Raw genomic sequence first — 144179 nt, forward strand, 5'->3', positions numbered from 1 at the left:
GTGTATGTATGTGTGTGTTTGTGTGTATTTATGTGTGTATGTGTGTGTTTGTGTATGTTTCTCTCTCTGTCTCTCTCTCTCTCTGTCTCTCTCTCTCTCTGTCTCTCTGTCTCTCTGTCTCTCTCTCTGTCTCTCTCTCTTGTGTGTGTGTGTGTGTGTGTGTGTGTGTGTGTGTGTGTGTGTGTGTCTGTATATTCCACACAGTTTACTCAGGGTTTCTTGCTTAAACATGGGTGAGGCATTCTTTACTGCAACATGAGCAACTAACCAGCAGCTACAACTGAAGGAAAAGGCTCCCCTTTCTCTGGAAACCACTAATTGCCACTAGCTCTCCTGGGAGGTGAGGGGTGGGGACTTATGAACCCTACTCCCATCACTAAAGGACAGTAGATGGGCCCATACTTCAAAAGCAGCTATTTTAACATTAAAAAGACAGGAAGGGAGGGTTGTGGAGATGGCACAATTAAATTCTTGCTTTGTAAGCAGGAGGATTTTACCCTTTAAGCTGAGGGTCAGCAAGCTGAGTCTACTTATTGAGGTGGGGCAGGGGTGGGTGGGTGGCGGGGAGACCCTGCCTCAAAACAGCAACAACAAAAAAGCTTAAAGTAGATGGTGTTCTTCTTGGGAAACCATGCCCAAAGTTGTCCTGAGGCTCCCACACAGGTGCACACACACAGGTGCACACACACACACACACACACATGGGTATATACATGAACACGTACATACATATACACCCACACTTCAACAAAGGAAGAACATTTAAAATAAAAAGTGAATGTGTAAACTGTTATTTTTTTTCCTCTGTGATAATTACATTGCATTATTTTCAACATTTTCTCACAGATTGGTGACCATTCTACATGGTGCTTGGGACCTCTGATACCCAGACTTTACTAGATGGATTGAGCCTGGGTACATGAGAGGGAGTCATATGTGGCAGTTGATCTCAGGAAAAGTGGGGGGTGAAACAAATAAAGGATAAAAAAACACATGGGTATGAAATGTGACTGGTCAGCATGGGGTCCATTAAGAGGTAGATTCAGTAGGATGTGGGTGTTGGAGTTGAGCCATGAGAAAATGTTGAGGAAAAGAAAGATGAACAAGGTGGAGAGGAAAGGCTTGGGACAAGTGTGGGATGCTTTGGTGTGCAATGTGTTGGCTTTGGGATTCTAGCCAGACAACCCCATAAAAGGTCTAGTAGGAAGCCAGGGTGTCTGGCTGAAGCCCAGGGGAGCAGTCTATGCCTGAGTCGTGAAATTAGACAACTCAGTGAGGCATTGGCAGCCCGTGGGGTGGAGGATGTCCAGACTGACAGAAGAGAAAGGGAGGAAGGATGGGAGGGAGGGAGGAATGGAGGGATGGTGGGGGGTGGGGGGGGGAGAGAGACCATGGTTAGGCATGTGGATGGAGAATATCAACATTCCAGGGGCAAGTACAGGATGGACATTAACGAACATAAAGGAGAAGAAGACGTTAATGAAGGCAGAGAGGTGGTCCAAAACCTGGAGAAGGGAGCCCTCATGAAAGCCACGGGCCATTTTAAAACACATACCCATCATGATGATTTAGCACGTATCTCTCTTGCACTGTGCTAAATGCTTTCCAAGCCACTTCCTTTAGTCCTCAAAACAACACTCTTAAGACAAATTCTAGAGTTGGCCATGTTTTATAGCTTAGGTGCCCACACTTCACCTAGATTCAGCAAGTGCGTCCATGGTGCCAGTGAGTGGTAAGCTGGAATCCACTCTGACTCCAGAGCCCAGTCACAGGGGAGGGAGTGGCCCATGGTGTCAAGAAATCAGGGCAGTGATCCAGGGTGACAAAATATTAAAGGTGTCCCTGGTATTTGGCAGTTGAAAGTCTTAGCTCACGAGCTGGGGCAAAGTGTGCAGGATATGAGAAAAACAAAATAGATGCCACTTGAAGTAGGTGGGGCTCCCGAAGCGTGGCTTTGACCTGGGCTGCTATACTGCTCCAGGGACAGCATGCATGTGAATTCCAGCGTTCATACAAGAAATCCTGATTAAACTCTATGGAACACACATACAAACACACATATACACAAACACACATACATACACACACAGAGACACACATACACTCATACATACAAACATACACACATGCCCACATACATGAAAACACACACACATAAGCACATACACATAAACACACACATATACACACAAATACACACATACACACAAGTCACATACAGAAACAGATTCACACACACACACACACACACACACACAAGAGTAGGAAGAAATTCCATTTCTCCTGTGTGCCCCTATGCAGCATCTTTGAGTGCCCGCAGAATGCAAGGGACGTCCTTGTGAGTGGTTCTGGCATCAGTACAGATGCCTCAGATGCTCAAGAACCCATGACAAGCCACGGTATTTCCTGGCAAGCTACACACATCTTCCCATGTTCCTTAAGTCATCTGTCACTCATATATAATACCTAACCTGATAGAACTGCTGCCCAAGTTATGACACGTTGTTGGCAATGACAAGTTCAGTTGTGGCGAGAGGGAAAAGCACGCACCCATTCGGTGCAAATGCAGCTTTGTATTGCAAATACTTTCAGTGTGCAATCAGTCGGTTGGCTCCATGAATGCCGAAGCCTTGGCTACAGAGGGTGACTGAATTTGAGAGATTCTTAATGTTAAGGGAAGAGGGGTTGGGGGAGAGCATCCAGAAATAAATCAGCTTGGTTTCTTAAGAAAGGCAACGAGTTTCCATTCTAAGGAAAAGCCGACCGGTTCGTGTGGGGTAGAGCCATCTTGCCCCTTTTCTGGCATACAGTGCTCCCTTTCCTCTAACATTTCCTTGGTGCAACGATGCAGTATACAGACAACGCTCAGTGGAAGAGTAAGACATGGACAGCAGGCAGCAGTGAGGGAGAGGAAGGCCGCTATGTTGGAACAAGTTCATGAAGACAGGGTGGCTAGTTAAATCGGGTAGAGGTGGAGACTTAGAAGGAAGAGGGGAGGGCTCCCTATGAAATAAAGCAAGGGTGGATGTGAGAGTTAATCATATGGGTTCGAATCTGAACAATCCCTGATTTGCTGACCCCCTTTCTCCGTGAAGTGGGCATCCACAGAGCTTTCACTCTGAGTGTACGTTTGCAGCCTTCTTGGTTTGACTATTTCGGTCCTTGAGCTAATCTTCCCATAATGCATTGTCATTGATCCCTATAAGGAAGGATAGACAGTGTGGGCAGATCAGCGCTGAACTTGGAGCAGGTGAAAACACAGGGGGAGAGACTGGCTGAACCGAGGTCTTACCCCATGGGAAGAGCAGCCGCTTGCTTCATTAGGACAGTTCTAACCGTTGCTTACTGGATGCTTAGAACATGCTAGAAAATATCCTAAACTTTAAATTTGTATGTTTTTCAAAAAAAATATGTTTTATTTTATGTATAGGAGTATTTTGCCTCCATGGTTTGCCTATGTAGGGCGTCAGATTCCCTAGAATTGGTGTTCGGGGCTTGTGAGCCACCATGTGGGTGCTGGAAATGGAATCTGGGTCCATTGAAAAAGCAACCGGTGCTTGTAACCTCTGAGTCATATCTCCAGGCCCAAATACGTGTTTTAATTTAATCGTCCAAATATATGCTTTTCTTCTTTTAATTTTCTGATTTCCTTTTTTTAAAAAAAAAAAAATTAATAGATGAAGAAAAATTACCCAGCTACCACATCTGGTAAATAAATGTTGGTCAGGTTTTAAAGGTTGGATTTACATTCTTACTCAGGATATTCTCTGTTTGTTTGTCTGTCTGTCTGTCTGTCTATCTAAGTTCACTTCAGGTCCTTTCTTCTCTGTTGCATCAAGTCAAAGGTTGGCATCCTGATCAATTAATCATCTCTGAATCTTGCAAGAAAGATGATCCTGTAATCTGATGGGCAGGCTCTTGGCAGCCAGACCAGATGCCAAGTGAGAAGGTGATGAGCTCTTTCTATGACAGACTACTCTGTGAGCCAGTGTGGACCGGTTCTTTCCTGAAGTTTCTGTCAGTGTGCTGGAGAAGGTGCATGCTAACTGTGTTATTCAGTTTAGAGGACACATGGTCATGAAACCCACACTTGTGGGATCTTGCCAAACAGGCCTGACTCGAGACCTGAATCAGCCATGACAGATAGGCCGCACTTCGACGGTAGCCATTTTCCAACTGTCATGGTCTCTTGTCAATGGAAAACCTCCAAGAACAGGCTGGAAGGTTGGAGAAACAGATCCCTGATTCTCGATGCAGCTCTTTTAATACAATTTCAGTAGCTTTATTCATGTATTTATTTACTTGAGTCCAAGTTGGCTTCAAACTTGCAACCCTCCTATCTTAGCCTCTCAAGCACAAGGGTATTGCCAGACTTACAATTGGGGGCCCCCTTAGGTGACTGCAGAATAACAAAATCTGAATGTGCAGAATAATGATGGATAATAGTCCTATCAATAAAACATCAAGTTAAAACACCCACAAAACATGCCATGACTGGGCTAGAGTTTATTGGGTCACAAGAGGAACACAATTATAACATTAGGATTAAAGAGAATTTGTTTGCCTGTGCTGGGCAAGATACACTGCTTACACAGAACTTGAATGTATTGAATAGACTTTTACTACATTTGGCATTCACACTTTTGTTTTTCATGAACTAGCCCTATAATTGTGGGTGGACTGCTGTGACAATGAACACCAGAAATACTGATCACGGTGTCTTAGGATGTCAATTTGGTTGTTAAGTTCTATAGTTGGGAGCGTATTTGTCATGATTTCATATAGAGCTGTGCAGCAACTCAACAATTCCACAACAGCACAGGGGTCCTTCTGTCTTTGTTTCTCAGACCATCTGAGAGAGAATGTGGCTGCTTCTAAAGAAGTCTTCATTTCCTCATTTGTTAAAAAAGAAGGTGATGGAGATGATGTCATCTCTAAGCTTCCTTCCTCCTTCAGCAACTGCTCCTTTGACAATCCCACAGTGTAGGCACGCCAGGAAGAAGTGCATTATGGGACATTGGTACAGGACAAAACACAAGCCATCTTCTTGGAGTGTCTCTTGATTCTTGACTTTATTTTGTTTTATCTGTATGTGTAAGCACGTGTATATGGATGCCGTGGGGCAATATCAGGGATTTTTCTCAACCACCCTTTGCCTTTTTTCAAATTTAAATGGCATGTTGTGTGTCTGTGTGTCTTTGTGATGTGTGTATGAGTGAAAGCATGTGTGTGTGTACGTGTGTGCAACTGTGTGTCTATGTGTGTATGTATGTGTCTGTGTGCATCTGTGTGTGTGATGTGAAAGTGAATGAGTGTATGTGTGTATGCATGTGTGACGTGAGTTTGTCTACGTTTGTGTGATATGAAGTGTGTATGCTTGTGTGCATGTGTGAAATTTGTGTGTGTGTTCCTGCATGTGTGCATCTGTGTGTGTGTGTGTGTAGGAAATGTGAAAGCATATGAGTGTGCATATAAGTGTGTGCAACTGTGTGTCTGTGTGTATATGTCTGTGTGTGTGCATATGTAATGTGAAAGTGTATGAGTGTATATGTGTGTATGCGTGTGTGACATGTGTTTGTGTACATTTGTGTGATATGAAGAGTGTGTGCATGCTTGTTTCCATGTGTGTGAATTGTGTGTTCCTGCATGTGTGTGATACACGACAGTGTATGTTCTTGTGGTCTGGTGCTGTATGCCAAGGCCTGCATGTAGTAATCAAGCCTTTCCTAGGCAGTATCCACTTTTCCACCTTTCCAGATGAATGGTTCTTAATCTGGGGGTTGTGGCTCTTTTGTGGGTTGGACAACCCTTTCACAGGGGTCACTCATGACCTTTGGAAAACACAGATATTTACATTACATTCATAACAGTAGCAAAATTACAGTTATGAAGAAGCAATGAAAATAATTGGAAGGTCTCTGCAACTTGAGAAACTGTATTAAAGGGCACAGCATTAGGAAGGTTGAGAACCACTGTTTTAAATTGTCTTATATAAACCAGGCTAGGCAGCTAGTGACCTTCCAACCTTCCACCGAGTCTCCTACAGAGACTTAAAGCACTATATCTGACTTTTCCTTGGGTTCTGAGGATCTGAATTCATATCCTCAGCTTTTGTAGGAAATGCTTTGACCCACAGAGCCATCTCCTTATCTCTCCACCTTAGTTTTTGAGACAGAATCTCTCAGGAGTCCAGAGATCTCCCGTTGGCTATTGTGGTTGGCTTGAGAGCCCAGGCTTCTGTCTCTTTTCCCACCTTTGTCTCAGGTTTACAGAACCATGTGGCTTTTTTATGTGAGTGCTGGTGGAATAACTCAAGTCCCACAGCTGCCTTACTGACTGACGAATTTTGGCAGTATAAGCCGAGTAATTCTTTAGATCCGGGTGAATATCTGGGTTTGGTGGGTGCATCTAGAACTGGGGGTGGGGGATGGGGATTACTAGACACATTGCATGGGATGAAGCAAGGCAGAGTAAGGTCATTTAGAAACAGAGCAGCTGCACAGTACAAGGCATTAGTGTGCTTTTGCGTCTGCTTTTGCGTTTGGGGGCCATTTGCATAGCACAGGCTTTTCTAAGCATGCCCTGTTTGTTGCTTCATGCATCACATGTTCGGTTAGTGATCTTCAATCCCCACCCAGGGGTGTGTGCAGCTTATCACATGACTTGTATCACGAGCCACAGGTCACCTTCAGACAATCTGGAGTATTTCTGACGCTGTACCAGTGGCTCCTGCCTTTTCTAGTCGGCCTTGGCTGGCAGGTTTTTCTCCTATGCTAATTTCGTAGCCTGCATGTAAGGCCTTCCAGACCTCATTCTCCACCCTGTTCTCTGGCCTCACTTTCATCCAGTTTGCTTGGGAAGACACTTAAAGGATAAGTGTGAGAAGAGACATGCTTTAGACTGTTTACAAGGCATCTGTGACCTTTTGGAAACTTTTATTGAAATATGATTTATATATTGAGATATATATATATGTGTGTGTGTATATATATAAATATATATACTAAATATCAAAATATATAAATATATTTATTATTTATTTTATTGAGATATGCTTTATACATCCAGCCAGTTCTCAGTAGTGAGAAGGTCTGTCTTTAGATATACATACAATGGACTATTACTTACCCTTAAAAAATGAAGGGAAAAATTGTCACAAGCTACAGCCGGGATGAACCTTGAAAAACCAAGGAAACAGGTCATACACACACACACACACACACACACACACACACACACACCAAAAAAACAAACAAACAAACAAACAAACAAAAAAACAAGGGTTCTTTCCCTTCACCTGAGGTACTGACCAGAGTTGAAAACAATTGTCTAAACAGGAAATAGGGAGCGGGGAGGGCAGTTGGTGTTTGAAGAGTACAAAGCTGAAGGTGGGAAGGAAAGAGCAGAGGTGAAGAGGGCTCGTCCACAACCAAGGGAATGGACTTAACGTCACAGAACTGTCCAACTAAAAAAGGTTATGATGGTAAATTTTATTTATATATTTTGCTGCTATTAAAAAATAACTTCAGCCAGGTGATGGTGGTGCACCCCCTTAATCCCAGCACTCAGGAGGCAGAGGCAGGCAGATCTCTGAGACTATGGCCAGCCTGGTCTACAGAGCGAGTTTCGGGACATCCAGGGTTACACAGAGAAACACAGTCTCACAAACAAAAACAAGTAAGAAAGACAAAACAAAAACACAACAAACAAACAAAACCCCCCACGACCATAGAGAGACGTCTCAGTGGTTATGAACACTGGCTGCTCTTGGGGAGAACCCAGATTCAGTCAGTTCCGAGCACCCCCACATACGGTGGCTCACAACTGCCTGTAACTCCATTTCCAGAGGCTCTGATGCCCTTAAATTGCCTCCATGGGTAGACACATGAACGTCACACACACACACACACACACACACACACACACACACACATTTTAAAGCTTGAAGAAGAATTTCTAAAGTGCACAATCAGGAGTTTCTAGAATATTCACAGTTTTGCACATTTTTGTTTTGTCTTGTTTGAGACTGGGTCTTGTTATGTAACCCTGGCTGCCGGGGCCCTAATGTGCAGCCTGGGATTATGGGCTTCCCTCACCATACCCAGCTGTGACCACTGCCATAACCTAATTCTCTAATATTTTCTTCATCCCAGTGACCCCGGGACTCTGCCTCAGAAAACCCCTTTCATTTCTACAAACTTAAGTAGCTATTTTTGACGATGTCATCACCCATTCTTAGAAGGGCCCTTAGAGATTTAGATGAAGGTCCCCGGAAGAGCAGAAGAGTGTCAGAAAGAATCAGCAAAGTCTCCTTCATGGTAGAGCTAGCTCTTTGATTTCTTGTGAGGTTAGTTTTTCCATATCAGAATTGCTGTGTCATCCACACTGCCTCCCGGGTAATGCTGACAAGAGATTCGAGGGACCAGCGATGGATGTTACTCTTCCCTGCTGTGGACTGGCAGGCTCCTCTCCACAACCCCTCACTTCACTCTCCATCGTCCAGGCAGCAGAGTGGAGAAATCCATTTGTGTTCTGCAATGCTCCTTCATGTCTGAATTATGTCAGGAGAGGGTTCCAATGAGTTTTGTTGATAATACTATCTCAGCCTGTCTTATTTGAGCAATTAGAAATGCAACCAGGTTCGGTAATCTTACTTTTAAAAGATGCTGCCTTACCCAGAAGGGGCAGTGGCAGACAGCATCCGGTAGAGGACATGCAGTCTTGGGCTCAAAGTAAGGGTCACTACACCCCTGGCAATGGGGCTGGTGGACAGCTTTTCTTTGTTCTGCCAACTTCTGCTTCTTGCCTTTCAATAGCACTTAGGTCTGGCAGAGCCATGGTGGGGGGAGGGGGAAGGGAGAGTAGGCGTGGCATGGGGAATTAACATGGTGTACATCTTTAAATGGTAATCCAGTGCTCCTTCAGAATCTGCTGGTGAATTGAAGAGTTTTGTTTGTCTGGATTTCCAGGAGGGTTGATGGTGGGGAAGGGTCCTGTGCTTATTAAACACACACAGAGAAACTACATTAAGAGCATCTGTGGAAAACCATGGACCCCACAGATGCTGAAACAGGGAAGCCACATTGGGGTGAGTCTGGGCCTCTGTTTTCCTCTACATTTGGACCCTTAGGGAGTTGGGTTTGTGATATAGGCCCCTAGGAGTGCATGGAATTTCTTCAGCCAGGCTGCCACTCAAGAGACAGGTAGGTCCTCTTAGAGTCCTGTGAGTTCCCATCTAATGAGGAAAATTGTGACTGGGGAGATGGTTATGGGGAATGACACAGGCTCCTAGACAACGAGCTCCCTGGGGATAGGGACTGCATAGCTCACGTCTGAACTCTCAGTGGCCTCAGAGTGCTTGGTACATTTGTGTGCCAATTGAGTAGCAACAGTTCACGTCAGATGTGCTGTTATTTACAAAATGATTTATGTGCCATGCATGAAATCATTCTTAACAGAACCCAGACTTTAGCCCTGGAAGGTAGGCAAGGCTGCTTTATAGGTGAGGTCACAGCTGTGGTGTGTGTAATAGTATCATGTGGAGACTGCCCTTCCAAAAGGCCTGAGATATGAATAGGGATTAACTGAATACCTTTGGTTTCTGTATTCTGATCTTATATCCATGGTAGACGTATTTTTTTCACCTAAATCTTCTAGCACCAGCATTATATTATGCTATTTGAAATTCATAATACAATTACGTCACCGGGTCAAACAGGGGCTAGGCTGGGAAGTGGGTGAATCTACATGTAGTCTCTGCTACAGATTTGGCATGATAACACTATTGTGCCTAACACAGTTTCTGGTCATTTCAATTAAGCAGATTGCAGCTTTATGGCCCTGGTTTAGGAAACGTCGTATGTTCAAACATTGCCTCTGCTTCATGAGAGCCTTGTTTCTGTTGAACTTCCGTGGCCTTATTGGAAATCAATGATTGTTTCTGATCTTCAAACTGTCATGTTGAGGAGACCTAAAGATTAACTTACTCAATAAAATGGTTTGAGATTGCAGTATGGGAAGAACTTGCAATAATTAAAACGCATGCTTCTGCACCACGGTGTGTCCTATTTTAACTGCGTCTACACAGCGCGCGAGGGAATTTCTCCGTGCAAGTTGTTGTCCTCCAACAATCCGCGTGATCACGGCATTTCTGGACACAGGTAGGGACTGACTCCAGGGCAAGAGCCTCTAAGCTGAAGCTAGACAAGGGAGCTATCCTTTCCTAGTAACTGTTGCTATGCGGAGGCGTGGCATCGATGCGGGCAAGGACGCCCTGGCGGCCCCTTCCCCTCACCTGCATGAACTACATTTCCCATGATGCTCCGAGAAGGCTCCGTTGTGACGAAGGGAACTAGCGCAGACGGGGGCGGGGGAGGGGGGGCGCTATTCCCAAGTCGGCTCTCAGGCACCAGCAGTCGCCACGGCCGCCATGTTGGGCTGAGGCGATGACAGGAGGCGGCCGGGGCGTGTGGGATTGAGAAGTGGAGGAGGAGGCGGAGAGTCAGGGCTCTGAGGGGGAGCTGTTCCCAAACTAAGGGAGGAGCCCCCGGAAGACGCCGCGGAAGGCAGCGAGGCGGAGGCGGCCGGAGCACGGACGCGATGCGGCCCGACCCGCGCGGCTGCGCTGAGGCGCCCGCGGCCTGAGCCCCCCGGCGCTGCGCTCGGTTCGGTTCGGTTCGGCTCGGCTCGGCCCGGTTCGGCTCGGCTCGGCTCGGCTCGGCTCGGCGGCCGGCGAGGTCGATGCCCTTGAGCGCGGCTGCGCGCTGCCCGGCTGTGCGGCCCCGTGGCGCGCGCTGAGCTTCTCGGCGGCCCCGGCCGCTCTCAGCTCCGCGCTCGATGTGTAGCCACATAGTTATCTGTACACTTCGTCGCCGGGGCTTTAATGAGGACCTGAGTCGCTAGCGCGTGTGAATCACCGCCTGGGCTGGGGAAAGAGGACGGCGCATTTAACCCCCTCCCACCCCGCTCCATGTCCGTGTGTCACTCGGCTCTGTCCACCTGGCGCGGCGGGTCCCGGAGCTGCTACTGCTGCTGACGATCGACTCTCCTCGCGCCTCTCGCCCCAGAAGCTCTTGTGCTCCCACGTAACTTCTACTTTTTTTTTTCTTTTTTGGAAAAAGCTCAGCACGGACCGATCAGAATTGTGAAGGTTTTTGATTTTTTTTTCCCCCGTAGCTCCAGCACTTCTGTTCGTGTTTTTGTTTTGTTTTCTGCGTAAACCTCTGGCCCACTCTCAAAAGGCAAGATGTCCAGTCATGTCCCGGCGGATATGGTAAGTGAACGATAAGTTCGGACGTTCGGATTGTATTGTGGTTTCCAATCTGATTTAATGGGAAGACGACGCTGGCGTCGGGGCGAAGGTTTTTGGGGCCCGAGGGTGGGGGAGACATGGGGGGCACTTCTGGAAAAGCCAGTCTACTTGTCTTTGGAGAAGTTGGCTCTTCTGCCCCCCCCCCCACCACCTTTTTTAAAGAAGCACTGGTTTTTGGTGTGGTTTTGCTTCTTTATCTTTATCTTTCTTTCTTTCTTTTTTTTTTTTTTAAACCACTGGGAGTCACTGGTTCGGTTGTGTTTTCTAAGTCGCCGGAGGCAGGGAAATGCAGTGGAAGCGGAGGAAATTCCTTCCCGATTGCTAGAAGGCTCTGAAGGCTTGCTTTTAAAGGCTTCGGGAAAACGTCAGGGGTTGTGTGGGCACTGCCGGGGACGGGCGCCGTGCTGGATACCCAGGGTGGGAAGAGGCTGTCTAGCTCGGTGACAGACAAGAGCGTTCAGACGGAGGTGCACACTTGATACGTTTCAGGGACAGCGGCGCACCTCTTTGGAAAAAGTCTTGCTGCGAGCCCTTCGAAACGTCTAGCTGAACAGCTATGACAACCCGAGCTCTTTAAATGTTTTTTTTCAGTTCTAGGTTAATCGCGTAAGGGGTCCTTTTTTTTTTTTTTAAATATAGATATTGTAAGGTTTCTTGGTACCAAGTATTTAACAGTTTGGCGTTTTAGGTTTTTTGTTTGTCTATTGTTTGTTTTAAGCCAGTTAAGCGTGTTTATTGAGCCTGGATCACTGGGCGTTGAGAACTGGAAACAAAAAGTGCTCTTGTTTATTGAGGCTTTTTCCTTTGGTTTCTAAATGTTAGGGTTGTGAGTGTGTTGACTGACAGTTACTGTGTGGCTTTACAGTGCTGAGGGGTGGGTTTGTAGGCGTGTGGACACTTTGCAGTCCTGAGGGCAGACATAATGCAAGTAACAGGGAGATGAATAATCCTGTTTCTGAAAGAATCAAAGTTAATGTAATCATGCCCACTTATGTCAAGTTGACATTTGAATATGTGTGCAAAACCAAAATTGAACTTTGCTAATGATTGCATTTTTTAAATGTCAAATGTTTCTATGGAGGGATGACCTGTTTTAAGTATTTTAAAAAGAAAAATGACCCTAAATTGTGTATTTTGACCTTGGTTTAAAGGTGTTTTGTTTGTTTGATTTTCCACTTAATATGCTATTCAAATGCAAAGGAACCACTGGGTCAGCCTCCCGGGTGGCCACACCGCTCTCTGCCTTTGCTTCCGGAGTCTTTAAACTCGGCTCTGTCCTTTTAGCTGCTCTTCCTTCTTGATGTGTTCAGGGGGAACCGTCCCCTGCCTGCCTGAGTGGCTGCCAAGGTTCCTTTTACACTATTCTCAAAGTTGCCTGGAGAGGTCTCTACATAGAACTGCAAATGCTTCTTCCTCTGTTTGATGAGTGAGCTGTGGCCTCATAGCCTCCGGCAAAGATTTGCTCTTTGTAAAGCCTCCATTTTATATATCAGCGCAGTGAAGGCTACACCCACCTGAGTGCCATCTATTCTGTCAGAGAAGTTATAATGAAATAGATGTGTGTACTTAAAGCCATGCCACTACTTTCTTTGGGCCCAGTGATAAAGAAAAAGTGAAATGTACAGCATCAGCCACACATTGAGGTGATTTTGGGGAATGCCATCTCTGAAGGTTGGAATTGGGATTGGGGGATTGAAGTAGGGGCAAGGTTTTATTAATAGCTGCAATTACAAACTGTAACTGCTTGTCTGTTTGAGTTGGTGTGTTAAGGCCCTGATGACTCAGTGGTGCTTTGAGATCCCTGATTAAAGGTGATACGCAAGGGCAAGCGATATTATGTAATAAACATAGAATGCCTTGGGATGCTCCTCAGAGGTAGCCTGTGCAGACTTCCGAGCTCTAAGTGGGTTTTGTGGCTCATATTCCCTTGCTGGACGATATGATTGCTTGAGAAAATCCTTTAAACAACCATTTTTCTATGACTTAAATTTTAGTTTTCTGTCAGAAGGATTTTTGTTTGATAAGCGTGTAGAATTCTCAACACATATTTTATATATAATGTTAAGTACTGCCTTCTTAGAAGTTGTTCATAGCTAAACTCCTCATACCAAAAACTGACAATTTGAGTTTACATTGGTGACTTGAAGCGAGGATGGTTTACCACTTTATGATTTTGAAAGCCATCTCTTTAGGAGCACAGATGTTCCCACCAAGTAACAGTTCCTTGCAGCCTGGTTCTAAATTGATTAGGATGTGAACTCTAACAGGTCTGAACTTGCAAGTGCAGAATTGCCTTTCTGTTAGGTGCCATAATATGAACCATTCAAGTGTTGACAGCTCTCTCCTGTGCTATTTAGAAACAAATGTTTTTCTGCTTCTTTAAGTCTTAATGGTGCTTGTCAGCCCTGGAAACATCCTGCCCAGGAGGCGGGGTGGGGCACTGATGTTAGAACCCCTGCCCTGTTTCATTTGCCATAATTCCTTCCAGATGGATGATAATTGCTAACTCAATTGACATTTGGATAAAGTCTTCTTATGGCTATGATTGTGGCTCATTTTGTGACCACTCTTTTAACGCTAGTTTTAATTTTATGAGTAGGGTTTTCTAAGATTTACTTTTAAACATTAAGTATGTTTTTGTCTTACTATAAAAAACTACTTTATCCAAATTTAGAAGGATAAAGTCCATCTGTGATTAATGCATTTGTTGTCCCTTCTATACAATAATTTGCAAGGAGCCTTCTTTTCACCATTCTGCAGTACACACACACACACACACACACACACACACACACACGTTCTATAAACATAAGTGTATTTACAGGAGATGCTACTTTTTCTTCTTTGTTAATAGTGATTGAGTTGGAAATACATTTACTAGTATCTCAGTGTAGCAACCTGTGTGTGGAACAATAATCTGAAAATATTGGAGCAGAACTTCATTATAATACATCATATTTAAACAGTTTCCTTTATGTTTTTTAAAACTGAGTTCACAATTTGTGGTCTTCCTTGGGCTGTAGTTATTGTGTCAGTGTAGTGACATGTGGGTGATAGGATTTGTGAGGGAGACAGGTGGAGACGATAATGAGAACGATGACCTCACTCTGAATTGGGAATGGTCTCAGCGCGTGGACTGTGTTCATAAAAGTGTTTCTTCGTTTGGGAGACAATTTAGGACTTTGGACTCGAATTGCACTTTATGGCTTTAGGACATCCATTACATCAAAAACTTATCTGTTAACTAACAGTGAGCCGGGTGTGGTGGTGCACACCTTTAAGACTAGTGCTCTGGAGGCAGAGGCAGGAAGATCCTGTGAGTTCAAGGTCAGCCTGGTCTGCAAAGTAAGTTTTAGGCTAGCCAGAGCTGTACAGTGAGACCCTGTCTCAAGCAGAAAGAGACTATGTGCAGCGGAGCTGCCGGAGGACAGTGAGGTGCGTTGTTCTCTAAAGCAGCTGATGCCCTGCTTGTTAGGTTGACGAAGCAGGTGCTGGTCAGCAGTCTGCAGTCTGGGGGCACAAGGTCTGCTGGCAATTGGTTTTGTCAGTACATTTCATATGCTTCATAGAATACTTTAATTGTAATGCTTGGTTTATTTCTTCTAGTCATGAAAGAAATATTTCTGGAGCCCTCTAGTGGGCAGGAAATAACTAAAATAAATTTTCTTTCAGTGTGAACTTTGATCCGTTTCCTAAGTTAACATAAAATGATGTGTGAGGAGGACCCATGCCAGAACAGGATCCAGAAAACAAAACTGTCACTGTGGGGAAAGTATCCTGAGGTGAATTGTGCTTTCCTTCCTTGCTTACATTTCCTTTATCGTTTTCTCTCTCCTGCCACAAACACTGTTTTTCTCTGTTGAAGTCCAGAGGGACTTTCAAGCTAAGGAGCTGAAGAAATACTACTGCTCATGTGTCTGTGTGGCTTGATAATAAGGCAGTCAGCAACATCTCTGTTGAATGAGTCTCTGGGTTGTTTTATTTGACTGTGTATGATGCCCAGAGTGGAACCCAAGTGGATTTTAGTTTGTTTTAGGCCCAAGTCGACTTTCCTTTCTCTGAATCGTTTTCCTCAGTGTTTTGGTGATAGTTTTACACTTGGAAGGTGTGAGGACAAGTGTCCTAGATCTGTTACGTCTTCCATGGTTTCTAAATTAGAATTGGTGTTTAAAACTGTTGAGAGACATTTTGACTCATGGAGTGGTAGTGCGAATGTTAACTTAGAGGAAAGGAAAAGCCTTCCACACTGCCAGTAGGTAGAAGTTTATGCTGCCTGCTTTGACTGGAAGTTTGAGTATGGAAGCGTGCTGTTGAATATTAAAGCTGAGATGTTCTCCTATTAGTGATAAATGGTGCTGACTCCGCTAGTCTTCATACCGGAGGGCTCTTTGACTTTTAAGTTCCTTTCTTCTTTATAGCTTGGGCAGGCACCCTGGATCGTTTTGAATTTGTAACTTTTTCCCAGTTCATGAAGGTTGTGTTTGAACAACCCGGTGTGATGGTTTTGAGTTGTTACTTTGTTAAAATAGGATGCGTTGTGCTTAGTTTAACCTCGCTGTTTCTGTCTTTTTGATTTAAGTACTGGCTATGTTGCCCAGGCTAGCTTCACACTAGTAATCCTCCTGCCTCAGTCTGAGTACTGTGATTATAATGTGGGCCACAAGCCTGTCTAGCTGAGCTTTGGTGGCTTAGGGCCAACATTTTGAATGCTGTCCTCTCTGTTCTGAGTTTACTGCAAAGACTGTAATTGCACACTTCTGTATGGAAATGCCAGGCCCTGCATTTTCTGCCCTTTTCGGATCACTGGTTTATAAAATGAAGTGAGGCAAATCTGCCAGAGTTTGAAAATAAAAATATTAGAACTTGCTTGCTCTCTGTGTATATTCTGGCCCCACAGGGTGGGTGAACTTTCCTGCCCCACCCCCACCCCACCCCCTTTCTGCCATCTAGATTAACTGTGAATGGAGTTTGCTGAGGAAGGTGGAAGAATTCTGGGATGAGGTAGCAGCACCTTGTGCACAGATGCTCAGAGGTTTTGTGTCTGATCCGTTGTGCCATCCAGTTAATAGAACTGCTGTTGACTTAGTATTGAGATGATGGGCAGAGCTTTACTTTCAAAGACTTTAAATCCCAGGTGAGAAAATACCTGCTGCTCAGAAGAATCCAGTGCTGTGGAGAGACCATTCCAAGAGCATGTTTAAATATTGCCTATCTGTTGTCAAAAGGGATTCTCTGCAAAAAATTCTAGTGAATTTGACACATTGGAAGCAAAAGGCAAAATTAGTTTGAAAAAAAAAAAAAAAAAAAAAAGACATCCAGAAAAGTTAAATTTTATTTAGTTCACAATTTTATAAATTCACAGTTTCATTAGGTAGCTGACTTCTAACATAAACATAGTTGGTAGTGGAATACAAAGTATGGTGACCTGGTAAGCTAGTAGGTGATTGATAGATCCTACTCTGGATCTGTGCCTCCTTGTGAACTAGGCTTTTCATTTTGCCTTAAGAAAGAAAGCTCTTAAAACCCCATCAGTAATCCTGGCCAAAGGGAAGCTGAGGCAGAATGATCACCATAGGTTTGAACCTAGCCTATCTATGAGACCTTGTCTCAAAAACCAGAACAAATAAAATAACAATAATGAAAGAAAGATCATTGTCAAAATAAATTTACCTTCCCTGCTGCTAAGCTTATTTTAAGAACTAGAGAGGCATGTTCAGAAACAGCACTCTTATTAATATGCCAACATTTTTAGTGATTACAAGATTAAAATAGATTCATACTTAGTTCATAAAGTAACTCAAGCATTTTACTTTATTTGTATAGTTCTGTGAAGTGAGTAGTGTGACTTATGAATAGATGTACACATGTTGCAAGTCTGCCAAGAATGGTATAGTGCAGAAGCCAGCATAATAAGTGACCAAGCCCGGGCATTTTAGCTGGTGTTTGATATATAGTTTGTTTTTTGTTTTTTTTTGTTTTGTTTTGTTTTTTGTTTTATTTGTTTGTTTGTTTGTTTTGTTTTGTTTTTTGTTTTGTCAGTATGCTTGCTTACCCTTCTCTGTTTATGGTTGCTGACTAAAATTTGCTGGGGATGTAAGTAAAAATCAAGCTTTCTGTAGTATAATTTACATTAAGGAAGAACAAGTGATGTGTGAGCAAGTTGTTCAGGAGTCTGTCTTCAGTAAAGTAAAATGTCTTTAGTTCATGGCCTTGGCCTATCTTTGGTTGCCTAGTGCTCAATACACCCTAGGTTCAGAGAGAACGAGAAACTTGAGGTCTCACAGCTAGGAGCACCGAGTCATGAGGGGAATTTTCGTCCAATGGCTTCATGATGGGGTGGGTGTCCCCCACCCAAGCAGACAGACACTGCTGAGGTCCTTAGGCACATCTTCCTACTGGTGCCTCAAATGCCATCCCAGAGCTTACTTTGAGACACTGCTGACTGTTCAGAGTTGAGATGAGACCCAGGTTATGCAGCTTTGTGGCATGTTTGGTGACTTTGAGATTGGCATGGTTTTAGAGAAGCCTGCTGCATCACTAACTGCTGGGCTGGGAGCTTCTTTTAAGCATATGGGCACTTTGAGTCTTCTTATGTTCACATTTGTTACACAGTAGACCTTCCCTGTACAGGTGCTTCTCAGAATGCTTCATGTATGTAGCACATAGGATGCCATGTATGCTAAGTGCTCCCAAGTTTTTTGCTTCTATCCTCATGCTGGAGCTGCTTGTCTACAATGTAGACTGTTGACCTAGTCAAACCTACTAGCATTTTTTAGTGGTCTCTCTTCTCTGGGCAGTATTCCATGACTGGATTTACTTTTTGTAATGACTAGCTTTTGAGGAGAAGATGTTCTTTCTGGTAAAGAAAGCTGTTGAAGGTCAGCATTATATCTCAGCAACACTTTACTACATCTAGACAAAATATTCTTGTGTTATGTTTGATTTCCTTTAATAGAAAAGTACAATTTTGCTTTAGAATTACTTGTTTTTTTTATGCAGTCACATAAATATCATCCATACAAATAAGGATAAAACCACATTGTAATTTTAAACTGATTCTAGTAAATGCCAGTTGCTTAACTAATTGTATATTTGCAAACATTGTTTTGTTTCATTCCTTGCTGCTGTAAACCTAGAGAGCACATGCACAGTGAAGGAATGGAGGAGACTGGGAGGGAGTGGGGAGAGGCAGGCCTAAGCCCTTCCTTAAGTCCCCACCTCACCACTGCCACATTAGGGATTGAGTTCTCAACACCTGACTGACTCTTCAGGACATGCTCAGACCACAGCAGGTATGTAAAATCTGTGGGGAACAGTGGTATTATGACTGTTCTCAAACATGTCTTCTGTCTTGTGAGTAGTCCTTAAAATAAAGTTCTTAGGAATGTAGTTGTGCCAAAAAATAGGTCAATTATTGAAGTCATAGATGGGAAGGTACCAATTTCATAATTAAAAAACAAAACCAAACCCTTGACCTTCCAGTTGAATGTGGCTATTTCACTGTGCCCTATCTCCTCTTGATTCCCTTTGGCTTTTGTTTTAAGACCAGGTCCATGTCCCCAGTGTATCTGGATAGCCCAGGCTAGCCTGGATCTCCATTCTCCTGGCTCAGCATCCTGAGTGCTGGGATTAGACTCATGTGCTACCACAAATAGCTGTATTTTCTTTTTAAAGAATACTTTATTTACAAATTTACTTCTTAATTTTATATGTGTGTTTTGTCTGTGTGTGTGCACCAATCACAGGCCTGCCTGGTATCCGAGGACATATCTTTGGATCTCTTGGAACTGGATTTCCTGATAGTTATGAATGACAATGTGGATGCTGGGAATTGAACCTGGTTCTCTTCAGGAGCAACAGTGTTCTGAGCCATCTCTCAAGCCACATTTTTAGTATGCTAGCTTATTCTTCACATCAAATGCTTACAATTTTGTTCATAGAAAAAGTTGATTAACAATTTTCATTTCTTGTAAAAATCTTTAGCAGATCTAAGTGTCAAGATTACATTGACCTCATAAAATGATCTGGGAAACATCTCAGAATGTTTTGGTAAGAGTTTGTGGGTATTGATTTCATTTCATCCGTAAATGTTCCAAGGAATTCACTAGCAGGTTTATTTTAAACCAAAGACATCATTGTTGTTGAAAATAATAGTAACAGTGGTAATAACAATAATGCTGATGTTTAGAAAATCAGTACTTAGATTATCCTAACAGTTATACTCTGGGATTTATATTCCCACAGCAAACTCCTCTCAGTGTTGTTTTTAGTGTGATGAAGTCTCTGTGTCATGCAAACGTCCATTTTCCTTCATCTGTAATTTAGGCTCTGGCTTGAGCATCCTCAAGGTGGTTACTTCCCAGTATGTGTGGCCTCCCTCCCTGAACCTTCAGTCTGCCTGTGTGCTTCTCATCCTTTTTATGGCTAGCATTCCTCTTTGCTGCCTTTGAGATTATTATTTGTCATTGGTTTTCAGGCCTTATGATTTCTGTAGAGCCTTTTCTGGTGGTTATTTTGTAGTTTGTAGATGCCTTCCTTGAATTTGCCTTTGTCTTGCCACCTTTTGTCACTTGAGAATTTTCCTAATGTGTGCTCTTACTCTGTTTTTGAGACAGTCTTTGTTGCTTTAGCTAGTCTTAACTCTATGATCCTCCCTTCTCAGCTGAGTGCTGGTTTCACAAACATTCCTATATAAATACACATATACTGTGTGTATTCAGATGTCTTCATTCCCTTTTAGATTTGCCTTATACTGATGTTGGGTCATTTCATGGTTTCCATTGGCTCCCCACCTCTGTCAGTTTGGATATTTTCTGCTAACTTGTCTTCTGATTCATTTATCTTTTCTTTCCAATATCCAGTTACTAGATTTTTTTTTTTTATGTTTGAAGTCCTAAAGTGCATGAACATTCAGTTTGTGTGTGTTTTCTTGGGTACATTACCCAATGTTTTTATGCTCTTGTTTTTTATTATCTGATTGTTTTTCCTTTGATTTGATGAAAAAAATGAGGCTCTGCATGACAGTTTCTTGGTCACTTACAAGTTAGAGGCATATTCTCACATGGACTCATCTGTGATTGAGATACGACTGTGGCCAGATTTACCTTATTCTGATAGCTTCCGGTCTGGTGTGTGGCCCTCTAAAGTTCTGAGTTGAAGTTTGACGTATTTACCAAGATGTTTCTTGTTGGTAAGTTCTAGATTTTAAGAATAGTGAGGCCAGATGAGAACCCTTCTTAGCTTTGTTTTTAGCTTCTTTGGGCTTTCCTGATTTTCAGTGTGCTGTGATCAGCATATGACTTGAGGACAAAGGTTGAGTGGGTGTCAGCCTTGCTACTTTGAGGGTCCTAGATAGTTTGGTAGTACAGAATCCCAGAGTTTCTTTGTGTGCCCGTAAGATGGATTAAGCTCTCTCTGGCTGGCACCTTTCCTAGTCATTAGCAAGTGCCCAAAGAAGATGGCATCTTCCCATGCCCTTGCCCATTCCTTCTTTCTGTCTTCAAAGAGCCAGATTATCGAGACAGGGATGGTCATAGTATGTTATAGTCGTTTTTCAGTGGAAAGTTGTGCTTCCGGCTTTGTTTACTACTAATTTAAAGTGATCTCATTTTCTTCCTCATTAATTTGGGCAGCAAACATTTTTAGATGCCACTGTGCTGGTTAGAGTCTGTCGATAGTTGGAGCCAATTATTTTCCTGCGAGTCTCTTAAATCAGTTCCCTTACGTTGTCCTTCCCACCTTCAGCTTCCGTAAGACTTCTGTTACTGTATGCCTTGCATTCTTTCTCCAGATTTGCTTTTTTGAAAACCTCTCATTATCTGGTTGTTTTGCTTGACAGTGGCCAGGTCTTCATTCACTGGCTAATGGGACCAGGCTCCCAGCCAGGGAAGCATTCAGGCTTCAGCAGTTTAGGTTATGGTCCCGTCTCATAGCTTATAGTTGCCCTGCTTGTCCACAAATCTTGCCCTTTTCCTGTCTTTCTTCTCTTTCCTCCTTGCTGTCTAGTCTTCCCTTTCAGCCTAAAATGTGCCTCTGTTTTCCATTGCAGTGTTTGTTTCTCAGTGCTGTCTAGTGTCATCAGGCACCACACTTGGTATGGCATCTTTGGAGAAACAAGAAAAACACTAGTGTGGCAGAATATTTTTTCCCTTTGGTATAAAGCACCAGAGGGACAGTACTAACATTCTGTCTAGACATTGGCATCTTTGGTTCTGATGGTTCACGGATATGTAGGGAACAGTCACAGTATTACTTGCTGTGCAAGGCGGCATGAACAAAGTTGTCCATAGGTTGATAAAGGATAGGAATATTACTCATTGGTCTACAATTCAGAGTAGGCACCACAGAATCTATTGCTCTCATAAATACTGTTATTGTAACCATTGCTGTTTCCTCACTGGACAAAGGATGGAGATGGCTTATTTTTCTGTATCCTTGCCTGTGCCTTGCACAATACTGTTAATCCTAAAGATGTGAGGAGAAAGACCACAGACCCAGATCATCGTGGCCAAACTAATAAAAGCAAGCGTTCCTGTACAACTGCTGCCTTCCCCCTAAGGTGGGTTCAAGAGGTCAACATTGTGTAAGGAGGTTTTTATTTATAGCTTGGGTAGGAGGTTTACAAATGGACGATTTGGAGGGCAAAATAGGAGGGGTTACAGGAGCAGAACATAAGCATAACAAATGGGTTATGAGGGTCTTCTGAAACAGAGACGTGGTTGCAAGGTGGTTGGGACAAGGTAGTCATAGTAACAGGTTGTCAAGGTAGTCCTAACAACCTTTTGGAAGGAAGGTAGGAAGCAATATGGTCATTACAACTTTTTGAAACAAAGACTTGGTTGCTGTTTCCTGAAACAGGCAGTATAGAATTATTTGTAGTTAAGGTTACAAGTAGGACATAGCCCACCCTTGAGAAACAGATTTAGTCATAAACAGGGATGAACCTAGTTTGTCTTTATTATAAGATGGCTTTCTAGCCTAAGATGGAGGCTAGCTGGTTACCAGTACCTAGTCCAGTACCTAGCACAGAGAATACTCAAAAATGTTGACTAGCCTTGTAGCTCTGTGCAGTAAGCTAGCCACTAGTCACCTGACACCATTGAGAACTTCTAGTGTGGTTAGTGTGCCAGAGGACCATATTTAATTGAAGTAGAAAGATACATGTAGCTGGTGGCTACTTTGTCAGACAGGATAGTAATACACTACCTTTTCAATGAAGTGAATGGACCTCTATGACTTTAATGTGTGTGTGTGTTTATGTTTACAGGTGTGCATGCATGCACTTGTGGAGGCCAAAGGTTTGTAGGTCTTCCTAAGTCTCCACGTTGCTTTTGAGATCAGGGCCTTTCACTGAACTTGAAGCTCATCCATTGGTTACGCTGGCCAGTGAGCTCTAGGGAGCTACCCATCTGTTCCTCCCAGTGACGGAGTTGCAGATTCATTCTACTGTGCACAGCTTTTATACAAGTGTGTAGGAGCTGAACTCAAGTCCTCATGTTTGCATGGCAAGCACCTTACCCTTAGCTGTTTTTCCAGCTAATTCCCGAAGCCTTTTGTACCATTTCCCCCAATTTTAGCTACATACAGTCTGTCCTTTTTATCTGTGTGCGTTTAAATTTCTAAACTAATTGTCCTATTGTCTTATTCTAATTTGTAACTAATTAGAAAAACAAAAGAATTATTATAAAGCAACGCATTTTAAAGAGAATAGTGTTTATGAAGTTCTGTATCTTAGATTGGAATGCTGTTAATGCTTTCCCTCTCTACCATTTAAACTGTGTGTGTGTGTGGGGGGGGGGGTGTGTACACGTACATGACTAGTGATGTATTTTGAAGTCTAGGAAAGTCTTTTTTTGTTTTTTTTTTTTCCGAGACAGGGTTTCTCTGTGTAGCCCTGGCTGTCCTGTAGACCAGGCTGGCCTCGAACTCAGAAATCCACCTGCCTCTGCCTCCCAAGTTCTGGGATTAAAGGTGTGCGTCACCACTGCCCAGTTTAGGAAAGTCTTAAAGATGCAGTTTAATGTTCTGTCTCTTTGCAGGCAGTGTATATTCATCCATGATATGAAAATCTTTTAGTTTTTATTGGGGGAATTCTTCAGCATCTGATATGGTTGTGTCATTGATTACAAACATTTTGTAATTTTACTTGAGTAACTATTTTTAAAAGGTTTTACATATTTTTGATTATATGTATGTATCTGTATTCAGTATGATTAGTACAAGTGCCCATGGAAACCAGAAAAAGTTATTGGGTCCCCTAGAACTGAAATTACAGGCCATAGAAAGCTACCATATGGGTGCTGAAAACTGAACTTGAATCCTTTGAAAGAGCAGCCAGTGAGCCATCTGACCTAGAAAGTTTAAAGTTAGATTTACCAGTGAACTTTGGTAGAATGACTGCTATTTGATTATTTATCCCAACAACTGTGATGATTATGAAATAACTTAGTATAGCTATCTGTGATTGTGTGTGTATGTGTTTCTTTTCTGTGTCACAGGTTAGGTGTTCCATTGTTCTCTATGGTCAGTTTAATGCAATAAGGGAGGCTCTTTCTGATGAAGCTGGTGTAATCAAATACATATCTTGTCATTAGGTTAAGGAAATGGTAAGCATAGGGTTTCATTACAGATCCTTTTCCTACCTAAGTCTTCTTGCGTCGTGTAACTTTCAGCGATTAAATACAAGTCAGTGAGCAGGGATTATTGATGGGTCAGCTGAGCAACTAGTCTAAGTGTTTCCTACAATTCTCTGAGGTCGATATTGCCCTATTAACAGGTGAGGAACTTTTAAACAATTTGCTGCTCCCCGATGAAGCCAGGATTTAAACCCAGGCATGGTTTTCAGAGCCTGTAGGACTCAAGAAAGGTATACTGCACTATTTAATAGGAGGAACATAGAGGCTGGGGCAGTGCTGTACACTGTGACCTCAGTGTGGACATCTGAGTAGGGAGGGCTAAGGGCTCATCTAACACAAATGCAGCAGCTATAAGCTCAACTCAGGGTCTTTATTTAGCATTTGGTCAAGCTCACTGCACATATCATGGACATAGCCTAGTCTGTAGGTTTTAGCGCTATTCATAGGTAAGGCATTAGGACGACAGATCAAGAATAGAGTGGAAAATAGTTCATATGAAAAAAAGGTACGCATAGTTTTGAATGTTGAGCACAATTTCAAATAATAGGAACCATGACTGGAAAACCAATGGGTTGCAAGGAATGCAGAACATTCTACTGTGAAGAGGCTGAGGATCTGTCTCCCAGACTGCTGAGTTCTACCTCATTGTGGCTGGCTCACATACCGCTGTCACTGGGAACTAAGTTAGAAAGGCTTTCACCCAAAGCAAGGAAGTAGCCTGTGTTAGTGCTGTGAGAGGAGACTTTGTCAGGCCTTAGCCAAACAGTGTAGACGAAACTTTGTGGGGCTCTTAAGGGATTTATCCTTGTAGCTTCCTATAGAAAAGTTTGGAGTGGAGATGGCAAAAGTGCTTGTTGTCCTTGAGTTATCCCCTGTGACAGGTCTCAGATCTTGCTGTCCATTAACATAATGTCCTTAACATTAATGAAGGTTGAGTATTAATTCCGAGTGAAAGGGCACATCCCTGGATTCTCTCTGAATTGTTTCTAATTTGCCAATATGGTTCTCTTCTAACGTTTTCTTTTCTTTTTTTTTTTTTTTTCATAAAATGATGGCCTTTTTGATGGAGGAGTAATTTTGAAAAATGAACATAAAAAGAAAACAGACAAAATGCATGATTATATAACTATGTTAACTATTATTATATAGAATATATAAAATGTATACTTACATAATTATTTTTAAAGCATCCATAATTCCCTAATCATGCCTTAAAAGTCATCAGTATTAATATTATCAAGATTTCAAATACAAAGCTTATAGAGTTCACTATTATACTTTCTTGTAGCATTTTGAAACAAAAGCTTTTATAAATGGAACACTCAAGAATGTTTTTAAATGGTGTTTGTTTTGTGAACATTGAGAAAGGGGGAGAGCCTTACAGAGTTTCTTGGGTCTTATTTAAGTCTTGCTTTGTGATTATGCAAACTGTTAACATACTAACTGTTAGTGTTGACCACAAACACATTTGCAACATACATGTTGTGTGAAATAAACACTTTTAAAATATGGTAAGGTTAACAGTTACAAAAAGTGCATCATTGTTTAGAAATAGCTCTTGGTCAGAGAAATAGCCTTAAAATGATTGATCAGCTTTCTTTGAGAACTCATTAGGCTTCTCTCTTCCTTTTTATTGGCAGGGAAAGGAAGGAAGCAAACAGTGTTTATACTCTGGGCAAGTGACCTAAACCTCCTTTCCTTTGCTCTATGAGAGATTAGCTGTTTCTTAAATAATTGATGTGAAGTGTCTCTGAATTCCTGTGGTTTGAAGGCTTTACAGATATTAACTTTCTCTTCCTGACTGAAAGGATGCGTGTGATAGTATCCTTTCCCCCTCAGTTTAAATTTAGATGTCTTGATCGTGAATAAGAAAGCTTGTGAGTGGTGATCTGGGGTAGTTTTCTTATTTTCCTTCCTTGCTGGAGCTAGATGGTGGTGTAGTGCAGCTTCTGGGCAGTGCATCTGCACTTAAGAAGTGGAGTGCTAGCTACCTGCAATGAGGACCTAAGATACAGTTTCTTAATCACATTAATCTGCCAAACTGGCAGCTGGATCAAATCATTAAAGAAGACTTTGTTACCAGTTCAAGGTAGAACAAGTAGTTACACCATCTAGCTCTCGCTAGTTGGCAGGTTTGTCATATTCCTGCATCAGATATAACTGTGGCTCCTTGACAGGCAGAGAAAATACCTTTCTTTGTCTAGTTGCTGTTTACCCAGCTCAGCCCTGATTTGGTTTGGAATTGGAGAAGGGATTAAACACATACAAATTCATACATTCATGCATACAAGTACATGTGGATTTGAATTTAAATATTCCATTTAACAAACTTGATTCTGGTATTGATCTTCTGGTGATGTGACTTTTAAAAAAGCATCTATAATTATGTTTTGCTGTAAGACTTGGAATACAGATTACTTTAAAAAATAAGTGTAGCATTGGTGGGGCTTTGTTTTGGGGGAATCACAGTATGCAGCCAATAAAACTTGAGTTCTACATCTTGGAAGACAAGATAGATGATTCCACTTTACAGCAATCTCTGTTCTTCAACAGCAAAACCACACAGTTATAAAATATACTCCTAGAAGTTTCCAGAGGTCACCATTGGAGTGTGCTTTTTGCTTTTCTGTTTTTGACATATTTGCTAGTATTTTACACAATAATTTAAAACTCAGCCCATCATAAGACCTTTGCAGTTATAGTCTCAAAAGACAGCTTTTGTGAGAATGGTTGCTTCCCAAATAAGCACCCCACAGGCCGTGGTTATCTTTCTAACCTAGACAGCATCATCAAGGCCAAATAGCTTTGAGAGAGAAAAGGGACTATACATAAAGTAAGTAGCATAGTAATAACACTAAAATTCTTGCTGTTGCTCTGTTTACAGAAGGCTCCACAGTTCAAATGCTTTCATTCATATTTCATTTATGCATCATTCATTCTAAGTCAACCCTTCTGACAGTAAGGGGAAAAAAAGTGCAAAAAAGCTGGCAGAGTTCCCAGCACAGCATACTGAAAGTGTAGTAGAAATACCCTAAGTGTCTGTCTGGTAAGGACTGGAGTCATCTCATGTAATAAGTGATGTTTGTTATGGTTCTGCACAAAAACTTAACTATGGGAGGATGTCGAATCATCCACATTACAACTGAGTAGATACCAAGCTTCATATAGCCTCCAAAATACAGTAAGTTTAGTCCCTTCACTCTGTAGTTCTCTCTTTGGACCTGCTGAGTCAAGAGTTGTTTAGTAGCTTGAGAAACCTATCTGAAGCCTGCTTGTGGGTCTAGATGTCTTGCAGGCTGAGAAAACAGCATGACAGCCTGGGGTTAAAATGGCCTTTAGATGAACAAAAGTAGAATCAAATCAGGGGATTTGTTTTTAATTGTGTATTGTGTATATTCTTTGGCTTCTGGCACTCTCAAATTTACTCCCTCCCCCTTCCCCGCCCCTGGACACTAACAAATTCAATGTCAGAATGCATGAACTTGGGTATTTTTCATGTTAGCATCGTTATCTTATAGTAAAAATTGGTATAGTTCATGGCCGTTTGATGAGCTTGTGTTTTTCATTTTATAGCATTCAGTCTATAGGATCTCAGACATTTACATAGATTCATCAGGAACATTTCCCTCCTTGACTTCCTTCACAGCAGCTCCTCTTTAGACTCTCTCTTGAGGAGTCCTTTTCCTCAGGGCCTTGTGCAGTGTGACACAGTTGATATGGCTGTTGGGTTCTTTTAGTTACACTGCAGTGACATTGCAATTGCTCTTGTGCTCCAGGACAGGCCACACCATGTCATCTGGGAACTAATAATAATATTCTTTAAATATTTATTCAGCATGTATTTAATGGAAGAGGAAGAAATTGATTTTCTTTTAATAACATTTCCATGCAGAGGCAGATGCCTTCTTGAGTCTTTTCTACTTGGCAGTGTGGGCTGGTTCTCTAAAATAGGCAAGACAGCTCCCAAGGCGTGGCAGCGTTGCTTCCTTTTTATTTTGTGACTTTTCTGAAATAGACATTAAAATTAGAAAATAAAATGTATTCTGGTAAAAGCTATATCATTCAATCTTGGGATTTTGGCTGATGGCTAGAATACATGACCAGTGTCACCCAGTAGTGCTTCACTGTCTGTCATAAGGCTGTATTTGCAGACAGCAGCCCACTCAAGCTCTGTCACCAACTTGAAGCCATTGCTGCTGGTCCTGACAACACAAGCATAGACTATAAGTGTATCGTTCTTGAGCCCAGTGTACTGCCTCAGAGAGGATGTGCTCGCCTGAGTTTGGCTGGCTATTGGTCTCCTCTTCTCTACCTATGTGTAGTATTTGGCCTGGCGCCACAGAAATGAAATTATCATCATCTTTCATTGTGCACTTGCTGTGTACCCAAAGAACAGGAGTGTGTGTTTCATCTGTAGCACTTTTATATTGCTGTCATGGATTTCTTTTCTAGATTAAGTTTGCTGTCTGGTAAAATGTATTTGTTTTTCTTGATAAAATCTGTAAGCTAACAGGCAGTTTTAGCTAAGCACTGAAATATGTAACTGCTGAAAAACTTCATTGCTTGGAATATTTGAGGAAATAGGTCACAGAACCTGTAACAAAATTACATATTCTACTTATAGAAACATCATAAATGGGACCTCAAAGATACTAATTTCTTTTAGAGTAGGCCTAGTTACTCAGAATAGAAGTTAATCTTGAACACATGGCTGCTTTTATAATTGCAAACCTCATTTCATTAGATAATCAGAGAAGTGTTACTAATTCTGTGATGTCGTCTTTCTTATGCATGCTTTCCTCGGGTTTCAGAAGGTGGCTCCAATTCACCTCCCCTAGCATGGGAGCATTGTGCGTTGAATGAAGGCTCCTTTATTCTCATTGAAACTGAATTAAGCAGACTGAATTTAAAAATAGCAACCTAAGTTACTGACTATAACTTTTTCTATTTTATCTAAATATGTTTGCCTTTGGCTTATAGTTGGTTTTTAGTGTTTATCCAGACTTTGGTTCTTACCAACAATAATTTGCTTGTTTTAAAAAAAAAAAAAAATCTGTGAATTCCCAGAATTCACATTGCTAGTATTTGTCTTTACTTTCCCAAATGTGCCAAGTACTTTCCTTTTCTAGCTTGACGTCTTCATACATGGGGCGTCCATGCATGGGGCTTCATATCCTGCAGTCTGGTACTGTGTGCTTGCTCTGCTTTCACTTCTGATCTCAGAGATGCCTGAGCAAAGGCTTTGCACAGCTCCTCTCCAAGTTTCCTCTTCTGGATTGGTGCCTGGCCCAATTTTGCCTTTCCTGCCACAGAACCACAATGAGCGCCATGTTAACAGGCTTCTCAATCAGTGTTCCCAGTTAGTCTGTGTTCTGCTCCGAAGAAGTCCCAAATGGATGATTAATACTGTGGGAAAATACTTATATTATTTTGAAGAAAATGTGATACTGTTTTTGAATGTTATACTGTGTTTTGTTTTCAGGTAATTAGAATCTTTGTTTGTTTGTTTCTTTTTTGTGCTGTAACTTGAATGCATGCTAGGGAGGTGTTCCACACTGAGCTGTGCCCCTTGACAGAAAAATACATGTCTCCCAACTTGCAGCTTTACATCTAGACATAACTTTGGGGATTGGAGTTACTGCCTCCTTCCTAGTCTAAGACTATTAATAGGAAGGTGAGCCAGCCACAAGCTGAGGAATGAGAGGCGTTGCTGTCCATGACTTACCTAAAGCCGTGATGCGCAGTAGTACAGTGGGATATCCATATGAGGGTTTAAGTGGTCTTGTCTCATTAGGGGCCAGTGAGATGAGGGTGCTTTTGTTCAATCCCTAGGATTCACATAGTAGAGAGAGAGCCAACTTGAGAAAGTTATTTCCTAACCTCTATCTGCCCTGACACATGCAAAAACATAAATAAAATGTAATCTTTCCAAAATCATAAGGACTTTGGGAGATGATTTTAATAGCATAGAGTAGGTCATTAATGATTGCTTGTAAGTTGGCATTCTGTTTACCCTTGGCCTTGCTGCACAACAGACACTACTATGATGGCCGTTGTGACAATCACACTGACCCTAAAAGGCTTCAGGATCCACCAATCCTTGTTTGTTTGTTTGTTTGTTTGTTTGTTTGTTTGTTTTTCGAGACAGGGTTTCTCTGTGTAGCCCTGGCTGTCCTGGAACTCACTCTGTAGACCAGGCTGGCCTCGAACTCAGAAATCCGCCTGCCTCTGCCTCCCAAGTGCTGGGATTAAAGGCGTGCGCCACCACCACCCGGCTCAGGATCCAATCATTAATAGAGTGGTGTGGTGTGGTGTGGTGTGGTGTGGTGTGGTGTGGTGTGTTTTTCTGGAAACTATTAGAAGTCAGTGAGAATTGGCAGAGTGCTGAACCCTGTTTTTCAGCCTGGCATTAAGTATTTTCTGATTATTCTCTTTTGGAAAAGAACGCTGTAAGGGTTAGTGACTTAGTCATTCTTTATACATGACAACTGTCACTAGTGGGATACTTTTTCCCGTCTACAAGCAGTTTCTTCCTTTGGATGGCGTGCATATAATTTGCTGACATAGAATGTGGTTCTGTCCTTGGAGTTCACACCAATTTATTCTAGAGCAGTATTTCTAATGTCCCTAGTTTTCTAGAAATCTTTAATGGTTTACAAAGATGGTAGACTTTATAATTTAGTGTATGTGTATATGTGTAAGTGTGTGTGTTCAAATATGTCTGACTGTGTGCAAGCAGAGGCTGGAGGGGTGGGGGTTGTCTGGTGTCTTCTATCACTTTTTGAGGCAGTCTCCTTGAACCTAAAGCCCCAGTGATCGTGAGGATCACTGTGCTGCTCCTCCCTGGGGACGTAAGCATGCCGTGAGACCATGCTTGGCTTGTGATTTGGGAACCAAGATCTGAACTCAGGTCCTCTTGGTTGCACAACGAGCACTTTTAACCACTGAGCCATCTCTCCAGCTCCATTTCATCATCTTGGATGTTCACTTACTTCAACCATTCTGTACAGCAAAGATTATGGGAAAACAAATTTCTAAAAAGATGAGAGCAATGGAGTTCTAGCTGCACCAAGTAGGAGAGATTCTGTAGAAAACTGGACTTTTGAGACGATACATGTCAGTACCTGTGTTTCTCAAAGGAAAGGGCAGGCCAATGGCTTCAGCATGTGTTCCCACGATTAAATACCGCTAATTCATGAAGGCATGGAGTTTGTTTTGTTTATACTAGTTTGTCTACTTTCAATGGACCCATGTTTCTACATCAGACGGTGGCTTTACTGTTTCACTTTCTGATGCCCTAGAATGCAAGACTGTGTGTGGCAGTCAAGATGTGGATTGTATTTATTGAGGGTGGGTATATGAGGCCATATGGCGGCCATAGTAGATCATTATGATAGAGGCTCATTTAACTGTGTCATAAGCTCTGAACATAAAAGTACATCAGGATCATTGCACAAATTTGGGGAAAAATATAAAAGGATAAAGCAGAAATTTGAATTCACAAGTCCTATCACCATTTTTCTGCTTTGTATTTTAAGGTAACTTAGGAAATGAGCCTTTTCTAGGATAGAAGTACTCTCTAAAGCACAATTGGTTAGCCTTATTAGGGAAAGAACTACATGCAAGTCACCCGGCTAGTGCCTGGCACATGAACGGACAAGCACTAATCACATGTGAGCTCCTAGAATAGGGACAGCTGAGGCTTCCCTGCATCTGGCCAGTCTGCAGGAACACAGCAGTCAGACTCCCTGGGAACACAGGTGATGGAGATGGGAAACTGACTTTAAGAACCAGCCTGTTTGTTTCCTCTCTACCTTCTTGGGCCTGGCTGTGCAGTCTTGGGCCTGGACTAGTCTGCAGTCCTCGTGTGGCAGCTTTCAGCTCTGTGCTAAAGGAGATAATTAATGCCTTCTTTCTGCCCATTTTGCCTCTATGAATATTTTTCTCCTTTCCTATCTTGTATTTATTGCATTAATATATTTTTAAACAAAATTAAGCCAGTCTCCTCTCTATTATATATATTTCCTTGTGTATAGATAGGTTTTAATTGTTTCACATAATGTTAATCATAGTTTAAGATACTTAATTTCACTTTGGGTAAATCTTGAGGTGCTCTCCCACTTTCTTTTCTATGTGTCTAAAATACACTTTACTTAAAAGTTAGCTATTACTTTAAGAAGTTGTAATATTCTGTATCTGTAGTTGTTAGTTAGGGTTAAAAAATTAAAACAACAAAATTTAACTTTTATTTAATCATCTTTTTTGATGCTGAGTTCATTGCCTTGCATATACTGACAGGCACTCTAGGATACAACCCTAGCCTCTGAAATTTCAAATTATAATTTAAAAATTTGACAATTTTAACATTATCTTTCCTTAGTATCAGGTCAGTTTGATAATAGTTTTATACTTTGCATTCATGAACAGTAAAAAAAAACAAAACAAAAAAACAAACAAAACAAAAAACTTCCTTCCATTGGAGTAACTCATAAAGTAATCTGATCACTAATTTTTTGATTCTTTGCATTGTTTTGTTTTGTTTTTCAAGACAGGGTTTCTCTGTGTAGCCCATGGCTGTCCTGGAACTCACTCTGTAGACCAGGCTGGCCTTGAACTCAGAGATCCTGCCTTTGCTTCCTGGGTGATGGAGCTAAAGGTGTGAGCCAGCACCTCCTGCCTCTGATTGCTATTTTTTATATCCAGAGTTTTAAAAGCTTGCCTGTTCCACCTACAGCACATGGCCACCCATTACTTAAGTCTCCATGTTGACTGGCACAGTGAGTGGGGTTCTGGCTGCATTCAGTCGGTTGTCTGCCTACTGTTCCCATCAGTTGGTCTCTAGAACCCGCAGTCCGCCACTGCCACCCAGGAAAGAGGAACTGGAAAGGAGCACTGCCACCATGTAAGCCCCTTTTACTGTGGCTCACCTGTCTGTGTGCTCACTGAATGCCTTGCTTAACTTTGTGTGTCATTACGTGGTAGAGCTCCAACAGTGTGACAAATTGGCACCCATTTAGGTTTGACTTCATGTGTTTTATTTTTATTGCAAGACAATGCTCTGTCAAGTTGACACCATATGTCTTTTTTTAAATCTTATAATTTAATACATAAATTAACTCATTTATATGCTCTTTTAAACTGTTGGGGGTTTTTAGGTTTTGTTTTAATTTATAACTTTTGTTGAGATGCTGCGTTGATCTGATTCAGGTTTCTTTTCCATAGTCTCACTGTGTTCTGTTTGTCAGGTTCCTTGAATACTCTTGGGTCACTTGGTCTGAGTTTCCAGGCTGCTGTGGTGACACAGCAGCAGAAGTTTTTGAAATGGCATCTTGCTTCTCTTGTCAGCACCAAACACCCACCTGCATAGGGAGAAGGTCTGTCCTGGCTTCTGTGGCTATTGCTGCTGTATCCCCTGAGCGTGGCCACCTTCCCAGTGCTTTTCTGATGGCTGATTCTTGGCTTCTTCTAGATTTTTTTCTAGAGACCCTGCCTACAGTTCTAGAGTATTGTCTGCCATTTGGGGTTCCTTTGGTTTGGTTTGGTGTGGTTTGGTTTGGTTTTCCCAGTATCTACAATTATAAGCAAGCTATGTCCTTTCAAATTAGACTTACTGTGAAAGCACACACAAAGATATTCAAAAAACAGTTTGAAAATACTGTTAAAACTTCATAGCACTCTAGGCTTAAGAGTAAAGGGCAAATATGATTTGCATGATAAGTCATGGTTTATATGTGGTTGCTCTGGAGAAAGGTGGTGATGAGGACAAGAAAGGCAAGTAACCCTAAGCCAGGCTTGAAAACACTTCTAAAATTATGATATGATGCTTCCCTCTCCTGCACTTGTGTACTTCTACCCCCAAAGGACTACACTTGGGCAAGTACAAGTTTTTGTGTTGTTATAGAATTGTGATCTTAAAGTCTTTGTATATATGTGTGTGTGTGTGTAAGAAAACATGATAATATAATTTATTGTGTGTAGATACTGTTGAGACTTTTTACTTAGCCATTTATCATCAGTTTGAAATACTTGCCCCTCTGAGTAATTTAAAATGTGAAAGTGTCTTGTTGCTCCAGATCGTCGACAGATGTGCTCTTGATGGCGAGTGCCATGGCTGAGCCTGTTACCAAGTAGTTTTGCTCCTAGAGACTTGGCAGTATCTGGAAAGAGATCTTTATTACCAGGGCTTTGGGAGGTTGGAGTGGTGCATTGTCCAGCTGAAAGTAGTGTACATCCTACAGTGCTCCAAACAACCCCACAGTGAGGGGCTTCCCAGTAAGCAGCTTCAGACTGACATTGAGACACCGGTCTTTGCCTAAGGATGTGGATGGAGAAGTGGAGCTGTAGGCCTGATTGTGCAGTTAGTTGTCAGCATAAGTGAAGCCTGGCCTTGAGTCCCAGCACCCTACACACTGGGAAATGGTGCTAGATGCTTGTCATTTGAGGATTTAGGAGGTGGAGGTAGGAGGATCAGAAAGTCAGGCTTATCTTCGGCCTTATAGAGTTAGAGCTGCAGTGGATAACCTCAGTGAAGCTGGAATTCGCTAGCACAAGACAAGGGTAGTGATCTTTACCTTGTATAGTTGTACATGGTAAGCAGTGTTATCTATCATTCCTGCTGTTAACAGTACCAATATGTTTTTTTTTTTTTTTAATTTCTTGAATCCTGAATATGAAATCTTGGGTAATACCGTTGAATTCAGAGTAGTACCCCGTAAGAGATGAATCTGCAAATGATATTCCGTATCTCATGACAAATAATGTCCTTTGTGTGATGGCCATGATGCAGCAAGTGAAGCTAGAAGCTTTTGCCTTGTGTGAATTTTCTAACTGTATATGATTCATGGAAGTATATTCACACTGAGATGGTCTAAGGGACTAGTGTTGATCCTGTGAAAAATGTAGAGTGCTGGTAGATCCTGAAGAGGACCTTATGTGTTCACCGTGGGAACGCAGCCACTGAGACTCTGGGAGGCCTGCTCTGCCATGGTAATCGTGGCATTTCCCTTCCTCTCTAAATGGCCCCGGGGGGTTTTATTGCCGCACGTTAGGGGGGATGATCAGCTGCTACAGTTCTTGTAGGAGCTTTCATGAGGATATTTATTGCTTGTGCTACCACGGATACTGTGAAAAATGGTGGGGAGAAGAGTGAGAAAGAGCAAAGAACTGTAAACTGCTTAGCATTGTGATTCTGCCCTCCGGGAGTTTGCAGTGTAGTTGTGGGGGTTATATACATCATACTTAATTTGCACTCAGGACTTACAGGCCTAAATGTGTGCTAGACCTTGAGGCTCTATCATAAGAGGACAGAAAGGGAGCAGCCGTTTCATTGATGCTTTACTTACAGATCTAGACTCACAACACTTGGAAGATGTAGAGTTTACAGTATGTTTTTATTTTTTAATCTTTTCAGTAGATAGTTATGTAAAGTGTTTCCAAGTGCACATGGCTAGCATGTAATGTCAGTGTTGAAACTGAGAGGACATTGCTTTGCTCTAGCACAGTGCTTCTCAACCTGTGCATTGCTGCCTCTTTTCGTGGGATTTGCATATCAGATATTCTGTATATCACATATTTACATTATGATCCATAGTCGTAGCAAAACTACAGTTAATGAAGGAGCAACAAAATAATTTTATGATTGGTCACCACAACGTGTGGAGCTCCTTTAAAGGATCACAGCCTTAGAACGGTTAAAAACCACTGGTCTTTTATTAAAATCACTCTTTCTGCTGTCTGCCCAGTGGGAAGAAGTGCATTGGGAGACTCAGCTAACCCTGTCATATTGACAGCAGTGCACAGAGACAGTGCACTTCTTTAATGCTCCGATTCTCTGATTCCGCACATGCCTTTCCCTTACTGAACAGCATGTGTCTCTTCAGTTGTAGAGAGTACCTTGCACAGATTTTCTTTCTTCTTCCCCTTTGACTGAAGAAATGGAGTTTTGGTGTTGAAGCAAAAACAAAATAAATATGAAGAACAGGAAAATACGTTAAACATTTTTTTCTTTATAGCTTATTTGATAAGGTGTGCCTTTAGAAAATATTTTTAATATTGTAACAAAATTGTGATTGATATGTCACTGTTTGAAGATACCAAGCTGTGTTCTCTTTCTACAGTGCATCATGTTCTCTCACATGAGGGTTTTTTCTAATGTCTGTCTAATGTCAATCTAGAATATGAAATCTGGAGGATACCAGTTAAATTCAGAACAGTACCCTGTAGGAGGTTAAAAAGACTAGGCTTTATTCTGACAGGTTTCTGGCAGCTGATAATCAGGGTCTTGTCTGTATCAGGGAAGATGATCTGGTTTTTGGCAGTGCTGAGGAACCTGTCTGTTAGGACAGGAGTCATTGGCATAACAGCTATATACCAGCTGTTATGTTTTGAGCAGGCAGGAATCCATCCCTATCCCAACAGGCCTCCTGGATCCTGGAGACACTGTAGTAATCTAAGTATTCCATAGGAAAAGTTCCTAAATTATCATGGTAAGAGTGTATTCTTTCTAGGAAAATGTTTTTTACTCCCTGGAAAATTATCAGTCACATAACACCACTTTTAAGTTGTTTTCTTTATAGGAAGTTTCCAGCATTGTTCCAAGTAGAAGAGTTATAGACAAGATGGAGCCTTGTCTATCACTGTTACCTGCAGTTACTGTCATTTTATCCTGAATCATTTGATAAGAAATCCTGAACAAGTAAAAGTCTGTGTAGTCCCTTCTTTGTTATCACAGTCGGGAGAGTAGACAGCTCAGATTGGAGGGTGCTAAGTCACCTAGAGCAGGATGGCTGTGCAGGTGTTTGCAGAGTGGCCACCTCATGGCATTTAGCCACACTTGAGGGTTATTATGGTTTCCACATCTCTGCCAACTCTTATTTGCCCATCTTTGTGATTGTAGCTATTCTGGTGGTATCTCTCATTAATAACTAATTAAGAAAATGTCCAGGCTGGAGAGATGGCTCAGCCGTTAAAGGCTAGGCTCACAACCAAAGATATAAGAAAACTTTCTATAACTACAGCCTGATCTTAAAGAGGCATTTTTCAATTGAGGCTTGTCCCTGTCTGACTCAAGTTTGTGTCAAGTTGATATAAAACTAGCCATTACAAGTACTGATCTTTTCAGTATGTTTTCAGTGCTGTGTTTACTAGAATTTAAGATCTGCCATGTTCATAAATTTAGTTTATTACATTGGAAAAAAATCATCAGGTAATTGGGAAAATTTGGTCAGATCAATAAAATATCTGAAAGGTAATAGAATCTCAGTTTATAATTGTAGTTCAAAGTCCAATTACAGCTGTCGTTCACTGTGTAGAGGTGAAGTTTCAGGACCCCTGTGGGACACGGAAAAAGCTGATGAATCCTATGAAATGGTATAGTACTTGTGTGTATTGTGTGTAGCCTAGCACATTCTCCATGCACTGGGATCACCTGTAGATACTTGTAGTAATCAGTGCTAAGTGCACTGTGTAAGTAACTGCAGTGCTCTGTTGCTTAGGGAAGAATGACAAGGAAAATATCTTGAGTGTTTAATACAGATGTAATTTCTTTCTGACGATTTTGGTTTACAGTTGGTCCTGTTCATGACTAGCTAATCAACTCCATTTCTCCTGTTACCTCTCCTGGGCCAGTTCTACCACACACCTCCATTTTGCAGCATCTTTTAATTCTTCTCTTCTCTTCTTTGATCTTTGCTTGGATGTCATAAGAGCTAGGTAATAACCAATTTCCTTTGAAATAAAAATGTTAAAGCTATTTCTTTTTATAAACAAACAACTTTCCTACTTGGCATTATTCACAAAATGTACTGAAATGATCCTAGGTACTGATATGTCATGCTTGCTAGAGACCTCGAGGCAGTTTGAGACACGTTATTCACGTAGAAGTGAGATTTGAAGATCTCAGTATGATCCACATATGTTATGGCACCCTCAGAAAGATCTGATTACTCTGAATCCAAGGCAGGAGGAGGTGGCATCCCTAGTTTGAGGCTCACTTTGACCTCACAGTATATGTATATTTTATACTTCCTGGGTCAGGGTGAGGGTTGGAGACAGATTTCCAACCAGGCTGTTGTTTGTTCCTGCTTAGTCAGAAGGCAAGCCACTGCCCCACAGTCCTCTTTCATGGAGTGATTGAGCTTGAAGTGCTGGCCTCCATGTCTGCAACTTAAGGGGTCATTCAGCAAGTGATTGACACACCATCCCCTCCCTATCTCCCATGGTCTCCAGTCAGAGACCCTGTTCCTTTTCACTTGGGAGAACCATCTTCATTGTTCACTTAGCCCTCATAGAAAATCTGACTTTTAAGAGTCTAATGGACTCTTCCTATGTTCTCTAGACTTCCCTTCTCAGAAACCATTTGCTGCCTCCATTCAGCTTTGTCTTAGGATGAATGTTTTTGATGCTGCTGGATTTGTCTGTAGCAAGTATAGCTTATGATTCAGAGATCTTTAAATTGATAGTCTGAAGCAGCCACCTCTGTTCACTACACCAATGTTCACTCTGGGGAGCACTGTTAGCTCTCAGGAAGCTTACACAGATGCAGTTTTGTGCTGTGTTTTCCCCAAGATTGTATTTAATATTACATAGTGACATTGATGTATCCATTACTCAATTATTTCTGTCCTTGTTTGTGTCTTTATGAGCCCTCCTGCTGAATAATTTGTTATACCAACCCTGAGTATATTTGGATTTTAAATTTTAATTAATGATAATAAATAAAATGCCATTGTATTAAATTCAGAATTCACGAGTGTTCTAGAAATGTTAATTGATAAATGAGAACCTCAATATTAAGAGCTCATGAGATCATAGCTATCTGGGGCACCACTAAGTGACAGTATCACTAGTCACAGGTTGATACAAATTGCCTATGCAAACTGAATAGGCCTGCAGGGTGCAGGCAGCATGGAACAATTGCTTTCTTCATAGCCAGACAGAACTACTTCTTCATAAACAGAAGTACTTGCTAGCACTCTGGAGTAATGAGTTGACAGACATATTGTAAAGAATGACTTAAACCTTCTTCTTAACTTCTCAGAGCAACTGTCTTCTATTATTATCACTGTGGTCTGTGTGTGGAATGGTGAGTTTGTTTTTACCTACTTATGCTTAACAGTAAAAGTAGTGGGAAACATTGTTTCTTGGTGATTTTTAGTAGACTACTTTCTAGTTACACATGTCACTGAACTGTTGCAGAAATCCTGCTGTAATCTGACATGCCCTAGTCTGTTACTGATTTGTAACAAACAAAAAAATGCCTTCTTTTTTTAGGCAGTGACTGTATAGATTATTTTCAAATGTTTTATTCCTTCTATTTTGATCTAATAGTAAGATTTAGTCACAAAATGATATAGTTAAAGGCACCTCATCTCCAAAATTTATGGTATATGTGATAATTGTATTTAGTGCTACCAGAAATAAGTTTTTGAGACTGATTTTTTTTCAAAACTTATACTTTTCTAGTTACACATGTCACTGAACTGTCACATAAAACTAACCAACATACAATCTTAAAAACTAATTTCTGGGCACCAAGTGTAGTGATCACATACAATTTTGAGTGGCTACAGAAAGATTTAGAGATGGGGTGCCTTTAACTTTATTCTTGACTAAATCTAGCTATAAGATGACCCCTCATGGATCATCAATTGATTGGAAAGCAAGTGTAGGCAAGTCATTTCTAGTTACAGTAACTGGTGTTATCCATGTAGTTATCTATGTGTCTTATTAGCTTACTGTCCAGATTGGGGGACTTTAGGTATTTAAAGCAGATGCTGCTCAGAGTAGGGACACAGTGTGTCTGGGTGCTGGGGATTAAGCTGAGGGCCCACTTCACAGGCAAGTGCTCTCCCACTTGCCATTTCCACACTGCAGAATGCTTTTAGAAGTTAGGACTGTCCAAAATAATGATAAAAGTTACTGTTTATTAAACACAAGCCAGTACATAGTAGTTGAAGGTCATTATCAAGCATTATATGCAGCACATAATTGCATATGCTACACTTGTGTGTTACTGACAGCTCAGTGACTTGTTTATGCAGTGTCACCAAGTCATGAGGAATTTGCTATGCTGCTGCCTATGCTCTGACTTTGTGGTGGCAGCACCTCGATGCATCAGTGATGGGACCTTCAGCTCCATTGTAATCGGTGGGACTGCCATCACACGTGTGTGTCTTTGGACTAATTGTTACATAATGGGTGACTGTTTCAAGTAGGTGACTTATCTTTTCTGTGCACTGTTCGGAAAATATGAGGAAACAGTTCAGACTTGATACTATAGCCACTGCTAAGAAAGAAGGTATTTTTGTTTTTAACTTGTAAAGGAGAACTGGTGCTTCCCAGAGGGCAGGTCTAGATCACTGTTGAAGTCCTTGCCACCACTAATAATATAGGATTGGTATGAAGTAAAGGGGGGCATATAATTTAGAAATAAAGTAATGATTTTTATGTACAGTAAAATAATATATGTAGGGCATATATATTGAATAATGATTATATGAAACTTACCTTGGCATCCTCAAATAACAGGCCTAGGTTGGTTTAAGTACAGTGATTTTTAACTCAATGGTTTTAGAAAGGTCTCACTCTATAGCCAGTGTGGCTCCCCGCTCTGACTTCTTCAGTCTCCTGGATTACAGTGCCTGCCATGATCTGCTTATTTGAGTATGTTTTAAAGGTGCAATGCTGTACCATAAGCCTTATGTAAAACAAAACAAAAATTGTTTTCATATTAATGTCATAGGCAACAAATTTAGAAACAGTAAATTTCCATTTTAATGGCCTATTTGTATACCACTGCCTCCTGAAGTGGTTGAATACAAGGCCAAGGTACTGTGGAGTTTTGATTGTTTTGTGGGCTCTCTCTCTCTCTCTCTCTCTCTCTCTCTCTCTCTCTCTCTCTCTCTCTCTCACAACCAGCCTAGTTCTTTACTACACCTTCATGTATCCTTGCAAGTATCAATCGTCAGTGCCTTAAGGACCTCACTCCTAGGAGATTTTAAAGGAAAAAAAAAAGTTCCATGGTCAGAGAAAGGCAGGAATAGTTTTTAGTTTATATATTGCAGATTAAAAAGTATGTCGTGTCAGAACTTGTTTTCTATCCTGAGAGAGAGAAGCAAGTCCTTCTGCTGAAACTGAAGAGACTGGGGTAAGGTATTTAGAAAGCCCTAGGGAAGTGGGTTAGAGGGGCTTTGCCTTAGTTGAGAAGGAAGGAGCAAGCCCTGGTCTAGGTGAGAAACCTGGTGTCTGTATTTTGCTTTGCTCTTAATGGCTGGCCTCTCAGGACTGCAGTGGTCTCTCCCTTCCTGTCTGAGCTTGAGAAATTCAGAGACTCCTTTCAGATCTGAAAGTCCATTCTAAATCATTGAGGGGGTCATGAAAGGCCTGGGATTTGATGTAGTACTGAGAACTTGAAAATGATGGTAGTAGGAATGAACATTCACAAAAGAGCAAACACCTCAAAGGGAATAGTGCAGAAGATCCCAGTAAAGGAACAGGCCAAGACAGATTCAAGTGCGACACCCGAAAGCTCTATCAGGTGTCATTCCTGAATTTGCCTGTGTACCTAGGTGACTGGAGCTGGATAATGTAAAGGTGTTGGAATGCAACCTGCTGGAACCATTCCGGGAATGCATAAGGAAAACCTCAGTGCTGGTCAAAGCCTCTGATTTCCTTTCCTAGGATTTCAGGCTGACTTATGCCAAAAAATTGGACTGCTGTGTTTCTCCTAAGAGGAGGTGGGCAGCAGAAAGAGCTGTCACCTTTCTGAAGCACATGAGAGTGCAGACTGGAGAAAGCCGCTCTCTTTCCCAGGGGCCTCTACTACTGTGCTGTTCTGCATTTTCTTAGGACCTGTAGTGCCTACTTGTTAGGGACAATTGTCCTGGATGAACAGCCCTTCTTCTAGTGAGGCCGGGATGTAAGAATCCTCTGTACAACACACTCCTAGATGGAAGGGAAGCCAGTGTCCTTCCCATGGCAGGTACGGCGACGTTAGTGTCAGTCACATCTCTTCCTCAGTTGGTGGTATATAAGAGCCTTGCATAGTAAATCCATCTGAAGCAGCTAGTCCGTGTCCTGTGTGAAGATTTTCAATGAGTAGGCTATAGTTAGGCCTGACAGAACGCAGAGTCAAAGGTTGATTTCAGAGACAGGTTTTTATAAGTTTATAATATTTGAAACTTTAGATTTTACATTTTTATAGTAATTTACAAGAATTTTCAAGAATAGCAGATAGGAAAAGATAGTGAAATACTTGTCAGAGGAGACATAAGTAGAAAGAAGAGTTGAGCTGTTGGCACGCACCTGCACCAGGCCAGTGAGACCCTACCTAAAAAAGAGGCAGATGGCACCTGAGGAGTAACCAGGTTGTCCTCTGACCACCAACACCCCTCCCCCCAGCATATGCAATATTAATCTTCTCATAGAATTTTAATTTTATCAAAGTTCCCCAAACTTATTTCAAAATAAAAATGCATTGTAAAGTACTTAAATGGAGAGTATTCTGTAGTAATGTTTAGTGACATGCTAGGCTGTTTGTGGTATTACATCAGTAATTTACGTTAACTAGCACTTACTATATAATGCATTAGAAACTATATATTTTGTACTGTGTATATCGATTCTAAACTGTACTTATAACAACCCTGTTTTCTTTATTCTGGTGATAGAAAAATAAATCTATATGAGACAGCAAATAAGCTAGCCATTGTTCCCGTCTGTCCATCTTCACGGCTTCATAGCTTCTTGTTTGGGTTGTGATTGGGATTTTTTAAAATCAATAATTAGTTGAACAACTCAGAAAATACCAAATACTGTTTGGAATGTGGGTCTGGAAATACACATTCCAAGTAAATGGGGAAATGTAAAACCTTCTAGAGCAGCGGTTCTCAGCCTTCCTAATGCTGCGACCTTTAATACAGTTCCTCGTGCTGTGGTGACCGCCAACCATGAAATTATTTCATTACTACTTCACAACTGTAATGTTGCTGCTGCTGTGAATTGTAATGTAAATATCTGAGATGCAGGATATCTGATTCCCCAGAGGGGTTATGACCCACAGGTTGAGAACCACTGGTCTAGAGGGATTTGTTATAGGCCTTTCTGATCTTTTATTACACTTAGGAGTACATTGTTTCTGGAATGACTGAATGAGTTTCCCACATACAGGGTTTGATATGTAATGTATGATTAGAATCTGTATCATGTAAGATGCTTACAGAATGTAGAGACTTCCACTCATACTTAGTCATCACTCGGATCCTTAGTCCACTGAAGGTGAGTGAGCTCATAGGCAGGGGCTCAAGTATATTTTGTGTGGGCTAAACATTTTCATAGATGCTGTAAGTAGACTTCATGCATATTTTTACTGCTTCTTTTTAGTGGGGAACATAAACACTTTCTTGGCTTCTCAAGTTCTTCCTTGAGTTTTGATATTTCATCTGCAGTGATTAAGCTTAGAGGCTGGGTTATGCCTCTCCTGTCAAGCATACAGGAGCAGCTTGGTCATAGCCAGTGGAGTCAGGCAGATTGTACACTGAGATTTAGGTACATGCGTGGTGGGGAATGCCAAGCATTCCAGGTAAAGGAACAGGCTTTGAAGCAAAGTGGGACCTTAGTGGTGTCAAGGAACTGAGCGAAGATGCCTGTGCTTTGAACAGACAGAATGATTCTGGAAAATGAAAGACAGGGCCACGGGGGCCAAGCTCTGGAAGACACACATCTAGCCCATTCCCAGGATTGTGGAGTGGGGCTGTGGTCTCTCTCCACTTTGGCAGTGGGAAAGGTAGGGTGGTTAAACAGTGTGACGTGCAGGCTGTCTCAGTAAGGTGTACACTGGGCTTTTACTCTCCATTCTCTGTACTGTGCACTTTGGTTTTTGTTAAAACTCATTCAACAGATATTTATTGTACATTTTTAATTTTATATCCTAGATGGCCCTCCTTCCCACAGTCGCTTGTTTACATGTTTCATGTCTTCAAGACATCAGGAACTTGGAGAGATGGCCCAGTATTTAAGCGCTTGTACCATTTGTGAAGAGGACCTCAGTTGAGTTCCTACCTAGTATACATATCTTGTGAGTCACAGCTACCTATAACTCCAGCTCCAGAATACCTGATGTCGCTGGACTCCTTGGGCTCCAGCACTGAGGTATACATACCCACACAGACACTCAAAGTGCATCCAATTAAAAATAGAATAAAATAATAAGTTTTTAAATGAAGATTATACAGTTCTACTTTCATACTAAGTTTTCATAATGCATACACAGTGCATAGTGTGTTTCAGATATTTGAATGAATGGATATATAAATGAGTTTGTTAGATTTCTGGTTCTTATATTTTAGTACTATAAAAGTGTTTGGGTAGTTTCTATTCTAAATCAATCTTATATTCTCATTCTTTGTTTCTTTTATATTACTATTAACAAAATACAAAACCTACCATTTATTAACCTTCTGTTCTAGAAAAAGGAAAGCCACATGTCCATTTTCAATTTTCTATATTGTCCTATTACAAAGTACTGGCTCAGGCTTGTATCTTTTTTTCTAAATTAAGTAGCTATTTTAATATAATATATATTTTAAAAATATTGTCATCTTCAAATAGAAATAAGAAAAATAGTCAAAATAGATCCATGTTAAATCTTATGTACGTTTTTAAGAAGCTGGGCACTTGCGTTGATTATCATTTGTGGGGTTTTTTGAGACAGTGTGTTTCCCACGTCACCCATGCTGGCCTTCACGCTCCTGCCTCATGCTCCCAAAGGTAGGTAGAACTAACTAACTATAGGCCCCACTGCTGTGCCTAGCTGAAGAAGAACCTTTTTATTTCAAAATAGTTTAAAATTCATATGCACATGTAAGAAATTTCAGAAATCTCAAGTTTCCCTAATCACAGCATCTTACTTACACAGCAACAGCATCACAACTGGAATTAGATGTTGGGAAGGTCATGCTGTCCATACCTGCTTATGTCACAGGGTCGCACATAGATGTGTATTTAGTTCTGTGAGCCATGAACCAGTGGTCACAGTCATGGTCAGAATCATCTTGCTTGCTTTGCCTTGCCTCAGCATGTAGTTCATCTGCCACCTCCTGGGAGTTCTAGTACATTCTGCTCTTTTCGTACCAATCCTCTTCCACAAGCGCACAAAGAGTATCATGTTTAAGCTTTAGAAAAGAGTCTTTACCTCATTGCTGTGTGGAGGACCCTATGACCTCACACGTGGGTTGTTTGTTTCTAAGTAGATTCTCACTACAATACAAGGAACAGTTAACTACTGGCCAGCCCGTGTGGCTAGGTGCTTGCTTGTCTGAGTGACTGGAATTCAGTATTTTCTTCCATTACCATTATCAACCCCATACTATTTGGCTGCCTATGAGGCTCTATAGTCATTTGACAGCTAGGCCAAGTGTGCATGGTAGCTGTAGAAGTGACTTGACGTTGCAGAATGTCCACTCAGTGACAGCATGTTGTAAGCATGGCACTTTGGGAGCTCTGATGACTATCCACATGTCCATAACACTACCAGAAGTCATCATTTCCTGCTGTGCTACCTGCTGCACAGGTCATTGTGGTATCAATTCATTGGGCATGGCTTCACACCTTGCCTATAACCTTTCCAGTTTGCATCTCCATGGGGATTCTTAAAACCAGAGCTCAGATACTGGCCAACCAACTGGCTAGAAATCCACCATGTGCTAGGCACAGCAGGTGCTTCAGGCAGCAAGTTACTTTATTGATTCAATGCATACATTTGCTGTTACCATTTTTGTCACTAACTTCCTTGAAGCAGCCTCCATAAGTCCTAACTACTTTTAGCTGGGAGAGTGATAAACTCCTGGCATTAGAGTTGGCATGTGCTCTCCTCCATCCAGAGGAGTTAGATGATTGAATCCTTATGATGGATTTTCTAGAGCCAACTTCAGACTCCCCCAGCTTTAGGTGGTTTCTGGAGTGAGGCAGGATAGATACTCAGGATATGATGAAGACATACACAGGTAGGGCCTGTGTCAAACAGAAAATGTGTGTCCACCCGTAAACATTAAAGTAATTCTTTTAAGATGGCACCAAACACACATAAAGGGCAGATGTTTCTAGTGTTCTGAACAGCTAATAGACAACTGACTTTTTTTAACTGTGAAGAAAATGTGTTACCAATTTATTGGTTAACCATGATGCAAGTTTTAAAAATGAAAAGAATAGGAACCTAGTTAAATCTGTAGTGTGGTATACATGTGTGTATTGTAAGAGGAAATAAAAGAAATAGGTTTTTTTTTTTTTTTTTTTTAACCCAGAAGGTTCAGTTTACATTCAATGAAGAATCTTCAGAGGATACCAGGAATATCTTGTAACTTGGTGTTAAAATGTTACATTTCTATTTGCATATACATAGCTCTTTCTTCAAAAAAAAAAAAAAAAAAATTAAAGAACAGTTTGAGTTCCCAGAAAAATTAAGGGGAAGGCACAGATTTCCAATATGTGTTCCTGCTTGCATTTTTAACACCCCCACCAGAGTGTGTGTCTGTGGCTGGTGACAGCTTTTTACTTTTCCGGTTCTGAAGAGGAATGTCTTCTTAGGAACATCTTTGCAGTGTTGGGGTAGGGGTGCTGGGATTGAACTAGCAGTTTACATACGCCTTGTAGACTGCTGCCTGAGCTTGCTCCAGGGAAACACAGTTTCTGCATAGTGCTGCTTGGGCAGACCCTTACAGATGGTTGAGGCCAGAGTATTTCATATCTTGAGGCAGTACTTAGATTTGGCTTGTTGAGAATCCACAACCTGAAATGCAGTGAGAAAGGGTTAGGAAGAGGATATTAAGTCTGAACTTGTTCACAGTACTGTAACTTATCTCTCGTCCTATAGTAAGCTTTTTTCTTTTTTAAATGTAATTTACCTTTTTAAAGCAGCACTGAATTCTTACTGGATATATTAAAAGCTTTTCACCTGCAATATAGTGTTCCTTTTTCTCCTCTGAGTTATCCGTACAGTTAGAGTACAAGTTCTAATTGATTCAGAGCCCAAGTCTGTTCTGTCTGATAAGAATCCAGATGATTGTGAATTGTTGGTGAGCATACATTCTCAAGGATAGATATTTTACAATTTTCAGCATATCTTCAACATAGACATGGAAGCAAGAGGGGGTTGCCATTGTTAATTATAAAGAGAAAACATTACAGTGTTGTGGCAGTACAGGTGTGCTTATTATAGACTCTGGTGTCTAAAGGTTTTCTGATTGCTTTAATTCCTAGAAACATGCAAATTAGTAAATTGAGGAAAGAAGGTAACCTGGGTCTTGTTACAGTTCACCCCAATACAGTGGCATTCTCTGGTCCTATGTAAAAAGTTAGGCCAGATTGTCTAATGCCCAACTTGGGACTAGACCCAAGTTTTTAGTAAGGTCTTTAAAAAGAAAATATAGAGGGGGTGGGGGTGGGGGATAATGAATGAATGAATTAATATGAATGCACGAGTGCCTTGGAGTCCAGAAATCCCATTCCAACCTCTGGGAGTAGAGTTGCAGGCAATTTTGAGTCACCCAGCATGAGTACCAGGATTTAAACTGGGTCCTCTACAAGAACTGTATGTGCTCTTAACTGCTGAGCCATCTTTCCAGACCCACTAAAGTCTTTAAAATAGAGACCTGAAGATACAGGAAAAACATACCTGTTTCTGTCTTATAGGGAAGTGAGTAGATGCAGTGAATTTAATAATAGTAATAAAAATTAATTATGGAATATAAAAATTTTAAGGTGAACATTTCAGAAAATATATATTTAGTTGGAATATATATTGACTTGCAATATAAAATCCAGGAAATTCAGAACAAGATTGTTGGATTCTTCTTGCTTGCTTTAGCAACAGGCCCTATGGGGCTGACATTTTTACTGAGTTTTGAATTAAAGCATATTTTATAACAGTAGCTATAATCTCCAGTTTAGTAGCTGATATCATTATACATTCAAAAGCATAGTGACTCTGTGTGTGTGTGTGTGTGTGTGTTGGGGGGTGGTGTACATGTGTGTTGATATACATGCACCCTGTATACATACCAAGGCCAGAGGTCAGTGTCAAGAATCTTCCTCTGTCCCTATTATTTGAGGCAGTCTCTCACTGAGCTCTGACTCCCCATTAGGTTAGGTTAGGTTAGGCAGGCTGGCTGGCCAGCAGCCCAGGATCTGAACCTGGATTCTTATGCTTTGGCAGCAAACACTTTTATCAAGAAGCCATCTCCCCAGGCCCCATGACTTTGATGTTCTTCTACTCTCAAATCATCTGCAGCACACACTCATTGTAAATAACAGGAAATAAATTGTATACCAATTCCCACTATAAAAAAAAGTTACTTTGAAGGAATTTAGGTAAGTACTGTGACATGAAAGTAGAGGGGTAGGACTATTGAAAAGAAAGGGGACCAGCTAGAGTTTCAGGGAAAGGCAGGGGCAGGGTGGGGGCATTTTGTCAGGAAGGTGAATAAGAAAACAGTATAATGGCACATGTATGAAAGTGAAACTCTTTACCTTTGTCTGATGACTTAGATAACAATGAAAACTAACTGAAAACACCAAATGGCACTGGCGACAGCTCAGATTGTGGTGTAAGTGGAATCTGTACAGCCAGACTGTTTTCAGACTGAGATGTATTCAGAGTGTCCATGTCTACTTGCAGATTAACTTGCGTCTCATCTTGGTGAGTGGAAAGACAAAAGAGTTCCTCTTCTCCCCAAACGACTCTGCCTCTGACATTGCAAAGCACGTGTATGACAACTGGCCCATGGGTGAGTGCCTGCTGATTGATTCTTTGTCCCTAACTTGTTTCACACATTTTGAGAAAGTACAGAGGGCATGAGAGCCTGCTTGCTGGGTTACTGCCCCACATTTTGCCTTTGTCACCACAAAGCAGTGAAGGAGCAGAGGATGCAGAGTTTGCCTTAGTGCAGGTAGAGTGTACTCGGTGCACATCCACTCCCATGTCAATGAACCATTTGTACCAAAACCCAGAAGGAAGGAGCTGATCTTCACAGAGGCAACAGCCCCTTGGGCTCCTCTGTGCACAGCTTTCTGATTGGAAATGAAGCTTGAGACAGACTTGACCTGCAGTTAGTTCATACTGCATGCACTCTGTGAAGGAGGGCCAGAAAGAGTGAAGTCTCCGTGAGTTCTGCTTTTTGTTGCACCACCATGAGCTCTCTGGAGTTGTGTATGCAGTAGCTCCTCCCTTCTCTGCTGCCTCCCTATCTAGTGAGATTCTTAAGTGAGTCCTGAGTTTTCCCTTTGAACTTCCAGAGTGTGCCTATAACCATTTCCATGGCATGTGGCACTGGGTAACACTGCTGTAGTCCACCTCGTTTAACTTTTCTCAGTGCAGAGGGTTGAACCCAGGTCCTTGAGCATGCTAGGAAAGTCCTCTATCTCTAAGCTGTATCCCTGACTCCTTTTTTTTTTTTTTTTTTTTTTTTTTTTTTGACAAAGTCTTCCTAAATTACTTGGTCTGCTCTCAAATTAGGAGAATTCCTCCTTCAGCCTAGGATTATAAGCATGTGCCACCATGCCAGGTCTATATAATAGTTTAGCAAAGGCAATTTGAATTTTTAAAGTTGTTTTAGTTCCTTCAAATAATGATAAATGGGTGAGGCACCAGTGTTAAACACTGCAGGTGAAGAGACTTCTGGAAGTTGACCATATCAGCTAGATGTTACTCGCTTTGAAAAAGATCTTTAAGTCCTTCTCTCCTGAGTTTGCCACATCTACGCAGCATATACTAGAGTACATAAAAGGGCTCCTTTTATACAAACTATTTAAATTAAAATTCTAGGTCTAAACCATAGTATATAATACACTAAAAGTCAGTAAATGTAAGTATTTGTTGGCTCTTGTAAGAAAAAAATAGTAAATTCTGGATCAGTAGGAGAAGAGTCTTTGGTGGCATGAGGAAGTATCAGGCTGGCAGGTGGACACCATGGCTGTCTGGTCTGCTAATCATGTCACTGACACCACAGAGTCCTCATAAGCGTGTTCTGTATGTGTCTCTCTGGGGCCTGGAGAGGGGAAGGGCAGATCTCACGAGGAGGCCGTGGAAGATAATGGAAATGTACGCCTTCACTGTGCTCTTACCAGGCTTTAGATCCCCTTAGAATCCTAAAGTCCTTTCTGTGTGTATCAAAGTTACTCTTGTGTTTATAGCAAAGGAACGCTTGGCCAGACATATTCTATAAATTGTATAAATGATGGTTTTAAAGGCAGTGCATGCAAAGTCATTTTTACTGAAGCACCTGATCTTTATCTAGAAGAGAGTATGGCCAGAATTCCCGGGAGGGGACAGGCGTGGGGAGGTCCTCTTGCATTGAGTTCCTGAGACCGGATATATAAGGTGCATGCACATACATTGTTTTGAACACTCAACGAAACAGAACCAACCAAGGATGGGCTGTCCTCCCTTCTTTTCCATCACTCAGCCTTCTGTACTACTTTGTCTGTTATCTCCTACTGAGAGCAGAACCTACTAGAATGACTGGGAGTGGTAAGCAGGAAGTCTTTAGTTGTAGCCAGGAGCTGAAGGGAACTGCCAACAGAAGCACCCGTCTGAACAGCAGTCTCTGGAAGCCTGTTTTCAGACAGGTGTTCTGCGGGAGCTGCTTGCTGCCCAGACTGCAACTGCTACCCTTTGTCTCAGCTTCTGTGAAATGTCTGTCAGCTGGCCTCAGAAAGACAACATGGCAGGGTAGCTCAGGCGCCTACGGAAGGCTTTGAGGAACTTGTTGCTGTCCTTGAGCACACATTTGAACAGTGCAAGCACTGGAATAGTATAACGTTCCATTAATTACTGATAATGGACATTGATTTTCAAATGATATATCCCTTTACCAAGACTAGACTTCTGGCTCAGGGTTTTCCTTAACTTCAGCCTGCAGCTTGGCACCGGATCTCTTGAGGGAAGAACAGTCTTTTACAGCTCTTTGTTGCTACTTGAGGAAGGTGGAAGGAGCAAGTCTTGCTGCAGTGCCTGGGTGTGGACTCTGGGCCACTGCCCTTCCTGGTGGCCTCTACAGAGTATAGCCGAGGCTGCCGTGTGGGCCCGAGCCTAACCAGTTCTCCTTTCTTTCAGACTGGGAAGAAGAGCAGGTCAGCAGCCCAAACATTCTGCGAGTCATTTACCAGGGCAGATTTCTACACGGGAACGTCACCCTAGGAGGTAATGACCACCCTCGTCAGCATTGTTCCTCTGTTTACTTTAAGTGACAGTGCCTTTGTGGTTTCTAAAAAAAGATTACTTGAAACCCTGAGGTCCCCAACTCTGGGTGTGCCTTCTCCCTGGAGATAAGCTCTGCCTGCCATGGTTACAGATGGGGTTTCCCAGTGCTGCAGAAGGTATGGTCTAGATGTGCTACGTTTACACGACAATCCATCACACAGACTAGGGCACATTTATGACAGCAGGTTTTCATTTGTAAAAAGAGGCCTTTTTCAGTGGACTCCGTAAATTCTCCTTGTTGGGGACCAAGGAAATAGCTGCTGTGGACACACCGTCATGCAGTCTGGTCACCTGACGGTGAGGTCTGCAGTCTGCGGTCTGCTCTTCCCCAGCTAGATCAGCTACTGTGTAGTCACTGAGCAAGCCATTCATGTGTCAGCACTAATGAACACTTGAGTAGATGGCTTGAATGTGATCAGATCCCCCTTCGGGTTGCTCTGGGCTTGCATGGGACAACAGAGTCCACTGTGGAGAGACTTGTGGGTGAGAGCTTATGCCCTCAGTGACCGGCAGTGTGGCCTTAGTGCACTGCTGGAGAGCCCGGTTCATGTGAAGCTGGTTCGTTTCAGTGTTAGGTTTGCTCTAAAAATTGCTGTCATTTGTAGAAATACAAGAAATAACTGCTACTTAAAGGTGGAGTTTATTTGCTTCCTGTTCTTTTTGTAGTTTTGCCTAATTAGACCAACCTTCTGTCATTGTGAGGAGAGTTGACTGTTATTCCCTTGGCTGTTTTGTGCATATATTAATCACAGGGTCACTTTTTTATGGTTTAAATAAGATCTTGAATTAAAATTAATAAAGAAAAAAGTAAGCTAATAAATGTTGGTTGGATTTCCTCTCTTGACTATGAGAGTGAGTCTCCATCTCCCTCTGAACACTGAGCAGTTCTCACCAGCCCCATTGTTTCTGTGTCAGGTAAAAGGTCACAGGATTTTTGTTAAGATCAAGATTCTTCATTCTCATTAAATTACAGACTTTTAAAAAAAATTAGAATAATCAGTGAAGTGACTCATCTCAAGACAATTGTGTAGCTGTCAATCTTTTTTGGAAGCAAATTCAAGGACCTCCAGCTCTCATGATTCAGGCCCGTGGTGTGGGGGACAGTGGCCCTTGGTTGGCCAGTGCTACCTGGTACTTGGTTAGGCCAGGTTCTCGCATGCACAGTTCAGTGCTGCTGGGTGTTTGCTTAGGCTACCTGCTAGCATTCCGCTGTCTGCCTTCTGGGCTGCAGGTTTCCTTTTTGGTTAGGAGTGTTATGGAGGCAGCACACAGTAATGGCAGCCGTCTTCCACTGTATGCATGGCTGCTATAGAAGAGCTATGGGCTTGCTCAGTAGCCTGACAAATAGACTTAGGACCTCCAGCTACAAATAAAGGCAGACGGTGTTCTTGTTGTTGTTTTTAATAGAATAAAAATATTTGACAACAATATTTTAAAATTTTTATTTTATTACTATGAGGGACAAGGCCCAGGTATGGAGGACAGAGGGCAGCTTTGCAGTCAGTTCTTCTCCACCTTCCCTGGGGTTTAGGATCAAACTCAGGCATCAGGCTTCTTTCTGAGGTAACCATTGCCTGCTGAGCTCTCTCACTAGTTCAGAAAAGAATGGCCCAGTGTGAGAACGGATGGTGTCCTTGTTGAAAACCACCTTGTTCAAGCATTGGGGGGTTGGGGAGCGGGCCTAGTGCTGTATAGACTGTGGATAGCCTTCAGCCACTGTGAGAAGACCCAGTAGGTGGCCGGGCCTGTTCATCCTTTGCTCCTCTCCCCACCCACTTTAAGCACCATTGAATCCCAGCATCCTTCCTGCCTCAGCCTCTTGAGCAGTCAGGACTACAGGCCCGTTCACTCCACCTGTCATTATTGAAATTCTGTGGTTTGGTCAGTTTCAGGTTTAAAATGTTGGTAATCGGGTCTCTTTGGACATCCTTGGGTCCCCTTTTTTGAGATCTTGTTAATCTCATGGGATTTCATTCTGCTAAAGGAGAGGCCCAGGGAGGCTCCAAGTGTGGTTCAGAGAGAGTGCGTATTGCCTGGGGCACACGCCTTCACTCTCAGTTCAGCACTTACTTTTGTATAGCTAAAAGTGCAGCTGAGGCCTGTGCAAAACACTGCGCCTCTGAGTTACCAGGCCAGCTCCCGCTTGATACTCATCTAAAATACAGGGTTCTGCACAGCCCTGTCTCCCACCAGGGTGACTTCTGAGCTCAAATGCAGGTAGTTATATGTATAGGAAAAGTTGAAATCCTGTCTTCTGAATGTTCCCAGTGTGTAGAAGTCTTCTGTGAAGGAAGGAATCCCAGTCTGGTTCTCCTCCACCTTCTGCTGTCAGCCACCATGCCTGCTGTTTGTTACTGAGTTGGCTGCAGAGGAGATGTGCCAGCCTCACCTGCTAGGTGGCAGCGGCTGGTGCTGCCCGGCAGGCACTCAGTACATCTGTGGGTTAGTGATGGCACCCCTGACAACTGGCAATCTGTAGGTTCCATAGAGAGCATGACCAGAAAAGCCGGGCTGCGGAGCACAGGCCAGTGCAGTCATTGCAGAGGTAACGCTGTTTTCTCCCAGACAAGACAGATTTATGCATCTAGCCAATGGCAGAGCCAGAGAGTCACTTGTAACTGTACCCTTCCTCTGGTGAGGGACTGTCTCCTTGTAGAGGAGCCACAGTCGGAACTCATTCAGAAGCATTTCAGCCCTGGCCGGTGATTTTATGGGATGATGTGTGTGTGACAGATTGTCTCTTTTCTTTACATAGCATTAAAACTTCCTTTCGGCAAAACAACAGTGATGCATTTGGTGGCCAGAGAGACCCTGCCAGAGCCCAACTCACAAGGTAAGCCCCCTGGAGAGCACCTCCTTTGGGCCCTCAAGATAGGATACGCATTCATGCCTGCTTCCACGTAGACATTTGGATGATCAGGGGATTTCATAGTTTATGAATTGAGCCTGTGGAGCAAATAATCAGACCATTTTTGAAAAATGCCAAAAATTAAAGGATCCCTTAAAACAAGCTTTGAGCAAAACTCAGGCTGTTGGACTATGCCTCTGCTTTTTGCCGAGACACAGCTTGGCTAACCCAGGCTGGCCCTGTTTCCCCAGGTCAGAGAAATCGGGAGAAAACTGGTGAGAGCAACTGCTGTGTGATCCTGTAACATTGCTGGCACAGATGTGGCAGGCTGTTGACACTTCGGGGACAGAGGAGACTCAGCAGCTTCCAACACCTGTAGGACAGTCGCCTGCACATCCGTGGGACTGAATCACTCATGAACTCTGTCATCTCTTCTCACAAAGTAAAAAGAACCAAGAACATTTTCAGTCTGGTCCTTTATTCCTTGTATCTCGTGTGTGTGTTGAGCAGTCTGAAGTGCACAGTGGTCTCCAGGGGAAGTAGCGAGCCTCTCTCTGCAGACATCGCCTTGCTGCCGCAAAGACTCCTCCACAGAAGTCTGAAGGCGAGTGCTGCAAGTACAATTTGCACTAAAAATAATTATTATTTTCCTCATCACATAATCTGCACATGTCTGTGGCACCCAGAAGTTCTCCTGTGTGTAGTCCACCCTGGAGGACACCCATCATCGGTGGAGTTAATGCCAGGCCAGTTGGCCGGGGGAATGGGAAGGAATCTAGCATGCTGGGTGAATTCTACCAAAGTCGGCCACAATGGCTGTCCTCTCAAGATATCAAACTGGGCATGACTATTGTCACTGCAGCAAATGAGAAGCCATGCCTGCTGCTCCCAGTGCTCTGTAGAGGGTGCCCCTGCTGCCTGCCCACCAAGTCCTCTCAGCAGGGGGCTCATCCAGACAGCAGAGAGGGGCAGCAGTGTGTCCCTAGCCTTAATGTGGAGGGGCTGGTCTCTCGGTGCTGTCTCTGTGCAGAACCAGTGGGAATCCTGAGCGGCAGATCCGGTTGTGTATTTGAATATCAGAAGATTGAAAGCCTGCGCCACTCATCCGAACCCTGTGTGTGTGTACTCACACTAGAGCAGAGGGATCCTTTTAAAGTCTCCAGATGCTAATTTTGTTACTTTCTGTAGTTTGCATTCGGAATCAGTGCTTGCAATTGTGTTAAAATCACAAGCTGAGTTTTAAGGCATACATGATCAATAGCAACACTTTTATTTTTACCAATAATTTAAAGATTGATATGCTATAAATAAACAATTTGCACAGCACTAAAGCATGAGCTAATTTCAATCTAAACCTGTAAAAAAAAAGATTTTCTATTTTTTTTCACTGGGAAGAAATCTTCCTGGATGAAATTACAAATATGTGTAGATTATATTTAATAAAAAAGACATAATAAAATATCTAACTGTAGAACGCAAATATAGATTGGCGTGTAGCATATAGACCAGTATTCCATATCAATAACTTTATCCAGCCTTTTAAAAGATGAAGTTGCAGACTATGTTGTGTTCTGTATTTAATGAGGGTTCTTGGCCCTCAGCAGCCGTAAGTGTAAATGGTCTCTATGGTCATCTTTGTTTAAATGCAATCAGGTTACTTTATTCATTGTTAATGCTTTGATGAAGAGGCTTTATATGCAGTAGATCTACGAAAATATTGTTCATACTGATCAGAATTAAATTTGTATAGAGCAGAGTTTTAAAATGAATGTAAATAGCACTAAACCTTTTCTTTCTGCAGCCTGTACTTAATAGATTTCTTCTGTAAACTAAATAAAAAAAAATGTAGTGCATTTTGTTGGTGATTTAAAGATCTGTAATTGTTTAAGCGTTGTCTCATCATTTTGCAGTTAATTTTCTACTCTTCTGAGGCTTTTAAAATTCATTCACTTACCACTCTGTTGCTACTTGGGAATGTTCCACTGTCTTGACCAGTTAGCTGGCTAATGTGTGAGGCCCAGCGGCGGGGGTTATGTTTCTGTTACCCCTAAAACATGCAGAAGATATTAATAGGGCAGTTAGCCATAATAACTATATTCTTTGGGAAATCAAACTACTGGTTAATCGTTTTTAACACTTAGATTCCAGATACTCTGTCTTCCCAAAGCTTAGTACCTGGAGCCCGCTGTGATTGCACTTTGGACAGTTAATCCTCCCAGTTGGCTCCCATGTGTTTATCTGTGTTCCCGTCTTCCTCTCATGACACGTGAGTTTGGAGCCACATGGCTCATCAGACAAGGATTTAGCTCACTTGATACCTAATAAATTTAAAAGAATTAAAAGAAATAAGATTCTATACTGAAAATATCAAAAATTTACTAGTATATACGTGGAAACGCTGGACTCTTTCTCTGAAAAAACAACAACAACAACAACAACCCTTCAGACTACTGATGGCTAAATGGGATTGACCACAGTCAAGGCCGAGGGCTGCCCGGAATGGTCGATCTTCAATGCAGAGGGTTTCTTACAGCTAAACAGACCTCTGTCCTGACATCATCTTTGACCAATGCTGATCCGTTTCTGTTAGTGCGTAGTTGAGCAGTCACTTGTCAAAGAATAGACCTTGTCTTTTGAACGACTTCCATTCATAATTTTGGCATATTTTCCCGATTCTACTCCTTTTTTTCTTTTCCAGTTTATTTATGACACTCAAATAAAATGCAGCATGGCCTAGCCTCTGCTGTTTAAGAGAGAGATGAGCAGCCAGAATTTACCACGCTTTCGCAGTGTCCTCATTGGTAAGCATTGTAGCATTCCATCCCCCGACCCCCCCGACATTTTCTTCTGCAGTTACTTGTTAGCCAGACACAACTGCAGGCAGTCTGAGGTCACTCAGCACCATTTCCATGGCTAAGCTGTGCAGGAGTTCTTGGGCACAGGCAATAGTTCATCACCTTTGGGTCTTAATGTACCCCATGCCCTGGGGCTTTTCTCAAGAGGACCGGCACCCCATACCTTACAAAGTGCTGAGCAGAGGGAATCATGAATGGAACTGAGTCCCTATCTGTGACTGTGTCCCTATCTGTGTGCAATGTCTCTGCAAACAGGTTGCTTGCAGGCATCTATGCAGACTCAGAGCTGGTGTTAAAGGAAGATGGTGATGGTTACAGACTCACCCTGCTTTTACGAGTGCTTCTCCGGGCTTGCTGGTGCAGGGAGGAAAAGTTGCTAGAGCAGTTAATGTCACAGAATCCAGCTCTGCTGAAGGACTGGCCACCCTTTCAGAATGCAGGACAGTTAATGTAGAAACCTGGTAGGGAGCTTTGCAGAGGGAGACAGTGTCCCCACACCTTCTCCCATGGTCCTCCCTCAAGTAGTTTTCTCTAAGGGTGTCACACTGATTGTCTCAGAACAGTTTCTGAACTTCACAGTCTTCAGTTGGATAATATGGCATCCTTGAATTTCAGTACGATAGAAACAGCTAAGCTTTGAAAGTTGGTAACATCAGGAAAGTTGATTTTGCAGTCTCAGGTCTCCAGCTGTTTGGTAGCTTTGGTGTAAAGAGTCTTTTTAAATAAAGCATCTCTGACTAAGAATGTACATGGCAGCCCTGTCACTGAGCAGCGTGTGCCGAACCAGGATACTCACTCTAAATCAGGAAAGAAGCTTGCAGAAAGGCCAGAGGCCATAACATGGATGTATCCAGATAAACATCAAAGGGAAGACCACGGTGAGGAAAGCTGGGAAATGGGCTTTGTGTTAGCAAAGGGCCTGATGGCTCAATGAAATATGGCTGACCCAGATATGATAGTTCAGGTCTATGTTGTTTTTTAACATAGGCCTAGCTGGGTGTGGCAGCTCCTGCCTTTAATCCCAGCATTGGAAAGGCAGGTCTCTGTGAGTGCCCCACCAGCATGGTCTACATAATGAGTTTCAGTCCAGCCAAGGGCTACATGGTGACGCCTTGTCTCAAAAATGTAAATAAATAAGTAGGCAGGAATTTTTAAAAAATAGGCTCAGTGAGTGGGTACTTGGCAAGGCTCTGGGCCCATCCCAGCACTGGGGTCTGAATAAGATATTGTTGTCTCTAATCTAGATTACAGCTGCTGGCTTCAGTCTAGCTCCACGAATGAGCCAAGATGTTCTAGGTAGCATTGTGGTTTGATGACTCAGAACCTTGCTTGGCCAAGAGTTCTGATAATCTTTTGAAATATTTTATTTTTACTACATTTATTTATTAAGGAGGAGGGGCACATGTATAAGTTAAGGGAAATGGGAGTTAGGTCTCTCCTTCGACCATGGGATTATGTTGTGAGGGGTCCACCAGAGAAGGCTACAGGGACATGGGTTTAAGCCAATAAAAAGTCTTTATTGGCTGGCCAGCAACTACACTGGTTATTTGGGATCCCAGTGTAGCTCAAGCCTTCCTCAGGATGAGCTTTTAAGCACAAAAACCACATCCTGGATTTACAGACTTCAGTTAACAAGAACAGTTAGTCAGAAATAGAACTACAGAAGCCAAAAAGCAATGTAAGTACATTTAGAGACTTCTCCAGAACTTTGAGCTATGATGGAATAGGACTTCCTTTTCATTTGGGCAGGTGGTGCTGTCTACGTGTTGTTTTAGCCTGAATACTACTACTGTCATGGTGCCGGTTGTGCTACAGTCTGGAGACCTGTTAAACAGTTCCTGGGGCTCAAACTCAGGTTGCTGGGCTTGGCAGCAAGCACCTTTACCAGCGAGGTGTCTCACAGGCTTCTGATTAGCTCTTGATCTGCTAATGTCATCCCATCAGGGTTTCCAAACCATGGTTAAGTTTGTTTTGACCCAGAAGCAAAGACAGGTTGCTGGGGTTTTGTAATAAACTTGAGGCAGACACATGCCTTCTATAGTCTCCAGGTCTTGCTGGCTGAGTTCTCACTTTTCTGTCAGGAGGTGGCTCTCCCATTTGGCACAGTGGGAGGATCTTAGCCAAACCTAGAGATAATCCCCTTCCCTTCAGTGTGATTGGCTCAGCGGTGAGTAGAGACCCCACCATGACAGATTTGGTAATGAGGGTATGTTGGGGGAAAAGTTCCTCTGGAGATATTTTGTCCCTGGATGAGACAAATTCGCTAGCCTCCTTGCTGGCGGAGGGCAGACCTAGCACCCTGAAGCTGCAGGGGAGATGGAAGAAACAGACCTGGCCTCAGCTGAGGTGCTGCTTTCTTGTAGATGATGCATGCATATGCTGGGGATGTAACTTTTTCTGCTAAGAGGTGTCCCTGATGATACACAGGAACCACCCACATCGTTTTTTAGAACCATCACATAGTTTTTAGAATTCATTATACTTGAGACAGGATCTCATGTAGGCTGGGTTTACCTTGCTCTACACAGTTTCTAGGTTGCTCTAACTAGAATGACAGGGAAATTTGAATGGACAGATACACAGACTGCAAAACTGGGATTGGGGTGGGCTGTGCACGCTCTGATGGAGCAGCACCAACTATTACCACAACTCAGAAACTTAGCTCATTTGTTTATAAATCTGAATGGAGGAAGTGGGTTTATTGGATACAGATGAACAAGGAGCAGATTTAGCTAATGTCAGTTGGAGGTTTATGTAGGGGAGCGGTGTCCAGCTATGGGCATCCAGGAGGAGGAAGCTGTGATTGACAGCTTCTGCACACGATCAGCATTTGCACTCAGACCAGAGAGATGAGGCTTTCCATCCCTCTGAGCCTCACCCAGGGATGGCTTTGCCAATCCCATAGGTCTGGGGGATTTGGGTCTTTGGCATGATTATGCCCGTGTTAACAGCCTCCACTCCTCCTTAAGCTAGCCTTGAACTCAATATGTAGCCATATTGACCCTGAATTTCCAATCTTGCCTCTGTACCTTGTGAGTGCTGGGATTGCAAACAGGAGTCTCTAATTCCTGGGCTATGCAGTGCTGGGGACCAAAGAACACAGATAGGGCCTGGAGCCTGCTAGGCAAGCACTCTAACTGAGCTATATCCCCAGTCCTGAGATTGTAATCTTTTTTGTTTGCCTGAGTCTCGAATTGTTTAAATTAAAGTTGAATGCTCGTGGCTTAGAGTGGGTGCCTTGTTCATACAAATGACTAAAAGCAACTGTGTAAATAAAAAGAATGCAAGGAAAACCAGCAGAAAGGCAGATGGCAACAGAACACAAGCAGGAAGCAGGTACATGCAGTTCTTCTGGGTTGCAGTGGTGCTTCTGCACTACAGAAGCCGGTCCCTCTGTCCAGCTTCTACCAGCTGTGGGAAGAGCAGGACTCCCCAGGTATCCTCACTATCACAGCTCTGAGTCCACAGGAAATCACATACAACCAGACCCCAAGTCCACACCTTTTCTTCCTGGAACCCCACAGGGCCTCAGAACACTTCCCACTCGCTACTACACCCTCCCATTTCCAAAATCCTTCCCTGTGCATGAAACTTCGTCACTACCAAAAACCTACCATGGAGTCACCAACAGCATGTGCCCTGTGGGCTACTTTGATAGTGCTTGTGAGATTCGTTTGTGAAGACTAGAGAGTGGCCAGCTTGTGGGGTGTTCCTTTAACCACAGGGGACTGGAGAGCTTTGTAGGGGTCCCAAAACATTCTGTATCTCGAGTTAATGGTAGTTACTTATTTCAAGATTGTGATGATTGGTATGAAGTATCTACTTGCCAGGTTCTAGGTTCACCTAGGAGACCAGGCCCAGCATACCCGTGAGGCATTATGTAGGTAAGGTTAGCTTCTAGGCAGGCCTATCAGTGTTCTAATTAGGGTTACTATTGCTATGACAAAACATTATGATTGGGGCAACTTATAAAAGGAGGCATTTAATTGGGGGCTTGCTTATAGTTTCAGGCTAGTCAATGATCATATTATAGTGGAGAGTATGGTGGCAGGCAGGCAGGTAGGCAGGCAAGTTACATCTTGATTCATAGGCAGCAAAAAGAGAAAGTAGGCCCACCATGGACTTTTGGAACCTCAAAGCCCACCCCTAGTGACATATCATTTCCAATAAGGCCACACCTCCTAATCCTTCCCCAATAGTTCCACTAATTGGGACCCAAACATTCAAACGTATGAGCCTTTGGGGGCCAATCTCATTGAAACCACCACAATTAGGTTAATTGAGATGGGCAGACCTGCCCATGTGGGTGGTGCCATTCCCTAGGTCAGAATCCTGGAGAATATATAAAAAGGAAAAACTGAGCTGAGCACAAACATTCATCTTCTTAACTGGGCACAATGTGACCTGCAGCTGCTTCAAGCTCCTGCTGCCTCACCTTCCCTGCCATGATGGACTGTGCCCATGAAATCAGCCATTCCTCCATTGAACTGTTTTTGTCAGAAACTGAGATAAGCCTATATGTTAGATCTCAATAAAAAACAAAGCAAGAAAGTATTTAATAAGCACCCTCTATGTCAGGGGTAAAAACTACTGCTTCCTCATCCTATCTTCAGACTACTAGATTAGAAAAGCAGACATGCATATAATTTGAGAAGCTGTATGAAATTACCCTGAGTTTCCCTGAGAGACTCTGGGATGAGATGGTCACCAGCATCAGTGATCTGGAGGAAGTAGTTCCCCTATGCTCTGTGTGGCCAGGCCCTAGCTCAGCAGTTGAAGGTACTGAAGTAAGAGATTGCTGCTGCCTGCTGGCTTTAAAACTTAGACATTCATTGCCCTTTTCTTCCTTCAAACAGCCTAGAGCATGGGCTCTTCCCAGATATGTGCCTCTGGACTAAACCTTCACTATCAGCTCTCTGGGCCCCAGCCTACTGGCTGCAGACTCTTGTTGATGTATTTTCTGGGCTACTTTATTGGATTCTTATATCTACCGCCCTTCCAACCTTATTGCACGCTAATCCCTTCCACTGCCCAACACTAGACTAGGTAGGAGAGAAAGATTAGAGGGGGGAAAAAGGTCATAAACCTCTTTCAGCCAACAAAATAATGACTACTTCCTGCTCCTTAGGGGCAGTGGGTTCCTAGGGGCAAGTCCAAACTACATTGTGAGAGTATTCAACAACTGAGCAATTATCAAACCAGCAAATACAACAGTAACTACCACCACCACTACCAGCAGCAGCAGCAGGAGGAGGAACCAACAGTAGGGGCAGCAGAGGGAGCAGCAGCTTCCATGGCTCCGCTTGGGGAGCTCCCATTTATAGTCTCCCCAGAGTTCCCAGAATCAAACTATTTGCAGGTGGCAAAAATCATGCCCCTGCTAGTGTATGAGGCAAATCATAATCACCTGCCGTGAAGCGGCTTCTTATCCCATATATGGGATTAAAGCAAAAGCATATTCACATAACCTGACTTTTTTTTTTTTTTTTTTTTTAAAGAAACCAAAATTCTCACTACAGACTCTGGGCTTGCCCACCTCCGTGACTGCTGGAGCCAGGTCCTCCTAACAAAACCCTATGCACACATCTCATTCATTCTATTTCTCTAGGGGATTTGGATTAATATACCCAAAGGTACCAAGAACTTAAAGGCTTGGCAATGTGCTGGAGGGTATGACATCATCAGAGACTTACCTGATTGGTTCTCCTGTGCTGCTGCCTCCTCTCACCCTGCCTTCTTCCTCTTCTTTCTCATGGTGTATCTCCTTTTGTCTTTCAGATTCCTGGAGTTTGAACTCAGGTCCTTCTATATGCTGGACATTTGCTGGACTCTGAGCTACATCCCTCCCACACTTTGTTTGTAGGGTCCTATTTTCCTTTCCCCCTATCAGGTTAGGATTGTGCTAAGTCTTCAAGGTAGGTTGTCTACTGTTGATGGTAATTATTAATGGGGGGTTTCTACTCTACCTTAGATCAATTGGTTCCCAAATACAAGACACAGAAATCTTTAAATTTACAATAGACCTTAAAAGCAGTAGAGCTGGGCAGATATCAACCCTCTAAGCTATCTTGTCTACTTCCCTGTCAATAACCCCGAGATATCACTCACCATGTTCCATCTGGGTCACTCTAACTCCAATCTGCCGCCCTCATGGTCACGTTCTCACAATCTGTCTACCCCATAGCATCTTCTCCTCTCTCCCTTCTTGTGGTCTCTACCTCAAACCCCAAGCCTGGGAACTGAACCCCCACCTACCTCTCTTCTTCTTAGCTAGAGGCTGTAGGTATCTTTATTGACCAATCAGGGATAACTTGAGGGGCAAGGTTACACAGCATCACTTGGTGTATAGGAGGATCTCCTCATTCATGGGGGCAACTAGACCTTGGGGATTAGTATTTAGCTTTATAATATAGCAACAAACCAAACTACAGTCTAATGGATCACTATGCTCTCCCCCTCCCCCTCCCCCTCCCCCTCCCCCTCCCCCTCCCCCTCCCCCTCCCCTTCCCCCTTCCCCTCCCCATTCCCCTCCCCAGTCCCCTCCCCCTCCCCCTCGCCCTTCCTCTCTCTCATCTGTGGCCCAGAAGCCTTACCAAAGCTCTGCAGCCTTGACTAACGCCCTTTCAACCCAAGCCTTAGGGGAGGCCTTAAGGATTCCTAATCAGATAAAATAGTCTCTGCTCTCAGGAAGCAAGAAAACAGAACTGAGAAAACAGCCATTGTGATAAGCCATAGGCTATCATGAGAATACAATGGGTAGACACAGAACCCTAAATTAAGAAGTCAGGGCTTGTAGGGGTGATATTTAGAAAATGGCACCCAGTCCGGCTTGTTCTCCGGCAGCCACCATGTTCCTGCTGCTCCTCGGCTCTGACCCGGGCTCCGGCTAGCTGGATGCACAGACCCTGGCACCCATGGGACACCAGCGTGGGGGATGGCTCTGCCAATCCACCATGCTGCATCCACAAAGCTCGCCTGAACCCCAGACAATATCTGCAATCTTTGCAGTACTCGTAAAAATGAGACTCTTAAAGCTTAATGATTATCTAAAGGATTTATATATTTAGAAATGCTCAGCCGGGCTTAATCCCAGCACTTGGGAAGGTAGAGGCAGGCGGATTTCTGAGTTCCAGGACAGCCTGGTCTACAGAGTGAGTTCCAGGACAGCCAGGACTACACAGAGAAACCCTGTCTCGAAAAAACAAACAAACAAACAAACAAAAAAGAAATGCTCAATCAACAAGATGCCCACACATTAGAGTTGTTACCCAATAGCTAACCTTTTGATAGAAGTTGCTACCCAGGACAGCTTTCGACCCCATGGCTGATAGCCTCTTTCTTCTCCTCCTCTTCCTCTTTTTCTCCTCCTCCCCTCCCTCTCTTTCTCTCTCAGCTCCACCTCCTCTTCTACTGCCTAATCACCGAGCTCCACTGTGAATACAATGTAGCAGAATAAGTATCCTGCTACAATGGCTGACTGACCCTCACTTGCTGTCTAAATGGAACAAGTACAAGTTGCCTGACTCTGGTCATGGCAGCTTTTTTCACAAAGCTGAGGACAAACCCAACACCCATTAGTGAACTGACAGAGGATAGAAATATGAATGGACACAGAGCCAGCTGATAGTCACACTGGAAGAGGGAAGGAGTTTCTAAATGTGTCAGCACTGCCAAGTGAAAGGAGCCAGGGCCAGACACCTATAGTAGTAAATGCACAGAGATGGATCAAACGGGAAGGGTGGAAGAGGGTGGTATTTAATGGCTGTAGAGTTGCAGACTGGGAAGAAAGGTCATGCAAACTAAATGATGATGGTTATATGATATCCTAAATGTATGTAATAAATATAAAAAATGCTAATAAAAATAAAACGGTCATCTATGTGCTTGTTTATCTAAGTCATTGTTCCTTTGCAGTAAAGAGACACTACAACCACCAAGGTAACCGTTATAAAGAAGAACATTTAACTGGGGTCTGGCCGATGGTTTTAGAGACTTAGTCCATTATCATTATGGTGGAGAACATGGTAGCAGGCAGACAGGCAGTCATAGTGCTAGAGAAATAGCGAGGTCTATGACCTGATCTTAAGGGTTGTGGGATGTAGGAGACGAAACTGGGCTTGGCTTGGGCTTTTGAAACTGTAAAGGCCACCCCTAGTGACACACTTCTTCCAACAAAGCCACACATCTTAATTCTTATAATCCTTTCAAATAGCTCCACTTCCTGGAGAATAAGTATTCAAATATATGAGCTTATAAGGGGCATCTTATGCAAACTACCACAGTGTTGTGTATACTTTATCATACAGAAAATTTCAGGGCTAATGATGTAGCTCAGTGGTTCAGTGTTCACCTAGCACATGAAAGATCCTGGGCTCAATCCTAGTATTGTCAAAAAGAAATTCCTAAACTGAGAAGGGCAAGAATCTGGGGGTGGGGGCTGGGGGCAGCAGAGAAGAGGGGCATTGTGGGAATAGAAATACTGTGACGGGTGTGGGCTGGACAGGAGACTACTAGCCTTTCAATATGACCGGAGCCTGGAGGGTGTGAAAACAGAAATAACTGAGAAAGTTGAGGTTGGAAAGCTAAGCAGGGACTATGATGTGAACAACTTTGGGAGCCTTGCTAGTGATGGGAACTTGCATCTTGGGAACTTTTCCCAAGACCATTTGTGATAGCATTCTGTCTAAGCTCTACCCCACAGTTACCTGGCAACAGCTAGGTAGGCCTGACCAGTATAAAAAGGGCTACTTGCCCCCTTCTCTCTCTCTTGCTTTTCTCTTGTTCTCTTGCTCTTGCTTTCCCTTTCGCTCTCCCTATTCCCCCCACACACACACACATGCTCATGGCGGACCTCTCTCTCTCTTCTCTCTCTCTCTCTCTCTCTCTCTCTCTCTCTCTCTCTCTCTCTCTCTCTCTCTCTCTCTCTCTCTCTCTGCCTTTCTCTGCCTCTAAACCCCCGGCAAGGTTTCTCTGTGTAGTCCTGGCTGTCCTGGAACTCAGAAATCCGCCTGCCTCTGCCTCCCAAGTGCTGGGATTAAAGGCGTGTGCCACCACCGCCAGGCCTCTATTAACTTCTTAACTCCCCTCCCCATGCCTTGAATAAACTCTTTTCTACACTATACTGTCAAGGGCTGCTCCCTCAGGGGGAAGAATGCCTTAACATGGGCCTGCTAAGGCATTCCCTTCCCCCATACCTCACTACACCTCCATAGAACATAACACCCCCCTTCTCTTTACCTTTTTATAAATACAATTTCCATCTGTCAGTATAACCCTGCTGTGTTCACCAGCGAACCCCAACCATCACCTTGGCGTAGGATCCCCCCTTCCACATTTCTAGTGCAATGAATTATAAATGGCTTTGTTTCTGTAGAAATGTGGATTATAAACTGAAAACACTCAAGATGCCAAGACATGAGAGTGTTTTGCGAAATGCATGGGGAGCACTTCCTGTTTGTGCAGAGAGTTCAAATGGATAACAGGCAGAACCACATTTTTTGGTTTTGCTTTTCATCATTTTTTATTGATTCTTTGTGAATTTCACACTGTGTTCCCTAATCCCACGTATTTCCCAGCCTTTCCATATCTGCCCTCCACTCTTGTAACCTTCCTAAAGAAAATTAAAAATTAAAAAACAAGCAAAAAAAGCCCCAAACCATCTTGATGCGGGATCTGCTGTGTGTCACGGTGTATCCCATAGTATACCCTTTTGTCCACATCTTTACTTGCAAATAAATGTTCATTGCGATGAGTCATTGATCTAGTTCGAGGCCTCTGATTTCTACTACCCTGTTGTTGTCCTGTGTCATGGAGATCCTGCAACTTTGAATCTTCAGGACTGGCCCTTTCACATGCTCCAGCAGTTCACAGATGGGGTAGAGGTTGAGGCGGGTCAACTCAGAGCCCTGGATCTGGGCCTACGTGGTAACGGTTGGTCAGCCTGCCAGCTCTCCCACACCAATGCCACTGGGGCCAGCTCTCCCACAACACCCAGGTGAGGGACAGACAACTCTCCTGCACCCAGGTCACCTGTGCCACTCTGCTGTAAGCAGTGAGGAGCCGGGCCAGTTGGTGCAGCCCTCGGACATCAACATGACGGTAGACAGAAGCCCAGACCATGGATGTCCACCTGGCCTTTGGTGGTTGTTGAGGCCTGCTCCTTTTAACATAACCGTAGCCATTTTGTATTTAGTCTCCATTTTGCTGACAAGGTGAAATTAAATTCGGGTTCTTAGACCCCCACTTCCCAGAAGTAATTATCCATAGCTGACACTGAAGAATGCTTCTAATAAGCCAAAACAGTTATGGCTGAATCACTTGTACCCTGTTATCTCAATGTTCTGAAATTCCCCGGTTCACCACCGGTCCACCATCATTCTTACCTCACCCAGGACCAATCAGCTTAAAGGTTAGCTGATAATACTTTGTCTAGTTAGCCAAAAATGTACCATTTCACCGATTGCCTTTAAACTTTTGAAGCCGGTTCTTCCTATAAAAAGCCTGCCCCGAGAGCAGACTCAGTTAGGTTTCCTAGTCCTTTTTGCTGTCCGGAACGTTCAGTATCAGGATGTGCGTTCAATAAACTATTCTTGCTTAATGGAGATTAGAGTTAATATGGTTTGAGTGGCGATTCCCAGCCCCCAACAGTGATAACATTGGCCACGGACATTGGCACGGAATCCTTCTGTGTTAGGGCCACAGACTCAGACATGGCCTTCAGCGGCAGCATGGACCCAAACATCAACATGGTCTCAGGTGGCAGCACAGGCCCCTCACTTGGGATGCTCCTCACAGTCCCTTCTGTCTTCACTGTGCACAAACCCCTTCTCTTTCTCTCCCATCTCTCTGCCACATATTTGCTCATTGTAACAGTGCCGGCCCTGGCCTGCGCCTAGTTCATTTTTTAAAGACACAGACTCAGTATGTAGCTCGGGCTGGCCTCAGACTCAGCGTGCCCTACCATGCCAGTACAGAACCACATTTCTTAACCTTGGATTCATACTCGGCAGCTGTTTTCCCTCTAGATGGGCTGATAAAAGACACAGAAGTGTTCCACGTGGTGTGGCACAGAGGCAGGCAGATCTCTGTGAGTTCCAGGACAGCCAGAGCGACACTGTACATGGAAAAACACAGTCTTGAAAAAAAAAAAAAAAAAACCAAGGAAAAAAAAGACGAGAAAAAAAAGAAAGAAAGAAAAAGAAAGAAAGAAAGAAAGAAAGAAAGAAAGAAAGAAAGAAAGAAAGAAAGAAAACATGACGTGAAATACACTGAACTGGTCATTAGAGACTTCTTACCTACGAACTTTCTAGGATTGTGGAAAGAATAATTTTAAAACAAAAGAGGTAGAGGGGGAGGAGGAAGAGAAGGAGAGACTGGTGGTTATTATTTGCTTTTGTGACTCAGTGCTGCTCAATTTTGTCAACTTAACACAAACTAGAGTCATTTGGGGAAGGAAACTGCAATTGAGGAATTGCCTCCACTGGACTGGCTGTGGGCAAGTCCCTGGGGGCACTTTCTTGATGGATGATTGATGTGAGATGGCCCAGCCCACTGTGGGCGGTGCTACGCCTGCGCAGGTGGGCCTGGTTGGATAATAAATCAGGTTGAGCAAGTCATGGAGAGAAAGCGGGTAAGCGGCGATCTTCAGTGGCCTGTTCCAGTTCCTGCCTTGAGATTCTTCCATGATGGACCTCTTTCTCCCTGGGTTGTTTTTGGTCAGAGTTTTATTGTAGCAACAGAAAACAAACTCGGACAGTTGTGGATTTCTGACACCACCGATAAATTCCCTGTTGAGGGAGAGACTGCTATCTCTTCCACCTGGCCTCCTGGCCTTTTGCATTTCTAACATGTCTACAAGTCTTCGCGTGTGATCTTGTAACTGTTTAGTTTTAACCCCATGTTTAAAAGGCTTCTGTCTTCACTTGTAATCGGGACTTCCTGTGGTTTGGTGTGTTGCTAAGTATTAGAAAGCTAAATTCTGTATCCCAAAGTCTAGTTGCCCCAAGAGCTAATTCTCAGAATTCTCACTTACATAAGCTTCTGTTCTGCAAACCTTGCTCCCCAAGTTAATTGGTCAATAAAAGCCTGTGATTGGGCAGTAAAGAGAGATAGGCGGGACTTCCTGAGAGGGGAAAAGGAACTCTGGGAAGAAAAAAAGAGGAAGGCCTTTCTCTAGAAGAGCGGAGATGACTGTTGTGATTACAGGCCTGGAAGGTATATCTTTCCAGGTTAAAGAGTAACTGCCACCATGCCGATTTCAAGAATTAATAAATATATACAAAATATTAATAATCACTTTTACGCTTTTTTTCTGTTCATTTTCATGTTTTATTGATGGTGGCGTTTGGGGGTTTACTGAGACTGGGCCTGTCTGTTACTCAGGCTGCCTGGAACTACTAACCTGCTTCAGCCTTCTGAGTATTAGAATTACAAATGTGAACCACCGTGCATGGCTATTGGTCCGTTTAAAATGACGATTTCTCTGTTCATTGGTAATGTTGCTCTAACATATTCTTCCAAGATGTCTGCAGAAGCCTGCCTTTACAGATGAACAGCTTGGGACAGGGGTGATGACCGCAGTAGCCCTTCCCTTCAGTGATTTGTAGATATTGCTTTATTGTTTTAGGGCTTTGATTATTGCTTGATTTTGGTTTGTGTTTTTTTAAGACAGGGTTTCTCTGTATAGCCCTGGCTGCCTTGGAACTCACTCTGTCAACCATGCTGACTTCAAACTCAGAGATCCACCTGCCTCTGCCAACCGAGTGCTGGGATTAAAGGTGTGCAGTACCATACCTGGCTGTGGACCTGGATTATTGTAAAGAACACAGGCCCATCTAAGTTGTTTCTGTTGCAACTGATTTTTTTTTTTCCCCCAAGATGCCTGGACATTTCCTAGTTTGTCTTAGAATAGAAACTTCAGCACCAAAATTCCCAAGAACACAAGGTATACCTTCAGTTGAATTTTATCTGGAAGATTTTGTATACACACACAAGCATACACACACATACCCCTTCCCTTCCTCCTCTCATCTCTCCTTTCTTCTGTTGCCCAGGTAGACATTGGATTCCGGGCTAAAGCAAACCCCACACTCCCACCCCGGCTCAGAGTTCTTAGAGCTGATAAGTGCAGAGCCCACCAGGTCTGTCTTTTGTGCTCATCCTTGTGAATGTCTCGTGACCCCCTCGCCAGCCCCCTCCATCAACGCCCCCTTCCTTTCTTCTGGGGCTCTCTCCAGTCCTGTGCCTGTCTGGTCTCTCCTCTTCCAGTGTGAACAGTCCCACAGTATTCATTTGCACTTCCTCTCATTTCCGTACTGCTTTCTTTTGTCGGCACTTTGATTCTCAGCTGACGTCTAGGGCTTTGATCATCTTCCCCCCCCCCCAACTTTACATGCTGACTCTCTGATTGCAGTGGTCTAGAGTTCGAAGCAATGGGGAGGGGTGGGGAAGGGAAGCTGGATGTACAGGCTCACTGGCCAGAGGTGCACCCTGCAGCTTCTGCTGGTGTGACCCAGGACCCTGCTGCCTAGCTGGAGGAGTGTAGCTAATGTCCCCATGTGGGCTTGTCCTGAGCCTTCAGTTGATCCCCACACTCATTTCAAGCTTCCCTTTCCATCATCTCCCTGGTCCTCTACATCTCCACCTGCTCACATCACCCCTTGACTCCTAGGAACCAGTAGACGACTTTGAGAAGTCTTCTTATTTATCTCTCATTTCACTAGTCAGGATGAAGGGGAAGAGCCTGCTGATGCCCACAGTCCACACAGTTACTTAATCACTTGCGTTTTTAATGATTTTGATGGCAATATATTAATTATACAAAACAGTAGGTTTCATCGTGAGATCTTTCATTCAAAGGACATACAGTTAATGTCCTTTGATCACACTCGGCACCCCTCCCCCATTCATAAAAAAATCTCCCTTTTACTTTTATGTCTCTCAGGGGGAAACCAAGAAAGGCTTGAGCAACTGTGTAAGGAGCAGATAAGCCCTGAGGGCTGGGTCTCACTAACAAGGGCCAATGCCTTAGATCTATGGAAATTGGCAAAGCCTTTCTCTGAGGGGGACATTAAGAATATGCAAACAACAACAACAAAACAAAAATGAATAACTATAGTGATCTGCTCCCAGATTGCTGCAAACTGAGAGAGCTGGCCTTACAGAAACCTCCCACCGAGACAAGCTAGACCACCCCCACCCCCACCCCGCACCGTGCGGTACATAATAAAGGCGTTAAGGTTCGGGGCTGTTGTAGTTGGTGCCACTCCAGCAGAGGAATTAAGCTCACCCGATCCCAGCTTTTCTCTATGTGTGTCTGTGTGTCTGTCCTCCAGGATCAAGTCCATAGACATGAGGCACCTCAATGTCTTTGATTGGTTTTGACCTCTAGAGTTTGCCTATAAGAGAAAACGCATGACATTTGTCTTTCTGAGTTTGGCCTATTTTGTTCAATGCAGTGACTTCTGGAGACATCCATTTTCCAAGACAGCTGAATAAACTTCTATTGAATATATACACTACACTTTCCTTACTAATTCATCTGGGTGTGTAGGCCAGTTCTGTCTCTTAAATACTAACATGGATGTTCAAGCCCCTCCGTGGCATGTTGGCAGAAGTCTGGCTGGCTCTTGGGACGGGCACTTCCACTTTGAGTAAGTCCCCATATTAATTTCCACAGTGCCCCATCTGTGTATTGCCAGTCTCTGATTGCCTTGCACTCAGCCTTCTCAATGCTGTTTAAGTGGTACCCAGCCTGGGTCGAGTTGTAGAAGAGGTCATAGGAATCTGAGGACAGGAGACCCAGTTTCTGCCTGTAGACGTCAGCATCTCTTCAGCACTGCCGAATTCTGAGTTCATTGTTCATTACTATTCTCTCTGTCTGTGGCCTCCGCTTTGAGCCTGCACTAGTCTCACATACTCCTCCTGTAGGACCTCTTGTGACAGATGTAGCACACATGACATGTCCAAAGAAATACTTTTCAAAGTCACTTTCTGAAATGACCCTTCTCTAGCAGAGAAATTAGAAGCAGCTACCTCTTTACAGAGTGGGTTCTGGAGGGTAGTTCTTCAAAGCCGTACCCGTAAAGGCTGGATGCTTTGGTTCTCCCGACTCATGCACAGACAGCTCCCCTGACAGATGGCCCCAGGTGGGGTGACATTTCCATTCACAGCTAAGTGTGCGGAAAGTAAAACCAAGTGTGAAGCCTCCGTTTCGCTGCTCAGCCAGCGTGGTGGTTTCTGACTTGAAAGAAGCGACTTCCTCCTTTGCATGTGACCTCTCCGTGTGGCACCTGGTGACTGTCATAGAGCTTTGGCCAAGATGGGGACCCAGTTTTCCAGTGTGGTGCAGGGAGTCTTCTGAAAGATCAGGGCTGGTCTAATCTTTGCTCGCTAACTAATGCATGCTGCTAACGTCTCGGCTTCCTGGTTAAGCTTGATAGAGTGAGCCTGGTTGTGGAAAGCTCTTGGAGCAGGTTCTAGGAATTTGGCAGGAATTTGACTTTGGGCTAGGACAAGGAAGTAGGCTCAAGATCTTGGATCATCTGGATAAGTCCCTGAGTACCAAGGGACTTTATTCCCGTGTTTGTTCCTTGACCTAGAACTGACCTTATTCTTTGCACATGCTTAGAATGGTATAAAAGCAGACTGGAGAAAACTAAACCTGCTTCAGCCTCAGAACAGGATAGGGTCATGCTAGTGTCGTCTGTCTTTTTCTTTTTAATTGTTGCTCCCTCCCTGGAGAACCCGTTGACTGAACTGACTTGGTCACCTGGGTTTGGTGTTAGCCTTCCCTATCTGTGGGCTCTGTACCTCAGATTTAAAAGGAGACATTGTTGTCTGTACAGAATCTATAGTTTTTGTTTTGATTTATTTCCTTGCAGTGAAGGGATTAAAGTCCCTGTGCATGGTAGTACTGTACCCCTGAGCTACACCCTTAGTGTGATACTGTAGAATCTCTTATAAGCATCACCTGTCAATAAAAAAAAAAAAAAAAAGCCAATGGCCAATGAGCTGAGGCAGGAAATAGGAGGTGGGACACTGGCAGGAAGAGAGGATGCTGAGAAATAGGGAGAGAATAAAAAGACACTCTGGGGGAGATCCTGAGGAAGAAACAGGTCAGGTCTGAAGGAACAGTAATTTGAATAGTGGAAAACAGAATATTTCGAATGCATTAAATTAGTTACAAGTTAGTCATGAAATGAGCCAAGGCTATGGCCTAGGCATTTATTAATAAATAATTAGTGGCAGAGTCATCTTTCTGGGAGCAGGGACAAAAAAGAAAAATGGTTCTATTGTTTTACATGACACTTATTTTTCACTAAACACTATAGACTGACATCTGTCTGCATAGCATTTGCCCTGTCTCAGGTATTACCGTAACCCAGAGGTGATTTAAAGCACACAGGAGAATGGAGGCCCAGTGCAGCCATTTCATTCTTAAGCATCTGTTTATTTGGTGGTCACGAGGGACCCTGGCACCAGTCGCCAAAGGCACTTTGAGACGAATAAGTCATCAGCTCTGACCAGCATACTATTCAACCTGAACTCTCACTTCCCACCAGTGTCTCTCAGTCTAGGCTTCTCCAGGCTTCAGGAATGCCTGTACCATTGTTCCTGCCCAGTTAGACCCTGGCTTTCCCTTGTCCAGAACCCACTGCACAAACAAGGTCCTCTAATTCAGAATTAGTGCTGTCTCCTTCCCCACCCCAGAGCCCCCTGTGGATCCATGGTCATCACATACGCACAGGAGACCGCAGAGAGTCAGGAGCAGGCCCTTCTGCTGAACAGCTGTAATACCAGTATCTTCATCCAGGGTTTCCTTGGCTCCGAAATGTGCAAGTTGGACCAAGGAGCACAATATTCCTTTCAATGTCACTATATTCCAAGACTCTAAGAAAAGCCCTGCCCCTCATCAAGAGCCAGATGCCTTTCTCCACAAGGTCGACTGCACACAGGTGAAATGGCTTATTCTGTTGCTGGGAACAAGTTCCCACTACCAGCTGACCCCGCTGAATGCTGGACGGGGGCTGTTATCCTTCCTGCCACACGGCTACTCCTCCTCAGAGCCGGCCTGTGCTTTATGGATGGAATAAACAGTTTACATATGTTCAATTACTGGTTTGTCTACCAAGCCCTTCTGGCCACAGCTAAGGTCGATTGGTGACAGAGCAGAGAAACAGTTCAGCATAAGGTCCGAGGGCAGTGGCTGACCAGGCTCAGGGGACAGAGTATGGGTGATGATGGGTTCATTAGAGGCCCTGCCAGTCAGCACAGAGGGACAGAGGCTCATGAAGCCTGCAGGATGATTGACTTGGCAGAACAATTTGGTCATTGTGTGAAATCAGACCCCGCCTCTCTCTTCATAAGACAAAAAGATAGAGATTTCCCAGTCCTTCCGTCAAAATTCCTCGGAAAGTTCACCAGTGGCCTCTCTCAGGATGCCTCCCACTCTAAAGAAGAGAGATTCATTCCCAAATGTGAGAAAATTGGGCATAACTATTTTGAGCCCATAATTTTACAAGTTTCTTTTTGTAGTGAATTTCTCAGGAACTTATTTTTCATGGTGTATTGCATCTTAATTTGTTGTTGTTGTTGTTGTTGTTGTTGTGACTAAGTAGCCCAGACAAGGTTAGCTTTATAAAGAAAAAAGGTTTACTTGGTTCACAGTACCACAGACTCAGTGGCATGGTACCGACATCGGCTGGACATCAGCCAGTGACAGAAGTACAAAGGACGAGGGAGGAGGAAGGAGGAAGAAGAGAGGGGAGAGAGGGGGGAGGAAAGAAGAGGGGAGAGAACATCTGATCCCCCCCCCCCACCTCTGAGGGTGCACATATATGTAACAACATAAACCCGGGCAAATGCTTATACGCATAAAGTTTAAAAACAAATTATTTTTTTTTATTTAGTTAATTTACTTTGCCATGCAGGGCTTGACCCCTTGTATTTAGCTGTATCCCGGTGTTGGCGGGCTTCCCATTTATTCCTGGGATGCATTAAGTTTAAGCAAATGGCAACCTTGACTGTACCTCGTAATATATGTGAGCATCTGGAGTAAAGTAAGGGCATTTGCACGCTATGAGAAGAAAGCTCTATCTGGTCACCTATGGTGACACATTCGTGTCCACAAGTGACCGTGAAAGTGCAGTAAGGAGCTCAGAGAATCAGATTCAGGAGTTGCTCCCTGGAAGGGAAACCCCGGGCCGCCACCCCGGCTGTCTCTGCTGAGTTCGTGCTGGTTGGTTCTTGTCACCCAGCTGTGGATTTGCTCCATTTAAAGAACCTCCACGTGGACACTTTCAACACAGAGATCTGTTGCCTTTGGATGCTGGAGGCAAGAAGTCTGTAGTGCTTGTTTCTTCTGAGAGCCGCTAAAGAGGCTCTGCTCTGGGCTTCCCTCCAACTCCTGAGGCTAGCTGGCGGTCTCCCACTGACATAAGACGCTGACCTGCCTTACTGCATCTTCCTGTCCGTGCCCAAATCTCTTTTTATGACACCATACTGGGTTGGGATTTACTGTGACGTCATTGTAACTAACTACATCTGCAGTGACCCTGTTTTCAAGTGAGGGCCCGTTGGAGGTACTGGGGGTTAAGATGTCGACATATCAGCCTGGAGCCCAGGATGCGCTTCAGTTCTTAAGGCCCACTGTATCAGTTTCTTTTGCTGTAATAAAATACCCTGACCGCAAGTAACTTAGAGATAAAAGCATCTCTTTTTGGCTTAAGTTAGAGGACTAAAAGTCCATTATGACAGAAGCATAGCAGGAGCACCTCCACGGCAAGCAAGCTCAGGGAGCGGAGGGTGAACTGGAAGTGAGTCCGGGCTGTGAATTCTCAAGGCCCACCCCCTTATAGTGACGCACTTCCTCCAGCAAGGCTGCACCTCTTGAAGGTTCCATTCACCCCTCCCTACCCTAAAATCTCCACCAACCAGGGAACTGAGCCCGTGGGGGACATTTTTCGCTCCAGCCAACACACCACTGCATCAGGCGTTTGCAAACGCTGAGAGACAGCATGAGGAGCAGGTGAGCGGTCAATACGGTCCATACGCTACTCCAGCAGTGTGACCTGTGTCAGCGGGTACAGTGAACAGGACGGCAGACATGTGAGGTTTTACAGGAACACAAGGAGTGACTCTCAGGGAAATGGCATTTCAAGGCTGGGTAAATAATCACAACCTTTACATTGTATCTATAAGGAAGACTTAATTAAGACTCTATTAAAACTCAGGTGCCTGAGGTGTAAAATTATGTGGTCAGAGAGAAAGAGGAAGCCTTACAGACTGTTGGGAAGAGTGTGGACCGATGCTACCTCCATGGAAATTAGTATGCGGTTTTTTCAAAAGGGCTAGAAATAGAACTATTATATGACCCAGCTATAACACTCCTGGGCATCTATCCAAAGTACCCCATGCCAACACAGTACCGAGACACTTGCTGTCTTAGTCACAATAGCTGAGAAATGGAACCAGCCTAATGCCCGTCAACGGAGGAATAAATCAAACAAAAAACAACTGGGGGTTATTCATCTGTAAAGAGGAACAAAATCATGACATTTACAGGAAAATGGAAGGGAACAGCTGATATCTACATGTTGGATCTATGTATTGATCAATATGTGAGTATATATAGATATATAGATATATAGATATATAGATATATAGATATATTGATATATTGATATATAGATATATAGATATATATTAGTTGGGGAGATCAATTGATAAGTAACTTGCCATGCAAGCATGAGGACCTGAGTTCAGTCTTTAGCACCCATATAAAAGCTGAGTGTAGCCACACAATGCCAGAAATGCCAGCACTTGGGAGGCAGGGACCAGAGAATCCCCTGTGCTAGTTGTATGTCAGTTTGACTCAAGCTACAGTCGTTAGGGAGGAGGGAAGCTGGATTGAGAACATGCCTCAGGAAGAGCCCACTGTCAGCAGATAAACCTGTAAAGCGTTTTCTTAATTAGTGATTGATGGGGGAGGGCCCAGCCCATTAGGGGTGGTGTCACCCCTTGGGCTAGTGGTCCTGGATTCTGTAAGAAAGCAGGCTGAGCAAGCCAGTAGGCAGCACTGCTCCATGGTCTCGACATCAGTTCCTGCCTCCAGTTTCCTGCCCTGTTTGAATTATTGCTCTGACTTTCCTCAGCAATGAACTGTTAACTGGAAGTTAAAGCAATATAAACCCTTTTCTCCTCAAGTTGCTTTTGGTTGCAGCAATAGGCCCTAACTAAGACAATCCTTAAGGAACTAATCTTGCCAAATCCAAGAGCTTCAGGTTCAATGAGAGACCCTATTTCAAAAACTAAGGTGGAAAGGAATTGAGGAAGACACACAATATTGACCTCTGACCTCTACATACAAGTGTGTATACACACATACACACACACACACACACACACACACACACACAGATGGGGGGAGGGAGGAAGGGAGAGGGAAAGGACCATGCAGACATGTCATAAATACATAGATACAGCCTCTAACACAACAGTGTTCTTTTAAACATGCAGGACTTGCACCCAGCCCAAAGTTTGTTAGTGCTTAACCCCTAAGATGCTGGACACAAGGTTTGCTAGTCTCTGTTTCTTTGATCTTTGGCAATAATTCATGAACCGTACAAGACCTGGCCACCATTAGCATTTTATTGTGATATAGAATGGGTTTGGATTGGTTTTGAGTTGAAAATCAACTCCCAGGCTAGAAAGTCTGACATAACTTATTTTAGACATTGAAGACAGATTAGTTGTGGCAGCTCCTCCAATTCGCCATTGCCTTTGAGAGATTTGATTCTGGCTGGTTTACAGCATTTTGGGAGCATACGTCCAGTGTAATCTGTTTCCAAAGAATATTTAAACATCTCTGCATATGTTTAGCCGGTTGTTACCTGTATATTTTAATCATCCAACTTAGCAGCAGGTAGCTTTGATTTGAATCCTTAAACAGAAGCAAACCCGATAAGCCGATAGGACATGCACCCAACGGATCAAATCTGGAGTTGTATTTAAAACGCAATTTTAGGAACGAGGTATCCAAAATACCTTACTGCAAGCTGACAATACAACTTTAAAATAGTAGGCATGTAAAAATAATTCTTTCAAATATTATGATATTCTTAAAAATCTAAGGTTGCCAGGAGGTTGTCGCACATGCCTTTAATCCCAGTGCCTGGGGAGCAGAGGCAGCTACCACTGATGACAGCTCACTAAGACTCCCTGACCTCTGGCCCTCCTCAGCAGCGGTGATAACAGTAGCTTTGATAGTGGTAACGGGAGCTCTAATTTACAAGTGGGACGTCTGCAAGTGGACATCATTGTGTTTACTGGAATGAGAACTTTGGGAAAACCTCCACAGGTGTGTCCACTGCTTTCTCCTGGAGGACAGGAGTGAGGGAGGGCGACCCTTCTGTACTTGTGCTCAGCCAGGAGCAAGCAAGAAGGGAGGGCCCCTGGAACAGTGCTCCACTCAAGAGTTTGCGCAGCACTGAACTGGGCTTCTAAATCCTTTTGCAGTCCTGGCACAGGCCCAAACCACTCTGACCACGTTTCTTCAGCAAGTTCAGAGCGGTGAGTGTAAAAGTGCAGTTCCTGTTGGTTCCTGTCATAAGAGAGGAAGACAAAGTGCAAAGGGCTTCCGTCACAGCCTTGTGACCTTCATGGGACTTAGCACTTGGTTCTCACACCCACTAGCTGTGGGAACTAGTGAAATCAGTGGACCATCCTTAGCTGAGTGCCAGTCTTGCCCACGGTGTAGAGACACTATAGTGGTGGCCATGTGTCCTGTGATGGATGGGTCCTTCCCTCTCCCTACTGACCTCAGTTTGCATTAGAGTCCCTAACCCAGTCAGGAGAGGCAAGTAAAAGAAGTTGGGGTGCAATTCAGTGTGGAGTGCTTTTCTACTGTGTGAAGCTTTGGTTTGATCCTGGCACCACACACTCCTACTCACCCCCTGGACAGTTGGAGGAGACGGAATGCAGACACCTTGATTATGGTACTTGGGTCAGCATGAAGCATCATGTAACAGACAGGGGGCTCCTGGATCAGAATGACCAGGCTTAGGTGGCCATCCAGTTACCAGGAAAAAACAGCAAGGTTGCCATGCTATCAACTTCAGCTTATATTTATAACAAACCGTGGATACTGATACTAATATTCTATACATAAAGAAGTTAGAAAAAAATCATGGAGAACATCAGGTGACCCCAGGAATTACAAATACAGAACAAATAACAATGGCTATATTTTATGATTCAAATATCAAATTGTTAAAGACAGATGCATTAAGCAGGACGTGTTTGGGAGCTGAGGAGATGGCTCAGCTGTTGAGTGCAGTAGCTACCCTCACAGAGGATGTACATTCAGTTCCCAGCACCCACATGGCAGCTCACAACCGTCTGTAACTCTAGTTCCGGGGAACTCATGCCCTTTTCTGATCTCCATGGGCACCAGGCAGTTAGTACACATATGTATATGCAACAAATCACTAATATACATAAGATAAATATAAAATAAACTAATGACATGCTTGAAAAATAAAGGAACGTGGCACAAAGTGCAAAGCACTAAATTACATACAAATAAAGATAGAATAATGCCAGTGTTTTTCCAAGTCAAATCTGAAGACACAGAGTGCCTTATGTATGTTACGGTTCAATTGTGAACATAAAGTTATAACTATTGGAAGGGCTGGAAAACACCTTACACTCGCAGAGAAACTGTTAGGAACGAGCTCACTCCAGACATCTCTGAGCTTCACCTTCAAAGAGTCCCATCTCCTGCCTTTACTCTGAAGATACGCTTTACAAAACTCCCTAGGGCTTTGGTTGAAGGCATGAGGTCTGCTCTCAGGCTGGTCTTGATGGCGAGCAAAATTTTGTGCATGTGTGCGCATGTATGTGTGCACATGTGTATGCATGTGTGTGTATGTGTGTGTTTTAAAGTGGGGATTCCACGGCAGCTTCCATTTTCCACTTCAATCATACTCTCCTTATTATTCCGCTAGGAACTTTTTAGATCGCCACTCTGTAGAAGTCTCTCTCCTCTTAGATCTTCCAAAAGGTAGGCTGTGCTGGGAGCATAGCTCAGCAGGGCCCTCGGTTCTGCCCTGAGCTACAAAATGGGGGTACCTGGGTTCTGATTCTCAGAACCCACAGGAGCCAGGCAGAGTAGCACTTGTCTGGAATCGCAACATTCCTATAGGGAAGGCGGAGCCAGGAGAATGGCTGGAACCTTAGTAGCAGCTAGCCTGATGTAGGCAGCAGCAAGGAGCCCTCCCAAAGGTGTCCTCTGATCTCTGCATATATGCTGCTGGCAATGTACGCACATAGACACACACAGGGAAAAATTTCTTTTAAACCTAGCTTTTTTTCTATTTGAAAACATAGTGAGATGCAATTCTCTGAGCGTGCCCTTGGATATAACATGATTCCACCTCCAGCTTTAAGTGTTTAAGAAAGCTATACACACACCTGAATGACATACTATTATTTACCATCAGTGTTTTTTTTTTTAATGTTCTCATTCCAAACCCATTCCTTTTGTACATACTTAGCAAGTCTACTGTCAACCATTGAGGATATAAGGAGAGGACATCAGGATGCTACCCCTGCCATTGGGATAACATGAAGTGTAATATATACCTATGGTCATTTGCACTGAGGAGAAATAACTGTTAGAGGAGGTGGGCAGACATGGTCGTCTGAGAACCGGAGCCATTTGTGAAAAGAAAAATGAAAATACTCAACAGAATAAAATGAGTTGTTCACAGAGGAGCGGGTGCAAGGGCCCAAAGGCCTTGGAACAAGGAAGATCTCTGTAAATTCCAGAAATGTCTCATGGCCCTCGTGATGGGTGCAAAAGGATCTAGCAGGAGCTAGTCATAGGATGCACCCCTGGAGGGAAGAGAGGGTGGAACAGACAGGACACTGTTGATGTTTCCCTTTAGGGTGGAGGGACATCACCAAAGGATTTTAAGCAGGAAAATGACATAATTCTGCTTCTCAAAGAATCTTCGTGGCCCACTGGTGGCAAGAGGCAAGAGAGGGAACAGAGAGCAGCTAGGAGGATGCTGCCATCAACTGTGTGAGGCACAGTGGTGACGTCTGTGAAGCCAGAGAGCAAAGGGCTTAGATGAGATTGAGCTAGTGGGTTAGGTAGAGGGGGACAGAACACAGGAGTGAGCAGTGGTACCAAGCAACGAGGGGTCTCAGGACCCAGGACTCTTTGTGCCGTCATTTGAGATGGATGACACATCTCACGGGGACTGTTGGTGAGCAGGTGACTTAGAGAGAAAGCAGGAGCTCCTGCTACAAAGAGAGACGAGGACCAAGCCCTGAAAGGTCAAGAAGTAAGATGAAAACCTTGTCTTAGATGTTGTCAGGCGCTCACATGCTGCCCCTCTATTCCTGTTGCTGTGATAAAAGCAACCAGGGAGGAGAGGGTTTAATTGGCTTACCAGTTACAGTCCATTATTCTGAGAAGCCAAGGCAGGGATCTGGAGGCAGGAACTGAAATAGATACCACGGAGGAATGCTGCTTACTGGCTTGCTCCCCCTGGCTTGCCTAGCTACCTATTTCTTTTTTCTCTACTCTTTTCCCTCTCTTCTTTTCTTTCTTTCTTTTGTTTCAGATTTATTTATTTATTTTACGTATGTCAGTACACTGTCTCTCTCTTCAGACACACCAGAAGAGGGCATCGGATCCCATTACAGATGGTTGTGAGCCACCATATGGTTGCTGGGAATTGAACTCAGGACCTCTGGAAGAGAGGTGGGTGTTCTTAACCGCTGAGCCATCTCTCCAGCCCCCTCTTCCTTCTTTCCTTCCTTTTTTTTTTTTTTTTTTTTTTTTTGAGATAGGGTTTCTCTGTGTAGCCGTGGCTGTCCTGGGAGTAGCCCCAAATTGGCCTCAGAGATCAACCTGCCCCTGCCTCCTAGTGCTGGGATTAAAGGTGTACATCATCACCACCTGGCTCTTAGCTGCCTTTCTTACACAGTACAGGACTCCCTGCATAGAGATGGTCCCACCCACAGTATGTTAGCCTTCCTGTACCAACTAGCACTTAAGAAAATGCCTCCTAGCCATGACTATGGGCCAGTCTGATCCGGGCAGTTCTGCAGCCGACATTCCCTCTTCCTAGGTTTAAGTCACGTTAGCGTTGATGCTGACTGTGATAGTGCTGAGAGAATAGTCCTGTTGAAAGAGGAGTGACCTTGCGTGTCTAGTCTTGCACCCTAAGCACCAAAGCTTCCCTTGGAGTTGGCAACATGGAAGGCATCGGTGACTGACTTTCCCATGGTGCCAGTAGGCACAGGGAGTGGACCAGGGCACATCACAGTAGGCCGATGAGGAGGGGAGAACAAATTTCCAGGCAGCTCTACTTCAGAGGTATCTCTCCAAGCACTGAGCCTCTCCTGCTAGGACACCCTCTCCTTCCTGCCTGAGGTAGGAAGGAGCCACCTGCTTAGAGGGCTGTGACTTGTGCTGCTCAGGAACACTTAGGGTTTTTTCTTGTTTTGTTTTTGTTTTTCCTTTTGTTGGGCTGGGAATCGAACCCAGTATCATCTTATACATGCCAGACAAGAACGAAACCTCCCCAGCACTTTTTGTTTCGGTTTGGTTTTTGAGAGAGAGTTTCTCTGTGTAAAAGCCCCACACGTCCTCCAGGGAACCCTCCCCAACTCTTTTCGTCATTGTCTTCTTTGTTTTAGACAGGGTCTCACTGTGTAACCCAGGATGACCCAGAACACATTATGTAGACCAGACTGGCCTCAAGTACACAGAGGTTTGCCTCCCTCTGCCTCCTTAGTGCTGGAATTAAAGGCATGAGCCACCACACCTGAACTCTTGGTTGTTTTGGTTATTTTTGGAGACAACATCTAATTATGCAGCCCAGGTGGCCCTAGAACTCAGCTATCCTCCTGCCTCATCTACCCTAGTGCTGCTATATAGTGTGCACCACCAAGCTCAAACCTGTTCATACCTGTTTTGATGCTCACTCTCTCAAGCAGAGTCCCTCACCAAAGGCTCTAACTAATTTCTCCCTTTCCCCCCTTAAATGTTCAAAATCATTTAAGGCTTGTCTGGCTTTGTCACTTAGCTAACATTGTTGGGCGATACTGGAAATGTCTCAGAATCATCGGAGGGAAGGAAAGGAAGGCGAAGGCCTGAGTGTAGCTGCTCTTGTAGCAGCTTGGTTGTTTTTCAGATTTTATTTTGTTAAACTAACGACATCATAGGAAATTGCCAGTAGAGGAATATCGACTTTTTGAAGCAGAGTGGCGCTTTGGAAAGAGATTACATGGCTTTTATTGAAATCGCGGAGTAACTTTGTGTTGTTCGTGCCCTCTGTAATGGCCTGGGGAAGAGGGAAGGATGGATAATATCGCTAAGGAACAGAATCTCATTAAAGAGTGGGAGGGCAGGAATGAGGATTCCAAGCTCCCAGATAACTTAAGGGTAAAAACCAGAGTTCAGGAACAAGAGGAAAGAAATGAAACAAGATACAGCGGGTGGAACTGAGTCTCTGCCACCCGCCATTGCTGTCCTCAGTGAATCTGAATACTTCTGTTGGAGACAGAGCTTCCAGGGCCTAGGCTGACATGGGGCTACGAGGCCATCTCAAACTGCAGCAAACACCCTTTGTAGCATCTGTCTGATCTGCTTCCCTTTCTCACCCCATCACTTAACATCCCATCACCCAAAGCAAGGGAGGAGGGATGGAGATGGGAAAGAGCATGTGGCTTCCTTTCTTTCCTGTCTCTATTTCCCCATACCTCCCCACAATGTGCCATATTCCTCACCTCTCCCCAAGTGCCCCTTTCTCACCACTGGGCAGCTAGAATCCACAGGGGACCCAGGGAAAAGGGAGTCTCCTGGCAGTCGAGTGTAAGGAGTTCCCATTATCTAGGGCAAAGCAATGATTGTTTTGCTCATTGTGTGCTTGGGTGCCTGGCACGTAGTGGACTTTCCGTAGTATTTCTGTGGTGAATAGATGAACACATGAATGAAGCTTTCGAAGATGGCGGATTCACACACTGGCTCAGCCTCTGTCTCTACACCCGCCCATTAAACTCTGAACAAGTTTCTCCTTTTTGTTTTTGTGTGTTGTCACGCCTTGGGGTGGGAGATGGAGATGGTGAAGGATTTGGGGCTGGATCATGAGGCAGGATTATTGCATACAGCTGAGGAAAGGAGGGAGCGTATGTCTATGTAGATAGACTTGGAGGCAGGGCTGTTATGTACAGCTGAATAAGGAGGTGTGGTGATTGAATACAGATAAACAGGGAGGTGGGGTTATTACATACAGCTGAGCAAGGAGGCAGGCTTAATTAATCTCGGTAGGAGGCTCCTCTGTAGGGGAACAATGTTCAGGCCAGAAACGAGGAGGCAGCCAGTAGGGCGGGATGGAGGAGTGGCTATAGTGGACATTTTCTGCGTTCACTGTCAGCATGTGCACTTGGACCAAAGGAGAGGTCTGCCATCCCTCTGAGCCTGAACCCAGGAAAGCTTTGCCATTCCCACAGGTCTGTGCACTGGGGTCATTGACATGGCCATGTCTGTCAAACAGGACACATGCAAACAGGACACATGCATTTAGGACTGCACTCCCTTTCTACAAAACTCATGTAGCTCTTGAGGATTTAACTCAGTGAGAACTACTTGAATTTTATTTAGGAGAAGGTTCTCGAAGGACTCCCGGCCCAGAGCACTGGTTCCTGAGCAGATCCCAGACAGCAGCTCTGTCCCAATCACATAGAACCCAGAGGAAGCAGGGCTCCCAGGAACTCTAACTCAGGCAGTATCTTAGGTAAGCAGACAGCAATGTCCGCCCCAAACAGGGAGTAACTGGGACCCTCAAGGACCCAGGAAGTCACTCCCAGCAGGAGCACTGGTTCCTTTCCGTCTGGGCCAGAGCACTGAGCAAATCTTGGGTGGTGGCTCTGCCCACAATCTCTAAGAACCCAGAGGAAGCGGGGCTCCCAGAGCTCTAACCTGGGCAATATCCTGTCTGCGCCTGAGCACTGAGCAGATTTTGGGCCCTAGTTCTTACCCCAGTAGTTACACCCACCCCACACAGTTCTGATACAACCAAGATAATAGGAAAGACAGGCTCCAGTCAGAGACAGGGCAGGTAGCACTAAGGAGATACAAATGGCAAAAGGCAAGCATAAGAACATAAGCATCAGTAACCCAGGATACTTGGCATCATTAGAACCTAGTTCTCCCACACAAGAAAGTCCTGAATTCCCCATATTACTAGGAAAGCAAGATTCAGATTTAAAATCACTTCTAATGACGATGATAGAGGACTTTAGGAAGGACATAAATAACACTCTCAAAGAATTTGAGGAGAACACAGGAAAACAGGTAGAAGCCCTTAAAGTGGAAACACAAAAATCCCTTAAAGAATTACAAGAGAACACAACCAAACAGGTGAAGAAATTGAACAAAACCATCCAGGACATAAAAATGGAAGTAGAAACAATCAAGAAATCACAAAGGGAGACTACCCTGGAGATAGAAAACCTAGGAAAGAAATCAGGAATCATAGACACAAGCATCACCAACAGAATACAAGAGATAGAAGAGAGAATCTCAGGTGCAGAAGATACCATAGAAAATATTGACACAACTGTCAAAGAAAACACAGAATGCAAAAAGTCCTTAACACAAAATATCCAGGAAACCCAGGGCACAATGAGGAGACCAAACCTAAGGATAATAGGTATAGATGAAAGTGAAGATTCCCAACTTAAAGGGCCAATAAATATCTTCAACAAAATTATAGAAGAAAACTTCCCTAATCTAAAGAACATGATGCCCATAAACATACAAGAAGCCTATAGAACACCAAATAGACTAGACCAGAAAAGAAATACCCCCTGTCACATAATAATCAAAACACCAAGTGCACAAAACAAAGAAAGAATATTAAATGCAGTAAGGGAGAAAGGCCAAGTAACATATAAAGGCAGACCTATCAGAATTACACCAGACTTCTCACCAGATACTATAAAAGCTAGAAGATGCTGGACAGATGTGATACAGACCCTAAGAGATCACAAATGCCAGCCCAGGCTACTATACCCAGCAAAACTCTCAATTACCATAGATGGAGAAACCAAGATATTCCACAACAAAACCAAATTTACATAATATCTTTCCACAAATCCAGCATTACAAAGGATAATAGCAGGAAAGCTTCAATACAAGGAGGAAAATTATACCCTAGAAAGAGCAAGAAAGTAACCCTCTTCCAACAAATTCAAAAGAAGATAGCCACACAAAGATAATTCCACCTCTAATAACAAAAATAACAGGAAGCAACAATCACTGTTCCTTAATACCTCTTAACATCAATGGACTCAGTTCCCCAATTAAAAGACATAGGCTAATGGACTGGATACATAAATGGGACCCAGCATTTTGCTGCATACAGGAAACCCACCTCAGTGCAAAGACAGACTCTACCTTAGAGTAAAAGGCTGGAAAACAAATTTTCAAGCAAATGGTCCTAAGAAACAAGCTGGAGTAGCCATTCTAAAATCTCCAGCCCGAGAACACAAAGGGATGGACTCATGGCTCCACCTGTATAGGTAGTTGAGGGTGGCCTTGCCAGGCATCAGTGGAAGTGGACAGCCTTGGTACCTTAAAGTTTGGATTCCCTAGTGTTGGGGAATTTCAAAAGCAGGGAGGCGGGAGTGAGAGGATGTTGGGAGCACACCCTCATAGTAATTGGAGGAGGGGGGATGAGGTAAGGGGTTAGGCATCAGTGGAAGTGGAGAGCCTTGGTGCCTGAAAGTTTGGATTCCCTAATGTTGGGAAATTTGAGAGCAGGAAGGTGAAAATAGGAGGATGGTGGGAGCACACCCTCATAGAAACTCCCAGAATTATATGGATTAGACATGACAGAAGCAGGCTGCCAGAAGACTAGATTCCAGAATTCAAACAAACAATTATCTTGATACTAAAATTTGTTTTGAGAATTGTATATTGCAGAATACATAGCCTTGGTGTATCTACTCATCAGGCAAGCTGAGCAGACCTGCTCGAACCTCTGATGTCCTGGAATTCCAGCTGGATGCAGTGAAGACACAGTGTCAGAGGCTTATCAATTTACTCTTCCCCCAACCCCTCTTTTAATATCTCAACACTCATAATCAGCTTGAAGAAGTTAATGAAGAGTCAGCACCCCTATTCTCTGGGCTTGGGGACTGAGGTGGTTAATATTGGGCTGTCTTTCTAGGAAAAAGTAGTGGTTTTGTTGGAACAGGGAGGATTAGCTAGGATTTATTGCATAGCCATAACCTACTGGTAGTAATAAGTATATTTGTTATTAAGATGAAGTCATAATTTCTTTTTTTTTCCCATGAAACTCAGGCAGAGTCACACGGAGAAATCGGGATTCGAACCGGGAGATGTTGAGGCCCACATTCTGCCTCAACACTTTTGCCTCAACACTTTTGGGGCTAAGTGCTCTGGTCAAGAGAGAGTGTGGCTCTTGGGGCAAGAGACGCGAAGAATGGAGACAAGACAGGGTGTGATTCAGTCTCTTTTATTTTCTCAAGTCTCTCCTATTGAAGGGAATTCTGAGGTATTTATATACACAAGCAGGAGAACACAGGTGAAAACACTTTACCACGTGCACCATACAGCTGAGGTCACTAAACAGCAAAACAAGCTATGTGGGATAAACAAGATATTTATCAGAGTGTGCTTCAGCTGTTATAGGCTTTTGACAACCAAGTCTTTCATCAGGGTATATGGTTCTAGATGGCTGCAAAGTTGATCTAGCCGCTTTCTACTAAAGTCGGCTCCCAACAGGGAGAGACAGAGCAAAGGGCACGGGCTCACCCTCTCCAGGTGGCTACCTTAGCCGCTGCGCCACCACTGGCTTGCTGAAGTCATAATTTCTTTTCTTTTTTCTTTCTTTTTGGTTGTTTGTTTGTTTGTTTTTGAGACAGGGTTTCTCTGTGTAGTCCTGGCTGTCCTGGAACTCACTCTGTAGACCAGGCTGGCCTCGAACTCAGAAATCCACCTGCCTCTGCCTCCCAAGTGCTGGGATTAAAGGCGTGAGCCACCACCGCCCGGGTGAAGTCATAATTTCTTATGGTACAAAATATACTTTGATTTCAAATTTAAGGTTTTAATTGGTACGAGCTTCTTATTGATATAAAAGTGAGATGAATATTGTTACTCTCATAGGCATTGTGCCTGTATAACACATTTAGGAATACAAGGCTTAGACCCAGTCCTTCTTTAACTTTTTTAACTGATTTTAGATGGTTAGCCTATGAGTTAAGAGCCTATAGCAAATTCATGGCTTTGAGTTTATTGTCAGGGAGTTTTCTATATTTTCTTTAGAAATAGCTGAGAGGAGTTAACAGACAACAGTCCAGATTGCCTTACATGGATAGTTGGTTTTCAAAACATCAGAAATCCACAGAATTGATGTTACAAACACTTCTGTATTAATGTTCATTTTGATTAGAGACCTATCTGCTCCTGACAGCTTCCTGTCTTGGATTCTAAGAAGAAACTGAGCATCTTTGGAGTTATTCCAAATGTGGTGAGACAGCCACTGGGCAAGAATTGCCTCTTTCCATCTACAGACAAATTACTGTCCAGAAAAGGACACACTTGCAGAATAGTCAACTGATTATATCTGCCAAGACAGAGTAATCAGCCCTTAATAATTCTGCATCACTAGGTCTGTCAGATGATCCTGGGCCAGAAGGCTGAAGATCAGATGCTCCAATGTTTTGTAGTATAGGGGCTTTCCAGGTGTTCAGCGGTCTCTATAAATTGGCTAAGTTTTAGAAGCTATGCTTTGTGCTTCCTATAATTTCAGTTAACTCAGTTATTCTGGATTTCTGATGGGGTTGAAAACTTATAGTCTCATAGCCAATCCTTGCTATTTACTTTGAGAGAAAAGATTTGAGAGGATGGTTTTCAGCTGACATTCATTCTAAAGCCAAGAAAAAAAAAGCCAGGTTCAGAACTAAGTCTTTTTATTTAAGAGAGATGACAGAGGTTCTGCTTAGTCAACAAAATGATGGACTGGGTATTAGGTCTATCTTGCACCTTACTGACACAAATTGGTATAGCTATGCTCTAACTGTATTTTGAGAGAAAAGTTTTATTTTAACAGGAAGGGTGCTATGTAGGAGGAGCTAGGGTGGGAGGAGTATGGAGAAGAAGAGGAGGAGTAAGGAGAGGAGGAGGAGAGGAGGAGCTAGGTGATGAGAAAGAGAGAGGGGGGCCAGACATGGAGGCAGATGTTCACATGTTTCCGCCAGTCAAAGATATTTGATACATCTAGGTTGGGTATTAGGTTAGACTTCTGATTGATATTGAGCATTACTAAACTTATAAAGCCTTTGGTTAACATTTAAAAAATTGTATAAAAGCAAAAAGGAGAAGGGGGCATGGGATAGGGGTTTTCTAGGGAGGGGAAATGGGGAAAGGGGATGGTATCTGAAATGTAAATAAAATGTCCAATAAAAAATAAATTAAAAAAAAAGAAGGTTCTTGAAGACTACTCCTTTCAAAGGAATAACACAAATTTCTAGAGAGAGGAGGAACATGATGTAGGAGTTTCAAATTCTCCCATTTCAAATCCTTTCTGCCCATCAGGCTTCTGGTAGTCATTCATGAGCTGGCTGCCCTTGGATCTCTTTCATGCACTGCACTGGATTAAGAGTTAGGTTTGCAAGATTGTCTTTCATGAGCAGCGACCATCCTAGCCTCCACCCATTCATTCAGCAGCTCCCCTAATTCATTCACCAAATGGCGGTAATGAAAGATAGAACCACATGGTGGGAGTGCTCCCTAGGAGGAGCACACTGGCAGGGAGGGCCAAGGGCTGCTTCTCTGAAGAAGGAGAGGAGATTCATGGGTTGTGGGGACATGGCTCCACAAAGCAGGGTGGAGAGCAAACATCCAGGTAGTCAAGTAGCAGAGAAAGAAATCACCAAGCAATCTGAGACATGTTTAAGATGATAGAGCTTTAGATGATGACGATGGTGGTGATGATGATGACGATGGTGATGATTATGATGATGATGATGATGAGATAAGTTATTTCACCACTGGTGAAATGAGCCAATTCAAGCCAGATTAGATTATATTAAATACAGGTTTATTGGGAAACTTCTCTCAGGCAGGCAAGTTCACTGGCCCCAAGGAAGAAGGCCAGGGAAGTAAGTCACCATGGGAGAAAGGGACGGAGGAACAGAGGGAAAGAGGAAAGGGAAGGGGGGGGGTGGAATCACAAAATGTGGATTATAAAGGGGGGAGCCTCTGGAAAAGGGCAGCCTGGTCTGGAAAGTTTAGGGTTGGGGGCAGGGGCATACCAGGTAGGGACTGAGGGATGCTGGGAGAACTTGGAGGCCAGGTCTGCTTTGATATGTAAAATATGCACCTCAGTCCCTGGTCCTGGTATCTAAAACCAAATATCTTTTGAGAGAAGATCTCACTGTGTAGCCTTGGCTGTCCTAGAGCTTGCTGTATAGGCCATGGTGGTCTCAAATTCATAGAGACCCCACTTGCTTCTGCCTTTGGAGTGCTGAGATCAAAGGCATGGGCCTCACAGCTGGATCAGATTTATTATTGTTAGGCAGCTGCGATTATGAGTGAGTGTGACTATGTGCATGTGAGAGCAGGTGGCAGCAGAGAGCCGGTGTAGGTGGTGGGTCTTCTGCAAGGGAATTATGCACTTGTAACCACTGAGACGTGCCTCCGGCACCAAGATTGCATATTTGAATTAGTGTTGGTCTGTTAGTTTTCCATGCCTGTGGCTTGGGATAATAGACTTATGTGAGAAAATGTGTATTTGGGATCATGAATTAAGAAGTATCAGTCAGAAGTACAGTATTGCTGCTTTGGGGTCTAGGCAGAGAGTATCATGGTAAGAAAGCCGTTCACACCACAGCAGTTGGAAGGTGGAGAAGGAGTGGATCTCCTTCAAGGACAAGTCTGTGATAGTTAAACTTCCTCCTATCAGGCCCAGCTGGCTATTTTTATGTCTGTGTGACACAGGGTAGAGTCACTTGGGTTAGAGATTGATTGATGATTGACACCGGAGGGCTCAGCTCCCTGTGGGTGGTAGCACCCTGGGCTGGTGATCCTGGGGTGTATAAGTAAACAAACTGAGTGTCATAATTAGGGTTTCACTGCTGTGAGCAGACACCATGACCAAGGCAAGTCTTATAAGGACAACATTTAATTGGTTCAGAGGTTCAGTCCATTATTATCAAGGTGGGAGCATGGCAACATCCAGGCAGGCATGGTGCAGGAGGAGCTGAGAGTTCTACATCTTCATCTGAAGGCTGCTAGTGGAAGACTGGCTTCCAGGCAGATGGGATGAGGGTCTTAAGTCTACGTCCACAGTGACACATCTACTCCAACAAAGCCATATGTATTCCAATAAGGTCACACCTCCAAATAGTGCCACTTCTGGGCTGAGCATATACAAACCATCACAGTAAGCCAGTAAGCAGCACCCCTCTATGGCCTTCACATCAAAGGGATAGCCTTGAGTTCCTGCCCTGCCTTTCCTGAGTGATGGACTACAACAGTTAGATAAAATAAATCCTTTTCTTCCCCAGGTTGCTTTTAGTCACGGTGTTTTATCACAGCAATAGAAACCAAGCTAAAATAAGGCCTTGGGTCTTTGGAAAGCACTCAAGAGCCAGACTCCAGCTTTATCTTAAGAGTAATAGGAAAAACCCACTCCTGATGAGCCAGCACTTTTGAGGCTGAGCCAGAACAACAGCTTCAAGGTCAAAGGTCTGAGTTACATAGTAAGTGTCAGCCAGTGGGGCTGCAGAGTGGTGTTTTGTTTTGTTTTGTTTGTAGAAAGCTAGGGGCCTGTGTGTGTGTGTGTGTGTGTGTGCTTGCGCGCACCAGATCTAAAAAGGAGGAGTAGGAAGCCACAGAGAAGCTTCCAGTGGGAGAAGACAGTGACAGTCCCCTGCTCTGAGATGGCTAATGTGTACTTACAGGGGACAACACTGTCCTTTGTTGCTGTTCTCCTTCTCCAAGGGAGAAACTGATTTTTGAAGAAACCAAGACTTCTCGGAAAGCAAAGGCCAAGGCAGAACCCAGGTTCCAAGACTGAGTTAATCCTCGGATAATGGGGAGAGGTGGATCCGGACGCTTCCAGAGACTCAGAGGCAAAGGCCAAGCAAGGGAATGAGAAGTTCACCCAAGAGAGAGAAGGCAGCATTTCAGCATCTGTAGGGGAGGGAGGACACAGGCCTGGAGGGTGAGTGCAAGGTGGGAAGCCTCCTTGAATCAAAGGAAGGAACAAAGAAAAGCTGAGGCCTGGAGAGGCTGCCCATGCTCCAAGTCAGAGGGCATGAGAGCCCCAGTGGCAACTTCCACAGATGCTGATACACATGGGAGAACATTCAGGCAGCACACAGTGAGTCTATCCTTGAGGGAGCACACACAGCCAGCATGCAGAGTGTCTACACCTGACAGAGCATACAGCCAGCACACAGTGGGTCTACATCTGAGGGAGAGTAAACAGCCAGCACACAGCACTCCCAGATGCTGAGTGTCCCTGCCCCGAGCTAGCTTCAATTGTTAATAAAGAGTCGCCATACTGTCAGTGGCTGGGTAGGAAGATTTTAGATCGTGAAAGCACGAAACCAAGGGGAGGAAGAGATGGAGAGACAGAATCACCATAATGAAGGAGAAAGGGGAAAGACTTAAAGGCCTGCAAACATGTAAAATCCCAGGAACGTGTCCCTAGGGGCCATTCCCTCGATTGGGTCTGAGGTAGTAGAGATGAAATATAGATTTTAAAAGATGTTAACTCAGGGATACCAGAGGGCAGTGTGTGCTAGCTGTGGGGAGGTTTAGAAGTGCCCAATCATTGAGCTAGTTTGGTGTATCGAAATTAGCTGGTATGTGTGCGTGTGTGCGTGTGTGTGCTTGTCTTTCATTCGTGAATCCAAAGCTCTTGGGCGGTTGCAGTGCACAAACAACCCATAGGGAGCATCAAGCAGTTTACCTAATTAACCACTATGGGGAGCACATAGCCAGCACATAGAGTATCTACACCTGCCAGAAAGCATTTAGCCAGCACACAGTGGGTCTACACCTGAGGGAGAGCACACAGCCAACTTGCAGAGTGTCTACACCTGATAGAAAGCATACAGTCAGCACACAGTGGGTTTACACTTGAGGGAGAACATACAGCCAGCACAATGTCTACCTACACCCAACAGAGCAGTCAGCCAACACACAGTGTGTCTACACCTGAGGGAGAACACATAACCAGCACACAGCAGTGTCTGTATGCTGGCGATCACACACTGGGTCTTCTGCCAGCACACGCAGGCCATCAACACCTGCTTGTTGAGTATGTTGCCTGATGGTGGCCTGGCCTGGATGTTTCTGGCTGCCTGTCTGTTGCCCATCATTTACCCTGCAGGTATGATATTATCATTTCTGTGCACACTCAACCCTTCATCTAACTCAAGAGCTTATCACCTGGTGAGTTCCCGTCTGTGGGGAACGGTAGCAATGTTGGATTAGCCAGATGGGGTAGTGCACCTGAGATGAAAACCACTCTCTGGTATCCATCTGTGGATGAGCAGAATAGAACCACCTGGGCCAGGGTTACAAGCTCATATCCCTGTTGCAAACAAGACTGGCCCCTTTCAAAGTTTAGTTCAACCCCTGTACAGAGAGCTGGTGCCAAGTGGCCAGAGAGGAGGTTACCATAGGAGTGTAGGCACGCAGCGGCTGTGGCATGGGCCAAGGAGATGATCCCCTGGGGACAGAGATGGAGTCCCAGGTGTTCCTGTGACACAGTGAGAGGATTTAATAAGACAGCAGATGTGAAAGTGGCGATAGTAATCACTTTGGCTATCAATTAGGATGCTGAAAAACAACCCCCACCCTCAGTGGCTTACTATGGCTGCTTCCTTGTCTCTGGGCCTGGCTTAATACACATACCTTCTAATCCATCGGCTGATGGCACAAAGACAGAGGGACAGGTCTTTAACGCTGTCCCAATCAGCCACGGCAAGGATGTGTATCAGTTGCCTTCCTCATTTCTGTCAGGAAATACCTGACCACAGTGATGATGGTAAGGGTTTATTCTGGCTCACGCTTTCAGGTCCATCGTTATGAAGAAGGGATGGTGACTGAGGAGGCCTCACAGTTGGAATAAGGTGGCCGCTGCCCGCATCTGTGCAGGTTGGGAAACAACGGGCTCAGGTGAGAAGCAGGGCTGAACTGTAACCCTCCAAAGTCCACTCCCAGTGGCCTGCCCTGTCAGCCATACCTCCTGCCTCAAAGCTTCCACACTCTCCCCAAACAGCGCCACCACGCGACCAATTGGTGACCAAGTCTTCAAATACATCAGCCCATGGTGGACATTTCAGACCCAGATCAAGAGACCTGTGTTCTGAAAGAGTAATCCTGCCTCTCTTTTTAGTGTTTTTTTTTTTCCCAGCATAATATCTTCATTGATTCTTTGAGAATTTCACATCCTTCCATGTCTGCTTGCCTGCCCTTGTGACCTCCCTCCACATACAAAAAGTCAAGTTTGCATTATCTCTGTATATGTTTATTGGAGCGCGGTCCAGCTCCCAGTGCCCTGCCCCTTAACTAGAACGGAGTCCTTCCTTTCCCACAACAGAAGCCATCAATTATGCAGATACACTTCAGTATCCTTACCATAATTTTTAAGAGTTCATTTTGATGGCTTCCTGTCTAGGCTGTTACTTTTGGGGGGAGGTGGGGAGCAGGGCTTGTCATACAGGCCTTCCATGACCCTCTTTGTCAACTGCATCTGCAGTCATTGATATCACAGTAAAAGTAGCTTCCTCGCTCTTTACAGTCCGAGAGAGCATGGCCACAGTCTCCCACGTGGTTTCCAATCACTGCATGGGCCTCGAACACAGCTCCCAGCTGCAGTAGACCGTGGATGCCGACACAGCCTGTGGAAAGCAGCCTGACCACAGCATCCTGGCCTCGGGGTGCAGCATAATCTGCACATATCCACGTGGCCTTCAGTGGTAACATGGACCATGGACATCAACACAGACCCTGGCTGCAGTAGGACCTCCGACCCGGTCATGGCCCATCGTGGCAGCCCAGACTCAATACCCTCGGGAAGTAGCACAAGCCACTCACATCAATGTGGCCCCTGGTAGCAGCATGGCCCACGAACACCAACATGGCTTCTGGCTTTCTCATAGACCAGGGACACCTGCATGGTGGTAACAGAGACCACAGACATTAACACAGCTCCCAGCTGTATCAGGACCACTGACCCACTCATGGCCCTCAGCAGCAGCATAGACTCACGTGCGTTGATATGGTCTCCAGTGGCTGTATAGGCCACTGACATCAACATGGCCCAGCAGGCAGCAAAGGCTGAGGATATAACCAAGGTTTCAGTCAACAGCACAGATCGTGTGCATCCACATGGATCTTGGGCTTCATCACAGCCTGGGGCAGCAGCATTGACCACAGTCAACGTGGCCTTCAGTGACATCAAGGACCACAGTGGCTCCTCCAGAAAGTGAAACGTTCCTTGTGTCGGGCTTCTATTATTTCCTAGAGCCAAGGCAATGGCTGAGCCTGTGTCTGCGTAAGCTCCAGGCTTACACACCACCCTGCTGACCCTCCGGGTAATGACATGTTCTACTGTTGACCACAGCCTTCTTTCGCACCTGTCACCACTGTTGTCTCCATTTCCACCTCTTTTCACAGTGCTCTTCCATCCTTCCAACCTCTCCATAACACATTTGTTCATAGTGGTACCTGCCCTGCATGAGGCGGAGTGGGCCTGCCTCTCTTTTTCATTTTTAAGGTACATTTATTTGTTTATTTGAGTCAGTGTGCCATGGTGTCAATGTGGAGGTTAGAAGACAACTTTTAGAAGGTGGTTCTTCCCTCCACCATGTGGGTCCTTAGGATCCAACTCAGGTCCTAAGGCTTGGCAGCAATCCCCTTTACCTACTGAACCATCTTATGGGCCCTAACACACTCTCTTTTTCTAAAAAAAAAAAAAATCATTTATTGTATATATATATGAGTACACCGTAGCTGTCTTCAGACACACCAGAAGAGGGCATCAGATCACATTACAGATGGTTGTGAGCTTCCATGTGGTTGCTGGGAATTGAATTTAAGATCTCAGGGAGAACAGTCGGTGCTCTTAACCTCTGAGCCATCTCTCCAGCCCATACATACAGCATTCTTAAAGGAAAGGATGTGTTCAATTTTTTTCTGCTTTATTCTTTTTTTTTTTTTTTTTTTTTTTTTTGTCCTGGTAGAAATGTGGCTGCAAAGACGGGAGCTGAAGAATTCTCTGCAAGCCATAAAAGTACTGTTTACAGTGGTGGAGGCAAAAGGAGACTCTGTCTCTCATAGTCATGTGTCTTCAACTGTAAGCAAAGGACCTTCTGTCAAATCCAGTCCTGGGAGCAGAAGAGTACTGGAAGCCACTGAGTTTAGAGTTAAGACCTCAAGTGCCATGTAGGTTAAAAGTGAGCATCAAGGAACCCGGTGTGCGGTGCTGTCGTTGAAAAGTACTTCATCGCTATTGGGCTTCTATCCCACCTTTGATCATCTTTGATAAAAGATACACACAACCTTTATATTTATAATAAGCCTGTATTAGCGCTAAGGCTGGGTAGCTATCTCCCCTCTATCTATTAAAATCTATTTCCTATCAATGACCCTGAGTTATTACTGTGTTTCATCTGAGCTGCTCTTAACTCCAACTGGTCAGCCCACAGGGCCTAACACACACACAATACGAATGCATGTGCTCTCCAACTGCTGCCCCCCACCCCTCCAGGCTTTCCAGGCAGCCTACCCTCTCTGGACTACCGCCTTCTGCTCTCTCTCCCTTACCTCCACTCTGCTGCTAATGACTTTTCTGACGACCTGTCTTTCCTGCTCAGCTTTCTTCAAGAAATTCCCACTAACTATGTCACAAGGGCCAAGTTACTCCCTAGCTCTCCTCATCTCTGTACCTTGCATGGCAGCAATGGCAGAGCACCAACCAACATCTAAGGCAATCATGTGAAGGGCCCTAGCGAGTGCCACTCAGCTATGAAGAGGCAACTCACAGGATAAGATGCTCGACTTGAGATATTGCTTTAGGTTTTAATTTCCTGAGTGTATAGTTTGGTGGTAAGGCAAGCTCCTGGAGCTTTTGTTTTATAATTTATTTAATTTTGTTAATTTGCATCAGTGTTTTTGGCTACAGGCATGTCTGTGTGAGGCTGTCAGATCCTCTAGACCTGGAGTTACAAACAGTTGTGAGCTGCCATATGCGTCCTGGGGATTGAACCTGGGCCCTCTGGGAACCTGGGAAGAATGAATAGCTAGTGCTTTTAACCACTGAGCCATCCCTCCAGCCCCGCCAATTTGTTTTGTTGAGACAGGGTTTCATTGTGTGGCCCTAGTTGGCCTGAAGCTCACTAAATCAACCAGGTGACCTTGAACTCACAGAGATCCACCCACCTCTGCCTCCTGAGTGCTCAGATTAAAAGTGTGCACTACAATAATATGTGTGTGTGTGCATGCGTGCACGTGTGCACACACACACATATGTGCACCTGACACCTAGTACCAATTTTTAAAACATTATCTCACGACACAAAGTTTCTGGGTGTGACTTTACACAGCAGTAGATAAACAGCATTGACATTGGTGTCAGAAGTCATAGATTGACACTGAAAATGTAAACATCAGGCCAGTGAGATGGCTGAGTTTGTAAGGCCACTTACTATCAAAGCCCGTTGACCCAAGTTCAATTCCTGGGAACATGCATGGTGGAAGAGGAGACATGACTCCCACATGGTGTCCCCTGACCTTCACATGCATTCAGTGATTCACACATACAAGACAGACAGAGCAAGCAGGCCAAGGCTCACTGAGTCTCCAGTGTTAGGGACCACTAAAAGGACAGTGACTAAAAGCTACTGAAAGCCGAAGAAAGGATTTGCACAATGAGGTGATGGAGATCTCAGCCAAGCTTTGGTGAACAGGAACCGGGAACGCAGACAAAATCTTGTGGACAGTGGGTTTGGCTAATGAGATTTTTGGAGCGAAGTGTTAGGAAGTATTTACTGCTGCATTGCCTATTAAAGGATGGGTAAAAACAAGTGGACTAAGTTACAAATACTTCTGCTTTCCAACGCACTTTAACGAAAATATTCATAATTGAGGTGTCACTTTAAAGTTTTCGGGTTCTATACTTGAAGCCTCCCCATGCGGCAACTTATCCTCAAAATAGATGGCCTGAAAATCAAAAAGGACACTCCTCAAGATGCAGCTCTATTTTAGGGCTTCCAAGAATTTGAAGACAACCTCCACAGGCCTCTCAGCTGGTGAGAAGACCTCTCAGACTCTTAAGGCTGTCCTTATAGCACCTTCTGTGTTCAAGCCAATCAGACAGGGCCTTGTCTCAGAAGTGCTTGTGTGTGTGGCTTCCTAGGAATCCGTGACTACGAGATTTGAACAGGTGCACCCTCAGCCTGAGCTGAGATGGGTGGTTCCAAAACTGGGGCCTCTTAAGTTTTTACGGGTAGAAGGCAAGACAAAGAAGTTATTCACCAGAGTATGTGAGCTGCTTTTTTAACAGGGCAGAGCCAAGGACCACAGAGATGGACTCCCTGGAGCAGGATGCTGCCCGACTTGCAGCTCAAGCACATGCCTGACTGGATATCAGGCTTACTATGCCAAGTGACTGCTGTGTGCCTCCTGCACTGCCCCCCCACCCCCACCCCATGAATAGGAAATGTATGTTATGGTTGCCCTGCACACCCCACTGTGTGTCGGGTGTAGAGGGAGAGAGAGGGGCAGGCAGCCTGTCCTTTTCATTTCTGTTCCACACATGGAAGGGAAGCCCTATGAGGAGACTCATTTGCATCTTGGCCTGATTTAGAAGACAAGATCCTGGCCTTCCAACCTCATTCCCATAAGGCTTTGGAAACATGACAAGATGTGACCTAATCATGCCCAGAGGGCAGACTGTGGTAGTTCGTATTTTTCAAATCTAACAACAGGAGTGTTATCTCTGATGCTTCTGCATCGCCTGCCTGCCACTCCTTCATCACCAGGTGGTTGGTAAGCTCAGTGAACTAATAATATCAGGACGAGCATGTTTTTCAAACCCCCTCCTTCCTGTTCCATTATTCTTGATAGTGTGTGTGTGTGTGTCCGTGTGTGTTTAATTTCTCTTTGCTTTCAGGGCAATCTCCTCACGGTTCTGAGATGGCTTTCACAACTCCAGGTTTCATATCTAGCAGCCATTTATCAGACATGGAAAGAGATTTGCTTTTCTGTTTTTCTTTTAAAGTGGTCAAGACGCCTCTGTCTTCTTGAGGAGGAGGGCATCTCAGGTCCATTCATAACCAGGAACTTGCCCCAGGGACTCAACCTCAGACCCAAGCCTTGCCCATGGGAAAACATTCCTGGATACAGAAACAAACTGGGGCTTCTTTGAACTTGGAGGTTAGCAATGGAAGAGATGACCAAGGACCAGGAACGACTGACTACCACATGGAAAGAAAATAAGGAGTCAGTGTTAATTTCTGGCTCGTAAGTGGGAAACGTCCCTTCCCATTGTATCTTTTTCTACTAAAATTTATGACAAAAAGCTTCTTGTCTGCCATCTTTATGATGCAAGCTGAGCATGCTCAGAAGCGCTGCTGCCTATTTTAACCCTTTGTATGCACGCACACACGAACGCACGCACGCATGCACGCACGCACACGTTCTTTAAGACCTCGAGCTAAACATGCTCCAGAATGTATCTATCTGATTTGCTTCTTATACATTAAACCTTAGTCTTTGTTCAGGAGTGTCCCTGTCCTGGAGTGCTTTCTGATGAGCACAGACAGCCCAAGTAAAATACCAATAGTCCCTGAGTGTCGAGAGTGACCCTTTCAACTCCCTTCTCACCTGCTGTAGCAATGACTCTTTCTCCACTCATATTTCTTGGTATGTGCTTGTCTTGACATTCTATTCACAGGAACAAGCGCTTATTGCATTAGGTTACAGCAACGGCAGCGGCCTGCAGTCCATGCTTTTAATCCCAGCACTAGGGAGGCAGAGGCAGGCGAATCTCTGTGAGTTTGAAGCTAGCCTGGTCTACAAAGCAAGTTCCAGGACAGCCAGGGATACACAGAGAAACCTTGCCTCAAATATTCAATCAATCAATCAATCAATCAATCAATAGTTTTGAGGTAGACTGGGCCAAGAACTGCGGTCAGTCTCCAAATGAAGCCGGGAGGAGGAAGTGCTAGAATGTGTACTTCCTGCGTCTCTATAACATGTCTGACTCAGCATCTCCTCCCAAAGCTGAGAAGAGAAAGACTTGGCTACCAGTTGGCCTCTCCTTTTGCCTGAACAATAGTAACCTTAAGATGAAAGCCCCTGGGGACATGCTGCTGAAATAAATTTACGGTTTCTGTCACTGAGTTCCAGGCATTCTGGGACTCGGAAGTCCCAGAGTGGCCAGGATAGCATCTGGGGAGGTGGCAGCTTGGCCAGGGAAGGTCAAATACTGAGGCTCTTTCTAGCTGACTGGGAATTGGCGCAGCTGAATCTCACCCTCAGGATATTGGAGGAGGTTGGGCCTCTGTCCAATCTGCAAGAAAGACTTTGGTTTTTCTCAGATGAGCACAGATGTGTGGAATTTTTTTGTGCAAATGATACCAGGCAGTTGCTGTGGGAGTGGTTCATCCCTGGTGGCCTTTGGGCCTTTGAAGTCCATGCTAACCCCGCATGTGCAGGGAGCATCGGCCCTTTGCTCACAGCCGGTAACACTATGGGTACTGCTTGAGGTCCCTTTCTTCAGAGACTGTGCCACCCCTCCCCAGTCCACTTCCTTTTTTGGTTTCCTCCCTTACCACATTTGAATAGAAGTTTGGGGCACCTATGGCCTGCACATATAACCACACTGTGATTTCCTCTTGCCAGTAGCCGTCTCCAGTTCTCCAAAAGCTCAGGTCTGAATTCAGTAGATCCCAGGATGAGGCAATGTCGGATGTCCCGTGACCTCGCTGTTTTTACCGTGCCATTTTTGCTGAGTGGTGTCCTAAAGCTGGCTCATGTGTGTCCTAGAAGCCGAGGAAGTCCAGGTTGCTGCTTTTCTGCCAACCGAGGCCAGAGAGTATTCCTGGACAACAATGTGTATTGCTGGACTTTCTTGGACCAGTCGGCATTTGAATAAAGACACAGAGACATTATGATTCCGAAAAGCTTAAGCTCTGTAGCAAGGTTACCTCCCAGCAAGTTCTAACTTAACCTGTTTATTTTAGTCCGTGTCTGCCACGTGTCCTCTCTCACACGTGGTATGTCCAACCTCCTCCGTGTCACACTGGTAAATCCTCCTGCCTCAGATTCTTCTCCCAGAGATCCTCTCTTAGACAGGAAGTCCTGCCTTCCCTATCCTGCCCAGCTATTGGCCGTCAGCTCTTTAATGAAGCCAATCAGAGAACTCCTTACGCAGGCGAGGAAGGGCAGAGACGCACCTTCACACAGTGTTCCCCAACAAATGTCATTGCTCTAGCTCTTAGCTCCTCCTACCTTCCTTCTCACTGGCTAGAATTCATGTGTCCTTGGTCTGTGGTTCCTCAGACAGCTTCTTGATTGGCATCCACCATTCTGAGCTTGCTGCACTCAGCTAGTCTGTCTTCTTACTCTGAGATGACACAAGTACTCCTGGAATAAGTTCTAAATCTGGTACCCGGGATGTCTACAGTACGTGTTTCGTGAACAGACAGATGCTGGTGGTATTGATTATATATACATATGCCTGCAGGAACACATAATTTGGTGGCTCCAAGATCAGCTTGTTGGATAACGACGGAGTCTTTAGGCTTAGTGTCTCCCCAGATCCTCCTGGCAGGGCCTGAAACTTCCAAAATCTGTTCTGGAACAGCTTGGAGCCCTTGCCAGTGACTGCCTATGCATCCATCTTGGTGCTTCCGTGGTCTTGTGCTTCTGCCTGCATGTCTATGTTCCACTGAAGACCTTTCTGGGCCAGAAAATGGTACAGTGCACCTTTCTCCACAATCCTGGTTTTGTTGATATCCCTACCAAACCCTTTCTCCATGGAGGCTTAATCACCAAGACCGTAGTGAATAAGCCCCTGGTCTCTGTGGCTCCAACATCACTGACACACTGGATCAGCCAAACATCACTGACCTTTGACTCTTTCCACTTCCTTTTTAGGTAAACAACAGTTCACGGGTCCCTCCAAGATACACAGTTCTGGGCCTAGTGCCTAAGTGGTTTTGTTTGGCAGACAGATAAGGTCCTGAGTGAGTGTATATTGACTTGAGCCCAGCCATGCAAAGGACCCCAGTGCCTCAGACCCCCGGGAATGACTACGCCTTCTCCTGATCTGGGACAGATGTGGACAGCACGTGCCATAAGCATCAACGACCACCTCTTTCTCCCGAATGACTGCAGCCTGAGAGTGCTCCCTCCTACAGAGATCAGCTAACCTCAGATATGTGATAAACATCCTGGGTTTCTGGCCATTGGTACATTCCCATTAGGGCTCAGCACCCACCTGATCTCAGTGTGGCTTCACTCCCTGTCAGCCCCATCAGAGTGTTCCAAAGCCCTGCATGTTGTGGCAGTCCTGGGCAGGTTCTTCACCCCCCTGCTGGTCTGTACTCTCTCCTTAGAGAACCAGGGAATGCAACATTGGTTATATGAGAAGCACGTTGTATATCACCAGGCATGTCACAAATACCCTTAAGTACCAATCACTGCCACCCACCTCTCCCTAAGCCAATGCAGATAAAGGAGCGGTTGTCATGGATGTGTGTGCAGGGTGTCTCCCTGGGTTTTCTGGCCCAGGGTGGTGCTGACCACATTGCCAGCATGTACACACACAGCAGTGCTTGCTTTCCAGTGTCAGCCTGGGAGTCGGCATGCATCATATTTATTTGCATTCCTTTATACTGTAGCCCCTGACATTTGGGTCTTGGGGTATTATTAGCAAAGAACACGGTTTCCTCATTCCATCTGAATCATGAAGGAAGCATTTCTCTGGGTCTCTCTCTCTCTATTAGGCTCTGCTGATCCTGTAGATTTGACTAGTCATGGAAATAAAACTATCTACCCAACATCTGCCCTAGGACAATAAATCTTTCCAGAGAGGATTTTTTTTTTCCTCAGTGGAAAATTTTAGTGAGACCTTTATGTGCAGCAGGGTGCTTACACCAACTCCCCTCCCCACTGTGGTCACACCTCCCCATGCCCAGGCACAGTCACCCTGTGGTTTAGGCCCCACTCTGTGCAATTACAACGCCTATGTTTCCAGTCTGTGTACATGATGCATTAATGCTTTGGGGAGATGATTCCCTACTCTCCTGTAAGCCCTATAAGGACCAAACCCTCATCCTTTTTGCATCCCTTGAATTTGGTATCTGGAACGATTTGTGACTGTGTTTCTATGAGGAAACAGGCACAGTGTATTTACTCATAGGATCAAACTGCCGGCTCTGTCATGTGACTTCTAGAACACCATGCAAGCTTATTTTGCCGACTCTAAAATGAGATGAATAAGCGTCACTTCCCAAAGAAAGCTATTGCACGGTAAATGTGGATGGGAGCCCTCTGAGATGTACAGACCCACTGATGAGTTCTTCCCAGACTGAGCAGTCTGCATGCGTTCACACTATAGGAATAGCCTGAATGCAAAACAAGCCAGAAATAGCCTGAATGGGAAGCTGGTTATACAAGCTGTGCTGTATCTATACAGCAAGGCGGGTGAACGAGCTATGGATAGCCATACAACATGGGTGGAAATCCAACTGCTGAATCGAAAAACTGCTCTGGAAAGATAGCACTAAGCAGACACTGAGACAATGTGGGTGTAGGGAAGGCGCCTCTGGCGAGGTGTTTCTGGGGATTCCTGGAAAGGTGAGGCTCTAAAGGACAGTGGGAGGGATCCTGGATGCTGTGGTACTAACGTCACTATAAATGGTAATACCCAGTTGTGGACGGCAATATCTAGGTTACCGATGGCAATATCCTAGTTGTGACATCAATCCCTGAGTGCTGTTTCTTGCAGATTGCAAATTTGTACAAATCTCGAAACTAAAACTTTAATTCAAAGAGACACAGAAGAGTTATCTGATTAGACCAGAAGTCATAAAACACCAATTTAAGCTTATTGCTTATTGCTTACTGCTTCCCTGATCATGCCAGTTCATTTCTCTGCTTGAGCTCACTTGCTTTTACATGTCGTAATTCTCACCTATGACAGAACTGGACACTGGCGATCTGAAAGACCACAAAATGGGAGATAAAGGCACTGAAGTTTGGATTCCTGAGGCACAGTCCACTCCAGTGTGAGTTAGGATTCGGATGGAGCCTCCTCTGGACATCCCATGCTACTAAGTCTCAAGAGCACACACCATCCAGGGCTCCTTTGGGGGCAAGGGAAATGTTCTGGAATTAGATATTGGTTATTGTTGAAAAGAAGCTGCGGCTATTCAGCCATCCCTCCACATCCACAGATTCAACCAACCACTGCGCAAAAATTTATAGCGAGCATTTACAGTGTTTCTCTTGTTATTAGTCCATGAACAAAAGAGTGTATGTTTAACAGTTCCAATTCATTAGGCAGTGTATGTAATCTGTAGATGACTTAGGGTCTAGAAGGGTATGCGTGCGTCAGCTCGATGCAAATAGCTGGCTATTTTCTAATAAGGAGCCTCGCTTTCTTGGACTTAGGTACCATAAAAGTTCTAGAACCAACCTCCTGAAAATAGCGAGATATAACTGTACTATATAAATGCTTTGGTATCTCACTGTGGGTAACTTCCATCTCCATTTTTCTTTGGAGGGAGAGTGGTTTTGAGACAGGGTTTCTCTGTGTAGCCTTCATTGTCCTGGAACTCACTCTGTAGACCAGGCTGGCCTTGAACTCCTAGAGATCCACCTACCTAAACCCTCCCCCTACCAGCATGGGGGTGCTGGGATTAAAGGCATACACTACTACCACCCAGCCCACCTCCATTTTAAAAATCCTTCCTTCATGGTCTGAAAGTAAGCAATGGATTCCAGATTGGGGCAGGAAAGCCTTTAAAGAAGAGCTAGTTAGCTAAATAGAAGTGGGGACAATGATGTTAGCAATGCCAGGTGACAGAATGGCCGCTCAGGAGAGGATTGTCATAGACATTGAACCTGCTGTCACTGAACCTGAGGTGACAGCAGCTCACAGGGTGGGATGGATTTCATGCTGGAGGCAGGGCCAGAGGAGATGAGCTATCTCAGGCCACAGGATAGAGGCATGCCACTCATTAGGCAGAGAGACAACAGGAGGAACTTTTCTCCCCAAGAACAATCAGATCTCAGCTGGTGAAAGCTGCCGTCCCTGACACACTGACTTCACAAGTTGCTGCCTCTCTTTCCAAGGGTGAAATGATGAAAGAAGAAGACGAATCAAAAGACTGATTTTTAAAAATGTACCCAGGGAATTCTACAGCCCACTTTCCACTCTCTGCCTCTGTAACATGCACTCCTCTCTTGACCTAAAAGCATAGAGAAGATTACTTTGGTATAAAAATTAAATTTCAAAAACTTTAAAGTGATGTAGCTTAAAACCCAAAATTTCAAAAGTTTTAGAGTTAAACCATGAGAACACGGCCCATAGGAAAATGGCAGTTTATAAAGGTAAGGGGGACCCCTGTGTCTTCTTAGTTAGGGTTCCCATTGCTGTGAAGAGACACTATGACCAAGGCAACTCTTATAAAGAACAACATTTAACTGGGGCTGGCTTACAGGTTCTGAGGTTTGATCATTATCATCACGATGGGAAGCATGGCAGTGTCCAGGCAGGCATGGCGCTGGAGATGCTGTGAGTTCTACATCTTGTTCCAAAGGTAAACAGAACACTGTCCCCAGGCAGCTAGGAGGAGGTTCTCAAAGCCCACCCCACAGAGACACGCTTCCTCCAACAAGACCACACCTCCTAATAGGAGGCCACTCCCTGGGCCAAGCATATTCAAACCACCATACTATCTTAGAATGAGGTGCTTAATTTTGATTGGGCATGTTAATCAGGTGATCCAAAGGGGACTTTTGATTGCGGGGTTTCAATATTTTAATAGCTGGACCATGGTGATTAGCGTTAGGAGGAGGAAGTGGCCAAATAAGGGAATAGACCTTGGTGGCTAGCTTTAGGAATGTGATCTAATGGTTTTTAGCAATGCAGAGGGAAGGGAAGAGAAGGATGGGGCAAGGCCTTTGAGAACCATGTCTACCATTCTTAGACTGGTCAGGGTCCTTTCAAAACCTAATAAATATTGTTTTACTTACAAATCTATTCATGGTAGGGTGAAGGAGAATGTTCCCCATAGACTCTTGTATTTAAACACCTTGTCTCCAGTAGGTGGCGCTGTTTGGGGAGGGTGTGGAACTTTTAGGAGGTGGAGCCTTGCTGGAGGAAATATGTTACTTGGTTAAGCTTTGACCACTTACAGTCTTGTCCCACTTCCTGTTTGCTCTCTGCTTCAGGGTTGTGGCTGAGGATGTGGGCAGTTAGTTTACTACTCTTGCAACAGTGTTTGCTACCATGCCTGTGGAACCATGAGTCCAATGACCTCTTCCTTCTCTAGGAAGAGCCTAGGTTGGTTTAGGCGGTCTATCTTTATCACATCATAACCAATATCCTGTGTAAACCCAGATAATCATTTGTCAAAGGGCTTTAGAACATAGCTAATTAGCTTCCCTTGAGCATTTCAAAGCACATTTATAATTAAAACATGTTTAATTTTCCTCTTAAGCAGTTTGGCTATCCGATAAGCACAAACTCCCCAAATGCTGAAATAATGCCCCCAAGATGAATAGATTAACCCTTTCACATACAGTGGGCATCACATTTCTCTTTACACCAGTCACTGTCTGCATCTGATGATCTCCAAGTGTCCAGCAGGCTGTCACAGTACATGCATTTTGATTCCCATGAAAAGCAGAACAGAAGCCAGGTGGTGGTGGTTCACTGTTCCGCGCCCCTTCCGAATCCCCTCGCCCGCAAGAGAGACACAGGAGGCAGTGTTCGGGTAGTTACTACAATGAGGCTTTATTCTTGTATCAGCTGAAGCGGAAGACCCCAAGCCCGGAAAAGGCACTGCTTATATGCACCCTAGAGTGGCGTGTTCACTTCTGATTGGCTGTTCACTCAGCACCCCATATTACGCCCCGGGATGGGCAGTGACTTAGCGCGCTTTCGCCTCTTGCACCTGCGCAGTTAGTTGTTTACTTGTGGGAGCACCGGATGCCAGCGCCATCTTGTAATGGCGAATGTTGTCACCGCTCGCTTCGGCTCCCTACATCTCCCCCTTTCTATTTTATTAAGATGGAACAGCCTTTTGCCTATCAAGCGTGGCACCAACTCAGTGAGGGAAAGCAGAGGCCTGATCCCCTGTGCAAAATGAGATATTGTAATGGGTTTCTTCTCTCGTTGTGCAATGAGGAATACTTCCCATACCCATCTCGATGCCTTTTGTCGGGGAAAGGGAGCCTCCACCCTGGGGCGCCACCAGGGGAGGAGGTTTCTTGGCATCAAACCTTTGTGCAATCAGGCATACTTTCGGGAAATCTATCCACACTCGTGGAACATTCCCTGTCGAGTACCCACTCGCAAACACCTCTAAATATTCAGGTACCACAGTTATTCAGGCAAGGGCTGGCTAGACTTAGACCTCTCATCGACCCAGTGCAATGGGCTGAACCCTTGGGGTGCATCGACTGAGGGTCTCAGTCATCAGTTACTTTCTTAGCATAGATAGCCAAATTTCAGGGGAAGATCCTTGTTCCAAGGCTATGAGTGCTTGGGCGATAGCGACAGTGTCACATTTTTGTTGGGCTCTGAGACCAACCATATGTTGCAGACCAACCATAACATGAACACTAATCCATAATATGAACACAACATAGGGCTGCACCAAACAGGCCTATCCCCACCCTTTCCTTAAAGAAAGAAAAGGCAGAAGAAATTCAAGAAGAAAGTCCTTTAATGATGGAGGGATCCAGGCGCGTGGAGTTGACAAGAATAATTTCTCTGCGAAGTTGTTCAAGAAGATTACCAAAATTTTCAGACCAATTTCCTGAAAGATATAAGATAAAGATTACGTGAGAGATTGGCTGCTTTTGTAAAGTTTTTGTATTGAATGTTAGTAATACACAAAGCTCCGAATTTCCTTTCACAGCCAATTTATGTCAACTGAAATAAGATATCCAGTCTTTCCTCAACCAAATCTAATCTCTGATTGAGTATCATAATACCTCCTTTCAATTCTGCTGTGGAGGAAGAGTGGGTAGCCATTGCCTGGCTAACTCTTTCTGCCAAATATTGACAAATTCAGTGGTTTGTACTTGGTGAAACATGGCAATAGCTCCAACGGTAGCACCGTCTGCTCAGAGCATAATAGCTGTGACAATGGCTGCCGTTATATCAAAATCTCTCTTCTGTCGAAAAAAAGTCTAGGTCCCAGACGTCTGAACGGGGATAGGAATCCATTGTGGTATTCTGGCTATTAGGGCCTGCTTATAGACAAGAGCAGACCAGCACTGGGACATAAAGCAAGTTACATTGGTACAAGTATTAAAGGAGTGGTTGGATAAGATGAAAAGAAATGGAGGATACACACAAACTGGAGTGAGGCATTAATTCGCTCGGTATAGTTAAAGGTATAGGAGAAATTCTGTTTAGCAGAAGCGGCGCCTTTTAAGAAGGCAAGGGCATAGGTTTTGGAAAAGCAGATAGGATAGCCCATCTAAATTCACTATATATACTAGGAACCCAAGCTTGGAGAATCCATGTAGCGATCAAAAGCATTCGTAGGGGAATCCGCTGAGGAATCATCGTCCGCAACTGTGAGGCGTTGCGTCAGGTGTCCCAGCAACCAAAACGGGTTGTCTTCTTCCTGTGGAAAAACACAAACCGCTCCCCTGGATCTTATTAAAATAGGATCCAGGCCTTTCCATTGACCAGTCAAAACATCTTTCCATTTTATCATTTCTTTTGGCCTAGTTGGTTCCAGGCAATGGCGATCAGCCGCCGTGTTGCCCTGACTGTCCAAATTCAAAAAAATTAAGAGTAAAAAGTGCCAGAGAGACAATAACCTGTGGCACCGTGGGCAGAGTTTCCTCAACTTCTCCTTTTTGTTTTATCAAATAAGTTTTAAGGGTACGATGAGCATGCTCAATGATGCCCTGTCCCTGAGGGTTGTAAGGAAGACCCGTCAGGTGTGTCACCTCCATTTGGTGACAAAATTGTCCAAACTTTTGAGAAGTGTAGGCTGGTCCATTGTCAGTTTTAAGGATTTTAGGCTTTCCCCAGGCACTCCAAGCCTCGAGACAATGTTGAATAACATGGGCCGCCTTTTCTCCGGTCAATGGAGAGGCGAACATAACTCCAGAACAGGTATCAATGGAGACATGCAAATATTGTAATTTGCCAAAGGATGGGATGTGGGTAACATCCATTTGCCAGATCTGTAATGGCCTAATTCCCCAAGGGTTAATCCCTGTATGGGGAACAGGTAGGAATTGACAGCAGTTTTAGCATTGAGTCACGATATCTCTAGCCTCCTTTCTAGTGATGTTAAATCGACATCGTAGTGTCTCAGCTGTCACATGAAACCTTTTATGAAAGGCTTTAGCCAAATCCAATTTTGGCGAAAGGGCAATTGCAATCAACTTTGTGGCTCGATCTGCCAGGTCATTTCCATGGGACATGGGTCCTGGTAAGCCTGAGTGAGCCCTAATATGAGTTATAAAGACAGGGAATCTTCGCTTAGCCAGGGTAAGCTGAATCTTTTGAAAAACTTCTACAAGTCTGCTAGATGTCTTAATTAACCCAGCAACTTCTAATGCTTTTACTGCATTAACCACATAGAAGGAATCTGAAACAATATTTAAGGGACCTGGAAAGATTTCCAGAACCTCTGACACCACTAGGCATTCCACAATTTGAGGTGAGGTTTCATGGTATTGTTTGGATGTAACCTTGTTATTAACCACATAGGCAAAGCACTTAATAGCAGGCCGTGGCGGGGGGTCTATCACGTCCCTGACCTTGTAGAAGGACAGCAGCCATCTCTAAATTAGCTGCCGCAAGTCCTGCATTAGTAAGGGGGCCCCCCAGGCCACGACAGATTCTTAACCAGTCTTGTAGTCCCTTGGCTCTCCGAGGGGCAATGGCTGCACGGCATTCAGCTGTGGCATTTTCAAAGATCATCTGTTCTATTAATGGCATCACCTGTTCCGGGTGACCAAAAATCCTACCCGCTGCCTCGGTCATTCGGGCCACAAAATCAGAAAAAGACTCATTAGATGTCTGAATTATCTTGGACAAATAAAGGTTACTGCCTCCCTTCCTAGGGAGAGACTTCCATGACTTTATTGCAGCTGATGCTATCTGTGCGTAGACCTGCCAGGGATGAGCGGTCTGGTCGTTCGAGTGTACGCCAACTCCAGTCAGCATGTCAAAAGTCCATAATTGTTGACCCTCAATGCTTGCATTAGCTCTGGCTTGTGCTTGTAACTGCTCATGCCAGAGCGCTTTCCATTCCAAATATTGGCCCATATTGGTAAGTACCGCCTTCACTGTGTCCTGACAGTCTCCTGGCGTCATAGCAGCTGTACTTAATCTCTCCACTTGGGATACGGTAAAATTAGCCCCAATTCCATATGCACATACTGCCTCAGCTAATTCTTTGACCTGCCTATACTCTACTGGGGCATGAACACGGGCTCCCTCTGCCCCTTCAAAGACCGGAAATGCCAGCTGTAGCTGTCTCCGATCTCCTGGGCTGAGAAATGAATTAGAGACGCTGCCTGGGGCGTAGGCCAGAGGCAAGGGCGGGGCTGAGGGACTCAAGGTCTTTCTTAGTCTTATCTCAGGACGGTTATTTTTTGGTCCATATCTGTTTTGTTCATAGGCGGTTGCCTCTTCCTCTAGGCTTTCTTCCTCTCCTTGCGTTAGATCTTCTTCAGAGCTGCTAAGGTCTATGGCGGCAAGCTCCTTAATGGGGTAAAGGGGGGTCCTTTTGACCTCCACTCTCTCTTCACCAGCTGGTGAAGGGTCCTTATTCTTAATAGGCCCTGCAGTGGCCTCTGTTTCTTTTGAGTACTCTCCCTTTTTACCAGAATCCTGGGTCTGCTTTTTTTGTCCAGGCCTTCTTGCCTGCTTCCCTTTCCCAGGCTCCTTGGCCTTATCTTTTTCCCCAGGCTCCTTGGCCTGATGCTGGCTATCACTCTCTGTTTCTGATACACTGGAGTGGACCTCTTCTAAAACCTCTTGACTTGCATTAATAGCTGTGCTGCAAGCTGGATCTTCACAACACAAATAATCTAAAAGCGAAAGCAACACAAGCAAGAGGCCAACTAGTGCAGCGGCGGCAATGGGTGAAAATCTGCTCGCAACCAAGGCTTCCACCCCAAACATACCTCTCAGAGACGTACCTCGATCCTGTAGTCTTTTAACCGGCCCTGAGTCTTGGGGGGTCTCCGCGGCGCCTTGAAGTTCCTGGGTTTTCGGCACCAGATGTTCCGCACCCCTTCCGAATCCCCTCACCCGCAAGAGAGACACGGGAGGCAGTGTTCGGGTAGTTACTACAGTGAGGCTTTATTCTTGTATCAGCTGAAGCGGAAGACCCCAAGCCTGGAAAAGGCACTGCTTATATGCACCCTAGAGTGGCGTGTTCACTTCTGATTGGCTGTTCACTCAGCACCCCATATTACGCCCCGGGATGGGCAGTGACTTAGCGCGCTTTCGCCTCTTGCACCTGCGCAGTTTAGTTGTTTACTTGTGGGAGCACCGGATGCCAGCGCCATCTTGTAATGGCGAATGTTGTCACCGCTCACCACGGCTCCCTACAGTTCACACCTTTGATCCCGATAGTCGGGAGACAGAGACAGGTGGATCTCAGTCCAGAGTGAGTTATAGGATAGCCAGGGCTACACAAAGAAACCCTGTCTTGAAAAAACAAACCCTAAAAGGCCAGGTACATCAAAGACAATGTGGGGAGGTTCCAAGCAGACCCTGAAACTTCTTATTGCCCCTTGTAGCTCAGGAGACTTTTGGTCTCCTGTGTGCCTGCAAGTCAAAAGAATTAGAGCCATCTGTAGTGGAAATGGTAATCTTCTTGCTGGTCTTATTGCCCCCCTGTCCAGGTTGTAATACTGGCCAGTGAACAGCTGATTTCTTTAAGTGACCTCGCCGCCCCAGGACCCGGCGGCTACCAAGACTAGAGGAGTTTAGTGGTATGCTTATGATTTGCGAAGACTTCCCTTGAGAAACCTGAGTGCTTGCTAAAAGAACCTGGGGGTGGGGTATCATGTCTGATTTCCAGGGAGCTGGAATTTGCCTACAGTTCCAGCCCTTTCTCCACTAAACTATCACCACTCTTTAGAAACTCAAAGTATCACTAACACATCTAGCTAAAGCCTAGAAATCACTTTTAAATGAAGATATGTTTTTACTTTATGTATATGGGTGTTTTGTATATACATCTGTGCATCACATGAATGCAGTGTCGATGAAGGCCAGAAGAGGGAAACAGATCCTTTCAAACTTGAGTTACAGAAGGTTGTGAGCTACCCTGTGGATGTTGAGACTTGAACCCAGGTCCCCTGGAAGAATAGTCAGCGCCCTTAACCTCCAAGTTATCTCTGCAGCCCATTTAAAAATATGTGTATGTTTCTCTCCCTCCCCCCCCCTCTGTCTCTCTCTCTCTCTGTGTATGTGTGTGTGTGTGTGTGTGAAAAACAAAACAAAACAAAAAAACCCCACCATGTTCTTAGCCTTTAAAAGGTTCGAGCTGAGGCACAAATACCTAACTGGAAAGGGATCTGATTAAAGAAACAGCCCCAGGTTCTAGGATCAAATCCCACTGCTTCTGTTTCCTTTCATGCAGAGAGACAGGCAAGTTCTCTGAACGCATGGAGTTTGTTAGGAGCAGAACAGAACCTCTAGAATAGTCTAGATATTTACAATTCAGGTGCATAAATCACAAGAGCATCTTGTTAGAGGGCAGAGTGCTTTCAGAGGTGTGGGTAGAGCCTGCATTTCTAACACTTCACAGGGCCATTGACTTCACATGTACATGCATCTCACTTTGAGAAGCTGATACTCAGAGATCCGTCTTATGTAAGGTCTTCATAGATGCTGCTCGCTGGTGTAGGAAGCACCTTGTGGTTCAGAATAAACAATAACAGGTGTGTGTGTGTGTGTGTGCACATGCACACCTATGTGTAAAGTATGTAATATATTTCTTGAAATGTGGATCTGGGTGCATAGGAGCTAGATGGAATTTAGGAGACTCGATCCTTAGGTTCAGTCAGTGATCTGGATTCTTCTCCTTCAGAGGCCCTTGTACCAGTGACTCCTGGAGTGACCTGCTCCTTTCTGCTTCAGGATTGACCAGAGGTCTTAATGCTACTCATAGGTATTACAGGATATTTGAACCTGCTTCTACTTAGGGTGTGGCTCAGCACTTAGTACTCACCTTTAATCCCAAACAATGAAGCTAAAGTTAGTTTGTGGGAGGAAGCACTCATGTTTGAAAGTGATGTCTAATTGAGTGGCAGACAAAGTGATGAATCAGAGAAAGATTTGACAGGATAGGATACTCCCAACTCTCACAAGAAGAGAAAGGAAAGGGAAGTTACTTAAGGGAGAGACAGACAGTACAGGAAGAAGAGAGTACAGAACAGGAATACAGTAGAGTTTGTGGAAAGCAGTACAGTAGAGTTGAGAGCGAGAGTAGAGCAGCAGAGGGGGAGGGGGAGGCAGTGTTACCAGGAGAGTTTTACAGACATGGGTGGAAGAGAACAAGGTAGACACAGATGAAGACAGAAGGAGCAAGAAATGAGAAGGAGCCTGAAGATTAAAACAGATTGCTAGAGTTAGAGGCCAAGCAGAGCAATTCAGAGACTGCAAGAGAAACCAGATTGAGTCAGTCAGCTTGGAGAGGAGTTTGAGCCACAACAACTGAGTTGAACCAGCCAGCCAGAGCTCAGAAAGAACAAGAAAGGGTGAGCTTATTCAGCAGTAAGTCTCAGAGGCTGAAAACCTTCTAGGCCTAGACAAGATTGTAGGGAGGCAAGAAGCCTCCAGAACTAGGCCTAGGTTAGCAGACAGAGACAGAAAGCATAGGAGACAACAATTACATCAGGCGAAATAATAGACAGTTTTTCATATAAGTGGCTTGTAGCTATTCCATCTGGCCCCAAGCAGAATTGCTCCCGTTCTGCGGTGGTGCCTTAGACTAGGTTTCCCATAGTTGAAGGCATGAGGGACATTCTGCATGTGCTCCCCTGGCAGCTTGAAGAGCAACCATCTAGGGAGCCGGGAATGTCAGAGGACAAAGGAAGACTATACTGTAGAGTCGGTAGCATTTGCAGGAGTCATTCCTTGCATGGAATTCAGCCGGGCACAGATTCCTGGGACCTGCTAGAATCGTTTCTGAAGCTTGCTTCTCTGTGGGGAGCAAGGGGTTTTTGTGAGTCTGGATGGCTCTGAAAGGGATGTGCAGCTCTCCCTGTGAACAAGCCATCCTGGAGCATGAGGCTCCTACCCTCTCAGAACTGTTCTAAACCCATCCTGGGACTGATTTCATTTCAGTCCTTGGAACATCACACCTATTTCAAAGGACCCCTTTCCTAGACCTCGAAGATGATGCCAAAGATGGTCCTGTCTTAAACATGCTTGAAAACACAAAGGCATTTGCACAAACCACTCGGAATAAAGCGCCAAGAGCTTGAGGGCGGAGCCCAGCTCTTCCTGCAAGGCGCTGGTCAGTGGCTCCTTGTTCTCCAAGGGCGTGGCCAAACTCTTGCAGAGTACAGTATCAGGAAAGACATGCTCCAAGTGGGTCTAGTCCTCTCATGTTTTGGCGGCACAACCCCTTGGGGCCTTTAGATTGATATCTTCTCTATACTCTTAGAAAATCAATACCCTCTTTTTTCCCTTTGCTCCTAATGAATGAATTTGGGGGATAGCACCAGAATTGGAAAAGGTCCTGCGAATTTCTTCCAGACTTCGAGTCTGGGAGTCTTTGTGGGTGGTCGGGGGCCTGCTCTGAGTATTTTTCAATGCAGAAAAGGGTGTATTTGAGCAGCTGGCTCAGAAATCGACTAAATCTGTCTATAGCGTAATTGGTGCAGAAAGAGCTGGAAGACAAATTGAGAATGGTGGGTGTAAACAGAAGGGAAAGGTGGCAGAAGGGGAGCCAGATGGATGAGCCCAGACACAAAACACACACAAACAAAGGCTGCTAGGGACACCGGGAGGGCGCGTTTGCATGTGGAGACCAGAACCGGACTCCTTGGCTTGGAGGCTTGAGGGTCTTAGGTCTGCTCCTGGAACCCTGTGAAGTCAGGCTCCACAAAGGGCGATCACTAAGGCAGGAGGTCCAAATGGCCTCATTAGTGAATTCAGAACACAAATTCTTGGTCTAATTATTCAATTTCTTAAAGAATTTAGGTTCCAGGAGAACACAGAGGTCTGCTGAGAGCCTAGGGTATGAGTGCAGGCGCGTTCCTGTGCCTGTTCGTGTGTGTGTGTGTGTGTGTGTGTGTGTGTGTGTGTGTGATATTTTGGTTACAATATACAATTTTCCCCTTTACATAGTTGCATTCCAAGGCAGCCTGTATCTGCTTTGCAGTGTGACAGAGGACAAGGACACCTTTTTTTTTTTTTTGTGGTAGAGTATATTATACATGTGACCCACCCCCCAGTGCCCACTCTGTTGACAAATTTTGCTGTTTGATCAAACCCTCTTGCAGCAAGGAAGAGTGGATAGTCAGAGTGTCTGCTGAAAAGTACTTTACCTTCTTGTCAGCCGCAGATGGACAGGCTGTCACCAAGCAAGTGACACGTCAACATCATTACAATACAGGTTGTAGCCTGTATGTTGGCTCACTACATACTTACAATTATAATATAATAAAATGTGCATTTGCTTACAAACAGGGAGGATCTTCTGTACAGCAGAGACCATCAAGGTGAGAGATGCCAGCAAGCCAGGTTTGTTTAACAGTGCAACAGTAAGTAATTACGCTGCCCTTTTCAGAGGCGCCATGCATGGCCCACCCAATTAAGCCTCGTAGAGTCGCTTTCTGATGGCCTGTCGTTCCTAACATCTCTTCCCCATTTATCATTTCAGCGTTGCTTTCTGCATCTGCTTTCCTTCCTAGTCTGCCCCCCATGCAGCCAAATTTCATGGTTCCCAAAAAAATCGAAAAACAAAGCTGCCAGTTCTCATTTCTTTGGGGGGAAATTAGTCTTGTTTCTTCCCATAAATCATAAGCATACTCAAGCTGTAAACAGCATTAGCAACCTTGGAAGTAAACTAACTGCGCTGCTCCGAGGGGGAGGGGAGGTGCTGAGCAAGGTTTGGTCATTGTGACTTAGGGGAGGGAGGTGGGCAGAAGCATGGATGACTTCGTTCTTCTCTTTGAATGTGGGGGTGGTCTCCCTGGCTGGACAAGGGTAGCCCTGGGTCCTGCCAATTGCTGTGGCATAACAATTACCAGTAGCATCTTTCTGGAAATGTTGAATTTTGGGTGATACATGATATGGTAATTCCAATCAAGGTGTAAATGAAATAGGAACAAAAGCTTGTTTTGTAAAAGAAGCCAGACCCAAAGGCCACCTATTATACAAAATGTCTAGAACAGACACGTCCATAGGAAAAGGTGTATTAATGGTTAAAAGAGGCCGGAGATCGGGAATTCCCATTAATGGGTAAAATTTCTTTTTGGGGGGTGTGGGATTTATTTAGGAAGAGGGCAACGGCCTTACATTGGTTGTGGTACTGTGGCTATGTTAATACCTACATTGTACACTTTAAGTGGATGAACTCCTCTGTTAAAACAGAAGTTTAAAGCTGGGCAGTGGTGGCACACGCCTTTAATCCCAGCACTTGGGAGGCAGAGGCAGGTGGATTTCTGAGTTCGAGGCCAGCCTGGTCTACAGAGTGAGTTCCAGGACAGCCAGGACTACACAGAGAAACCCTGTCTCGAAAAACCAAAACAAACAAAAACAAAAACAAAAACAAAAAAACCCAGAAGTTTAAAAATAATTAGGACACAGAAATCCCGCAAAGAAAAAACAAACAAAAAACAAAAAACAAAACAAAACAAAAAAAAAACCAAAAACACTGAAAAGATTGTTCTCCATCTTTCTCCCAGTGAGCATTGTTTCCTGAACGCCTAATGGCTTGGATGTAATGACACCTTTTGGCCTCCAGAGGGCCCCTCGAACACAACCCGATTTTTACGAACTTGGTTGGGGCAAGAAAAAGCAATGTTTCTCTCTACGGTCATTGCTAGGAATCAAAGGTGTGTGGATCAGCCCATTGCCAGCGGGTTTCCAATCTGGGAGAGGAAGGGAAGAGCCACAGGACAAGGGAATTGGGACATAGCGAGCTAGGGGTTTTTACTCCCACCCCCACGCCTGAGAAGCTAAGTCCATTGTGTAGCACTGCATTAGAGTCCGGCCACTGGAATGCAAAATATGATCCCTTAAGGGACTACTTGACACTCAGGCCTCGCAGTCTTAGTCTTCAGAAGTTACTTAAAATGAAACTGGTTCCATTCCTAATACTAACCAGCACCGGTATCACCTTTTAAAGAAAAGGCGTTGACCAGAATCCAGTTCCAGCAGCCACACCAGGTGGCTCAGAACTGTGTGTGACTCCATTTCCAGGGGATCTGTGTTCACATGCACATAACCACACACAGACATACACGAATACAGATAATTAGAAATAAAACAATCTTAAAAAAAACTCAACAGTGAAATATATTTTAAAAATTAAAAAAAGCATTTCAGTTTGTGCATGTTTATATCTTGAACTTCCAGACAGACAGAGCCTGGCACTTAGCAATGGGCAACTGGGAAGGTTAATGCATACAGAGTTCAAAAACACTCGGTGATTTGCAGACCTGGGGCATTTAGTCCGAGTGGCCAACAGAGGGCGCTATATACCTAGAGGAGCAAGGCGAGCTCCCAGAGCAGGGGATGTCTGAAGAGACAAACTCAGGTTTCTGCTCTGCTTGCAGCAAAGGCAAGATTGCACAATCCAGCCTGGAGCTGCGGCCAGCACAGAATCCCAATATTCACATCCAAGGGTCAGGGAAGAGTCGGGCATTTTTCTTGCTTAGCTGCCTCCTCGGCATCAAGAAAGGAAAACCAGCCAATTGATGGACTGAGTTTTTGTTCACAGGGAAGGTATTCAAGAAAGGGAATGAATCCGGGAAACCCTACTGTGAACTAGCCCTTAAGCTCCATCTCTGGCCTTTGCCTGGTGTGGAAGCCGGAGTTAGACATAAATCCCCGGTAAACTCTTCAGTAGAGTCTATAACGGGGCTGCTGCTCAACTGGACAGAGCTGAGCACTCTCCCAGGATTAGCCTTGCACAGAACAGTATTTCTGGCAAATGAAAGTTCTTCCCACTCCCTAAACAGAGTCCACAAACACCAGGGCAGGGGTAGGGAAATAAGGCTGCCAAATGAGGTCAGTGCTCTCCTGCCCACTGGGCTGCACTGCCTGAAGACGGAAGTTTACGCTGATACTGTAGGAGTCGCAGGCTAGACTGTTGGGTTTAGAAGCAATAGGAGGAATAAAATGGCACCAGCCGCACCTGCTGTGGAACCATTTTTCTGACTCTTTTCCAGCTATAGGTCTGTTCCTTCTTTAGTTCTTGGGTTGGTGTGTCTCTCTGCTGTGATCAGAAAGTCTTCCCAAAGCCGATGGCAGGTAGGAATCCATGGGAATGGAGGGTGGAAATGGGGGTGTTCTTCAGAGCTCCCTGGAGAAGCCCTTGCCCTGGGTCTCACAGGGAAGCACAAATCCACCCCAGGCACAGTCTCTGTGTGCAGCCATCTTGGAACCTAGAAGGCTGCTTAAGGACAAATCAAGAAAACGGGTGATTTGGTGAGTGTGGGGTTGAGTTGCTTGGGGTGGTGAGATCCATGGCAAGGACTAGGGGAAGGAGCCTGTGAATTAATGAAGAGGAAGCTCAGAAAAGTTTCTCCTTTCCTGTGGTGATCACCGGCTGTAGTGCTATGTGTCTGGGTGAGTGTTTCAGCAAAGCTTTTGCTATGTTTGGGTTAATCAGTTGAGGTTGAGAAATTGTTTTGAGTCTGTTTGAACCTCGAAGCAATGTTTTCCTTCTGGGGAATCTGCACTTGGTGCTACCTGAGAGCCTGGAGCTGCACCAACCTTGGTCCTAAGACACTCCCGGCAAACCTGGAGTCCTGCCTTCGATTATGGCTAGCGATGGTTGAAAGGGACTGAACTTTGAGTGGGTTGTATAGGTGTCCTTGACGCTGTTCAACACTGTCTTTCCGTGACTGCCTTCAGAGTGCCTCTCTTGAAACGTTGTGAACTATCCATCACAGAAGACTACTTGCAAACAGCTTGAAGCCAATAGGAAGTCATTATTAGCCAGCCAGTGACTACACTGGGTCCCCTCAGGGTAGACCCGAGCCTTTCTCAGGATGAGTTTTTTAAGCACAAATTCACACCCTGGGCTGACACACCTCAGTTAGCAAGAACAGTTAGCCAGGATCAGAACTGCAGAAGCCAAAAAGCAAGGTTAGTACATTCAAGGACTTTCCCAGAACTATGGATCTTGATGGATTAGGGCTTTGCTCTCATTTGGCAGGTAGTGCTGCATGCACACTGGATTCCATGGCCTGAATGGAACTCCCATCATGGTGTCAGCTGTGTTAAGGTCTGAGGTCTGTAATAAAACAGTTCCTAGGGGAACTCACTACCGAAGGAGGGCCTGTCCTAAGGCTATAATGATTTTATCTCAAGATGCTTCGTTACACTTGCGAAGGCATGTTTAGTACACGAGGCCATATTTTGAGGTTTTGGACGTTAAGATGTATCTATTAGGGGTCGTGATTCAATCTACTACACTGATCCCCTTCAGATTTCTTAAGGACTGTCATTCTAGGTCAGCCTCTGGGGACAGTAGAACCATGGACCACTTGCATCACAGCTTGTGTAAAGAAAAGCTGATCATCTGTTCGGTTGATGACTCTGAGTCTGCCTGGCTGCACCAGGTCTTGCCTATCAAATAAGTACTCTCAGCCTTGAGCTGGGCACCACCCAGCAGGCGAAGATGACTTAAGAACAAACGTGGTGCAAGGCCAGACTGGTCAACAATCCAAGTTCCAGCACAGCCAGGGCTCCACAGAGAAGCCCTGTCTTTAAAAAACTAAACCAACTAACCAAAAACAAAAAACAAAAACAAACAAACAGCTTGGGAAATCCCCTTTCTGAAGTTGTTATCTCTTATCAACCTAGAAAGAATATCCCAGAGAAATTCGATACACACCGGCATGAGTCAAAAGCATTTTGACTACACACATTTTGCCCAAAGTACAATTTTCTCATTTTTTTCCCCTAAGGGAACCTGTGACAGGTTCAGCCTGGGTCAGCTCATCCTGCATCAGCCTCTACTTGGCTTTCAGTCTCAGTTGTTGTTTCATTTTGGATAAGACAGCATCTCACTATGCAGCCCTGAAACTCAATACATAGACCAGGCTGCCCTGGAACTCACAGAGATCCTCCTGCCTCTGCCTCCTGAGTGCTGAGATTAAAGGCGTACACCACTCTCATTTTGCTCAAAGCAGACTGCGCCCTTGTTTAGGCAGGCTCAGCCTAGAGCAGCTAACTGCCAGGCTGGGAAAAGCTCAAAAGAGCAGCAGCCAGCTATGGAGCACCAAGAAACTTGGGATTGAACAACAAAAGAGAAGTTATCCAAGGGCTTAGACCAGAGATGCTAGATCAGATTCGCGGTCTGAACCCTAGACCTAACCCTAGAATCTTCCACCAGGCATGCTTATAATTAATGGTGGGCGTGGTGGTTTGAATGAGAATGGCTCCCATAGGCTCATATATCTGAATGCTTGGTTCTTAGTTGGTGGAACTGTTTGAGGAGGATTAGGAGGTGTGGCTTTGCCGGAGGAGCTGAGTCACTGGGGTGGGTTTTGAGGTTTCAAAAGCCCAAGTCATTCCCTGTAAGCTCTTTTTCTCTGTCCCCTACCTGTGGATCAGATGTAAGCTCTCAAGCTGCTGTTCCAGTGCTCCTGCCTACCGCCAGGCTTCCTGCCTTGCAGAGCATAGGCTCTGCTACATGGTCCCCTAAATTAAATGCTTTCTTTTATAAGTTGCCTTGGTCATGGTGTTTCTTCACAGAAGAAGGAAAAAGTAGCCAGGACAGTGGATAAATTGCTAACCTCCTCTGACTTCATTTGAAAGACTCCCCTAGCTTCCATCTGTGCCTCTCCAGCGCTGTAAACAAACAAAAACAGATACAGAGGACTGAGCAAGTATCCAGGTAAACTGTAACATTCTGAGCCTGGCTCATGGTGTATGCTCTGCAGGTGTTCATTGTCAAGGAAACGCATTAAGATGATGTAGGGGCTGGAGAGATGGCTCAGATGTCAGGAACACTTGCTGTTCTTCCAAAATACCTGGGTTATATTCTCAGGTCCCACAGTGCAGCTCACAGCCATCTGTAAACTCCGGATGATCTGATGCCCTCTTCTGGCCTCCACAGGTACTGCACACACATGACACACAGACATGCATGCGCGCAGAACACCCATAAATATAAAATAAAGTTAAAAAGAAAAAGAAGATACCCGTGATCTGACCCTACAGAACTCAGCACTAATAAACCATGGCCAGGACTGTGAACTAGTCACCTCTACAGGGTCAGTGCTTCAACTTTCTAACCTATGTGTCATCGCAAAGGCCTTTCGATGCCCAGTGAAGACTTTCTCCCGATGATCTAATTTACGTAAAATGCAAGATTGGGTTTCTAGATAGTAGGAACTGGGCAGAAGGAATTTATTGCCAAGCTCCCTGCCAGTTGTCTCTAGACAATCATTCTGGTCAGTGGTGGGATTTCCACATAGTACCTTAATGTGCAATTCTCACACCGTGTCTTAAGAACAGAAACTAATTTTCCTTGGAACAAAAATTTCCAGTAAGGTCCATGGGACACTGGACAGCTTTAAGGCCATAGAAGAGAAGACTAACTGGCTCTTGCAAGTGGCTTCCCAATGACTTCAGCAGGATAACCTGGCACACAACGTATCTGCTCCCAGCCTGCAGTCCCACAGAGGTGGGATTGATGAGTGAAGATTTCAGGCGTGCTGTGCTTGGTGGTTGGTGGGCAGTGCTTGGCTAGCCGAGGCAAGAGAGAGTATTCAGGAGAGGCAGCCAGCGGCACTGTAGGTATTAGGGGTTCTACCGGAGCTTAGCGAAGCAAACTTGCTCCTTGGCACCAGAACCTTCCTTCCAGCCTTGTCTGCCAAAGGGCACTGGGAACAAACGCGAGGAATGTGCTCTTCCAACCTGGGAGAGGCCAAGGAATAGCACCTGGAAGGAGAAGAAGCCCTGGGGTCACGGCTGCGAGTCTCAGCACAGACCCAGGAGCAGGAAGTGAATCAATGGAGGCGCCTAGGGATGGTGGGCAGGAGGCGATGGGGTGGTGGATGAACAGGACAGCCTCTGAAGTGATTGCCTGCAGCAAAGCTGCAAGCCCTGACTTCAGACAGGCAGGCAGCATTTAATAACTGCCTGCCGACAGGCCAGTGAGTCAGACTAAAGGCATGGGAGGGTGTGAGTTGCTACTCTGAGGCCCAGCCCACAAGCTTCGCTTGTCCATCTGCCAGAAGCCAAGGGCCTGGGGTGCCTGCTGGCTTTCTGCTGGAGCTCAGGGCACAGCGCTTCCTCTCTCGGCAGGAAGCTGCAAGGGTTATCTTTAATCCGAGCTCTTGGGCCATCCATACAAGAACGTTGCTTTCCGGGATAGTGCTATGACACTTCACACGGACATGGCGATGTGCTTTTGAAACCCTGAAGATGGGGAGGATTTTCTACAGTATAGAATAATTTCGTATTTTTCCATTTAAAGTTTATTTATTGATTGATTTTATTGATTGATTGAGCATGGATATTATGTTTACACACACACACACACACACACACACACACACACACACGCACGCACGCACGCACGCACACGCACACACGCGCGCGCACACACACTCCCTACAGAGCCCGTTTAGTGTTGCTCACATGTCCATATGTTTAGGGCTAACCACTGGGCTTGGATAATATCTATCAGAGGGCTCATGCCTGGAGAAGACTGATCCTCCCCCCTTCAGCCGCCATTAGCCATTGATTGATTGTCTGTAGTCTTCATCTAGGGGTGGGGTTTGTAGCACTTCCTCCCTCCACACTGGGACTCACCCGATGCCGTCATTGTACAGCTCGTGAGGATGCAGCCATATTGTGGAGACTCCATGGAGTCTCTCTCAAAGCAGACGCCCTGGTCCTTTGGCTTTTACAGTCTTCCTGCACCCTCTTCTGCAATGTTCTTTGAGCCATAGGTTGTGTTGTAGACGTATCAATCAGGGTTGTGATCACTTTTATCTCTTATCCTCCAAACACAAACACAAGATTCTGAGCCAGAATCTTGGTTGTTAGGTCTCAAATCAGGGACAGATGGCTGACGTACGCATTTAACACATCCACATGAATGCTGGCTGCCAGGCTCTCTCTGTATCCCTCAGTCCCTACCTGTTACAGGGCCCTCCTGGCTGGCATACCCCGGCCTCTACCCTAAGCTCTGCCCTCTCCAGGCCAAGGGCTGTATAACCCAGCCATTGTGATTACCTGGTCCTTTCATCTACTTCCCTTGCCAGTCTCGAGACCCAAGCTGCCCCCCTCGGTTGGTGGGGCTCTCCCTCTCTCTTCCTTCCCTCTCGTCACATGGCTCAGGGTCATGTCCAGTCTCCCAGATGTCACTTCCTCTGGTTATGCTCTCTCTTTTATCTACAACAAACCTCGTTGTCCATCATACCTAGAAGCAATCAGGTCTTTTCTTTCTTTGTTTCTTTCTCTTCATTCATTAACGGTGCTCACGTATTGGTGGTTCATTTTTTTATTGTTAAGCCGAAGCATTCTTGATATGTTCTAAAGATAGATTATAGATAGATCGATGATAGATAGATAGATAAATGGATAGACGATAGGTAGATAAATATGTATATGGTGCTTGTGCACATATATAGTGTTTTCTCAATCTGTAACTTTTATCTACTTTCTTAACTCTTTTTATTGACAAACAGAATTTTTAGGTCCAGTTTATTACCTTTTTGGTTTTGTGTCATTTGTGGTCCAGGAGCTCAAACACAGGGTCTTACAAATGCTTGGTGAGTGCTTCTCCGGGATCTATGGACACCCTTTAGATGGTTAGCAGTCTTCCTGTCCTACCTGGGTGATTTTTTTTTTTCTAATACCTTTATAAAGGAGACCATCTCTTATGCACACTTTATAGTTTTAGCTTTTGTATTTGAATTTATAATCTATGAAAATTAGCTTTAGTGTGCAAGATGAGGTAAGAAATCAAGATTCAGGCTTTTCTATATAGAAATCCAGTTGATCTAATAGTAGCTGTTCAATGTTTTTGTTCACCCTGTTGAAAGGCTGAGGCAGAGCTACTGGGCATAAACTGATCGTGTAAGTATGGGTCTGTGTCTGGACTTTGTATCCAGGCTACGGAGCTAGAAGGATTTCTTAGGTCAATATTATGCCTGCCTGCCTGCCTGCCTGCTTGTTTGCTTCCTTCCTTCCTTTTGTTTTTTGTTTTTGTTTTGAGACAGGGGCTGACTATGGCTGGCATGGAATCTGAGATGTAGATCAGGTTGGCCTCAAACTCATAGAGATCCACCTGCCTCTGCCTTCCAAAATTCTGATATTAAAGGCGTGTGCCACCATGCCCAACTGATATCATCCTTTCTTAATAACTTTAGTAGTGGCCCTCACTACTAAAATTTATTATTACTCTAGTAATAATAAATTACTAGATAATAAATTACTAGAGTAATAATAAATTTATTTATTATTTATATATTATAAATTATATTTATATATTTATTTATTTATTTAGTAATAATAAATTTGATTTATTATTTTGATAAATATTTTGATTTATATATTTTGAACCTAGTTAAAATTGCTTAGTGATTCTTAATTATTTGTCATTCCCTATCTTTTTTTTTTTTTTTTTAAAAAAAGAGTTTATTTTATGTATCCCAGTGCTCTACGTATCTCCATGTATACCTGTGTGCAAGAAGAGGGCATCAGATCCCATTACAGATGGTTGTGAGCTACCATGTGGTCACTGGGAATTGAACTCAGGACCTCAGGAAAAGCAGTCATTCTCTATGTTAAGGGCAGCCTGTCTGTTTCTATAATAGGTTGTATTTTGAATGGGATTGCAGCAAGTGGGTGTATGACATGAGGAAGAATGACTTAACAGTATTATCTTCTAACACCTAAATCTGTCTGTCATATTCTTTTATTCATTTAAACCTCTTAAAATCCTCTCAGAAGTTTTCAGACCTCTCAGTAGAAACATCTTGAACACACTTTGAAAGTTAATTTTGATTTTTAGGCAATCCTAAATGGTTTTATTGAACCGTAATTTCCAACTCTGCATTTTTACTTTAGAAAGTACATTTGGTTTTGTTATTAATTTTGCATCCCACAAATTTAGTAAATTTACTTATGAGTATGAACGATGGTTTTTAGATAGGTGTTTTGTCAATCCCCGGGGAGGGAGGGGAGTCTGTGTGCATAGTCATGCGGGCCTTGAAGAAAGGCGGTTTTACTTTCTCCCACATCCTTTGTCACAGCACTGAAAAGAAGCAGCAAGCAGAAACCCTTACCTATATTCCCATCTTAGGGAGAAAGCATTCAATTTTACACAGTGAGTAAAACAGTAAATAACTTTTCACACATAACTTTTCTTTTTTCAGATTGAGGGAAGTAGTTCATGTTTTCTTTTCCCTCAGTTTAAAAACAACATATCTTTACCTTTATTTTGTGTGTATGGGTGTTTTGCCTGCATGTGTGTCTATACACCACATGAATGTGGTACCCATGGAGGCCAGAAAAAGACATGAGACCCTCTGGAACTGGAGTTACAGATGGCTATGAGCCACCATGTGGTTGTTGGGAATTGAACTCAGGACCTCTGTAAGAGCAGCCAGTGCTCTAACCACTGAGCAACTTCTCCAGCCCCAAATCTGTGTACGTGTTTTTAACTCATCAATATTTTAGCTGGTTGGTTGGTTGGTTGGTTGGTTTCTTTCTTTCTTTTTTTTTTTGGTTTTTCGAGACAGGGTTTCTCTGTGTAGCCCTTGGCTATCCTGGAACTCACTCTGTAGACCAGGCTGGCCTCAAACTCAGAAATCTGCCTGCCTCTGCCTCCCAAGTGCTGGGATTAAAGGCGTGCACCACCACTGCCCAGCTGGTTGGTTTTTTCAAGACATGGTTTGTCTGTGTAGTCCTGGCTGTTCTGGAACTTCCTCTGTAGACCAGGCTGGCCTCGAATTCAGAAATCCGCCTGCCTCTGCCTCCCAAGTGCCTCCCAAGAGCCACCACCACTCAGCTCGAATGTTGTTGGTATTTGAACTTAACGGGAGTCTACCCAAATGCTGGCCCCTTTCTCTTTTGTGAATGATAATGCTCGCTCTCCTCATCCTTCCTTGGGGTAAGCACCAATCACCATCCTTCTGTAGATGGCTATGTCTCTTTCCTAACTTGTTGCCCAGAGTTGTGTGTGTGTGTGTGTGTGTGTGTGTGTGTATCTGTGTACATAATGGCTATCCATCTGTGATTTGATTTATTTCTCAGTAATATTATAATCTTACCTTAATAATAGTATATACCATCAGGCTTGGATTAGAGAGATATAACCAACTAGAGCTATTTGAAAGGACTTATCAGAGGCCGGTGAGGCGCTTAGGCGAGGCCTGAGGTAATGCAGACAGAACTGTTTAGAAACAACGAAGCTGCTGTGTGAGCATAGGTGGAATTCTTCAGAGGAGCAAAGCAGAGCCTGGAGTTTCCACACCATCTCCCTTACTGAATGTCAAGCATCTGCTCCGAGGGTGTGGCCCAGCACACACAAGGCCTGGATTACATCCCCAGCAATGGAAACCAAGAAGTTGAGTGTACGTGTGCACATGTTTATGTGTGCATGTGTAAATGCATGTGCTTGTAGCCGAGCATTTATGTGGAAGCCAGAGGTTGGCCTTTGGTAGCGTTTCTTAAAGGCCATCCACCTTGTCTTTTGAAGCAGGATCTGTCACTGGCATGTGGCAGTCACTCACTAGGCTGGCTGGCCAGTAAGCCCCAGGAATGCACTTGTCGCTGATGACCAGTGCTGGGATTGCAGGTGTGCACAGTATCTGGTTTTCCACACAGATGCTTGGAACCTGAGTTCAAGCCTTTGCCTGTTTGTAATGAACCATCTCCCATGCCCCAAATTCGCCAGCTAAACTCACTGATTTACCAAAGACACACACACTTGTACGCTCCACTCCGTCACCGTTACTAACTCTAGAACTCTGTAAGGATTTATTTTGTTATTTTAAGTTATGGGTCTCTGTGTGGGTTTGTGTGTGTGTGTACAGGTGCCTGTGCCTAGGAAGACCAGAAGAAGACGTCAGATTCCTTGAGCTAGAGTTACATGGGAGTCGGGTACAGGGACATGGGCCCTGGGAATTGAACTCGGGTCCTCTCAAAGAACCGCAAGAGCTTGTAACTCTTGTAACTGCTGAGCCCGTTCACCCCTTCCCTGGTTCTTGACAACCACTAATCTGTTTTCTGTCTCTATGGATTTGATTATTCTTAAGGTTTCAAAGAAATAAAAATTACAGATGGCTTGGGTTTGTTTTTTTTTTTTTTTTGGTTTTGGTTTTTAAGAGACAGTTTGTGTGTGTGTGTGTGTGTGTGTGTGTGTGTGTGTGTGTGTGTGTGTGTGTAGCAATGGCTATCCTAGAACTCACTCTGTAGATCAGGCTGGCTTCAATCTCACAAATATCCACCTGCCTTTGCCTCCCAAGTGCTGGGATTAAAGACGTGCACCATACAACTGCCCAGCTGACTCTGGCCTTTACCTGACCTATCATGATGTCTTCAAGGTTAGTTAGTCTACCTTTTGTGGACTTTTCCAAACCTTTTATGGCTTAAGAACAATACTTTATAGTCATGCCAGTTTTGTTTTCCCCAGTGGCCATGTGCCATATACGTGTGAACCTAAAATTGAAACATTCATGAGTCATAGTCTGATGGGGAAATTGGTAGATATATAATAATAGTCAGAGGCTTTACTAGTGCTTGTTTCTATAAGCTTTAGAGCAAGTCAGCAAAGATAAGGATCTGAGTCTCTACAACCAATTAAAGTTCCACTAGTAACTCATTCCCGAAACATTCAAAGTATATGTTATTTTTAGGTGTATATGGAACAAAGGCAGACAAAAAAACAAGTCTCAGCAAATTTCAAGGCATTGATGCCAGATACAGTCAGTCAACACTGTGTGAGGTCTGTTACCCACTAGATAGAACTAGAGGATCACCAATAAGTTATCTAAAAAATAACCCAGATACCCAAGAATTTAATAGCATTCTTATACAGAACTCATGAGCCAAAGAAAAATAACAGGAGGAATTTTCATTTGTTTGTTTTGGTTTGGGTTTTTCAAGACAGGTTTTCTCTATGTAGCCCTGGCTATTCTGCAATTCATTCTTTAGACCAGACTGGCCTTGAACTCACTGAGAGCTACCTGTCTCTGCTTTCAGAGTGCTGGGATTGAAACCATGGGTGTGTCACCATGCCCAGCAAAAATGTTTTAATTAAATAATAATGACATGCAATCAAAAAATAGCTAGTATATAATATCAGAACTTAAGCTCTTTTCTTTCTCTCTCTCTCTCTTTCTTTCTTTTCTTTCTTTTTTGAGACAGTGTCTTTCTCTCTCTGTAGCCCTACCACAGAAAGTAAACCAGGGCAGGAGAAAGCAAATGAAAGGCAAAGTGGGAACAAGAGAGAGAGAGAGAGAGAGAGAGAGAGAGAGAGAGAGAGAGAGGAGAGAGAGAGAGGAGAGAGAGAGAGAGAGAGGAGAGAGAGAGAGAGGAGAGAGAGAGAGAGAGAGAGAGAGAGAGAGAGAGAGAGAGAGAAAAACCCATACTCCTTGAAAACAGGAAGACTGATAGGTCTATGGCTACTTTGACAAAGAAATGAGATAATAGCACAGCAGCAGCAGACAACAGTGCATACCCATCTCCAGTCTCCTATCAGGAGGAAGACAATAAGAAAAGGCCAGGAAGAACCTTATGCCAATAAATCTCACAATTTATATAATGAACTGGATAAGTTCTTCCAGAAACACTGAGTACCAAAATGAAGAGAAGAATAGAAAATAGGACTAATCTAATCTGTAACCTAGCATAAAAACACTGTGATCCTAAACCTCTATGCAATAATGAACAAAAATCAGGATATGTGTATTAACAATTGGCAAAATTAAAATTGAGTGGAGAGGGGAGTCAGTTTAACAATAGTGATTGGAAGCTGGAAAGGTGGTGCCCACCTTTAATCCTGGCACTCAGGAAGCAGAGGCAGGCAGATCTTTCAGGAGTTTGAGGCTAGCCTGGTCTACAGAGCTGGTTCCAGGTCTGGTCTACACAACTAGTTCCATAAACAGCTGGGGCTAAGCAAAAAAAAAAAAACAAAAACAAAAACAAAAACAAAAACAAACTTGTCTTGAAAAACAAAGAACAACAATAATAACCACAACACAGTGATTGCAGACTAAGAAAACCCACTTACAATAAAAATGGATAGCATTTCTTATTTGTAATGCATGGAGCACTAAACGTAGAGTCAGCACATGGCAAGTGCAGACTATACATCCTTTTAGGTGGCTCGAATAAACTCTATTAGTCCTGAGAACAAGTTTCAATGACGTTTGGATATTCAACCTCATATAATAAAGCATGCTGCCCAACTGTAATGGAGTGGATTAGGAATAACAGTCACAGAAGACATCTGGGTAATTTTTAAATGTGCATGAACTAAATAATATAGTCCTGAATAACCAATGGATCCCAGAAAATCAGAAAATACACTGAGATGAAAAAAATCAAAGTCCCAATACAGCAAAATGTGTGTGTGTGTGTGTGTGTGTGTGTGTGTGTGTGTGTGTTTTATGGCTAAAGTTTCACGCTCAATTTGGGTAGATCATTTTCCTGTTGAGGGCGGTGTGGACAGCTCCGTATTGAACCATCTGCCCAGTACATTCTTCAGTAACTGTGGCTGGCTCCCCGTGTTGTGCTGAGTTCTGTGGTGGGCCCTTCACGGTGATATGGGATGGTATTTATTTTAACATTGGCCAGAACAGGGTTTGAGGCTATGGTATCTGTGGACCTTTCACACTCTGTCCTGGTGAGTTGCTACACTTCTCCAAAAGCTGATTTTTTTAAAAAATTGAGCTGGCTGACACCCAGTGAGCAAAGCCATACAATGTATCAGGCAAGCCAGGCTGAGGAGCCAGAGGGTTCAAGCAGTCCAGCCGGGATGGTGGTTCTGGGTATGTGCAGCTTGCCAGTTTGTTTTCTGTTTTCGTTGATACTACAAGCAAGATTCCTTACTTCCAAAATGAGTCTACTTAAATATGTATTTTATTCTGTTTTATTTATTTATTTTGTGTGTGAGAGTGAATGTATATGAGTATCTATGTGTTCTGCATGTGAGTATGTATGTGTGCTGTGTGTATGTGTGTGAAGTGCACATGTACATGTGTACACTTGAATGTGGAGACTTGAAGTTGACATCTGATGTTTTTCTAGGTTACTTACTCCTTTATTTATTGAGTTGGGGGTCCCTCACTGAACCAGGAGCTTGCGCATCCCCGTGAATCTCTCTAGCCAGCTTGCTGCAGGGATCTTCTGTCTCTGCCTCTCCAGTTCTAGGGTTATAGATGGCCACCACACATGCCCAGCTTTGACATGGGTTATGGGGATTTGAACTCAGTTCTGCACACCTTCACAGTAAATGCTTTATCCACTGAGCCACCTCCCCAGGTCTTTATCTCTTTTTTTAAAAATATATTTCTTGGGCTTGTGGTAGAGTGCTTGCCTGGTATGCTCCAGGTACCGGGTTGGTGTCTCAGCAAGGCATAATAAACTAATTTCTTGTTTAAATAAATGCTTCATTTTCACTTTTCAATTTAGAATGAGGTTGCAATATAATATATGGTTTCTGTATGTCCATGGGGCTCCATGATGCTTGTGGGAAGCCATGACAAGGCCTTACTCTGGGCAAACACTCACCCTTGGCTCTCCTATCTACTATTCTTCTTTCTGATTACCTTCCATGATTCACTTGTCAGTTCTCAGAACTTCAAACAAGGCCTCATAGCAACCCACCTTAGTAACCCTTCCTCCTGATCTCTAGATTTAGACAACATCCTGCTAGATAGATGTTTTTAGAACCCCTGGTAACAGAAAAGCTTTGTAAGAATAACTTACTTAGACCCCACAGCTGCAGCTAGCTTCCTCCACCTGCAAAGCCCTCTTTCCTTTCCTACCCCTCCCCACATCCTGTTTTTAGAGTATATAACTGGTGTGAACAATAAAAATGTTGCCAGCTTGATCAGACTTCTTGACATGCTGTGCCATTTTATTTTCTTACACATCTCAGTCCTGTCCAGGGTCTAAGGCTCTCACTTGATTGTCCAACTGGCCTGGTGGTGCCCATCGTGGGGCTCTCAGACCCCCGGAGGGGACCACCACCCCACCTTCGAGTGGCAGCGGAGCCGGCATTCAGGACTGCGGGAGTTCCCCCGACGCTGAGACAGGCATTTGGTGAGTAATCAGGTGGTGCATTATACAGACATGGCTCAGAATATTTCTCAGCAAGATTTATTCATTTCAGGGTTTAAGGATTCCCTTGAGACCCGGGGAGCCAGACTTAAAGGGATTGAAGAGAAAGACTTAAAGGGATTTTTTGATTTTTTGGTTTACCTTTGTCCCTGGTTCCCCAAGAAGTAACTATTAATCAGAAGAAGTAGAAGAGAGTCTGTGATTGTTTTACAAGATTCTTATAAGACCTTTGGTCCAGAAAAGGTCCCTGTTACAGCTTTTAGTTACTGGAATCTTACTCATGACCTATTAAATACTCACAATAATAGGCCTGATGTTCAAAATGTCATTGAAGAGGGAGAGAAGGCCCTACGTCAGAGTTCGCACCCTCCCTCTGAAGCCCCTTGTTCGGGACCACCCTCTCAAAATTCCTGTCCCGAGGGTCCCCCACTTGTAGAACTTTCTCAAAAAGTACCTTCAACTTTGCCCATCAAAACCATTAAAACCACCCCTCTTTAGCCCTCTTTGATTGGTCTTGATGAAGTCGGAGAGGAACCCCTTGATCAGGAAGATGCACCTGCCCTTGACAAGGAGGCAGCTCGATAGATATCCCAATCCGGACTGGCCCACTCTGAAGAAAACAGCGGCTCTTTCAACTTCCAAAAATCCCGAGCCACTCCTAATCAACTTCTTCCCACTGTCTATGGCCCACCACCCTATCTGTCTTCTCCTCTGGATCAAGTTTTTCTAACACCCCTCCACCGCCCCCCCCCCCCCCAGGCACGCTCCACGGCTCAGTGTCCTGACAGATGTGGTCCGTAATCGCCAGGAACAACTTTCACTTTTAAAAACTCTCCTGACCTGGATAAACAATTAGCAGATCTCTCCCTCCCCCCAGGCCAACAACATCCCTTTCATGATGAGCCCCAGTCCCTTAAGATGAAAACTGGAAAGGCCCCTCACACCGCATTTGCTTTTCCACTGTCTCTTCGCAGCGGTGCGTCTGTTCCCCGAGACACAGGTGAGGAGCCATCTTCTAGTGTGGCTCACCCTCGGAATCCTAACCCCGATGGGACTGTTAGTGAGGATGAAGATGACGGGGATTCTGTGGCCGCAGCTGCCCCTGAGAGGCCGACCCTAGACCGAGATACCCTTGTGTATACTCCTCTCAGTCAATTCTGGAAAAACTTAAATCAGCCACCTGTAAGTACGGTCCAACAGCCCCCCCCTATACCTTAGCCTTACTGGAGGCCTCTACTGAGGCTTGGTTAACTCCAAGTAAATTTTATCAGCTGGCTCATGGTGCACTAGAGGGAGGAGATTATGTATTATGGAAGGCTGAATTTCAAGAAGCGGCTCATAACCTGGCCCTTCATAACGCCAAAAACCCCGATACCCGTGATTGGACAGCTGCATAACTTATGGGCGAACCACCTTAAAATACACCCGATGCCCAGAGATGTTATACACCTGGTCTCTTGGCCCAGGTCCACCAAGCGGCAGTGGGAGCTTAGAGGAAACTCCCCGCCTAGGAATACTGCTTCGGGAGCATTGACTCAGATCAGACAGGGTCCTCAGGAAGCTTATAGTAGTTTTGTTAGCCCATGGAGGAGACAGCTCACTGCCTCCTAGGGCCTCAGGAAGACAGTAACCCTTATATTAAACAACTTGCCTTTGAAAATGCTAACCCAGCTTGTCAGGATGCCCTGAGACATCATCACAAGGGTACCCTTTCCGATTACGACCGCCTTTGTTCCGGGATAGGCTCCAGCTATATGATAGGACTGGCTATCGGGGCTGCCCTCCAGACGGTGGGCATGCAAGAGTGGCCTAATAGAACATGCTTCAGCTGCAGCCAGCCTGGCCACTTCGCTCGGGAGTGTCCTCACCCCAGACCAGCTGTAACCCCTAGGCCCCTGCCATCTGCCCCTCCATCTGGCACTCCTCTTACTAACCGTCTACAGCCCACTACCGTTTGTCCCCGGTGTAAGCGCAGGCGCCATTGGGCTAATGAGAGCCATTCTCACGCTGACCTGCAGGGGGCAACCTACTTCCCTCCCGTGAGGGAAACTTGATCAGGGGGCATCCTCCGGCTACCAACTCTCAGATGAGTCCTGGGGCAATTGGGTTCATCCCTGCCTCCACCCCCCAGGTACATTACAGCACACAGGGGACTGCGACCCCTTATTCCTCCCTGTTTATTACCTTAAGAATGGCTTTTTACCATTCCTTTACACCCTGATGACTGTGCTCATTTTGCTTTCAGCCTACTACAACCTAATTTTTAGGCCCCCACACCCTGCTACCATTGGCCTGTCCTCCCCCAGGGGATGGCCAATAGCACCACACTGGCCCGAAAGTTTGTGGGACAAGTTATACAACCTGTCAGAGATGCTTGGCCAGATGTGTATATCCTTCATTTCATAGACGATTTTTTCCTGGCAGCTGACTGCCAAAACTCATCTTTTACTTTGTTTCCAACAATTACAGTGTGTCCTTTCAACAGCAAATCTTAAGGTGGCTACAGAAAAAATACAGCTTTCTGAACCCTTTAGTTATCTGGGATCTGAGCTCCACTCTGGCAGGATATTCCTGATTAGACTGGAGCTCCAAACCTCATCCTCCAAGACCTTACATGACTTCCAAAGGCTTCTAGGTAATCTTCAATTTTACATCCCTATCTTAAGATTTCCCCTGATACAATGCTCCCTCTTTATGATCTACTCAAAGGAGATTCACATCCTTTATCCCCCCGAGAGATCACCCTCGAGGCCCGCTCCTCACTTCAAAAAATAGAAAATGCCATAAATTCCCAGACTTCTGCCCAAATTCATGATAAGCTCCCCCTGTTTTTTGTGTGTGCCACTCCTCACTCCCCTCTTGGAATGTTTTGACAGAGCCCTGCTATCCCCGACTCCAGGATAGGGTCCCTCCTTTTTGGGGTCTCTATCCCCTTTCCCCCACCAAGGTTCTTGCTACCTATTCCTCAAACTCTCCCGCATGTACTTTGCTAAGGACCCCGATTCTATCCTGTCCCTTCCACTACTGAACAGGTTGACTGGCTTTTCCAGTCCTCAGATGCTTGGGGCATTGCTTTTGCTCAATTTTCAGGCGTTATCAATAATCATTACCCCAAAGATCCCTTACTCCAGTTCTCTTGTATCCATCCCTTTGGTTTTTCCAAAGAAGACCTCATTAGAGCCACTAAAACAGGTGGAACTTGTCTTTACTGATGGTTCTGCCAACAGTATTGCTGCCTGTGTTGTAGATAACGACCCTCATACCTTCCAGACCCCTTATTTTTCTGCCCAACTCGTTGAGTTAAATGCCATATTACAAGTTTTTCTTGCTTTTCCCCATAAGGCTCTCAACATTTACACAGGTAGTTCTTAAGTTGCCCACTCCTTACCTCTCCTTGAGACTGTCCCCTATATTACAGTTTCCTCAGGGGCTTCTCCCCTATTTCTACAAATACAGACCCTGATTCATTCTCACATGCTTCCCTTCTTTGTTAGCCACCTTCACACTCATTCCGGCCTCCCTGAACTACTTTCTGAGGTTCAGAAACCTTGCTGATCTGGCTACCAGACACCATATTTACTTCGCCTCTCACCCTGAACCTTTTGAGCTTGCAAGACAGGCTCACCCCTCCATCACCTCAGTGCACATTCTCTTCGCCTACTCTTTAAGATCACCCGTGAACATGAACAGGCTCTAGCTATTGTTAACATGCAGGCATGTGTCACGGGATCCTTCTCAACAGCCTTTATTGCAGAAGCGCTTCTTCATTCTTGCAGGAGATCCTGAGTGCCCAGGGCGAGCTGCTTATATACCCTCAGCCCTGGGCGGGGGGGGGGGGGGGGGGGGGGAAGCGCGTGGAGGTGTGCGATTGGTCAGAATTGCAGTGCCTCATTAGCATACCCCGCTCAGGAGGGGGGTGATTGGTCAGGATTGTAGTGCCTCATTAGCATGCCCCACTCGGGAGGGGGTGATCGCATGCGCAGTGCACTTGTTTACCGATATGTCATACCAGAAGCCGGCGCCATCTTGACCAGCCGAGTCGGGTCAGCAGCCTACATATCTCCCTTTTTTGTTTTATTGCAAACCCTGAGTTACAGAACGGGTACATGACAGTTGCCCTACGAGTGTAGTTGTACAGTGAGGGAAAGCAGAGGCCTGATCCCCTGTGCAAAATGAGATATTGTAATGGGTTTTTTCTCTTGTCGTCGTGCAATGAGTAATACTTCCCATACCCATCTCGATGCCTTTTGACTGGGAAAGGGAACCTCCTCCCTGGGGCGCTCAGGCCGGCTCCGCGCACGGAGAGGAGGTTTTGGCATCAAACCTTTGTGCAATCAGGCATACTTTCGGGAAATCTATCCACACTCGTGGAACATTCCCTGTCGAGTACCCACTCGAAAACACCTCAAACTGCCAGTAGTGTACTCTTTATGGGCTCGTATCTGCTGAAACCCGCTCATAATTCCTTTAGGGTTGCAAGCCAAACATGGGGAGGTTCACCATCCTCGATAGAGGCCAAGGCTTGGTAGACTACGGTTTTGTGTCTGGCATGGTCTCCTTTTAGTTTACAAAGAAGCCACATGCAAAAGACGCAACCGGCCAACACCACGGCTCCCCAAATAAAGACTCCCGCCCACTCTTTAAGATGAAATACAGCTCCAGCGATCCACGCAGCAAGTCCACTGGTGAGACTAGAGTCTAAGCGAGTGGAGTTCACTGTCACAACGGCTATCTGCAACCTCTTCATCAAACTTTCAAAGTCCGACGACCAATTACCTGTCAAAAAACTAGAGAGCTGACAAGACAGATTAGCAACTTGAGTATAGTAACACATAATCCAGCATACTTCCATTCACACCCAATTTGGCCCAATTGCCATAGTGCATCCACCTGCTCTTGGACGAGGTCAATTCTTTGACCAGCATGCGTCCTCCTTTTAGTTGGACATTTAAGGATGCTTGTGACTCAAAAGGCAGCAGCTGTATTGGTGGATAAGTTATTAAGGACTTCGGCGGTTTGTACTGTGCGACTCATTGCCACAACAGCAATGGGAAACTTCCAGTGGAGATTATATAGCTTGTGGAAGTGAGAGCAACTCCCTCTACCTATACTATAAAGGACTTTCTAAGACTTGGCTAACTTTTAAGTTTGATACAGTTAAGAGTGTGTTAGACAAAGACCGGAAAGGAGATGACACGAATGAATCTGTCAGTGCTGTGTGTTGGCGGGCACTGTCAGACGGGGAGTCCAATGTGCTGATTGCTGCTTACAGCCAGGGTACAGTTAAAGTGCTAGAATTGGTATAAAAAGTGTCCTGATGTCATTGTGTTTGATCCTCCCAAAAGCCATCTGCAGCTGATGATGAGAAGAAAAAGAAATGGCATGTGATGTCTCTCTCGGCATCATTTGGATTTGTTCTGAGTACCTTTTTTCTCCTTCATGCCTTTGGGACATTGGGACTGTGACGCGCCGAGCTCCCGACCAGCAGGAAGAAAGACACGCACAACAGTTCCTTCCAACAGCAATTTACTCAGGCCTTGAAAGAAATGGGTGAGCCCTGGGGCGATCTGATGGCTCCCTCCTCCTCCTAGGGTGAGCCTTATATCCCTGAAATGACGTTCCAGCACGCCACATCACGCCACTGCAAGCCATAGGCTCGGGCCCAGCAACGTCAGGTCAGGCGATTGCTAAGTCCTCCCATCTCTCCGCCCAGCCAGGAGTTGTACAGCTCTGGCGCATCCGACAAGCGCCATCTTTAGGGCACGCGGTGTTGGTGTGGCTCTCCACATGGGACTATCCAGAGAATTCTCTGCCATCAGTGTAACTATGAACTTTGCTGTTGGCAGTGTGGCTAATTTTTGTGTAGGGAAACTTATCACTCTCCCAGCACATGCTATAAAAGCAACCAAGATTACTACAAACTAGTTGGCTCCTATAAGGTTGAGTAGTATTACTTACAATAAACACAAAAGGTGCCCAAACACAAACAGGAGTAGGACTAAAGGTAATATTTTTTTTCCAAACCCCTCTCCTACAACTGTCTCATAAAAGGATGGTCTGTAGCAGCTGGAGCTTGAGTCTGTGAGCAGTGCCCGGGACTCAGACTATGACATGGACTCCTCATCACGGAGCCACCTTCGGGCCATTGACAACCAGTACACCCCTTTCTCACAGCTGTGCAGAGATGCAAACTTGTGAATGTAACCATTTTCCTCCCCTCCAGAGAACTACAGGCTGCTGCCAGCCTTCCCCAGCTCAGATGTGCCCCACTTCCCACACACAAGGCTGTCAGGCTTCCTGTCAGCCGCAGCTAGCCCCTGGCTTTCTCCCACTGTTTACAGATGTAGTTCTTGTGCACAGGTGCCACTACTGGTACCCTAGGCCTAGTCCCCAACCCAGAGGAGGTGGAATAAGAAAAATTTTTGTACTCCATGAGATCCTCCCCCAATCATAACAAAGGGTGACAGATCTGTGCAGCTACCATTCACTCCACAAAGCAGCCACACATCAAGAGGATTAGCAGGCATAGCTATCCTGCCAAGTAAAATTAAGGCCAGCATAGGTGGCATTAAAACTAGTACCAATATCTGGTGAAAAGGTAAAAAAAAAATTCTTTTTTGTTTTATGCTAATAAGTATGACGCTCCGCTGCAGAGCGACCAGTTACATCAAAAGTTTTAAAAAATTTTAAGTAAAAAAAAAGCAAGAGAATTACGTTCTCACGGGGTGCAGCCATGGCCAATTCCCCCCCTTTTTTTGTTTTTTAAAAAACATTCTTTAAGAGTACAATGGGCTCTTTCCACCATATCCTGACCTTGTGGATTATATGGTAATCCATGTTTTATAGACACTTGCATTTGTTGACAAAAATTTTAAAGGAAGCAGCTGTATAGCCAGGGCCTTTATCAGTTTTTATTGCTTGGGGTTTTCCCCTCACTGCCCATGTTTCTAAGCAATGAAGAATGACATTCTTTGCTTTTTCCCCTGACAAGGGGGAAGCAAAAATAAGGCCTGAACAAGTATCTACAGATACAAGAACATATTTTAATTTTCTAAATTCTGAAAAATGTGTTACATCCATTTGCCATAACCGTAAAGGCAGCAATCTCTTTGGATTCACTCCCACTGGACAGGAGCAGTGAATAGTGTTGGAAGCAATCAGTCTACCCCCAGTATGTCTATCAGTGCCAGCAGCCAAAGCAGCAGAGTTAAGTCTTCCAGATGCATCGGATGACAAGAGTAAGCTAGACATGATGGAGGGAGACCATACAGTGATGTCTAACAGTTCTGTCATTCACTTAAAACCTGAGGAGGAAAATTACCAAGAAGAAGATCCTAGAACAAGAGTATCTGATCCGCAGTCACCACCTCAAGTGTCTCGTCACAAGTCACATTATCGTAATAGAGAACACTTTGCAACTATACGAACAGCATCACTGGTTACAAGACAGATGCAAGAACATGAGCAAGACTCTGAACTTAGAGAACAGATGTCTGGTTATAAGCGGATGAGGTGACAGCATCAAAAACAGCTGATGACTCTGGAAATTTTATACTTCATTTGCAATGTTTTAGCATTAACATGAAAAGTCTTATGAAATTGGGTGGCTAGCGCTACTGGGGAATCAAGAATACTAGTAAAAATAAACTCTCTGCGCATAGCCATATCAGCTTCATTATTAGCAGCACTAACAGGCCCAGGCAAGCCTGTATGGGCTCTCACATGCTGCACAAAAAAGAAATTTACGTTCCCATATCAATTTTTGCAATATTGTTAACAAATTATAAATACGACTGGTCAATTTTATCTTATCAGTAGCTTCTAACATCTTTAAAACATTTACCACATACAGAGAATCTGATACTAAATTAAAAGGTTCTTTAAATTTATCAAAAACTTCTATTACAATTTTTAACTCTATAATTTGAGGAGAGGCAGGAGCAAACTGAATCACCACAGGATCATCAGTATTAAATTTATATGATCCACATCCAGTTTTAGAACTATCAGTATATATAACAGCAGCACCAATTAAAGGGTTACTTTTAGTCATTTTTGGAAAAACAATAGGATGGGATTCACAAAATTGTATCAATGGATGCTGAGGATAATGATTATCAAATTCTCCAGCATATCCACATTTTAATATTGCCCAATCGTCTATGGTAGCACACAGAACCTGCAATTGATTATTATTAAAAGGTATTATAATTTTAGATAGCTCCATACCAAAATGTTGCAAACACTGTTGCACACCTTCCAAAGCTAATATTGGCAACAGCAGTAGGATAATATTCAATAGTTCTGGTTATTGATATTTTAGGATGAATCCATTTTAATGGCCCATGCTGCCACAACACAGCAGTGGGTTGTGCCGCACCGACCACCCTGACCAGCAGGGAAGTAGCACACCAGTTCCTTCCAGCGACAGTTTTACTCAGGAATGACTTTCAGGTTACAGCATCAAGGGTGTGCCCCCATGCCTCCCTCGAGTGCAGCTTAAGTAGCCTCCAGTGGACTGCCAATCAGCCCATACTACGTTCTGCTCCACCATAGGCTGACACCCATGACGAGAGATCAGGCTACTGGCAAGCCCAGCCTCCTCACCAAATAAGGACTTCTTTACTCCAAGAGGGCTAAGGCAGTAGGTGCCACCTTTAGGGCACAGTAGAAGCTTTCCACATCTCCCCCCTTTTTATACAGAAGCAAGCATTGCTTGATCAAGCGGGCTCCATTCTGTAGGAGCTCACGATCGAAAGCAAGCAGCTAAGACTAGAACACTCACTCTACTGGGTGCAATGGGTCAAACCCACCAGGTGCAAGAGCTGAGGTCTACACAAACAGGTAGGACATCCATCCCATGTGCAGTGAGATCACAAGTCTCCAGGGGTACAAGGGCTGTCCAATCCTGAATATAAGGGGTTATAGAGAGTTACTGCTTCAAAGTCGTCAGCCAAGCTTGAGGTGAGACACCAGCCTCAATGGCTTGAAAGGCATGCACCACCAGGGCTCTCTCTCGTCTTTGAGATCTAGCCATACGACAGAGACAAAACAAGCAGAGCAGACAGACACCCACTAGGGTAACTGCTAACACTCCTATTCCCGCCCACTCCTTCAGATGATGAACTGCTTGCAGGATCCATGACATCAAGCCATCTGCCAATGATAATGTGGCAGCTGTTTGATTATACATTAATATACAATCACTCTTATCACTAATATTCTTAATTACCTGAAAACACAAGGTTTCTCCTGACTTAATTCCTTTGCAAAAGGGAGACCACTTTGGTTGTGAGGCAATGGTACTATTGCCCTTAGAGTCCTTATCCAGCCAAACAGTTGTTTGATTGTACAATAGAATGCAATCACTCTATTCACTTATACCACTAACTGCTAAAAAAACAAAGGCTACCTAACAAATCTACACTTCTATTCTCACTTACTCCTAACTCACTATAAGGTAACTCTAAACTAGCATTACTGGCAAAAAAGCCGGGAAAAACTCGGGCATCATGTTGTATTGGCATTGGTCTCAGAAACACTGACAGGATCCTCCATCTTGTCTCCATCATCGTGGATCTCGCCATCAGGAGAAGGAGAAGGAGAAGGAGAAGGAGAAGGAAAAACAGCCACGGAGCATCTTCGTGCCATCCTCTCCGGCACCCAGATAGGGTTATGTTGGTCCTGTGGGAACAAACAAACAGAACCCCTCGCCCACACCAACACTGAGTCTGGACCATGACATTTTCCTGTTAGAATATCAAACCCTTTTCTACTGGCTCAGGGTGAGTATGTCAATCAGCCACAGATCGTCCTAGGAGTGCTTCTGTGCTAGTATAGATGAGAAATGCCGAGACCACGCCTAGTAAGATGCCCACACCCAAGGAACCCAGGCTGTCATACAATGGATTGCCTGTTATGGAGGTAAGGCCCATGCAGGTAGCCATGATTATCACTCCTAAAACAGCTGTAGCGTCCCCCAACAGAACAACATTTGTACTCGGATCAAGTCTTTCCATGACATACTTATAAAATGACATGCCCTTGGCCTGAGCACTCCTGCAAAGTTCACTTATGGCAACAAGAAGTGTTGCTCCTTCATACACCAAAGATCCTGCTAAAATACAATATGCCCATAGGAGGGATTCCATTGGTTGAGGATGAAGCAATCCCATGACTCCATGATACCAAGAGAGTCCTGCACCCATCATGAAAATACCAACACCACTAATCAATGAAGAAATATAGCGCATATTTGAAAAGCCGTACGGGCAAAAAGAATCTGGTGTTTGAATAGACTTGCTGATGTCCAGTGCTAGCAAACCCTGGTTACAAGTATCAGATAATGAGTGTATAGCTTCTGAGAACATACTTGCTGAACCCGTATAAATCCAGGCAAGAAATTTAAAGAAGCAGTTTAAACCATTAATGCAAATAGCAACCATAAAACATTGTGCTCTTAACTCCCTCCAGGCCTCAGGACAAAAACTCCTTCCTGAACTTCCAGTAGGATCGTTCGGAGGCGGCCAGGGCGGCCCTGGTGCAGTTGATTCTATTTCCAGTTTTGTTTCTATTTCTAGTCTCTCGAATTCGCCCTCAGAGACTTCCTCCTCTTTTAGCTGTTCTAGTGCTTCAGTTGTTTTCTCTAGCGCTTGGCAGACTCCTCCCTTTTCTCTCTCTTTTGACTGTTTTGAGCTAGTAGATCGAGTCTCCGGCTGCATCTCTTTCACTTGCTCTAATGCTTCCATTGTCGATTGAATGGCAGGAACACACTCCTCACTAGTCAAGCAGGTGCGAATAACCCTCCAGATCCCTCGTACCCCCGTCTTTCCCTTTTTGTCCTGCAGAGTACCCTCCTCCCATGCTCGGTCCAGATCCCTTCCTAATTTATCCCAGCAGGCTAATGACAGGTTTCCTGACACTGCAAACCACGGAGCCACCGCTTCCACCTTGCTAAGAAATTGAGCCAAAGCTCGATCTTTAAATTTCAAGCCTTTACTATCAAGAAGCTCATGAATAGCTACCTTCATTGGGCAGGACGGCGAGGTCCCCATTTTAGTGGCGACGCTCATGGTGCATCAAAACCACAGCTAAGAAAAGGATCCCTCTTGGCACGAGCGCAATCCTTCAGCCGTTATACTTTCACTTTTATTCGCCTCCATCTGAGGGCCTTAACATATGCTGCCTCCTTCCGAGGACCTTGTCTGTTGATGGGCCCCACTTACCAGCCACTTACCGATCGATCGCCCTGTCTGCCCCTGGTTCTGGAACTCCGGGAACTCACGCAGAGAAGTTCCCCGTACAGGCCACCAATTGTGCCGCACCGACCACCCTGACCAGCAGGGAAGAAAGACTAGCACATCAGTTCCTTCCAGCGACAGTTTTACTCAGGAATGACTTTCAGTTACAGCATCAAGGGTGTGCCTTCATGCCTCCCTCGAGTGCAGCTTAAGTAGCCTCCAGTGGACTGCCCATCAGCCCATACTACGTTCTGCTCCACCATAGGCTGACACCCATGACGAGAGATCAGGCTACTGGCAAGCCCAGCCTCCTCACCAAATAAGGACTTCTTTACCCCAAGAGGGCTAAGGCAGTAGGTGCCACCTTTAGGGCACAGCAGAAGCTTTCTACAGTGGGTTGAAATTTTGTCTTAAAATTTATTAATAAAATAATATCTGTGGGTTGACACTGCTGTAGGAATGACTTTACCAGCTCTTTTTCTACTATCTTTAAGGCTTCTCACCCTCAGTGGTTAATTCTCCAGGCGAATCTAAAGCAGGATCCCCACATAAAACATTGTATAAGGGTTGAAGCTGATAATTAGGAATTTTTTAAATGTGGTCTACTCCAATTGATATCTCCTAATAATTTCTGGAAATCATTCAAGGTTTTTAAGGACCTTAAAATCCAAAGGTTTATGATATCTCTAAACATTAGCATCCTGAAAAACTGGAAAGGCTATTTGAACTTCCTTCCATATTCCTGGGTAAAAAGACTCTCCCCCTCCTCCGCCTCCTCCTCCTCCAGGCTCGACTTAAGGAAGAGGTGCAGGCAGCTGCAGCCGAGCAGGAGGGGTGATTGGGGGCGGAGTTTTACGCACCAAAAGTGTGACTGCCTCTTCCTTCTTCTTTCTCTTTTGAGCTATTAGAGACTCCATTTTGGATAACAAAGCTTCCAAATTTTCTATTTATTATTTATTTATTTATTTATTATTTATTATTTTTTGCTGATCTTTTCCCAATTTGTCCCAGCTTGCCAGTGTTAAATGGCCTGAGACCGTAAATCAGGGAGCAATCAGGGAGCAATCGTATCTACTCCTTGTAAAAAGGTTGTAAACACTCCCCTCTTCTTATTTAACCCTTTCGTCTCCAGCAACTCCTGAAAAGCTACCAGAAGCAGCTGAGACTGAGAATTTCCTATGCTTTTACTTTATATATATATATTTTTTGTTCTGTTCCCCCGGAAACTTTCCCCCGTCG

General features: G+C 44.4%; 1 protein-coding gene across 3 annotated transcripts; it reads left to right on the forward strand.

Moving 5' to 3' along the window:
• The first annotated feature begins 10733 nt into the window (after positions 1–10733).
• Ubl3 (ubiquitin like 3) lies at positions 10734–55900 on the forward strand. 3 transcript variants are annotated; one of them, XM_076923895.1, is made up of 6 exons: positions 10749–11084; positions 11176–11272; positions 48617–48725; positions 51053–51139; positions 53955–54032; positions 54299–55900. In XM_076923895.1, the coding sequence occupies exons 2-6, from the start codon at positions 11246–11248 to the stop codon at positions 54349–54351; spliced, it is 354 nt and encodes a 117-aa protein (XP_076780010.1). In that variant the 5' UTR covers positions 10749–11084; positions 11176–11245; the 3' UTR covers positions 54352–55900. The 3 variants fall into 3 exon arrangements, with proteins under 3 accessions (XP_076780009.1, XP_076780010.1, XP_076780008.1); XM_076923894.1 differs by having other exon boundaries at positions 10734–11272; XM_076923893.1 differs by lacking the exons at positions 10749–11084; positions 11176–11272 and adding an exon at positions 44047–44094.
• Positions 55901–144179: the final 88279 nt, after the last annotated feature.

The sequence above is a fragment of the Arvicanthis niloticus genome, chromosome 24 (assembly GCF_011762505.2).
Source record: "Arvicanthis niloticus isolate mArvNil1 chromosome 24, mArvNil1.pat.X, whole genome shotgun sequence".
NCBI lineage: Eukaryota > Metazoa > Chordata > Mammalia > Rodentia > Muridae > Arvicanthis > Arvicanthis niloticus.

What these genes read in the sequence shown, in the direction of transcription:
- Ubl3 (XM_076923893.1), top strand. Translation starts at nt 44,062, where the DNA reads ATGTCGCTGGACTCCTTGGGCTCCAGCACTGAG. An exon ending in CCTTGGGCTCCAGCACTGAG is followed by an intron (nt 44,095 to 48,616) that starts GTATACATACCC and finishes GTCTACTTGCAG; the next exon opens with ATTAACTTGCGTCTCATCTT. An exon ending in GTATGACAACTGGCCCATGG is followed by an intron (nt 48,726 to 51,052) that starts GTGAGTGCCTGC and finishes CCTTTCTTTCAG; the next exon opens with ACTGGGAAGAAGAGCAGGTC.